Genomic DNA, 132622 nt, shown 5'->3' with positions numbered 1-132622 from the left:
AAACAAAACGAAACGTGAAGTCCAAGGCAGCACAACACAACATACCTTAACTGGAACAAGATCCCACAACCCACTAGTGCCAATAGGCTGCCTAAGCATGGTCCCCAATCAGAGACAACGAGCGACAGCTGCCTCTGATTGGGAACCACACCGGCCAACATAGAAATAGACATACTAGATTCTACAACATAGAACTAACACAACAAGGAACAAGGAACCCTGACTCAACATATAAACGTCCCCTGAGTCAGGGCGTGACACTGGGCCTTAAGCGTTTCGTTTTCCAGAGTCAGTCTTCTTATTTGCTGCATTTCTAACCCCCAAAAATGATATATATATATATATATATATATATATATGTATATTTTTTGGGGGTGGTTGTATATCAGCTTTAATAGAGCAGATTGATTGTAGCTTCCATCATTGTAATTGTCTGCATCATTTCTAATCCTCCATGTGGTCCTCTGTAGCTCAGCTGGTAAAGCACAGCGCTTGTAACGCCAAGGTAATGGGTTCGATCCCCGGGACCACCCATACACAAAAAATGTATGCACGCATGACTGTAAGTCGCTTTGGATAAAAGCGTCTGCTAAATGGCATATTATTATATTTAAAAAATATATATATATATACAGTGGCTTGCGAAAGAATTCACACCCTTGGCATTTTTCCTATTTTGTTAGCTTACAACCTGGAAATAAAATTGATTTTTGGGGAGTTTGTATCATTTGATTTACACAACATGCCTACCACTTTGAAGATGCTAAATATTTTTTCTTGTTAAACAAACAAGAAATAATAATGCGTAACTATTCACCCCCCCAAAGTCAATAATTTGTAGTGCCACCTTTTGCAGCAATTACAGCTGCAAGTCTCTTGGGGTATGTCTCTATAAGCTTGGCACATCTAGCCACTGAGATTTTTGTCCATTCTTCAAGGCAAAACTTCTCCACCTCCTTCAAGTTGGATAGGTTCCGCTGGTGTACAGCAATCTTTAAGTCATACCACAATTGGATTGAGGTCTGTGCTTTGACTAGGCTATTCCAAGACATTTAAATGTTTCCCCTTAAACCACTCAAGTGTTGCTTTAGCAGTATGCTTAAGGTCATTGTCCTGCTGGAAAGGGAACCTCCGTCCCAGTCTCAAATCTCCGGAAGACTGAAACAGGTTTCCCTCAAGAATTTCCCTGTACTTAGCGCAATCCATCATTCCTTCAATTTTGACCAGTTTCCCAGTCCCTGCCGATGAAAAATATCCCCACAGCATGATGCTGCCACCACCATGCTTCACTGTGGGATGGTGTTCTCAGGGTGATGAGCGGTGTTGGGTTTGCGCCAGACATAGAGTTTTCCTTGATGGCCTAAAAGCTCAATTTTAGTCTCATCTGACCAGAGTACCTTCTTCCATAGGCTTTTTGTCGAACACCAAATGTGTTTGCTTATTTTTTTCTTTAAGCAATGGCTTTTTTCTGTCCACTCTTCCATAAAGCCCAGCTCTGTGGAGTGTACGGCTTAAAGAGGTCCAATGGACAGATACTCCAATCACCGCTGTGGAGCTTTGCAGCTTCTTCAGGGTTACCTTTGGTCTCTTTGTTGCCTCTCTGATTAATGCCCTCCTTGCATGGTCTGTGAGTTTTGGTGGGCAGCCCTCTCTTGGCAGGTTTGTTGTGGTGCCATATTCTTTCAATTTTTTATAATGGATTTAATGGTGCTCCGTGGGATGTTCAAAGATTCTGATATTTTTTTATAACCCAACCCTGATTTGTACTTCTCCACAACTTTGTCCCTGACCTGTTTGGAGAGATCCTTGGTCTTCATGGTGCCGCTTGCTTGCTGGTGCCCCTTGATAGTGGTGTTGCAGACTCTGGGGCCTTTCAGAACAGGTGTATATATACTGAGATCATGTGACAGATCATGTGACACTTAAATTGCACACAGGTGGACTTTATTTAACTAATTATGTGACTTCTGAAGGTAATTGGTTGCACCAGATCTTACTTAGGGGATTCATAGCAAAGCGGGTGAATACATACAGTTGAAGTCAGAAGATTACATACACTTAGGTTGGAGTCATTAAAACTAGTTTTTCAACCACTCCACACATTTCTTGTTAACAAACTATAGTTTTGGAAAGTCGGTTAGGACATCTACTTTGTACATGACACAACTAATTTTTCAAACAATTGTGTACAGACAGATTATTTCACTTATAATTCACTGTATCACAATTCCAGTGGGTCAGAAGTTTACTGTTCTTTTTAAACAGCTTGGAAAATTCCAGAAAATTATGTTATGGTTTCTGATAGGCTAATTTACATAAATTGAGTCAATTGGAGGTGTACCTGTGGATGTATTTCAAGGCCTACCTTCAAACTCAGTGCCTCTTTGCTTGACATCATGGGAAAATCAAAAGAAATCAGCCAAGACCTTAGAAAAACAATTTTAGACCTCCGCAAGTCTGGTTTATCCTTGGGACCAAATTCCAAACATCTGAAGGTACCACGTTCATCTGTACAAACAATAGTAAGCAAGTATAAACACCATAGGACCACGCAGCCGTCATAAAAGTGCAAAACAATCCCAGAACAACAGCAAAGGACCTTGTGAAGATGCTGTATGAAACAGGTACAAAAGTGTCAATATCCACAGTAAAACGAGTCCTATATCGACATAACCTGAAAGGCTGCTCAGCAAGGAAGAAGCCACTGCTCCAAAACCGCCATAAAAAAGCCAGACTACGATTTGCAACTGCACATGGGGACAAAGATCATACTTTTTGGAGAAATGTCCTATGGTCTGATGAATCAAAAATATAACTGTTTGGCCATAATTACCATCGTTATGTTTGGAGGAAAAAGGGGAATGCTTGCAAGCCGAAGAACACCATCCCAAACAGGAATCACGGGGGTGGCAGCATCATGCTGTGGGGGTGCTTTGCTGCAGGAGGGACTGGTGCACTTCACAAAATAGATGGCATCATGAGGAAGGAAAATGATGTGGATATATTGAAGCAACATCTCAAGACATCAGTCAGGAAGTTAAAGCTTGGTCGCAAATGGGTCTTCCAAATGGACAATGACCCCAAGCATACTTCCAAAGTTGTGGCAAAATGTCTTAAGGACAACAAAGTCAAGGTATCGGAGTGGCCATCAAAAAGCTCTGACCTCAACCTATAGACAATATGTGGGCAGAACTGAAAAAGCGTGTGCGAGCAAGGAGGCCTACAAACCTGACTCAGTTACACCAGCACTTTCAGGAGGAATGGGCCAAAATTCACCCAACTTATTGTGGAAAGCTTGTGCAAGGCTACCCAAAATGTTTGACCCAAGTTAAACAATTTAAAGACAATGCAACCAAATAATAATTGAGTGTATGTAAAGTTCTGACCCACTGGGAAGGTGATGAAAGAAATAAAACTGAAATAAATTCTCTCTACTATTATTCTGACATTTCACATTCTTAAAATAAAGTGGTGATCCTAACTGACCTAAGACAGGTACATTTTAATAAGATTAAATGTCAGGAATTGTGAAAAACTGAGTTTAAATGTTTTTGTTTAAGGTGTATGTAAACTTCCGACTTCAACTGTAGATAGGTATTTTCCTTTCCATGGTAGAAAAATAATATATATTTTTGCTAACTTTCTATAGAAATGTATTGTATTAAGATAATTTCTTTATTTCTGGATATGTATACTGAGTATGTCCACATCACAGTCAGACCATTTTATTTGTAAACTACACGGTAATGTAAAAGTTTTATTTTTTTGTGATCCAATACATAATATACTACACTTACAGTGAGGGAAAACATTTTTTAATCCCCTGTTGATTTTGTACGTTTGCCCACTGACAAAGACATGATCAGTCAATAATTTTAATGCTAGGTTTATTTGAACAGTGAGAGACAGAATAACAACAACAAAATCCAGAAAAACGCATGTCAAAAATGTTATAAATTGATTTGCATTTTAATGAGGGAAAAAAGTATTTAACCCCTCTGCAAAACATGACTTAGTACTTGGTGGCAAAACCCTTGTTGGCAATCACAGAGGTCAGACGTTTCTTGTAGTTGGCCACCAGGTTTGCACACATCTCAGGAGGGATTTTGTCCCACTCCTCTTTGCAGATCTTCTCCAAGTCATTAAGGTTTCGAGCCTGACGTTTGCCAACTCGAACCTTCAGCTCCCTCCACAGATTTTCTATGGGATTAAGGTCTGGAGACTGGCTAGGCCACTCCAGGACCTTAATGTGCTTCTTCTTGAGCCACTCCTTTGTTGCCTTGGCCGTGTGTTTTGGGTCATTGTCATGCTGGAATACCCATCCACGACCCATTTTCAGGTTCTCACCCAAGATTTGACGGTACATGGCCCCATCCATCATCCCTTTGATGCGGTGAAGTTGTCCTGTCCCCTTAGCAGAAAAACACCCCCAAAGCATAATGTTTCCACCTCCATGTTTGACAGTGGGGATGGTGTTCTTGGGGTCATAGGCAGCATTCCTCCTCCTCCAAACACGGCGAGTTGAGTTGATGCCAAAGAGCTCGATTTTGGTCTCATCTGACCACAACACTTTCACCCAGTTCTCCTCTGAATTATTCAGATGTTCATTGGCAAACTTCAGACGGCCCTGTATATGTGCTTTCTTGAGCAGAGGGACCTTGCGGGCGCTGCAGGATTTCAGTCCTTCACGGCGTAGTGTGTTACCAATTGTTTTCTTGGTGACTATTGTCCCAGCTGCCTTGAAAACATTGACAAGATCCTCCCGTGTAGTTCTGGGCTGATTGCTCACCGTTCTCATGATCATTGCAACTCCACGAGGTGAGATCTTGCATGGAGCCCCAGGCCGAGGGAGATTGACAGTTATTTTATGTTTCTTCCATTTGCGATTAATCTCACCAACTGTTGTCACCTTCTCACCAATCTGCTTGGCGATGGTCTTGTAGCCCATTCCAGCCTTGTGTAGGTCTACAATCTTGTCCCTGACATCCTTGGAGAGCTCTTTGGTCTTGGCCATGTTGGAGAGTTTGGAATCTGATTGATTGATTGCTTCTGTGGACAGGTGTCTTTTATACAGGTAACAAACTGAGATTAGGAGCACTCCCTTTAAGAGTGTGCTCCTAATCTCAGCTCTTTACCTGTATAAAAGACACTTGGGAGCCAGAAATATTTCTGATTGAGAGGGGGTCAAATACTTATTGCCGTCATTAAAATGCAAATCAATTTAGAAATTTTTGACATGCATTTTTCTGGATTTTGTTGTTGTTATTCTTTCTCTCACTGTTCAAATAAACCTACCATTAAAATTATAGACTGATCATGTCTTCGTCAGTGGGCAAACGTACAAAATCAGCAGGGGATCAAATACTGTATCATAATTTGGTTGTAGTCCAGAGAGGTTAGAAAAGGTATCTAGATCCGCTATGAGGGTGAGGAGGGATCCAAACTGTGGATTTAAAAGAAAGCATGAATCATCAGCATACAATGATACCTATGTTTTTAAGCCCTTGATTTCTAACCCCTTGATATTATTGTTGGGTCTGTTTCTAATAGCTAACATTTCGATGGCCATAATAAATAGATACGCCGATAATGGGCAACCTTGTTTTACTCCTCTTGACAGTTTAATACTTTCTGAGAAGTAGCCATTATTTACTAGTTTACACCTAGGATTACTATACATAACTTTAACCCATTTTATAAGATATTCTCCAAAATTGAAATGCTCCAGGCATTTATATATAAACTCCAGTCGTACTTTATCAAAAGCCTTTTCAAAGTCAGTTATGAATACCAGGCCTGGTTTCCCAGATTGTTCATAGTGTTCTATTGTTTCCAGTACTTGTCTTATATTATCTCCAATGTATCGTCCATGTAAAAAACCTGTCTGATTAGGATTAATAATATCTGACAATACCTTCTATGCGCAATGCATTTTACTAAAATCTTTGCATCACAACACTGAAGTGTAAGGGGTCTCAACATCTTTTAATGGACCGGATATTTATATTTACCATTTGGATCCTGTTTCAGTAATAATGAAATCAGACCTTCTTGTTGAGTATCTGATCATATATATTTTTTTAGGAGTGGTTATAACATGCTAATAACGGTCCACTGAGTATATAAAAAAAGGTTTGGTATACCTCCACAGGTATGCCATCCAACCCTGGAGTTTTCCCGGACTTAAATGTTTTAATTGCATCAAGAAATTCCTCCTCTGTAATTTGGCCTTCACATGACTCTGTTAATTTTGCATTATTAATAGAAAAGAAATCCATACAATTATCTTCGGTTAGTGGAGATGGAGGAGACTGAATCGAAAACATGTGCTTAAAGTACTTTGCTTCCTGTTTCAAAATATCATTTGGTGAATCATGTGTGACTCCGTCATTTGTAACAAGTTTCAGTAAATTATTTTTGGTAGCATTTCTATGTTGAAGATTAAAAAATAAATTGGTGCATTTTCCCCCCATATTCCATCCAGTTTGCTTTATTTTTATAATATATTACACTTGATCTTTCTTGAATAAGTTCCTCCATTTATTTTTGTTTTTCCTCTAACTTATTCTGTGCCTCTATGGTACAGTTTTTATTGCTAACTATCTGTACTATTAGTCCTTGTCACACCCTGATCTGTTTCACCTGTCTTTGTGATTGTCTCCACCCCAATCCAGGTGTCGCCCATCTTCCCCATTATCCCCAGTGTATTTATACCTGTGTTCTCTGTTTGTCTGTTGCCAGTTCATTTTGTTTCGTCAAGCCTACCAGCGGTTTTCCCCTTGTGCCTGTCTTTCTCAAGTTCCTGTTCTCTAGTTTTCCTGGTTTTGACCATTCTACCTGCCCTGAGCCTGCCTGTCATTCTGTACCTTGTCACACCACCCTGGATTATTGATCTCTGCCTGCCCTGACCCTGAGACTGCCTGCCGTTCTGTACCTTTTGGACTCGGATCTGGATTACTGACCTCTGCCTGCCCTTGACCTGTCGTTTGCCTGCCCCCTGTTTTCGTAATAAACTTTTGTTACTTCGACACTGTCTGCATCTGGGTCTTCTCTTGAAACGTGATAGTCCTTCCATTTCCGGACTCTTTTGACCTAAATTGCTTTTGTTTTAGAGATGAGTTCTGAATTGCATTGCCTCTAAAGGCACATTTAAAAGTGTCCCATACAATAAGGGGATCTGCTGTACCTATGTTATGTCAGGAAAAAGCAATTAATATATTATTCTGACCTAGTTAAAAACAAGTTATTATCCAATAGGCTTTGATTAAATTCCCAATATCTTCACCCACGTGGAAATTCTATAATAGTAATATATTTGCCAATTATTTGATGGTCCGACCGCATTCTGTCCCCTATCAACACTTTTTAAACTTCTGGTGCCAGCAAGAATGACATAAGAAATTATTCAAGACGACTAGCTTGATTGAGCCTCTGCCATGTATATCTCACTAGGTCAGGATATTTAAGCCTCCATATATCCACTAATTCCAATATATCCATGACATTTGTGATTTCCTTAAGTGCATGAGGGTGATAGTTTGTAGTGTGATTTCCTTTACGGTACATTGAGGTATTTAAAACCGTGTTATAATCTCCCACCATAATAATAGAGTCCTGTATTGCTTGTAGGTTGATCAATTATTATATATATTTTGAAAGAAGCATGGGTCATCATTATTTGGACCATATATTTTAATGAGCCATATCTGTTTATGGTCCATTAACATACTTAAAATCATCCATCTACCATCTCATTTTCATCCGAATGTGCAAATTTTCCAAACAGATCATTTGGACAATTTGCACATTCGGATTAAAATTATTGCTAATTAATATCACCACCCCTTTTGACTTTCTTTGCCCATGGGAGAAGTATATTAGCCCCCCCAACAATATATATTATATTCCTTGTCTTTTAGCCAGGTAAAGCCAGGTAAATACTGATTGTCTTTTCTTATTATCTGCTAAGCGATTACAATTATAGCTGGCTATACTTATTTCACCATTGACCATAATGAGATACAAGTTTCAATTCTATTTAAGGTAATATATTTGTAAACTGACCAATAAGAAATGCCATAGTAATTGAGTGTCCATATGGCTGTATCATGATATTTGTATTGCTACTAAGTAAACCTCCATTTGTCCTCCACTATTCCACCCGCTAACCCCCCCCATCCCAAGTTGGGTTGTCCTCCCAGTGACCCACAGAACAGAAGCAGATCAACCGCCAAAATCATTTCCAACGCCCTCACCTCAATTTGTATTATATATAGTTATCAAAACATATATACAGTGCCTTCGGAAAGTATTCAGACCCCTTGACTTGTTCCACATTTGCTAGGTTAGAGCCTTAATAAAAAATTTATTAAACTGTTTTTTTCCCTCATCAATACCCCATAATGACAAAGCAAAAAACGGTTTTTAGACATTTCTGCTCATTTATAAAAATAAAAATAAATCTGAAATATATATAACATAACATAAGTATTCAGACACTTTATTCAGTACTTTGTTGAAGCACCTTTGGCAGCGATTACAGCATCGAGTCTTCTTGGGTATGACGCTACAGGCTTGGCACACCTTTACAGTATTTGGGGAGTTTCTCCCATTCTTCTCTGCAGATCCTCTCAAGCTCTGTCAGGTTGGATGGGGAGTGTTGCTGCACAGCTATTTTCAGGTCTCTCCAGAGATGTTAAATCGGGTTCAAGTCCCGACTCTGGCTGGGCCACTAAAGGACTTGTCCCGATGCCACTCCTGTGTTGTCTTGGCTGTGTGCTTAGGGTCGTTGTCTTGTTGGAAGGCGAACCTTCGTTCCAGTCTGAGGTCCTGAGTGCTCTTGAGCAGGTTTTCATCAAGGATCTCTCTGTACTTTGCTCCGTTCATCTTTGCCTTGATCTTGACTTGTCTCCCAGTCCCTGGCGCTGAAAAACATCCCCACAGCATGATGCTGCCACCATCATGCTTCACCGTAGGGATGGTGCCAGGTTTCCTCCAGATGTGATGCTTGGCATTCAGGCCAAAGAGTTCAATCTTGGTTTCATCAGACCAGAGAATCTTGTTTCTCATGGTCTGAGAGTCTTTAGGTACCTTTTGGCAAACTCCAACTGGCCTGTCATATGCCTTTTACTGAGGAGTGGTTTGCGTCTGGCCACTCTATAATAAAGGCCTGATTGGTGGAGTGCTGCAGAGATGGTTGTCCTTCTGGAAGGTTCTCTCATCTCCACAGAGGAACTCTAGAGCTCTGTCAGAGTGACCATCGGGTTCTTGGTCACCTCCCTGACCAAGGCCCTTCTCCCCCAATTGCTCAGTTTGGCCGGGCGGCCAGCTCTAGGAAGAGTGTTGGTGGTTCCAAACATCTTGACACAATCCTGTCTCGGATCTCTACGGACAATTCCTTTGACCTCATGGCTTGTTTTTGCACTGTCAACTGTGGGACCTTATATAGACAGGTGTGTGCCTTTCCAAATCATGTCCAATCAATTGAATTTACCACAGGTGGAATTTACCACAGGTGGACTCCACAGGTGGACTTTACCACAGGTGGACAATCAAATTGTAGAAACATCTCAAGGATGATCAATGGAAAAAGCATGCAACTGAGCTCAGTTTCGAGTCTCATAGCAAAGGGTCTGAATACTTCTACTTATAAGGTATTTCTGTTTTCAATGTTTTATAACAACCTGTTTTCGCCTTGTTTTTATGGGGTATTGTGCGTAGATTGATATTTAATAAATTTTAGAATAAGTCTGTAAAGTATCAAAATGTGGAAAAAGTCAAGGGGTCTGACTACTTTCCGAAGGCACGTTATTTTCGTGCCAGCAAGTCTTTTCCCCCTGGCTTTTTTTATTTTATCTTTAAAGAATGCAAATTTGGCAATGATTGGGCACTCATATCTCTGTCCTCTCTGTCCTAATCGGTGTAAATGTTCGAGTTGGATTTTGTCGACAACATCGCCTGTGATCTCTAGCGCTGTAATAAATAATTATTTCACCAAGATTTCAGGATTTTCACCTTATTTTTCTTTGATGCCAGTAAGTACCACATTTTCTCTCATATATTTAGTCTGTATGTCAAGTAAGGCTTCTCTCAGAAACATGTTCTCCTTTTGAAGTTCATTAATGTCTGTAATTTCTGTCATCTGGATGGTGGTGTGGTACAGCTGGGGTTTGGAATAGCCCTAATGGAAAGACACATGAAATGACATCGCAGTGCTAGCTGTGCCACTAGCTGTGCCACTAGAGATCCTGGTTCGAATCCAGGCTCTGCTGTAGCTGGCCGCAACCGGGAGACCAATGGGGCGGCGCACAATTGGCCCAGCGTCGTCCAGGGTAGGGTAGGGGAGGGAATGGCCGGCAGGGAGGTAGCTCAGTTGGTAGAGCATGGCATTTGCAACGCCAGGGTTGTTGGTTCGATTCCCACAGGGGGCCAGTATGAAGAGAAAAAAAAAAAGAATAATGTATGCACTAACTGTAAGTCGCTCTGGATAAGAGCGTCTGCTAAATGACGTAAATGTAAATGTAATAAAGGTTCCCCTCTGAATGCATATATAGGAACATTAAAACATGACACAAATAAATACAAGTTGGTGTGTTCCTACTTTCAGGTCTAAGGCAGTATGAATTAACTATATATATTTTATTGAAAGTAGAGACAGTACCACGATAAGCCAATTTTCTTCACCCCCTCCTCCTCTTTAATGATGACATTCAGCCCCAATGTCTGACTGTAGGCTTCCAGATTCACTGGTGCCATCTCTGGATCCTGCAGTGCACACTGGGCTCCACTGTTACAATCAGGACCCAGTAACTCTATAGGTCTGGGCTTAGTGTGGATGGAGAGCGGCATGCAGGGTTTTTCCTCACTGTCCTAAAATAAAGTTAAACAGTATTCATGTCAGAAAATTTTAAAGGCAGAGTTTTAACATGTCCTGTGGTTCAGTATTACTTTCAAATAGTTATGTTCAGCCAGTTATTCTTGACGAATATACTTGAAGAATATATACTCATCTTTGAAATTGAGGGTGGTTGCATTTCTCCATCCCCCTCCCTCAGTTGACCAAACAGTTGCAGAGTCACGCTGTCTATATTACAGATTGGGCCTTTAAAACAGACTGAATAACATCATGCATGCATGAATGGTATGATGTGCTTATTTTTGTTAAAATAAAACAGTAACATCAACAAAAACAAATTAATAAAGACAGCTGATATTAAAATACATCCATTGTCCCATAACAATTCTTCTGTAGCTCAGTTGGTAGAGCATGGCGCTTGTAACGCCAGGGTTGTGGGTTTGATTCCCATGGGGGGCCAGTATGAAAAATGTATGCACTCACTAACTGTCAGTCGCTCTGGATAAGAGCGTCTGCTAAATGACTGAAATGTAAAATAACTCACCAACTTGGCTGATTTCTGCCAGATTTTCATGAAATATCCTTGGCTTCTTGAAAACCAAGCTGATGATCCTCTGTGTTTAAAAAACAATGGAATTAAACTCAAGTCCACTGCACTTGAAGTTGTTTGATGGCTAGAGCAAGTTAAATGGCATGGTACTGTCTAGACAGAATATTATCCAAGTCAACCTCCTGGTCCTCCTCCTGTGCATGGCACACGCCCTCCCATTGTACTGTATGTATGAGCACATTTCAAACAATGACTGCCTAAAATGATGGTGCTTACAAACACAATAGCAAAGGCTGTAATAGACGTGAGCCATCACAGGTGAGTTCACATCTCTTTCACTCTGAGCATTCATATCAATGACTTACCCTGAAAACATTCACACTCCAAACAAAATCAACTGGGCCATTGATTTGAGGTTGGAGTACGCCTTCTGTTGAGATTTATCCAAGATCACGGGGAGACAAAAAAATCCAGGGTATGAGTCTTTATTATCATAGTCTATCAAATACTTTAAATTCCATAACAAAATATAGTTTATAAAGTTAATCATCATAGACCAGTATCCCTTCTTTCTTTTCTCTCCAAAACTCTTGAGCGTGCCGTCTCTCGCCAACTCTCCTGCTATCTCTCTCAGAATGACCTTCTTGATCCAAACCAGTCAGGTTTCAAGACTGGTCATTCAACTGAGACTGCTCTTCTCTGTGTCATGGAGGCTCTCCGCACTGCTAAAGCTAACTCTCTCTCCTCTGCTCTTATCCTTCTAGACCTATCTGCTGCCTTTGATATTGTGAACCATCAGATCCTCCTCTCCACCCTCTCCGAGTTGGGCATCTCCGGCGCTGCTCACTCTTGGATTGCATCCTACCTGACAGGTTGCTCCTACCAGGTGGCGTGGCGAGAATCTGTCTCCGCACCACATGCTCTCACCACTGGTGTCCCCCAGGGCTCCGTTCTAGGCCATCTCCTATTCTCTCTATACACTAAGTCACTTGGCTCTGTCATATCTTCACATGGTCTCTCCTATCATTGCTACGCAGATGATACACAATTAATTTTCTCCGTTCCTCCTGATAACCAGGTGGCGAATCGCAACTCTGCATGTCTGGCAGACATATCAGTGTGGATGTTGGATCACCACCTCAAGCTGAACCTCGGCAAGACAGAGCTGCTCTTCCTCCCGTGGAAGGACTGCCCGCTCCATGATCTCGCCATCACGGTTGACAACTCCATTGTGTCCTCCTCCCAGAGTGCAAAGAACCTTGGTGTGACCCTGGACAACACCCTGTCGTTCTCCGCTAACATCAAAGTGGTGACCTGATCCTGCAGATTCATGCTCTACAACATTCGCAGAGTACGACCCTACCTTACACAGAAAGCGGCACAGGTCCTAATCCAGGCACTTGTCATCTCCCGTCTGGATTGCTGCAACTCGCTGTAGGCTGGGCTCTCTGCCTGTGCCATTAAACCCCTACAACTTATCCAGAACGCTGCAGCCCGTCTGGTGTTCAACCTTCCCACGTTCTCTCATGTCACCCCGCTCCTCCGCACACTCCACTGGCATCCAGTTGAAGCTCTCATCTACTACAAAACCATGGTGCTTGCTTACGGAAATGTGAGGGGAATGGCACCTCCTTAACTTCAGGCTCTGATCAGACCCTACACCCAAACGAGGGCAATACGTTCATCCACCTCTGGCCTGCTAGCCCCCCTACCTCTACGGAAGCACAGTTCCCGCTCAGCCCAGTCAAAACTATTCGCTGCTCTGGCACCCCAATGGTGGAACAAGCTCCCTCACAACGCCAGGACAGCGGAGTCACGGACCACCTTCCAGAGACACTTGAAACCCTACCTCTTTAAGGAATACCTGGAATAGTGTAAAAGTAATCCTTCTACCCCCCCCCCCCATTAAAAAAAAGAAGATTATTTATATTGGGTGGTTGTCCCACTAGCTATCATAAGTTGAATGCACCAATTTGTAAGTCGCTCTGGATAACAACGTCTGCTAAATGACAAAAATCTAAAATCACAGAAGTCTTGTGATTCCTACAGTTCATGCGTTTATTTTATCTAAGAGGACAAATGTCCAAAGTAAACAACTTTTACATTTACATCAGCTTTTTATTAGCTTTAAAAACATTAATTCACACGTTTCAAGATAATCATTCCCTATCTTGTCAGCATTGAACAATGTTTATAAACACCCAACGAAAATGTAAAATAACATATCAATAATCATTTTTTTTCTTCTATTGAAGTCTTAAGTCTACATTATTTTGTCTTTCCAACATGACACAAATAAATGAAGTAAGTACACTACTTTCCCCCGCCTCATTCCTCAGTTGACAAAAACAGTGGTCAGCATCAGACAGCAGAGAGGTCAGCAGGGTTTGTATCAAAACCTGTTCTACACTTTTGTTCAATTGAAACATTTCTGTTTTCCTCCTTAGGAATTAACAGAAAAGACACAAGATGCTGATTTTCACAAGAACACATTCAACAAGTGAAGTGAATGCACTTTTATTTATTATCTCCTACATATTTATAAATTAACTCTTAAAGGGGTAATCCGGAATTTGAAAAACAACAAAGCGAACACCCCACCAGTTGTTTTGGTAAACAGCTGTGGGATGGGGCTGGAGAAATTTAACCACTCTCAAATTCATAGACTGATCTATGGATGCGAGAACTGACAATCCATGAGATCAAAATTACAGTTTTAACCATGTGTTGAAGCTATACAACATTTGTTTACAGTTGCATTGTTTACAAACAATGGAGTAAAACAGGCTTATCATTTGGGTTCTGATGGGGAAGGACAGTTGAACTAAGCTCATGTAGCATTTCACTCACTCTTGCTTTTTAAAAATTATATTCTTCAAGAATCAATGGCTCTATATCATTAATTTCAAAGTCAAAAAATGGGGACATGCAAGGGCCTAGATGCATGTGTGTGAATTGGAAAGCAAGAGTGAGTGAATCCAATTTGTGAACTGCTAATTTCTTCTCTCAAGTCTCACAAATGTCTCTCTTTTCTCTTCATCGGCCTCTATGGAGTCTTCCTCTCAGTAATAATAATAATTACATTTGTAAAGCACTTTTCATTATACAGAATAATCAGAAAGTGCATAAAAATAAAAACCTAATTGATTTATTTTTTACACAACTAGCCAGGGCAACTGACACAAAGACCACAGCTGACGATATAAGGGACAAGGACACAGCTATCAACAGAAAGCCTTCCTAAAGAGAAAGGTCTTTAGGCCCATTTGAAAGGAACCCAGACTCTGTGGTCCCTTCAGGTGGTCCGGGAGGGCATTCCAAGCTGAAAGCCCGATCCCCCAAGGAGCTTGGTCCTGGGGCGTGGAAGTGCAGGCTATCGCATGACCTGAGGGTGTGGGTGTGATTATGGAGGGAGAACAGTTATTTGAGACAAGGAGAGGCATTGCCATGAATACACTGGAAAGTCAGCAGGAGGGTTTTGAATTCAATCCGGAATGAGACGTGGAGCAGAGATGCCAGGGTGGGGGTGCCTGGCAGCACCGTTCTTGATGCATTGGAGCTTCTGGAGACTCCTGCCAGGGATCCCAATGAAGACTGTGTTGCACTAGTCCAGCCTTGAGCAGATAAAGGCATGGACAAGCTTTTCTGCATCAGACTGAGTGAGGGTGGGATGGAGTTTGGCAAGGTTCTTGAGGTGATAGAACTACGCTTTACACAGTTGTTTGATGTGGCTGTCAAAGGACAGGGAGGAATCAAGCTTTACACCCAGATTGGAAAGGTCAGGGAGGAATCAAGCTTTACACTCAGATTGGATCTGAGGGCGAGAGAAGGATGTTCTGTCTTGCAATGGTGAGGTGTGTTATTGGTGAGTGCTGGACCTAGTGGGGGGTGCAAACAAGTAGGGCCTCAGTTTTGCTGCTGTTCAGTTGAAGGAAGTTTGCTTCATCCATGCCCTTATCTCCTCAAGGCAGGTGATCAGATGGGCACATACATCAGAGGGACTGGGGCAGTTTTTACATACAGCTGTGTCATCAGCATAGCAGTGGAATGAGATTCCATGCCGACTGATGACATGACGGGGGGGGCATTTTGTGGACGGTGTTACTGAGACGCCGCTCCAGGATGCATCCAGTGGATTTAATGTTTCTCAGGTCTGGAGTAAACCAGGGAGCTGAGTGAGGGAATGCGACCTGAGGGTGTGGGTGGGGTTATGGAGGGAGAACAGTTATTTGAGACAAGGAGGGGCATTGCCATGAATACACTGGAAAGTCAGCAGGAGGGTTTTGAATCTGGAATGTACAATTTATTTATAAAGCCATTTTTACATCAGCAGATGTCAGTAAGTGCTTGTACAGAAACCCAGCCTTTTAAAACCGCATACAGCAAGTAATGCAGATGTAGAAGCACAGTGGCAAGGAAAAACTCCCTAGAAAGGCAGGAACCTAGGAAGAAACCTAGAGAGGAACCAGGCTCTTACGGGTGGCCAGTCCTTTACTGGCTGTGCCGGGTGGAGATTATAAATCTACATGGCCATTAAGGCCAGATCGTTCTTCAAGATGTTCAAACGTTCATAGATGACCAGCAGGGTCAAATAATAATCACAGTAGTTGTAGAGGGTGCAACAGTTCAGCACCTCAAACTTTCAAGACATATTCTACAATCACATTGACGGTCACAAAGGTTGAGTCCCAAATGGCACTTGTCAAAAGTATTGCACTATATAGGTAATAGGTGCCATGGGAGTGAAAAATTGTACGTTCTGTTGTCAGTTTGCTCTTTCCCAAACTTCCTTGGAAGGGTACCCTGTTTCCCTATCCATAGATGCACATTTACTCATTCCTACCCTGGTCTGAGGTGGAGGAGACAAGCTATGTCCCAAATGTCACCATATTCCCTATATATTGCCTTATGGGCCCTGGTCCAAAGTAGTGCACTAAATAGGGAATAGGATGCCATTTGGAATACACCCCGTGTTGATGCAGGCGTGTGTGTGGTGTGCAGTGGTGCGTGTAAAACCCACAGGAGGTTTAAGAACATCTATCCTTGCTCCTTAAATATTTAGAGTGATTCTGTCAAGCTTTTGGCTGGGGCCTTCTTCTTTGTGTGTGTGTGTGTTTGTATGTGCGTCAGAGATGACGAAGTGGGATCGGAATAGAAAATTACAGTGTTGAGAATTGCACCCCCGAGTCCTGAGTGCCCCATTGTCTGTCCAATTCAAAAATCATAGGTAATGGGAAAGTATATATGAGGTAAATTGGTTGGATTTTTCATATTGATTTACATTTCACTTGGATGTCACCAATGTTACCATCCTGTAGTTTTAAGTTGCAGACGTTCAATGATATACAACCCTCAGGAAAACATTAATGTCTTCACAGGTTCAAGAGAGAGAAGGAAAAACAGAATCATCCCAATTTTCAACAAATTTTCATTTTCAAAACATTCACACCAGTAGGATGCGTTGAGAAGGTCACATTTAAAAGCCATGGTTGAGTGCCCTCTTTTGAATGTCAAGGGTGTAAGTGTTTGCGTCCCAAATGGCACCCTACTCCCTATATAGTGCACTACTTTTGACCAGAGTTATGGGCCCTTGTCAAAAGTAGTGCACTATTTAGGGAATAGGGTTTCATTTGGGACTTAACCTCTTTCACATGGGATGATTCAGGCTATCAGAAGCACACTTTGCTGAAGAGCCCCGACCTACAACCCCTCTCAGATGTCCTAGACTAGGGCGAGAGTGCGCCTTCTCCAGAATAACAACAATAACAACAACAACAACAACAACAACAACAAAAACAACAACAACATATCTGCAAGGATAGGAGATCATCTACCTATATAGTTTCCCTACTAGTCTAGTAGCGGAAAGGCAACTCAGCAACTCATGGAGGACAGTGGAAGTTGATATAAGTGCTTCTTCATTGTTAAAAGTTAAATCTTCCCATCCCACTTGACTAGCTCTATGAGAAAAAACAACAATGGCTGCAGCTGAAAAATCTGAGCTTGAACCTGTGGGCTGTGTAGTAGAGGATCATGTACTAGGGCCTGGACCATCATGTACTGTAATGGCAAAGCAGCCCTGGGAGTCAGGCGACATGAACTTCACCATGTCCACATGTTCACTGTGTAGGGAACCAGGCCAGGGCTGTACAGTCCTCAATGGGGGTGGGCAGGGGCTATGTCTACGTCCCAAATGGCACCCTATTCCCTGCCTAGCGTACTACTTTTGACGAGAGCCCTATCAAACGTAGTGCACTATATAGAGAATAGGTGCCATTTGGGACACGTCCTCTGTACAGCTGCAGGCTCAGCATTTCTACTGCTGAGGTGATCGCAGAGCAGATAGATCAGTCCTTCCTTCCCTTGTTTGGCAGTTGTTCTGTATTGGGGCTTTTGCTCTTTAATGTATTTTGTTTGACACATGACCCATGTTTATATGAAGTGTCCCTCTGTCCCTCTCAGACCTGTAGAATTATAACTCAGTCAGGATTGGTCAGTAACGGAGAACGGGAGGGAGAGAGAGAGAGAAAGGGGTAGAGAGATGGAGAGAGAGCGAGAGAGAGAGAGGGAGAGAGACAGGGGAGAGGGAGAGAAATGCTCAGCGCCTCGTTTCCCAGAGCCTTCGTAGCATTAAGATAATTGTTACAACCCTCTTACAATGTATCTTTACTAGCTAAACTTTTTCCCAAAACAAGCATTACTAAAGTTGCACTTGAAAAAACGTGTTATTTACCAACGGCCTCAGACCACTCGTTGAACAGCTAAGTGTGTTGTTAGATGCTTTTTTGCCCTTCCACGTCACTTTAAATACAGAAGATCTCCACTAAACACAGAATCAAGAGGTTTATATGTCTCTCTGTGACCCGATAACGTCACAACTAAGTAGACTACACATACAAAGTTGCCAATGTATTTTAAATTGTCACAAACAAGCAAAGAAAAAAACAATGCTTCAAATGAAAACTGAGATGATTGCAAAAGAGAAATACATTATAGGCTATGTAGACATATAAATAGAATTCACATTGAAATACATTTTATGTTCATTCAATTGAATTCTATTTTGCTAATTCTATGCTACTGTAATTTTTGCCTCAATATATTTAATGATGTGTAACAACATGTGTGCAATGGTGTGACAATTCTTGATTTAGTGCATTATTATAGGGTATGCATTTAGAATAAGCCACCTCAATATTTAATTATAATTCTATGGTAAGATTTGAAGGGAAAAAACTGATCCGAGAGCAGCGCTGCTTTTCTTTCGATCCTATCAGTATCGACACATGGTCCAACGATGCACTTAGCGAACGCTATCTTTACGTGCTTGTTTGGGAAACACTCCGTTGGCCGGTAAATACCGATGCATCTGGTACGATCATCATAATGCTTAAGTTACATCACAACTGGGAAACAAGGTCCTGCTGGGTTTTTTAAGGGATTTCATATTACAATGTATTACCTACCTTCAGAAGGACACATTGTATTACAGCATACATACATAGTACTGTATACATCTGTATACTCCCTGCTGGATGTATACAGGCGCATACTAGGTTTCTCGGGAAAATCAGCCAAACAAATCATATACTGTGTAGTGATAACATATTTTCCTGTTGTTTAGAAACATACATTTCCTTTTTAGTGAAAATAAAAGCAAACTTTGGTTGAGTGGGTTGGTTGTTTTTTATGCTCTGCCTCTGCCTCTGCTCAGTGCTGCTGTGGGATCATCTTACACCCACCCATAGGTAATCACAAACGCACACACACGTGCACACACACACCTCACCCAGAGGTAGTCAGCCTAGCTGAGGTTTTCCAGCCTGAGCTCAGCCAATGGTTAGGTGTGCCTTCCAAATGGCACCCTTTTCCATATCTACTGTAGTGCAATTCTTTCGACCAGGACCCACACGGCTCTGCTATGAGCTCTGGACAAAAGTAGTGCTCTATTAGGGAGTAGGGTGCCATTTGGGAAGCAGCGCAAAGGGCTTTTTACCCAAACAAACACAGCAGGGACGAATGCCAATGATGACCAAATTCAGGAAGAATGAGATTACAAACACATGTAACCGAGGAGCTTCAAAAGGCATAAAAAATGCCTCGTACCCATGTAAACTGCTAGAAACCTGAACCAGATGTACTGTACCAGAATGCGATTTGAACAGAAACACAACATTGTTGTTGTGGATTGCCCATAATGGTAATAGATAGGCTAATGTAGGGAGCTGGTGGTGGTGTGTGTTTGTTTTTACTATCCTTGTGGGGACCAGAAGTCCTCACAAGTAGGGACATTTTGCCTGTCTCCACAAGGAAAAATACTATTTTAGGCTTCGGGGTTAGGTTTAGGGTTAGAATTAGGATTAGGTTTAGAATTACGGTTAGGGTTCGGCGGTAAGGTTAGGTTTAGGAGTTTGGGGTTAAGGTTAGGGTTAGGGTTAAGGTTAGCATTATGTTATGGGTTAGGGTTAGGATTAGGTTTAGATCCAGCCTGAGCAGAGGGAATTAATTAAGATGGTTGAGCCTGGAGAGAGAAAAAGAGAGAGAGGGAGAGAGAGGGAGAGGGGGTGGTGGAGTGGTGGGTGGTGGGAGGGAGAGGGAGGTACAGTATGAGGAGGAAGTGTGTGTCCACAGAGTGAGATACTGTTTAGTGGAATGGGAGGAGGAGACAGAAGCTGGTTGATTTACATCTTTTTAGGAGACTTCCCTCAGGGAACACTTCATATTGAACTTTATTAACCTCTCATGTTGTCTGCATGAGCCTGTGTCCAAAATGGCACCCTATTCCCGATATAGTGCACTACTTTTGACCAGAGCCCATAGGGCTATATAGGGAATAGTGTGCCATTTGGGATGCATCTTGGGGCTCTGAAAGGCAGCACACTCAACACCCAAAGACACTCCAAGGTGTGTTAGGCACTGTATTAAAGCTCATCTGACATAGCACTATAGGAGCCTCCTCTATAGCATGTAGAACTTGATAATCAATCAGTTGATAATGTAATAATGCCATTCTGAATATAGGTCAAAATGTCCATAAATTGACAACTGAACGGGTGTTCATTTGGTACACACGTCCATATAGCTACACTGTGAAGGGAAAGGTATTATCCACAGTTTTAAAAAAAACACTGAAACGTGTTACTGCAGCATAAATTAAATGATGGTGCATTGTGGGAAAACTGCTATATTTGAATGGTACTCTTTTATTTTTATTTATTTCACCTTTATTTAACCAGGTAAGCCAGTTGAGAACAAGTTCTCATTTACAACTGCAACCTGGTCAAGATAAAAACAACAACAACACAGAGATACATATGGAATAAACAAAATGTACAGTCAATAACACAATAGAAAATATATATACAGTGTGTGCAAATGTACTACGTTATGGAGGTAAGGCAATAAATAGGCCATAGTGCAAAATAATTACAATTTAGTATTAACACTGGAGTGATAGATGTGCAGAAGATGATGTGCAAATAGAGATACTGGTTGTGCAAATGAGCAAAATAAATAACAATGTAAATAACAATATGGGGATGAGGTAGCTGGGTGGGCAAATTACAGATGGGCTGTGTACAGGTGCAGTGATCGGTAAGCTGCTCTGACAACTGATGCTTAAAGTCAGTGAGGGAGATAAGATAAGCTTCAGAGACTTTTGCAGTTCGTTCCAGTCATTTGCAGCAGAGAACTGGAAGGAATGGCGGCCAAAGGAGGTGTTGGCTTTGGGGATGACCAGTGAGATATACCTGCTGGAACGCATACTACGGGTGGGTGTTGCTATGGTGACCAATGATCTAAGATAAGGCATTGATTTGCCTAGAATTGATTTATAGATGACCTGGAGCCAGTGGGTTTGGCGACAAATATGTAGTGAGGGCCAGCCAATGAGAGTGTACAGGTCACAATGGTGGGTAATAAATGGGGCTTTGGTGACAAAACGGATGGCACTGTGATAGACTACATCCAATTTGCTGAGTAGAGTGTTGGAAGCTATTTTGTAAATGACATCGCCGAAGTCAAGGATCGGTAGGATAGTCTGTTTTACGAGGGCAGCATGAGTGAAGGAGGCTTTGTTGCAAAATAGGAAGCAAATTCTAGATTTAACTTTGGATTGGAGATGCTTAATGTGAGTCTGGAAGGAGAGTTTACGGTCTAACCAGACACCTAGGTATTTGTAGTTGTCCACATATTCTAAGTCAGACCCGCTGAGAGTAGCGATTGTAGTCGGGCAGGCGGGTGCAAGCAGCGTTCGATTGAAGAGCATGCATTTAGTTTTACTAGCGTTTGAGAGCAGTTGGAGGCCACGGAAGGAGTGTTGTATGGCATTGAAGCTCGTTTGGAGGTTTGTTAACACAGTGTCCAATGAAGGGCCAGATGTATACAAAATGGTGTCGTCTGCGTAGAGGTGGATCTGAGAGTCACCAGCAGCAAGAGCGACAACATTGATATACACAGAGAATAGAGTCGGCCCGAGAATTGAACCCTGTGGCACCCCCATAGAGACTGCCAGAGGTCCAGACAACAGGCCCTCCGATATGACACATTGAACTCTATCTGAGAAGTAGTTGGTGAACCAGGCGAGTCAGTCATTTGAGAAACCAAGGCTATTTAGTCTGCCAATAAGAATGCGGAAACCAGATTGCATAGCGGAGAAGGTACGGTGGGATTCGAAATGGTTGGTGATCTGTTTGTTAACTTGGCTTTCAAATACTTTCGAAAGGCAGGGCAGGATGGATATAGGTCTGTAACAGTTTGGATCTAGAGTGTCACCCCCTTTGAAGAGGGGGATGACCATGGCAGCTTTCCAACCTCTGGGGATCTCAGACGATACGAAAGAGAGGTTGAACAGGCCAGTAACAGGGGTTGCGACAATTTCGGCGGCTAATTTTAGAAAGTAAGGGTCCAGCTCTTACAGGACATCAGCTATCTGAATTTGGGTGAAGTAGAAGCGGGGGAGGCATGGGCAATTTGCAGCGGAGGGTGCAGAGCTGGTGGCCGGGGTAGAGGTAGCCAGGTGGAAAGCATGGCCAGCCGTAGCAAAATGCTTATTGAAATTCTCGATCATCGTAGATTTATCGGTGATGACAGTGTTTCCTAGCCTCAGTGCAGTGGGTAGCTGGGAGGAGGTGCTCTTATTCTCCATGGACTTTACAGTGTCCCAAAAGTTTTTGGAGTTAGTGCTACAGAATGCACATTTCTGTTTGAAAAAGCTAGCCATTGCTTTCCTAACTGATTGTGTATATTGGTTCCTGACTTCCCTGAAAAGTTGCAAATCGTGGGGGCTGTTCGATGCTAATGCAGTACGCCACAGGGTGTTTTTGTGCTGGTCAAGGGCAGTCAAGTCTGGGGTGAACCAGGGGCTATATCTGTTCTTAGTTCTGCATTTTTTGAATGGGGCATGCTTATTTAAGATGGAGAGGAAAACACTTTTGAAGAACATCCAGGCATCCTCTACTGACGGAATGAGGTCAATATCCATCCAGGATACCTGGGCCAGGTCAATTAGAAAGGCCTGCTTGCTGAATTGTTTTAGGGAGCGTTTGACAGTGATGAGGGGTGGTCGTTTGACAGCGGACTAATTACGGATGCAGGCAATGAGGCAGTGATCTCTGAGATCCTGGTTGAAGACAGCGGAGGTGTATTTAGAGGGTAAATGAGTCAGGATGATATCTATGAGGCTGCCCATGTTTACGGAATTAGGGTTGTACCTGGTAGGTTCCTTGATCATTTGTGTGAGATTGAGGGCATCTAGTTTAGATTGTAGGATGGCCGGGGTGTTAAGCATATCCCAGTTTAGGTCACCAAGCAGTACAAACTCCGAGGATAGATGGGGGGCAAGCAATTCACATATGGTGTCCAGGGCACAACTGGGGGCTGAGGGGGGTCTGTAGCAAGCGGCAACAGTGAGAGACTTATTTATGGAAAGGTGGATTTTTATAAGTAGAAGCTCAAACTGTTTGGGCACAGACCTGGATAGTATGATAGAGCTCTGCAGGCTATCACTACAGTAGATTGCAACTCCGCCCCCTTTGTCAGATCTATCTAGACGGAAAATGTTGTAGTTCGGAATGGACATTTCTGAATTTTTGGTGGCCTTCCTAAGCCAAGATTCAGACACTGCTAGAACATCAGGGTTGGCAGAGTTTGCTAACGCAGTGAATAACTCAAACTTAGGGAGGAGACTTCTGATGTTAACATGCAAGAAACCAAGGCTTTTACGGTTACAGAAGTCAACAAATGATAGCGCCTGGGGGGTAGGAGTGATACTGGGGCTACAGGGCCTGGGTGAACCTCTACATCACGAGAGGAACAGAGGAGGAATAGAATATGGATATGGCTAAAGGCTTTAAGAACTGGTCTTCTAGTGCGTTGGGTACAGAGAAAAGGGGCAGATTTCCGGGCGTTGTAGAATAGATTCAGGGCATTATGTACAGACAAGGATGTGGAAGGATATGAGTACAGTGGAGGTACACCTAAGCATTGGATAACTATGAAAGAGATAGCATCACTGGAGGTACCGATTGAGCCGGTCTCCGCGTGTATGGGGGGTGGGACAAAGGAGCTCTCTGAGGCTGGTTAAGCTGAACTTGTAAAATAAGAACTAACCCAAACAGCAATAGGCTAGGCATTTTGACATGGGAGAGAGGCATAATGCAATCACAGGTGTTATTCGAGAGGGCTAAGACAACAATCTGGTAATGGTGACGAAAGCTTGGGCTGAGGCTAAACAAATAAACAGGATGGGGTACCGTGTAAAGGAACAGTCCAGCAGTCATTAGCTGTGTAGCTGAGTGATCATAAGGTCCAGTGAACAGCACTAAGTAAGTCCGGGAGCCGATCGTAGGCTGCTAAAGCACAGGCGAGCAGGAGGCACGGCTGTTGATTGCGCGTGCTAGCGGGCCGGGGCTAGCAGATGGATCTTCGTGGTCGTCACAACGGGAAGCCTGTTGAAACCACATCAGACGATTATGTCGGAAGACCAGTCGTGATGGATCGGCGGGGCTCCGTGTCGACACTAGGAGGTCCCGTCCAGTTGACAGCGAGGTAGATAGCCGGGAGATGGGCCTGGCTCGAGGCTAGCTCAAGGCTAACTGGTACGTCGGGAAGAGGTGATTAGCAAACAACAGCCATTCGCTTGCAGCTAGCTAGTTGCGATGATCCAATGTTAAGGTCCAGTGATTCAGTGATTCCGGCAGAAAATCCGATATGCTCTGGGTCGATAGCACGCTGTGTAGACTGGCCAATAATTGTCCAGGCTAGAGCTGGCTGTTAGGTAGTGCAGGCCATGGACTGTGGTGAAGACCGCTAACGGTGGCTAATAGCAAGTAGCTAGTTAGCTGGCTAGCTGGCTAGTTTCAGCCGTAGGTTCTTGATAAAAATAAAGAAATAATAGAATCCGTTCCACATTGGGTGAGGCGGGTTGCAGGAAAGTATATTTAGTTAAAGGATGGAAAGTGAGATAGAGAAATATATACGAATAAAAGACAAAAAACAAAAAACACGAGGACACAACACAATACACGACCGCACTACTACGCCATCTTGGATGTTTAACACTGTAATTCCACCCCACAGAATACAGTACTGTACCATATCTTTGGATTGGCAAAAACCTTTTGACCACTATTGGGTGCATAGTATTGTTGTTTCTGGCTCATTAACATATTTTGATGTAAGAGTACATATTTGTTACACCCTTGAGTTTGAATGCTGTACCAATTTAAATCGTATGTGGTTATAGTGCCCCATCAATTAAAACATGTATAAGGGACAGATTGGAGTGGCAGCTAATCTTCAACCTTGGCTGAGCATTTTGCCATGTCCTTTTGGTCTGTTTTGTCCTGTAGTTGCTGCCAGTTTGGAAGCCTTTCTTAAGGCCTCTAGAAGTGCAAGTGATATCAAACACCACATTTTCATTAATATGCTGTAATGTGTAAAAACTTTACCTAGCAGCCAACCTGCTTGCACCAATCCCTTGAAATTACAGTAAAATCTTAAATAAAAGCCCCTCCTCTCAATGAATTTAATTCATCCATTCATTCATTCATTCAGATCACGGTAGCATTTACTTTTTTACACTATAATACTGTCAATTTTATAGTATTGTACTGTGTCATTACCCAGTATTTGCTTTGATACCGTATTTATATTACAGTTGGTGTACTGTAATATTACCTACAGAATATTACTTTCCACAAGCTGCCTTTAAATTACTGTCAAATTCATGGTAACCCCTTTACAGTGTAGCTAAGTACATCAGCTCCGTCCACAGAGGCTATAGTCTAACCTGTAACCTGATTGAGGCTCTCCGTATAGCTCTGTAATCGAGGGAAGGCTCCCTCCTTAACACGATTACTTCTCATTGACAAACATCTATTTGAGACCAGAGCTCCGCCGACCACCACTCAGGGGTGAGCTGGGGCTTTTTACCTGGGATAAACCCAATCTCCATAGCTGAGTCCTAATGGCACCCTATTCCCTATACAGTGCACTTCTTTTGACCAGGGCCTATAGGGCTCTGGTCAAAAGTAGTGCACAATGTGGGGAAAAGAGTGCCATTTGGGACGCAACCCATGTCACAATGTGTCTCGAATGATACAGCCGTGCCAGCAGGATGATTCAGAGCAGGGTCACCTTGGCTCTTATCTCCGCCTCATCTAGGGGAGATTGGACTGGGAATCAATTGAGAGGGGGAATGGGGAGGGACAAACAGGAGAGGGAGGGAGGGGGCGGTGATTGAGGTGAGAAGAAGGATGCCTGCCAAATGGCACTATACTCCCTACAAAGTGCACTACTTTTAACCAGGGCACAGGGCCCACAGGGGTCTGGTCAAAAGTAATGCACTATGAAGGGAATAGGGTGCCATTTGGGACGCAGATACAAAGAAGACTGTGGTCTGTTGTGGTAAAGATGTAGTGAGGAGTCAACAGATCTGTTGTACATTTTAAGTTTTTATGTGTGTATATGTGTGTCAAATTCAATCAAATACAATCAACTTTAATTTGTCTCATGCTTCATAAACAAACAGGTGTAGACTAACAGTGAAATGCGTACTTATGGGCCCTTCCCAACGATGCAGAGAGAAAAATAGAGAAACAGTAGAAGAATAATAACACAATAAATAAATACACAATGAGTAACGATAACTTGGCTCTATACACAGCGTACCAGTTACGAGTCGATTTGTAGGGGTACGAGGTAATTGAGGTAGATAATGTATGTACATATAGGTAGGGATAAAGTGACTAGACAACAGGATAGATAATAAACAGAAGCAGCAGCATATGTGATGAGTTAACAGAGTTAGTGCAAAAAGAGTCAATGCAGATAGTCTGGGTAGCTAAAGTTATTGAATTAACGATTTAGTAGTCTTATGGCTTGGGGGTAGTGCGGTAGCAGAGAGAACAGTCTATGACTTGGGTGGCTGGAGTCTTTGACAATTCTTAGGGCCTTCCTCTGACACCGCCTGGTATAGAGGCCCCGGAAGGCAAGGAACTCAGCCCCAGTGATGTACTGGGCCATACGCACTACCCTCTGTTGCGCCTTATGGTCGGATCCCAAGCAGTTGCCATACCAAGCGGTGATGCAGCCAGTCAAGATGCTCTCACTGGTGAAGCTGTATAACTTTTTGAGGATCTGAGGGCCACGCCAAATCTTTTCACCTCCTAATGGGGAAGAGGCATTGTTGTACCATCTTCACAACTGTGTTGGTGTGTGTTGCCCATGATAATTCCTTAGTGATGTGGACACTGAGGAACTTGAAGCTCTCGACCCGCTCCTCTACAGCCCCATAGATGTGGATGGGGGTGTGCTCGGCCCTCCATTTCCTGTAGTCCACGTTCAGCTCATTAGTCTTGCTGACGTTCAGGGAGAGGTTGTTGTCCTGGCACCACACTGCCAGATCACTCCTCCCTATAGGCTGTCTCATCGTCATCGGTGATCAGGCCAACTACGTCGTGTCGTCAGCAAACTTAATGATGGTGTTGGAGTCATGTGTGGCCATGTAGTCGTGGGTGAACAGGGATTACAGGAGGGGACTAAGCATGCACCCATGAGGGGCCACCGTGTAGAGGGTCAGCGTGGCGGATGTCTTGTTGCCCACCCTCACCACATGGGGGCGGCCCATCAGGAAGTCTAGGATCCAGTTGCAGAGGGAGGTGTTCAGTCCCAGGGTCCAGAGTTTAGTGATGAGCTTGGAGGGCACTATGGTGTTGAACGCTGAGCTATAGTCAGTGAACAGCATTCTCACATAGGTGTTCCTCTTGTCCAGGTGGGAGAGGGCAGTATGGAGTGCAATAGAGATTGCGTCATCTGTGGATATGTTGTGGTGGTATTCAAATTGGAGTGGGTCCAGGGCGTCTGGGATGATGTTGTTGATGTGAGCCGTGTGTGTGTGTGAACTGACAAAGATCAGTCAATGGCAGCTCGCGTCTCCGAACGTCTCTTTGACTGAAGCAGACGTCTGTCAGTGTGCATTGTGTCACTCGGTCCAGGGCCAAGGCTGTCTACAGAAAATCCATTGCAGGGAGAGATACTAGTAGGAAGTGATGGATATAGTAGATGGCTTTTCCTCGTTCTTCTCGTCATCTAGGCATGGATGAATCAAGACCACAGACTCATGCCATTAGGCTGCCAATGGGACAAACCCAAATATGTCATTGGAGCAAATTTTATAAAAACAGTAGTGACAGCCACCATCACAACTACACTGTTACACTGACTGAGAAAGGATGAGGAAGACCAATTTGAAGGATTATTTTTAACGGAATCCTACAGTTTGAATCTTAAAACTCTGTGACTCCCTATAAATAGTCAGAGCTCTGTTTCTGTCTGTGTCTGTCTGTCTGTCTGCCTCTCTCTGAGTTTGGTTCCACAGGAGCGTTCTAATTGCCTATTGTTCTGTAGCTGTACTGTCTGGATGATGCGTACTGACAACCAGCCAACCCGCATCCTCAAGTGATGTTTAGCCTACTTCAGAGGTTCCACAGGGAATTCAGCAATTTTACAGTTGTTTTCCCCTCTCTCTCTTTCCATCTCTGTCGGTCTCTCTCTCCATCTCTCTGTCTCTCTCCATCTCTCTCTGTCTCTCTCTCTCTCTATCTCTCTCTCCATCTCTCTCTCCATCTCTCTCTGGTAAGAGTATATGTCAAGATGTAATGTCCATATGTAGCAGTGTAATTAAAAAGTTATGTAATTTGTCAATCAGTGTCCTCTCATCCTCTTATCCACATGAGTTGCCTCAAATCATATGCCTGACTGAATATCCTGATATTATGTTCATAGACAACATGAACAATGACCAACTTAAAGAAAAAAAATGATAACAGACCTAATACCAATCTGTCCCTACCCGCTCTTACAACATGTCCACCCCCAGAGATTTGAACAGGGAGTCAGGATCAAACCTACTTTGCACAGGCAGCTAGCTAGTAGCATGAGCATGCATCCCAAATGGCACCCTATTCCCTATATAGTGCACTACTTCTGACCAGAGCCCTATGCCCATTTGGGACACAGTCCCAGAGAGAGAGGAGTAGTAATACAACCAAAGTTCAGTTTCCCATGGTTCTGAGAATTAAAAGCAGACAGAGAAGACTACAGTAAAGCTCAGCTCATCCATTAAATTAGATTTATCAGTGAACCTCTCAGAGCGCTGTTTCTGAAAGATCTGTCATGTCCTCATCTACTCCCTGCCACTCCCACAGCACAGCCCTCATCAGAGCTTTCAGTCAGCCTGACTGTCCATCACCAGGGTCATGTTCAATAGGGCACACCGTAAAAAAAAGTTTTTACTCACAAATGTATATCTGTGTTCTTTTTGGACAAGTTCAGGTAGTAGTATCGCTGAACATGACCCAGGTTCAATGTTTCAGTAATGTATTAAATGAGTTGAGAGGGTTCCTGCTGGAGGACTGATTAATATTCCAATGCAACATGTCAAGGAGACCCTCTGTCCCACAAACATCCCACAAGTGTTGCGTTAAAAGTGGCAAGCACTCTGATGCCGGACACTAACCGATATCTGTTTGATTTACTTGATCTCATCCACACGCGCGCATGTGCACACACACACTCTTTAAACAAAGCTCCCTGTGAGGGATGTAGGATTGTATTGGGATGGTGGGTGGTGTGGTGATGGTGGTGGTGAGGGTGTGTTGTGTTTTATTGTTTTTGCATTGTATTTTTGTACAATAAGGCTCTGGTCAAAAGGAGTGCACTATACACTACAAAACATTAGGAATACAAAACAGTGTACAAAACATTAGGAACACCTTTCCATGCCATAGACTGACCAGGTGAATTCAGGTGAAAGCTATGATCCCTTATTGATTGTGTGAAGAACTGCAACGCTGCTGAGCTTTTCATGCTCAATAGTTTCCTGTGTGTATCAAGAATGGTCCACTACCCAAAGGACATCCAACCAACTTGACACAACTGTGGGAAGCATTGGAGTCAACAACGGCCAGCATCCCTGCGGAACACTTCAACAGTCCAAGCCCCCAATGAATTGAGGCTGTTCTGAGGGCAAAAGGGGGTGCAACTCAATATTAGGAAGGGGTTCCTAATGTTTTGTACACTCAGTGTATAGGACAGTGAGTGTATTACATTTTTCAGCATGGACCCCAATTTTCTGCCAGAATCATGGTTTTTCAATTTTTACATCAACAGATAACCTTCAATTCACTTCAAGAAACCAATAAATACATATACTCAATACATTTTTATGTGTCATATTATCTTTCTTAGAACGTTTGTATATTGTCCCATACAATAATCTCTACTAATCTGTTTTGTTCCTAAAATAAGTTATTTTAATTGTATTTGTTACATATTGGCGACTTTGAATACCACCTGATATAGGGGATAGGTTGCCATTTGCGAAATGACAAAATGACAATGATATTACAGTTTGACAAATGTGCTTTTCAAGTATGACTTACATGTAACTCAATATTACACAGCGCAATAAGACAAGATAACCATTGATGAAAACCTAAACTCAATCATTGTAAAAATAGTATTTTAGGGGGAAATGTCTATCTATAATAGTCATAGGCCACGTGTCACGATCGTCAAAAGGAGTGGACCAAGGCGCAGCGTGATAGGCGTACATCTTTAATGGAGTACTTAATACAATGCAACAAAACAACAAAACGATGCGTGAAGTCTACGGTCAATAACACAAACCTACACAGAACAAGATCCCACGAAACACAAGTGCACAATAGGCTGCCTAAATATGGTTCCCAATCAGAGACAACAAGCAACAGCTGATTCACGTTGCCTCTGATTGAGAACCACCCCGGCCAACATAGAAAACACATGAACTAGAAACAGAACATAGAACACAAAACATAGACACTACACACCCTGGCTCAACATAAAATAGTCCCTAGAGCCAGGGCGTGACACCACGTCCCAAATGGGACCCTATTCTTTATATAGTGAACTCCTTTTGACCAGAGCCCAATTGGCCCTGGCCAAAAGTAGTGCACTGAATAGGGAATTGGCCGGTGTGAGGGCCATGAGGAAAAAAATAGGCCGGTGTGGGGGACTAAAAGGAAAAAATCTAGAAAAAGAGGAAGAGTGGGAGACTTACAGACAGACAGACAGACAGACAGACAGACAGACAGAGAGAGAGAGAGAGAGAGAGAGAGAGAGAGAGAGAGAGAGAGAGAGAGAGAGAGAGAGAGAGAGAGAGAGAGAGAGAGAGAGAGAGAGAGAGAGAGAGAGAATCCTCAGAATGCCATTTAAGCCTGCGGTGGCTAGATAATTGTCACAGTGTTGGACTGGGCTGGAATGTCACAGTGCATGTAGTTGTTTTAATTCATCACCATCGGCACAGCTAGAGCTACATGTGGGTGGATGAGGAGGGCCTCGTCCTAAATGGCACCTTATTCCCTATGTGGTGCACTAATTTTGACCAGGGCCCAAAGTGCAATATACAGGGAACAGGGTGCCATTTAGGATGCAACCGAGGATAGTGTTCTCGGGACGAACCTGAACACATGTGTGGTTGCTTGCATCTCATCGTTGTTGTGTTATTTTATGGTATAGATGTGTGAGACAAAAGAAGAGTGCTTGGAATAAAGAATTGCTTCAGCGCTTTCGGTTATTTGCAGAGAAAATTATGTTGATGTATATAGCTGGCTGGCACGAGCCTCAGTAGCGCAATGTGAGTGTAAAAGATGGAACAGAATCGTGAAAATAACAGCTAGCACATTTAGATTTTAGTAATTTAGCAGACACTCTTATCCAGAGTGACATACATTTAGTGCATTCATCTTAAGATAGCTAGGTGGAACAACCACATATCTCAGTTATAAACCACGTTTCCATACACAGTTTTTATGCGAGTAAAGTCATACCATATAAAAACAAATCACAACGACTGTGATGGAAACAGGAAGTTTCGGTACAATTTTATAAATGGCAACAGTTAATTTGTTTGTTCGACATGGTGGGATCGTTTTGTGTTTCTTAAATTAATTAGATGAGAAATGACAGTAGAAACACCTTTTGTCAGGATAAACGTGTATGCGGTGAAAGAAGTCAAGCGCAGGACACCGAGAGACTGGCAGATGTACTTTACTAATAAACATAATGAAAAGTACAAAACAACCAAAACCTCCAAAACAGGGAGGACCAATAATCGCAATACACAGTCCTGCCGAAAACAAACGGAGAACAATCACACACAACAAACGAATGACAGACAGGGGTTATAAAGGGAAACCATCAACACTAATGGGAAACAGGTGTACACAAAGCGGACCAATCTAGATGATTGCTGAAACCTAGATCGGTGGCAGCTAGTACTCCGGGGACGACGAACGCCGAAGCCTGCCCGAGCAAGGAGGAGGAGCAGCCTCGGCTAAATCCGTGACAGTACCCCCCCCTTGACGCTCGGCCCCAGCCGTGCGCCGACCCCGGCATCGGGGACGGCCAGGAGGACGCGGAGCAGGGCGAGTCGGATGACTCCGGTGGAAATCCCTCAGCATGGAGGGGTCTAGGATGTCCCTCCTAGGGACCCAGCACCGTTCCTCCGGACCGTACCCCTCCCACTCCACGAGATACAGCAGGCCCCCCATCCGACGCCTCGAATCCAAGATGGAACGGACTGAGTACGCCGGAGCCCCCTCGATGTCCAATGGGGGCGGAGGAACCTCTCGTACCTCACTCTCCTGGAGTGGACCAGCTACCACCGGCCTGAGGAGAGACACATGGAACGAGGGGTTAATGCGGTAATTAATTGGCAGTTGTAATCTATAGCATACCTCGTTCAATCTCCTCAGGACTTTAAATGGCCCCACAAACCGCCGACCCAGCTTCCGGCAGGGCAGGCGAAGGGGCAGGTTTCGGGTCGAGAGCCAGACCCGATCTCCCAGTGCATACACCGGAGCCTCACTACGGTGGCGATCGGCGCTCGCCTTCTGCCGCCTGATGGCCCATTGCAGATGGACATGCGCAGTGTTCAATGTCTCCTCCGAGCGCCGAAACCACTCGTCCACTGCAGGGGCTTCGATCTGGCTCTGATGCCAAGGTGCCAGAACCGGCTGATAACCCAGCACACACTGAAAAGGCGTAAGGTTAGTAGAGGAGTGACGGAGTGAGTTTTGAGCTATCTCCACCCAGGGGATATATACCGACCACTCCCCCTGCCGGTCCTGGCAATAGGACCTCAGAAACCTACCCACATCCTGGTTAACTCTTTCCACCTGCCCATTACTCTCGGGGTGAAAACCTGAGGTAAGGCTAATCGAGACCCCCAGACGTTCCATAAACGCCTTCCAGACTCTAGAGGTGAACTGGGGACCCCGATCAGACACTATATCTTCAGGCACCCCGTAGTGCCGGAAGACGTGTGTAAACAGGGCGTCAGCAGTTTGTAGGGCTGTAGGGAGACCTGGCAAAGGAATGAGACGGCAGGCCTTTGAAAACTGATCCACAACGACCAAGATCGTAGTGTTCCCCTGGGAGGGGGGAAGGTCCGTGACAAAATCCACCGATAGGTGAGACCACGGCCGTTGTGGAACGGGTAGGGGTTGTAATTTCCCTCTGGGCAGGTGTCTAGGCGCCTTACACTGTGCGCACACCGAGCAGGAGGAAACATAAACCCGCACGTCCTTAGCTAAAGTGGGCCACCAGTACTTCCCACTAAGGCAGTGCACCGTCCGACCAATACCAGGATGACCAGAGGAGGGTGACGTGTGAGCCCAATAGATCAATCGATCACGAACCTCGAGCGGCACGTACTTCCGATCCTCTGGACATTGTTGGGGAGTAGGATCGGTACGTAACGCCCGTTCGATGTCCGCATCAACCTCCCACACCACTGGTGCCACCAGACAAGACTCCGGAAGTATGGGAGTGGGCTCAATGGACCTCTCCTCTGTGTCATACAGTCGGGACAGGGCGTCCGCCTTAGTGTTCTGTGACCCTGGTCTATAGGTGAGTTTAAATACAAATCTGGTAAAGAACATGGCCCACCTTGCCTGGCGAGGGTTTAGCCTCCTCGCTGCCCGGATGTACTCCAGGTTACGATGGTCAGTCAAAATGAAAAAAGGGTGGTTAGCCCCCTCAAGCCAATGTCTCCACACCTTCAGGGCTTGGACTACAGCCAACAGCTCCCTGTCTCCCACATCATAATTACGCTCCGCCGGACTGAGCATCTTAGAGAAGAAGGCACAGGGGCAGAGTTTTGGTGGCGTACCCGAGCGCTGAGATAGTACAGCACCAATCCCAGCTTCGGACGCATCCACCTCAACTTGGAACGCCAAAGAGGGATCCGGATGTGCCAGCACCGGAGCTGAGGTAAACAGGTCCTTCAGATGTCTAAACGCCCTGTCCGCCTCAGCCGACCACTGCAGACGCGCCGGACCCCCCTTTAGCAGGGAGGTGATGGGAGCTGCTACCTGTCCAAAGCCCCGGATAAACCTCCGGTAGTAATTGGCAAAACCCAAAAACCGCTGCACTTCCTTCACCGTGGTGGGAGTCTGCCAATTACGCACGGCTGAAACGCGGTCAATCTCCATCTCAACCCCTGACGCAGACAACCGATGCCCCAGGAAGGAGATGGACTCCTGGAAGAACAGACACTTCTCTGCCTTCACATACAGGTCATGCTCCAACAGTCTACCAAGCACCCGACGCACCAGGGACACATGCTCGGCGCGTGTAGCGGATTATATTAGAATGTCATCAATATACACCACTACACCCTGTCCATGCAAGTCCCGGAAAATCTCATCCACAAACGATTGGAATACTGAAGGAGCATTCATTAAACCGTATGGCATGACAAGGTACTCATAGTGACCCGAGGTTGTACTAAATGCTGTCTTCCACTCATCTCCCTCCCTAATGCGCACCAGGTTGTACGCGCTCCTGAGGTCCAATTTTGTGAAGAATCGCGCCCCGTGTAATGACTCCGTCATACTAGCAATCAGAGGGAGAGGATAGCTGTACTTGATTGTGATCTGATTGAGACCACGGTAATCAATACACGGGCGTATACCCCCATCCTTCTTCTTCACAAAAAAGAAACTTGATGACACAGGGGAAGTGGATAGCCGTATGTATCCCTGTCCCAGAGATTCGGCGACATATGTCTCCATAGCCGCCGTCTCCTCCTGAGACAGAGGATACACATGACTACGAGGAAGTGCAGCGCCTACTTGGAGGTCTATCGCACAATCCCCCTGTCGATGAGGTGGTAATTGAGTCGCCTTCTTTTTACTGAAGGCGAGCACCAAATCGGCATATTCAGGTGGAATGTGCATGGGGGGAACTTGGTTCGGACTTTCCACCGTCGTTGCCCCTACGGAAACACCTACACACCGCCCGAAACACTGATCAGACCATCCCTTGAGAGCCCTCTGCTGCCATGAAATGTTGGGGTCATGTGACATTAACCAGGGGAGTCCCAACACGCAGGAGAATCCATCAAATACAGACTAATTAACTCCTCATGGCCCTCCTGCGTTTTCATCTTGAGAGGTGCTGTGACTTCCCTAATCAATCCTGACCCCAAAGGACGGCTATCTAGGGCATGGATGGGGAAGGGCACATCAACGGGTACAATAGGAATCCCTAACTTATAGGTGAACTGGCGATCTATAAATTTCCCAGCTGCGCCTGAATCTACTAGCGCCTTATGCTGGGAATGAGGAGAGACCTCGGGATACATAACAGTAATACACATATGCGCACCAGAGAGCTCTGGGTGAGTTGGGTGCCTACTCACCTGGAATGACTCATCAGTGCGCTGCCTACCGCCTCGAATCCCAGGAGACCCTCCCCAGCACCGACCAGCAGTGTGTCCTCTGCGGCCACAGTTGGTGCAGGGGACGGCCTCCCTCCTGGCCACTCTCCTGGTCTCCCTAGCACCAGCACCTCCGAGCTCCATAGGGGTCAGCTCGGAAGTGCTGGGGGATGGAATGGACGGCCCTGAATCCGGACGTCCGCGGGTAGCCAACAGGGTATCCAGGCGAATAGACATGTCCACCAGTTGGTCGAAGCTGAGGTTGGTGTCCCTGCAGGCCAATTCCCAACGCACGTCCTCCCTCAGGCTACATCGGTAGTGGTTGATGAGGGCCCTCTCATTCCATCCCGCGTTGGCAGCCAACGTCCGGAAGTCCAGCGCAAACTCCTGTGCGCTCCTTCTCCCCTGCCTGAGGTGGAATAGACGCTCACCCGCCGCCTTACCCTCTGGTGGATGATCGAAAACTGCCCTGAAGCGGCGGGTGAACTCCGCATAGTTGACATTAGCGGCGTCTATTCCCCCCCACTCGGCGTTGGCCCACTCCAGCGCCTTGCCGGACAGACAGGAGATGAGGGCGGACACGCTCTCGTATCCCGAGGGCACCGGGTGGATGGTTGCCAGGTAGAGTTCAACCTGGAGCAGGAAACCCTGACACCCGGCAGCTGTGCCATCATAAGCCCTCGGGAGCGAGAGCCGAATCCCACTGGACCCCGGAGGAGAAGCGATGGGTAATGCCGATGGTGGTGGTATCGTAGGAGGAGGTGTAGGCAGACCCCCTCTTTCCCATCGCTCCATAGTGCTCACCACCCATTCCATGGCGGTGCCGAGAGCCTGGATCATAGTCGCTTGTTGTTCAACGCGTTCCTCCACTGATCCAGCTAGCACCGCCGCTCCTGCTGACTCCATGTGAGGTGTGTGATTCTGTCAGGATAAACGTGTATGCAGTGAACGAAGTCAAGCGCAGGACACTAAGAGACTGGCAGATGTACTTTACTAATAAACGTAATGAAAAGTACAAAACAACCAAATCCTCCAAAACAGGGAGGACCAATAATCACAATACACAGTCCTGCCGAAAACAAACGGAGAACAATCACACACAACAAACGAATGACAGACAGGGGTTATAAAGGGAAACCATCAACACTAATGGGAAACAGGTGTACACAAAGCAGACCAATCTAGATGATTGCTGAAACCTAGATCGGTGGCAGCTAGTACTCCGGGGACGACGAACGCCGAAGCCTGCCCGAGCAAGGAGGAGGAGCAGCCTCGGCTAAATACGTGACACCTTTATGCGCAAATATTGATATAATAACCATCATATCGGAGTAAACTGGGAGTCAAGCGATAATATGGTGTGTTGTCTTCCCACTATGACCCGGGAAACCATGCAGTTTATTAGGCTACAAATGAAATAACTTATGATGAACTTCACAGGGTGGTGAAAGTGCACTGTGATCTTGATGCTCCTTTCCTAATAAATATCAAGGGTCTGATTCTAGTGACATGATGATTGGTGCTTGACTGGCGTTTGACAAATACAAATATTCTCAGTCTTATCCACAATAATTTCATCATGTAGACTAGCCTACCCGCACATCATACCCGCACTGTATCTGCGAGCTGTTGGTCAGTGTCACGTTCATTCAATGACGGGTCAGACCAAGGCGCAGCGTGATATACGTACATGTTTATTAACTTATAAACACCACGACAAAACAACAAACGAAACGTGAAGTCCAAGGTAGAACACACATCATAGCTTACACGGATAAGTATGATCCCCAATCAGAGACAACGAGCGACAACTGCCTCTGATTGGGAACCACAACGGCCAACATAGATCCACACATACTAGATCGACAACATAGAATAAACACAACAAAGAATATACACACCCTGACTCAACATATACGCGTCCCCTGAGTCAGGGCGTGATAGTACCCCCAACCAGCACAACCTTCACATACCAGGGTAGGGGCCGGGTGGGCATTCCGCCTCGGAGGCGGATCCGGCTCGGGGCGTGACGACCACACCCTCTCCGCCTCCCTGTTGCGCCCTTGGTCTGGTCTGGACCTCGGCGCGCTGCTTCCCCTCTCCTTCCTCCCACGATACTCCAGGCCCTGTCTGGACCCTGGTGTGGGAGACCCCGAACCTGGAGAGGGGCTGACGTCATGGTCTGGACTTGAGCCGCTGACCGGAGCTGGACTGGGCACCGGTGGAGTGGAATGCTCTGGCTCCGGAGTGGAGCCGCTGACCGGAGCTGGATCAGGCACCGGTGGAGGGGACTGCTCTGGCTCTGGAGTGGAGCCGCTGACCGGTGCCGGACCAGGCACCGGTGGAACGGGCACGGGCCGTGCCAGACTGGACACACGCACCACTGGTCTGGTGCGAGGAGCAGGCACGGGCCGGACCGGACAGGCGACACGCACCACTGGCTTGGTGCGAGGAGCAGGAACAGGCCGTACCGGACTGGCGTAGCGCACCCCTGGCTTGGTGCGAGGAGCAGGAACAGGCCGGGCCGGACTGGGAACACGCACCACTGGCTTGGTGCGAGGAGCAGGAACAGGCCGGACCGGACTGGGAACACGCACCACTGGTCTGGTGCGAGGAGCAGGAACGGGCCGGACTGGTGACGCGCACCACTGGCTTGGTGCGAGGAGCAGGAACGGGCCGGGCCAGACTGGCGACACGCACCACTGGCTTGGTGCGAGGAGCAGGAACAGGCCGGGCCGGACTGGCGACGCGCACCACTGGCTTGGTGTGAGGAGCAGGAACAGGCCGGGCCGGGCTGGCGACGCGGACCACTGGCTTAGTGCGAGGAGCAAGAATAGGCCGGGCCGGACTGGGAACACGCACCACTGGCTTGGTGCGAGGAGCAGGAACAGGCCGGGCCGGACTGGTGACGCTCACCACTGGCTTGGTGCGAGGAGCAGGAACAGGCCGGGCCGGACTGGCGACGCGCACCACTGGCTTGGTGCGAGGAGCAGGAACAGGCCGGGCCTGACTGGCGACGCGCACCACTGGCTTGGTGCGAGGTGCAGGAACAGGCTGGGCCGGACTGTGGAGCCGGACTGGAGGTCTGGAGCAGAGAACTGGCATAACCCGTCCTGACTGAATGCCTACTTCCGCACAGTATGTGTGAGGCATCAGCACAGGACGCACTGGGCTGTGCACGCACACTGGTGATACAGTTCGTAGAACTGGCGCAGGATATGCGGGACCGAGGAGGCGTACTGGAGACCAGGAGCGTTGAGCCGGCACACCCCGTCCTGGCTGGATGCCCATCTTCGCACGGCACGTGCGTGGTGCAAGCACAGGACGTACAGGACTGTGCCGGCACACTGGCGACACAGTACGTAGCTCCGCATAACACGGAGCCTGCCCAGTCATACGCTTCCTCGCGTGAGTACGGGGAGTTGGCTCTGCTCTGACACTAGGCTCCGCCAACCACCCCATGTGCCCCCCCCCAAACATTTTCTTGGGGCTGCTTCTCGGGCTTCCTCCTCGACCGGCCTCCTCCGTGTTGCCGTTGCACCTCTCCTGCTTGGGCATCTACCTTAGCCCATGGTCCTCTCCCCGCAAATATCTATTCCCATGACCACAAATTGCCCACCTTTGACATGGCTATTCGCTCCGCCTGGGCACGCTGCTTGGTCCTCGTTTGGTGGGATCTTCTGTCACGTTCGTTCAATGACGGGTCAGACCAAGGCGCAGCGTGATATACGTACATGTTTATTAACTTATAAACACCACGACAAAACAACAAACAAAACGTGAAGTCCAAGGTAGAACACACAACATACCTTACACGGAACAAGATCCCACCACCCACTAGTGCCAATAGGCTGCCTAAGTATGATCCCCAATCAGAGACAACGAGCGACAGCTTTCTCTGATTGGGAACCACACCGGCCAATATAGATCCACACATACTAGATCGACAGCATAGAATAAACACAACAAAGAATATACACACCCTGACTCAACATATACGGGTCCCCTGAGTCAGGGCGTGACTTTCAGAGCACAAGTGCCAAGACCAGAGTAGGCACATTCGCTATTTAACGCAACAGTTTTTGTGACAAACTACCGGTAGAGTTGGAAATGCATTGGAAACACATTGAACTTTAGATTTTTATTCAGTACATGAAAATGTAAGTGAAAAACTACATTTTGTGTCCACTACGCCATGGTTTTGATCCACAACAAGTTAGTTTGGTGGAAACACACCACTTGTGGGACAATGCGCATATTTTCTTTATGCAGATTTTAGAATATTCACATGAAAATCTGTCGCCAATTGGATGTAAACCTAGCTATAGTAAGTACATTTTTCTTCAATAAAGGTGCTATCAGCAAAATCAGAGCTAGTAAATGGGAAAAAAGTCAAGTGCGAGTGTTAGTTCACAAAAAGCATTCACGAAACACACACACACCAGTGGCGGTCGGTTCTGTTTAAGATGAGGGAGGATGATAAAAAAACTTATGAGCATGGCCTTATTTCTATTACAGCATATTGGATGACTCTTTCATATTCCATTCACCCAGCTCAATGTATTATCGATAGGTTTTGGCAACAACATGATACTCGATTTTTCCCTGTACCAATCATGAGGTTGCTACAACCTAGCCTATGAATGAAAGTTTACAAGTAGGTGCACAGGTCGAGATAATTTTTTGTAATCAAGGTGAAAGAAAGTGACACATTCAATAACGCCTTGCACACTCTTGCCTGCATCTAGCTGATCTAGGGTGTAATCATTAGTCCAACAGTTGCAAATGTGAGTTTCTATTGGACAAATTCAGGTATGTTTATCCCCATTTTGTTCTGTTTGCTTGTGTTTAAGAAATGTTTTTCTACAGAATTGGCGGAATGAATACACCCCTGATCACATGCAAACACAGTTCACTTTCATAGCAGCCACATAAAAACAGCATGATCCCTTTGCTCGTTGTATATACAGTTGAAGTCGGATGTTTACATACACCTTAGCCAAAAACATTTAAACTTTGTTTTTCACAATTCCTGACATTTAATCCTAGTAAAAATAATCTGTTTTAGGTCAGTTAGGATCACCACTTTATTTTAAGAATGTGAAATGTCAGAATAATTGTAGAGAGAATGATTTGCAGTTGCAAACCGCAGTCTGGCTTTGTTATGGCGGTTTTGGAGCAGCGGCTTCTTCCTTGCAGAGCGGCCTTTCAGGTTATGTCGATATAGGACTTGTTTTACTGTGGATGTAGATACTTTTGTACCTGTTTCCTCCAGCATCTTCACAAGGTCCTTTGCTGTTGTTCTGGGATAGATTTGCACTTTTCGCACAACAGTATGTTCATCTCTAGGAGACAGAATGCGTCTCCTTCCTGAGCGGTATGACGGCTGCGTGGTCCCATGGTGTTTATAGTTGTGTATTATTGTTTGTACAGATGAACGTGGTACCTTCAGGCGTTTGGAATTTGCTTCCAAGGATGAACTAGACTTGTGGAGGTCTACAATTTTCTTGGCTGATTTCTTTTGATTTTCCCATGATGTCAAGCAAAGAGGCACTGAGTTTGAAGGTAGGCCTTGAAATATATCCACAGGTACACCTCCAATTGACTCAAATGATGTAAATTAGCCTATCAGAAGCTTCTAAAGTCATGACATCATTTTCTGGAATTTTCCAAGCTCTTAAAGGCACATTCAATTTAGTGTATGTAAACATCTGACCCACTGGAATTGTAATACAGTGAATTATAAGTGAAATAATCTGTCTGTAAACAATTGTTGGAATGATTATTTGTGTCATGCACAAAGTAGATGTCCTAACCGACTTGCCAAAACTATAGTTTGTTAAAAATAAATTTGTGGAGAGGTTGAAAAACAAGTTTTATTGACTCCAACCTAAGTGTATGTAAACTTCCGACTTCAACTGTATAATTCCTTCTCGCAACTATCTATTCGCTCTCCTCCTCTCACCTTTTCCCTTCACTTGTGGACTTCAGTGCACAACACATCAGCTGTCTGTGACCAGGCGGAAAAACCTTTCCAAGCCAAACCTTCATATCATGACGCTAACCGCTACACACAGCCTACATCGTTGTCACGTCATAGTCAACATAGCTACTAGTACTAACACATTAGTAAACCCGCTACAATCATGCAGAACAGTGTACAGTCAGAAAGCAGTTTAGCAGTTACACCGGAGGGCCCCGGTGGCAATATATATATATATATTTTTTAAGGTTACCTTGACTTGGAAGAGTTCCGGTGTTGGATAGCCATAGCCAGTTAGCTAACATAGTATCCCTCTCTGTTTGAGCTGGGTGTTTGAGTAGGCTAAACTAGCTAGCTACATTCGCTAGCTAAGTGAAAGTAAAAACAAAATATATATATATATATATATATATATATAATAGCTATGTCTCTCTCTCTCTTGCTTCTGCTTAATTTTGGAAGAAATTAATTTGTTCAAAACTGTTCAACTATTGTCATTCTCTCGCTTTCAGTCAACTACTCACCACATTTTATGCACTGCAGTGCTAGCTAGCTGTAGCTTATGCTTTCAGTACTAGATTAATTCTCTGATCTTTTGATTGGGTGGAGAACATGTCAGTTCATGCTGCAAGACCTCTGATAGGTTGGAGGATGTCCTCCGGAAGTTGTCATAATTACTGTGTAAGTCTATGGAAGGGGGTGAGAACCATGAGCCTCCTTGGTTTTGTATTGAAGTCAATGTACCCAAAGGAGGAGGACAGAGGTAGCTGTCCTCCGGCTACACCATGGTGCTACCTTACAGAGTGCTGCTGAGGCTACTGTAGACCATTGCAAAACAGTGTGTTTTAATCAATTATTTGGTAACATGTGAATATATTTAGTATAGTTGTATCTAAAAAGGATAACTTTTTAATTCACTGAGGAGGATGGTCATCCCCTTCCTCCTCTGAGGAACCACCACTGACACACACTCACACACACACCTTCTCTTGCCCTATCCAAGCCAACTATGTAATCTAGTGAACCACTGCTGCTAGGTATCCCTATGGAGCCACTAAATTTGAGTAACAAAGTCAACATGACCATTTCAGAGCCCTATGCATTTTCATTAACTCAATCTTCCATAAGTGTCGCCTCCCAAATTGTACCCTATTTCCTTTATAGTGCACTAATTCTGACGAGGGCCCATTGGACTCTGGTCAAAATAATGCACTAAATAAGGCATAAGATACCATTTGGGACAGACCTAATCTTCCATTATGTGCCCCAAACTCCCTTAGCCCCTGCAGCAACATCACTCATTTACAGGCTCCAGGGTAGATGGCCATTACATAGCCTTGATTGATGCACGATGCATTTAAATTACATTATCCTTCATAATTTAAAGCAAATATATCAAACAACAGCTTTCCACTGCAGTGATAGGAACAGGAAAGTCCAGAGGGAGTGATGTCGTGGGTTCAGCAGTGGACCCCACAGGGATGTTTGTTGGTTCATTTCCCAGACATATCAGGTATTCATTCCCACAGCTATAATGCTTTTATTAACAATGAATCCCAATTAAAAACATTTCCCCCACTCAACCCAGTGTTACAGTGTTTCACTACTAGGAATGTAAAGTATGCCTATGCAGGAAATATCACTGACACCAGAGTCATAAGCTCTGACTGAACCATTTTTATGTCTCACTTAGATGAAGTGAAGTGAAGTCAAGAATAAAGAAATTCAGTGTAAACAAGAAACGGACAAATGGGAAGGCCATTGATAAAAAGCCAGGCAAAGGACACAAGGTGGATCTCTCTACACATCGGAAGTGCTGAACTAAAATTGAATTTTCTCACATTACCTAAGAATTAAACATAACGGTATTGATCATACAGTAGATCGAGTAGCAGTAATTGGCTATCAGAGGGCGTATCAATCTGTCGGAAGGCTGATCGATCTATCAAGGGTGCGAATAGCGCGGTGGGAGGGTCTTCATTTTGTTTAGTAGGAAGAAAACAGCCACACTGTACCCAGCTAGCACATAACGTTCTGAGAACCATATGTTTCTTAGAGCTTGGTGAGAGTGTGGTTGTCCTATGGTTATTTTGCATCAGTGGAAGCTGGTGGGAGGAGCTATAGGAGGACATGCTCATCGTAATGGCTGGAATGGAATTAATGGAATGGTATCAAACACATCAAGCATATGGAAACTACGTGTTTGACTCTGTTCCATTTATTGCATTCCAGCCATTACAATGAGCCCATCCTCCTATAGCTCCTCCCACCAGCCTCCACTGTTTTGCATTACAACCTTCCCACAACTTTCTGGGAATGGTGCAGGATAGTTGCTTGGCTTTGGAACATTTTCAGCACATTTAAGGAACTATAAATATTTTCTTGGTATTTCATTACTTTAACAGAATGTTTCCCAAAAGTTCAAACATGGTTAAATTTTTTATTTGGTAATGATCTGGGAACGTTTTACAACTGGTTTGACATTGGGAATGGTCTCAAATAGTTCAGAGAATGTCAAGAAACAACGTTCTTCTGTGGGAATTTCAGTAGGCTACTTCAGCATAACGTTTCCTACAGGTTTTCTTCATGGTTCTGTTTAAAGTCATGTGCTCAAATTGCTCCAAGAACGTTAAGAAACAATGTTCTTCTGTGGGAATTTCAGTACTTCGGCATTACGTTTCCTACAGGTTTCCTCATGGTTCTATTTAAAGTCATGTTCCCAAACTGTTCTGAGAAAGTTAAGAAAACGTTCAATAAAAACCATAAGAAAACTTTAGTAACGTTCAGAGAATATTCTAAGAATGTTATTTAAAAATGTTTACATTCTGTTCTAGGCATCAACAAAACTCTCTCTATTATCTAGCTTGTTAAGTGTGTTTAGGTGTGTTGGCCGCGTCCACTAATTGGCCACACCTGATCTTAATGAGTGCAAGTTTCCTTTGAAATGGGGTCTGTATGAATAGACTAAAATTACATGGCATGCTAGCTCCAGCCTGGTGGAGCAGTGAACTAATTCCATGGCTAGAGAACAGAAGATTATAGGTTTGAATCTCACAGATACCGTGTCAAAATAAATGTGTTCATCATTATTAATGCTTACGGAAATTAAATTACATGTGCCCTATCTGTGCTTGAAGTTCAAAAAAGTTAACTCAAAATAACTGTTATTCAAAGTTTTATTGAAACATTTAGTGAAAGTTTTATGGAAGTTATAAAAAAAAACTCAAAATAGCCTAGAATTTCTGTTTTCAAAGTGTTAATAAAACCTCCCAGGAAAACGTTCAAGGAACCACCCTGTAACCTAAAAATAAATGTTCCCAGAACAGGTTAATTTTTCACTTCTGTTCTCAGAACATGTAAAAAACATTCAGTTTAAAAGAACATTCAGTTTTGCCAGTCAGGAAACATATGGCTTTGTTCGCACAACCAATGTAAGACCAAAAACATATGTTCCCACAACTTCTAAGGAACCAAATGTGCTAGCTGGGTAACCACTTACTAAACGGTATTTGCTGTCACCACTCTGTGAAGTAGCCTAGTCTACCTACATCAAGCGGGAACGCGGAGCCAGAATTTCGCAATCGCTGCCAGTCCAGTCCAGTCTAGTCTATGCTCGTTCTGAGGAGACAGAGCCCAGGTACAGATAGAAAAAACAATCAAACAGACACTGAAGCTGAAAGTGGATTGCTGCTGTAGGCTACTTTATGCATACATGACACAGCGGATATTAAAGGTGAGATTGAGATTCTATTGTTGTCGTGCATATTGTAATGTATGGTAGGCTATATTGATTCTGTAAATAATATAAACTTCTTTATCCGATATGTCTACAAATGTTGCAATGCGTAGGCTATCAACATTAGGCTAGGTGAGACAATGTTAGGAAGAAATATCATACACTCTGTCTCGAGCCTGCAGCGCTCTGTTGGCTTGGTGCTTTGTCCTTTCTCCGAAAATAATGTTAAAGGAAATGTAAACCATGCGTTATCAGACCGATTGCGGAATTAAAACATTGATTGCCCTCTGATGGACATACATCTTTATTTTTCCCACAAATCATTTAGCCTAGATTTGAAACTGTACCTTTTTTTTGCATATATTCCAATTTCGTTTACAAATACGTTTATAATGCAATGCATTGATGGGTGAGGTCAAAATGAAACTACATCGATATTTTTCTTTTTTGAACGCTGATAACTATTTCGAATGTTCTACCCTGTTCATAATTTGATGTAATAATTGTGTTATGCAGTTGTTTTACAGTCTTTTTGTAGTTGCTTGTAGGCTATTTGACTTCAGAGACTACTCCGCTCTATATCCCCGTTTCACAGACAGAGAGAAAAGAGAAAGCTGGACAGACAATGACATAATAGGTAGGCAACTGGATAAAGATTTTTGCATTGTCTTTAGTCCATCGCATTATTTCCGTATCGCTGGTATAGAGCCTCTTTTGTAGACAGCAAGGCAGGCAGTGATTGTGGATGTAGGATATTGACCCTTTCAATGTGTAGGCCTAAGTGTATATAACTTTTATCTAGTTTTTGGAGGGCAAAGAGCTTGTACTCCTTTCTCTTCTTCATACACACACACACACACACACACACACACACACACACACACACACACACACACACACACAAGTGGTGCGCGCGTCAGCTGTTTGGTCACCCGCACCCCACCCGCAATTGCTAATAACCCACCTGCAACCGCCTGACTAGGCCTATACTGTGCATTCGGAAAGTATTCAGACCCCTTGACTTTTTTCACATTTTGTTACTTTACAGCCTTATTCTGAATTTGATTACATTTGTCCCCCCCCTCCACACACAATACCCCATAATACCAAAGCAAAAACAGATTTTTAGGAATTTTTGCAAATGTAAAAAATAAAACTTTAAATACACATTATACAATGCCAGTCAAATGTTTGGACACACCTACTCATTCAAGGGTTTTTCTTTATTTTTACTATTTTCTACATTGTAGAATAATAGTGAAGACATCAAAACTATGAAATAACACATATGGAATCATGTAGTAACCAAAAAAGTGTTAAACAAATCGAAATATATTTTATATTTGAGATTCTTCAAAGTAGCCACCATTTTCCTTGATGACAGCTTTGCACACTTGGCATTCTCTCAACCAGCTTCATGAGGAATGCTTTTCCAAAAGTCTTGAAGGAGTTCCCACATATGCTGAGCACTTGTTGGCTGCTTTTCCTTCACTCTGCGTTCCAACTCATCCCAAACCATCTCAATTGGTTTGAGGTCGGGTGATTGTGGAGGCCAGGTCATCTGATGCAGCACTCCATCACTCTCCTTCTTGGTCAAATAGCAACTTACACAGCCTGGAGGTGTATTTTGGGTCATTGTCCTGTTGAAAACAAATGCGCAAACCAGATGGGATGGCGTATTGCTGCAGAGTGCTGTGGTAGCCATGCTGGTTAAGTGTGTCTAGAATTCTAACTAAATCACTGACAGTGTCACCAGCAAAGCACCCCCACACCATCACACCTCCTCCTCCATGCTTCACGGTGGGAACCACACATGCAGAGATCATCCGTTCACCTAATTTGCCTCTCACAAAGACACGGCGGTTGGAATCAAAAATCTCAAATTTGGACTCATCCGACCAAAGGACAGATTTCCACCGGTCTAATGTCCATTGCTTGTGTTTCTTGGCCCAAGCAAGTCTCTTCTTCTTATTGGTGTCCTTTAGTAGTGGGTTCTTTGCAGCAATTTAACCATGAAGTCCCCTGTAGCTCAGTTGGTAGATCATGGCGCTTGCAACGCCAGGGTTGTGGGTTCGTTTCCCACGGGGGGCCAGTATGAAAATGTATGCACTCACTAACTGTAAGTCGCTCTGGATAAGAGTGTCTGCTAAATTACTAAAATGTAAAAATGTAATGAAGGTCTGATTCACACAGTCTCCTCTGAACAGTTGATGTTGAGATGTGTCTGTTACTTGAACTCTGTGAAGTATTTACTTGGGCTGCAGTCTGAGGTGCAGTTAACTCTAATGAACTTATCCTCTGCAGCAGAAGTAACTCTGGGTCTTCCTTTCCTGTGGCGGTCCTCATGAGAGACAGTTTCATCATAGCGCTTTATGGTTTTTGCGACTCCACTTGAAGAAACGTTCAAAGTTCTTGAAATGTTCCGTATTGACTGACCTTCATGTCTTAAAGTAATGATGGACTGTCGTTTCTCTTTGCTTATTTGAGCTGTTCTTGCCATAATATGGACTTGGTATTTTACCAAATAGGGCTATCTTCTGTATACCAACCCCTACCTTGTCACAACACAACTGATTGGCTCAAATGCATTAAGAAGGAATGGAATTCCACTAATTAACTTTTAACAAGGCACACCTGTTAATTGAAATGCATTCCAGGTGACTATCTCATGAAAATGGTTGAGATAATGCCAAGAGTGTGCAAAGCTGTCATCAAGGCAAATGGTGACTACTTTGAAGAATCTGAAATATAAAATATATTTTGATTTGTTTAACACTTCTTTGGTTACTGCATGATTCCATATGTGTTATTTCATAGTTTTGATGTCTTCACTATTATTATACAATGTAGAAAATAGTAAAAATAAAGAAAAAACCTTGAATGAGTAGGTGTGTCCAAACTTTTGACTGGTACTGTAAGTATTCAGACCATTTACTCAGTACTTGTTGAAGCACCATTGGGAGCAATTACAACCTTGAGTCTTCTTGTGTATGACGCTACAAGCTTGGCACACCTGTATTTGGGGAGTTTCTCCCATTTTTCACTGCAGATCCTCTCAAGCTCTGTCAGGTTGGATGGGGAGCGTCGCTGCACAGCTATTTTCAGGTCTCTCCAGAGATGTTCGATCGGGTTCAAGTCGGCTCTGGCTGGGCCACTCAAGGACATTCAGAGACTTTTCCCGAAGCCACTCCTGCGGTGTCTTGGCTGTGTGCTTAGGTTCGTTGTCCTGTTGGAAGGTGAACCTTCGCCCCAGTTTGAGGTTCTGAGCGCTCTGGAGCAGGTTTTCATCAATAATCTCTCTGTACTTTGCTCCGTTCATCTTTCCCTTGATCCTGACTAGTCTCCCAGTCCCTGTCACTGAAAAACATCCCACAGCCTGATGCGGCCACCACCATGCTTCACCGTAGGGAAGGTGCCAGGTTTCCTCCAAATGTGATGCTTGGCATTCTGGCCAAATAGTTCAATCTTGGTTTCATCAGACCAGATAACTTGTTTCTCATGGTCTGAGAGTCCTTTAGGTGCCTTTTGGCAAACTCCAAGCAGGCTGTCATGTGCCTTGTACTGAGGAGTGGCTTCCGTCTGGCCACTCTACTATAAATGCCTGATTGGTGGAGTGCTGTAGAGATGGTTGTCCTTGTGGAAGGTTCTCCCATCTCCACAGAGGAACTCTGGAGCTCCGTCAGAGTGACCGTCGGTCCCCTCCCTGACCAAGGCCCTTCTCCCCCGATTGCTCAGTTTGGCCAGGCGGCCAGCTCTAGGAAGACTCTTGGTGGTTCTAAACTTCTTCCATTTAAGAATGATGGAGGCCACTGTGTTCTTGGGGACCTTCAATGCTGCAGAACATTTTTGGCACTTGTTACGAACCCCGTGGCTCTAAACATCTAGGGTGGATGGACATGAGACCCGTAACATAAATTCATGTAAATTATAAGTGTGGCATGGAATAGTGAGAACAAATAAGACACAACTACCATGAACTACCGTCAAACACAAAGTGTTTATTTATGAACACACGGTAAGGGTTTGGGAAAAAGGGCTGAGCAGGACCCAAGAAATGAAACAATAGTGTAAAACCCCCTAAACTGATCTAGCCTGCCTGAAGAACCGCTAGGCTACTGCTACCATACAAAAATACAGTGGGTGGTCCGCTCAGGTCTAACTGGTGTTTATAGACAGATTTCTTCCCTACGGGTAATGTACGCCCAAGGGCAACTAGCTTAAACCCCCTTTTCCCAAAAACACACAAAACTACTAAACAGGGTACTCAGCAATTAAATAAGTACACAGGATATAACAGTATCCACACTCAGGTAAAGAAATATATTCAAATAATGTTACCAATAGGGTAACCAACAACTTAGTGCGTACACAACACACAGGACACCACCGTGTCCATACTCACATATGGCAAAAAGTCTCTCTCTCTCAACAAACACAAGTCTGGTTTTTATAAAATGGGATGTGTGATTGAACAAACGAATAACAGGTGGTGCAATTAACAGGAATGTTCACTGATTGGTCCAATCAGCAGACACCTCAACGACCACCAATCAGGAACATACAGGACACCTGTGATTAGGGCAGAAAGAGTAGGAACACACAAAAACACAGGATACCTGTATCCGTAACACTCCCACCCTTAAAAGAGCAAACCAAAATGGTTTGCGACACACGTACTATCACAACACCCAAATTCACAAATCATCCTATCGGGATAACAAAAAAAAACCTAGATCATTACACACGAGACAAAGCATCTGCCAACACATTATCCAACCCCTTTTCGCAGAGGAATGGCCTCTGGGTACCTGGTGGCCACACACATAATTGTCAACATAAACTGGTTACCAGATTTTGTTTTTGGTAATGGTCCAACACAATCAACCATCACATGTTCGAATGGTTCACCTATGGCCGGTATGGGACAAAGAGGCGCGGGGGAAATAACCTGGTTCGGTTTCCCAACTACTTGACAGGTGTGGCAAGTCCGACAGAACTGAGCCACATCTTGTTTTAAACCAGGCCAAAAGAAATGTCGCAAAACACGATCATAAGTCTTGGTGACTCCCAGATGTCCGGACCACTGGTGATCATGAGCGAGGGATAAAACATTTTGTCGAAAGGCTGTAGGAATCACTATTTGGTAAACAGCATTCCAATCTCCGCCAGCGTCAACATGGGATGTCCATTTACGCATGAGGAGATTACCATCAATGAAGTATGCCATGTTTTTCTTCTTTAGCTCGTCTTTTGAGACAACACTAGAAAAACATTTAGCCAGGCTAATGTCAACCTGTTGGTTAGCGATCAGCTGCTCACGAGTAACTGGTAACTGTATTGCTTCAGCAACAAGTTCCACATCCTTCTTCCTTTCTCTGGGCTGTTGGTCAGACTGCACCAGCTTACCAGAGGTAGCACTCGAACTATCCTCTGGGTCACACTCTCTGAATAGAATCGTGTCTGACAAATCTACCACTTCACCCACTTGTCGTGCTTGAGCACGTGTGACAGCACAAGCGGGAACACATCTGGATAACCCTGTGCCAGCTCCTCGGAGAGAGACTGGTCACTTTTATCCAATACCTCCAATATGGGTATTACCTTTCCTCCGGCAATATCGTTGCCCATTATAAAGGTCACCCTTTTACTGGCAACATAGGGACGTACGCCCACTCTGAACAATCCACTGACTAACTCAGAGTGTACGTTCACAAAGTGCAATGGCACTGGGACGAAACCCATTTCAATTCCTTGTACTAACACACTGGAACCACAATATGTATTACTGGACAAGGGCAACACATCAGCTAGTATGAACGACTGCGCCGCACCAGTATCTCTGAGGATTCTAACTGGACGCTGAGACGCTTCATCATCTGATATAGAAACAAACCCCTCAAAAATGAACGGTTCATAACTGTGATCTGGGACAGGGACTTTCAAACCACATTCACTATGAGGCTTCTGTCTTGATTCCGGCCCTACAACCGTGCGAATCAGCCCAACACCCGTTGGCGGCCTGGCGTGCTGAGGCATCCCCGGTTTGCGTTTTTAGCAGAAAGCAATCATTAACTATATGTCCCACCTTATGACAATAGAAACAGTGACGCACATCTTTTGGGCGTGCTGGATGTACTGCTGGTCGACTAGGATTAAAAGTTAGCAACTCCGCAGCCCGGCTCTCCGTACGAGCCGAAAACACGCTCTTATGCGTCAACACAAACTTCGTCTGCCAATACAGACGCTTCCGACAGTGAGGATACTTTCTGTTCGTTCAGATAAACTACAATGCGTTCCGGTAAGCAATTTTTAAACTCTTCTAACAAGATTAACTCCCGTAGAGAGTTAAAATCAGTTACCTTACTTGCACTGTGCCATTTGTCAAACAGATTTCCTTTGTCTCTAGCAAACTCCACATAAGTCTGAGTAGGAGACTTTTTATGAGACCTAAATCTCTGTCGATATGCCTCAGGAACAAGCTCATAGGCACGAAGAACAGTAGCTTTGACCACTTCATAATTCAAACTGTCTTCAAGAGGTAGCGCTGCCAGAACCTCTTGGGCTTTACCTGTTAGCTTACACTGAAGTAATAGGCACCATACCTCGTCGGGCCATTTCAATGCTACCGCTATACGCTCAAACACACTGAAATAGGAATCAACCTCTGACTCCCTAAACACAGGTACCAAGGTGATCTGTCTACTAATATCAAATGTAGCAGACGACACCGCTGGTGAGGCTGGCTCACTAGCAGGCATAGTATGAGCAGAGACTAACCTCGCTGTTTCTGCCTCTAGTTCCATTTTACGCATCTCCAGTTCCATCTTACGCGTCTCCAGTTCTTGATCAAGCCTACGCGTCTCCAGTTCCATCTTACGCGTCTCCTGTTCTGCCTCTAGCTTACGCGTCTCCTGTTCTGCCTCTAGCTTACGCGTCTCCTGTTCTATCTTACGCGTCTCCTGTTCTGCCTCTAGTTCCATTTCACGCATCTCCAGCTTGTCTTGCCTGATTTGTGCCCGCTCTTCCGCCTCTATTTGGAGCCGTGTCGAGCGGACATCCATCCTGGCATCACTGTCAGTCAGTGGGGAGAGTGGGTCATAACGGGGCAATGTGGCTGGAGCCTTAGCCTCGTCCTCAGACACTGATGGGCTTACAGGAACAGCAACCACATCCCCTACAGGAGCAGCAGACTCAGGCGGCGGTAACTCAAGCACTCGCTCGTTTAACAATATCGCTAACACTACTTCCCTAACTTCTGCTTTCACTAAACCCCTCGGTATGGGTACAGAAAAGTGGTCAGCCAAAGCCTGTAGATCCACTCTACGGCAATTATCAAAAACCTCCCACGTAGGGTTTTCCAAAAATGCCTCCAACTCAAAAGTAGCCATCCTACTAGCAACACGAGCCGTCGACTACTGAACACACAAAAAAAAACAGGTAGTTACAGCTGCTAAGCTCAACACTGAACCAGACACTAACTAATTTACATGAGTAGCATGGGATAGATAGGATCCCAGACGAGCCCCCACTTTATGTTACGAACCCCGTGGCTCTACACATCTAGGGTGGATGGACATGAGACCCGTAACATAAATTCATGTAAATTATAAGTGTGGCATGGAATAGTGAGAACAAATAAGACACAACTACCATGAACTACCGTCAAACACAAAGTGTTTATTTATGAACACACGGTAAGGGTTTGGGAAAAAGGGCTGAGCAGGACCCAAGAAATGAAACAATAGTGTAAAACCCCTAAACTGATCTAGCCTGCCTGAAGAACCGCTAGGCTACTGCTACCATACAAAAATACAGTGGGTGGTCCGCTCAGGTCTAACTGGTGTTTATAGACAGATTTCTTCCTACGGGTAATGTACGCCCAAGGGCAACTAGCTTAAACCCCCCTTTTCCCAAAAAACACACAAAACTACTAAACAGGGTACTCAGCAATTAAATAAGTACACAGGATATAACAGTATCCACACTCAGGTAAAGAAATATATTCAAATAATGTTACCAATAGGGTAACCAACAACTTAGTGCGTACACAACACACAGGACACCACCGTGTCCATACTCACATATGGCAAAAAGTCTCTCTCTCTCAACAAACACAAGTCTGGTTTTTATAAAATGGGATGTGTGATTGAACAAACGAATAACAGGTGGTGCAATTAACAGGAATGTTCACTGATTGGTCCAATCAGCAGACACCTCAACGACCACCAATCAGGAACATACAGGACACCTGTGATTAGGGCAGAAAGAGTAGAAACACACAAAAACACAGGATACCTGTATCCGTAACAGCACTCTTCCCCAGATCTGTGCCTCGACACAATCCTGTCTCAGTGCTATACGGACAATTCCTTTGACCTCATGCCTCGGGTTTTGCTTTGACATACACTGTGAACTGTGGGACCTTATATAGACAGGTGTGTGCCTTTCCAAATCATGTCCAATCAATTGAGTTTACCACAAACTCCAATCAAGTTGCAGAAACATCTCAAGGATGATCAACGGAAACAGGATGCACCTGAGCTCAATTTTGAGTCTCATAGCAAAGGGTCTGAATACCTATGTAAATAAGGTATTTTTGTGTTTTATTTTTTATAAATGTGCAAAAATGTCTAAAAACCTGTTTTTGCTTTGTCTTTTTTAAAATACATTTTAGAATTAGGCTGTAACGTAACAAAATGTGGAAAAAGTCTAGGTGTGTGAATACTTTCTGAATTTCTGTATGTGATAAAGTGAAAATCTAAGGATTTTGCCTAATTTAGATGTTTATGCTTATACTTTCTGACATTTTGGTAGGCTATTTGTTAGTCAACTTGTTTATAATTTGATACATGCAGCTTCTCTTCTGTCATTACAGTGAGGGAAAAAAGTATTTGATCCCCTGCTGATTCTGTACGTTTGCCCACTGACAAAAAAATTATCAGTCTATAATTTTAATGGTAGGTTTATTTGAACAGTGAGAGATAGAATAACAACAAAAAAATCCAGAAAAACGCATGTCAAAAATGTTATAAATTGATTTGCATTTTAATGAGGGAAATAAGTATTTGACCCCCTCTCAATCAGAAATATTTCTGGCTCCCAGGTGGCTTTTATACAGGTAACGAGCTGAGATTAGAAGCACACTCTTAAAGGGAGTGCTCCTAATCTCAGCTTGTTACCTCTATAAAAGACACCTGTCCACAGAAGCAATCAATCAATCAGATTCCAAACTCTCCACCATGGCCAAGACCAAAGAGCTCTCCAAAGATGTCAGGGACAAGATTGTAGACCTACACATGGCTGGAATGGGCTACAAGACCATCGCCAAGCAGCTTGGTGAGAAGGTGACAACAGTTGGTGCGATTATTCGCAAATGGAAGAAACACAAAAGAACTGTCAATATCCCTCGGCCTGGGGCTCCATTCAAGATCTCACCTCGTGGAGTTGCAATGATCATGAGAACGGTGAGGAATCAGCCCAGAACTACACAGGAGGATCTTGTCAATGATCTCAAGGCAGCTGGGACCATTGTCACCAAGAAAATAATTGGTAACACACTATGCCGTGAAGGACTGAAATCCTGCAGCACCCGCAAGGTCCCCCTGCTCAAGAAAGCACATATATATATGCCTGTCTGAAGTTTGCCAATGAACATCTGAATGATTCAGAGGAGAACTGGGTGAAAGTGTTGTGGTCAGATGAGACCAAAATGGAGCTCTTTGGCATCAACTCAACTCGCGGTGTTTGGAGGAGGAGGAATGCTGCCTATGACCCCAATAACACCATCCCCACCATCAAACATGGAGGTGGAAACATTATGCTTTGGGGGTGTTTTTCTGCTAAGGGGACAGGACAACTTCACCGCATCAAAGGGACGATGGACGGGGCCATGTACCGTCAAATCGTGGGTGAGAACCTCCTTCCCTCAGCCAGGGCATTGAAAATGGGTCGTGGATGGATATTCCAGCATGACAATGACCCAAAACACCCGGCCAAGGCAACAAAGGAGTTGCTCAAGAAGAAGCACATTAAGGTCCTGGAGTGGCCTAGCCAGTCTCCAGACCTTAATCCCATAGAAAATCTGTGGAGGGAGCTGAAGGTTTGAGTTGCCAAACGTCAGCCTCGAAACCTTAATGACTTGGAGAAGATCTGCAAAGAGGAGTGGGACAAAATCCCTCCTGAGATGTGAGCAAACCTGGTGGCCAACTACAAGAAACGTCTGACCTCTGTGATTGCCAACAAGGGTTTTGCCACCAAGTACTAAGTCATGTTTTGCAGAGGGGTCAAATACTTATTTCCCTCATTAAAATGCAAATCAATTTTTAACATTTTTGACATGCGTTTTTCACGATTTTTTTGTTGTTATTCTGTCTCTCACTGTTCAAATAAACCTACCATTAAAATAAATGTTGTCTTTATCTGAAGAAGGTGTACATTTGAGGGTAATGGGGAGCGGACACGGCAACATTTTAGCCTTGATTTATAAAAAAGCAGGTTGATTTTTAAAAATTGTTTTTAATATCTGTGTTTTTGCATGTACATTGTTTGAGTCATTAATCTTATGCTAAACTAAGATAAATAACATACATTTTTCTAAACTAATCCAATCAGTTAGTTTTCACACCCGTTACTGAAATCGTTGTTCCAGTCTAAATGGAATGCGTAGTCTCCTCCCAATGTTCCTAACCCTGGCAGTCATTCTGAATGCAGGTTGCGGGGGAATAAACATTCCAACTGTTGGCTGTTCTAACGCTGGCTGGATTCCGTTAAGAATTATACATCACTTCGCATAATGTGACTTGCAGGTAGGTTTGCAAAATGCAGGTAATGTTCCCAAAGGTCTCAGGATTTTCAGATATCCCAGTTTGTAGCTTCCTGGAAATGGGAGGGAATATGCAGGGAATCTGGACTTTTCAACCACAATGTCTGAGAAAGATACTGGAGTTTTGCAACCCTAATTGCAGGCCAGATGTGGCATGTAAACCAAGAGTTTCATGGCACTGTATACAGCTAATATAGGCCTCAAGATATATGTATTGTTATAGTTTAATTTGAATGAAAACATTTGCCTAGAAACTCACTTGGTGACAGCCACGGGACTGATAAAGAACACATTCAACAACCATGTCTCTATCACTAACAAATACAGTCATGGGTGGTAACTACAATTCACTCGAAAAGGCAAGGCACACTGGGAAATTATATTGGAGGCGTGGCTTAGTGGGGGATTGGCTTTCAGTTATCGCTTTTTGGCCACCCGTGAGTGGAAATGTTATACCAGTTTAACTGGTCTATGGTAGAGGTTCATTTTTGCTTCTGATAAGTAATAAATGTCTACCATATCCAGTCTGTTCTCCTGTATGTCATGTACAAAGGAGTTTGTTTCTCTGGACTGCATATCTAACTGGCCCTACATTTACATTTAAGTCATTTAGCAGACGCTCTTATCCAGAGTGACTTTAAAATGTTTTTAGTCTTTCAAGGATATTTAGCATGTACAGAATTTGTTTCATGTAAGATTTTGTATATGGAGCACTCACTGTAATATGTTTACAGAATGCTAAAGTAGATTACAACACAATATGTGTAAAATCAACCATTTATTTTAACACATCCGTGTGTCTAGTTAGGGATGACATGTTGTATTACTTTAACATAATCACTGTGTTGAAAAATTTACAAAAATCATGTGTTAAATGTGCCAAAACGATGATTGTGTTAAAATAATACAGCACGTGTTGTTTTTAATACATCTGTTCTGTGATTGGTCAATAATCTAACACATCTAGGGTCTGTTGTATGGTTGTCATCTTTTAACAGATTAATTGCAGGAATTGACACAAAATGTACAAAAATCATGTTCTGCCAACGTGTCGTCCCTAACTAGACATGCGGATGTGTTAAAAATATATATATTTTCTGAGAGTGTAGGCACTGCTATCATCCTTTTTTACCTTTTCAACAAATCTTTCCTAAACATTACTTTTCTGGCCCTCCCTTCTCTTTATTTTCAACTCTCCCTTTCGCAGCGTTTCTCTTATTGAATTAAACTCCGACATTGTCCTTTTTGCCTCAGTGGATCAACATAAACTTTTTCTGCCGGTTTCCAAAAGCGTTTGGTGATTGGCGTGTAGGCTATTTGGCGTTTGTAAAGTTAGGCCCTAAAGCTTACGCACTAATGCCAGATATATTATGAGAGAATAAAATCAATACCTATAGATATGCATTGCACAACAATTCTACATTTATGGATTTTTTTAATGTATTGTTTTCTCTTTATTCAACCTGCCCGCCACCCACCCGCCCTTCATCCACACAATATTTCATAACCCTAAACCCGCCCACCCCCCGAATGTAACCGTGAGGTTCTGAGTCATCTCGCACATCACTAACACACACATTTGTTTTAGTATCCTTTTGGAGACCAACATATTTATTCCCATTTAAAATCCTGTTTTCCTTAACCCTTAACCCTTAAGCTAACCCTAACTCTAACCCTAATTGTAACCCCTAATTTAGGACCCCTGGAACCCACAAGGTTAGTAAAACCAAACCACACCTAGACACAGTCTTTATTCTCAGATTATTTATTGATATGCATACTGAGTGATATGTGCAGTTTGAGGTAAAAGATGCTTCAACATATTATATTGTAAATAGCAGGAATACTGTGGTTTGGGATTGGTAGTATTCTAGCCTTCTGTATGGACCAGAGTGAATGTCCCATTCCCTATTTAGGCAGCCTTGAAAGCCTGTTTAAGCTTGAGATATCTGTATTTTTGTATGGGTTCAATCCACTGCATCTGCCTATGTCAGCCTTCCACATCTGCAGTGGAAAGTGGCAGAGCTACAGCGCTGTTTGTCAGACCAGGAGACATCCCAAAATGGGTATTTTCACGAAAACATCTGTAGCGTCCGAACTAATATGATCCCTCTATGGAAAGATGAGACTCTCACAAACACGATGGTATTCTCTGTTTTGTTCTACTGTCACGTTCGTCGGGAACAGAGGAGGACCTAGGCGCAGCGTGGAATGCGAACATATTTATTTTTATAAAGTATCACACGAACAAAACGAAAACGTGACGTCCCTGGTTACATACACAAACCAACACGGAACAAGAAACCACACCAAATGAATGCCTAACGGCTACTTAAGTATGGCTCCCAATCAGAGACAACGAGCTACAGCCGTCTCTGATTGGGAGCCACCCTGGCCAACATAGAAATACAACAACTAGAGTAAATATAATCACACACACAGCCACAGTAGGCCGTAGTCCAATTTTCTCCTATTACAATGCATTAGCTCCACACTGTACTGTTAAAGATGCAATATGTAACTTTTTGGGCAACCCAACCAAATTCACATAGAAATTGTTCTTATAGATCTGTCATTCTCATTGAAAGCAAGACTAAGAAGCTGTAGATCTGTTCTATGTGCACTATTTCTATGCTTCAAGTGCTTAATCTTCGTTTTTGCATATTTTACTTTTGGTGTTGTACACCAGCTTCAAAATACTATATTTTTGGTTATGGAAAATATATTTCACAGCCGTTTAGATGATGCAATGATTCTTTACACGATACTTGCTTGTTTTGTTACAAACTTAAATTAGGCGAACCATTATTAATATTGCAACCAGGAAATGGCATGATGGCATGGAGTGATTTCTGCATAGTGCATCTTTTTAATCTGCCATCTGTTCCGCATGTCTCCCGAGTGGCGCAGTGGTCTAAGGCACTGCATCGCAGTGCTAGCTGTGCCACTAGAGATCCTGGTTCGTATCCAGGCTCTGTCGTAGCCGGCCGCGACCGGGAGACCCATGGGGCGGCGCACAATTGGCTCAGCGTCGTCCAGGGTAGGCGAGGGAATGACCGGCAGGGATGTAGCTCAGTTGGTGGAGCATGGCGTTTGCAACGCCAGGGTTGTGGGTTCGATTCCCATGGGGGGCCAGTATAAAAAATTATGTATGCACTCACTAACTGTAAGTCGCTCTGGATAAGAGCGTCTGCTAAATGACTAAAATGTAAAAAATGTAAATGTAAATGTAAACAAACACAAATGAAAACTCACACCCTGGCTCAACATACTAGAGTCCCCAGAGCCAGGGCGTGACAGTACCCCCCCCTAAAGGCGCAGACTCCGACCGCGCCAACCAAATACCACAGGGGAGGGACCGGGTGGGCACTCCGCCTTGGCGGCGGATCCGGCTCCGGGCATAATCCCCACTCCCTCTCTAACCCCCCAAAGTACCCCTGGTCCGGTCTGGCCCTGCTGACCGGAGCTGGACTGCACACTGGTGGAGCGGATTGCTCTAGCTCCGGCGTGAAGCAGCTGACCCGTGCTGAACCAGGCACCGGTGGAACAGGCACGGGCTGTGCCGGACTGACGACGCACACCACTGGCTTGGTGTGGGGAGCAGGAACGGGCCGGACCGGGCTGACGAAGCGCACCACTGACTTGGTGCGGGGAGCAGGTACGGGCCGAGCCGGGCTGACGAAGCGCACCACTGACTTGGTGCGGGGAGCAGGAGCGGGCAGAGCTGGGCTGACGAAACGCACCACTGACTTGGTGCGGGGAGCAGGAGCGGGCCGAGCCGGGCTGACGAAGCACACCACTGACTTGGTGCGGGGAGCAGGAGCAGGCCGAGCTGGGCTGACGAAACGCACCATTGGCTTGGTGTGGGGAGCAGGAACAGGCAGGACCGGGCTGACGACGCGCACCATTGGCTTGGTGCGGGGAGCAGGAACAGGCCGGACCGGGCTGACGACGCGCACCATTGGCTTGGTGCGGGGAGCAGGAACGGGCCGAGCCGGGCTGACGAAGCGCACCACTGACTTGGTGCGGGGAGCAGAGGCGGGCAGAGCTGGGCTGACAAAACGCACCACTGACTTGGTGCGGGGAGCAGGAGCGGGCCGAGCCGGGCTGACGAAGCGCACCACTGACTTGGTGCGGGGAGCAGGAGCGGGCCGAGCTGGGCTGACGAAACGCACCATTGGCTTGGTGCGGGGAGCAGGAACAGGCAGGACCGGGCTGACGACGCGCACCATTGGCTTGGTGCGGGGAGCAGGAACAGGCCGGACCGGGCTGACGACGCGCACCATTGGCTTGGTGCGGGGAGCAGGGATGGGCCGAACCGGTCTGGCGACGCACACCACAGGCTCGGTGCGAGGGACAGGAACAGGCCGGACTGTACTGGGGACACACACCACTGGCCCTACGCGGGGATCAGGAACAGGCTGGACCGGACTGGTAACATACCCCAGTACCTCTCGCCGTGCCTCTACACTCTCCTCCCCTTTAGTGACCAGTGGCCCCCGTAACCTGGCGGCCTCCTCTACTAACCGCTCCATCGCGGCCCCCTGCTGCCCCGTCGTCCACGGCGTGAGCCCCCCCCCTAAAAAATTTCTGGGCGTCTCTCCTACCCGTGGACCAGGTCTCCATGTCCCTCGCCAGACTTTCGCCCTTCTGCTTCCAAGTCCGGCCCTTCTCTTCCTCACCCGGCTTGACCCAGTCGAGGAGGCGAAGGAGATCTGCTAGAGATCTCCCTGGCGATGGCTCCTGGACACGCTGCTTGGTCCAGTCTTGGTGGTTTCTTCTGTCACGTTCGTCGGGAACAGAGGAGGACCAAGGCGCAGCGTGGAATGCGAACATATTTATTTACACGAACAAAACAAAAACGTGACGTCCCTGGTTACATACACAAACCAACACGGAACAAGAAACCACACCAAATGAATGCCTAACGGCTACTTAAGTATGGCTCCCAATCAGAGACAACGAGCTACAGCCGTCTCTGATTGGGAGCCACCCTGGCCAACATAGAAATACAACAACTAGAACAAACACAAATGAAAACTCACACCCTGGCTCAACATACTAGAGTCCCCAGAGCCAGGGCGTGACATCTACGACTTGACTGAAGGTAACCCAGTACCGGTTTAAAAAATGAATAGAGGTATGGAAGTCGTTTTGTGCCGCCAAGTAAGGGGGTTAAATATGTGTACAAAAAAATTGAAATAATTCCTGAGCTTTCTTATATCTCCTAGATATAGAACAGAGACTTCAAAACCTTATTCCTTATTATTTATTTATGACTATTTTTTGCCATTTATGAACGTGCTATTCAATGTGTTTCTATAGGCTATAGCAGTGAAGGCAAAACTCAATATTTAATCAAATAATGTTTTATGTCCTAGAGACCCATACATGGCAGAGAGAGGCCACATTTTAGGGGAACATTTCATTTTCAACATTCCTTTAGCCCCATCCCTCAACTGTTTACCAAAACAAGGGGCGGGGATGACCATTTTGTTGTATTTCCAATCGCAGATCGCCCCTCTAAAGATCCACTCCAGTTAGGTGTTAGGTGAAGATACATGATATGTTTCTTTAAGTCTCTCCCTTTCATTTAACCATCGTTTTCTGTGAATGATCACCCAGTAGCTTGGTTAAAGCTTCAACAGATTTAGCTACAAGCTAAGGTTATGTGCTGCTTTCTGAGAATGATTCTGGGGATAGCAACAAAGTAAATACAGCCTTGAAGTTGAGAAGTTGAGAGAGAGAGGAAGAGAGGGGAAGAGAAAATAAGAAGAGAGAGGAGGAGAAGCTTTTGACAGATCTGAGGCTTTGAAAATAGTCATTTAGAGTTTAATGCTCTATGGCAGGTTATTTTTTTTTGGGGGGGGGTTCTACCTGCTTTTGAGATGAGTAGGGAGAGACATTTGAAATCAGTCTGAAAGCTGTGATTGTGGCGTCAGAAAAGGTTAAAGCTTTCCGCTTGATGTGACTGTCTGAAGCTGCATCCACCTGACAGGTGTTTGATGATCCAGTTTTGGAGGTGTTGCTGAAAATGCAAGGATATGGAATTGTAGTTCAACCTACTTTCTTTAGGTAAACATATGAATAGGTATGCATCTTTCTTAACTGAGTTTGCAAGTACTTTCCAATAAAAAATGTCAAGGCTGGGAGGCAAGAATGCTGCTGGTCTGTATTTGTGTATGTTCACAAAAGTGGACATGGCAATTTGGTCAATGTTTTTGCCTAGTGGCCTTTCTGAAGACAAGATGCAGACATAAGGTTCCCGAGTGGTGCAGTGGTCTAAGGCACTGCATCTCAATGCTTGAGGTGTCACTACAGAGCCCCTGGTTTGATTCCAGGCTGTATCACAACCGGCCGTGATTGGGAGTCCCATAGGGCGGCGCACAATTGGCCCAGCATCTTCCGGGTTTGGCCGGTGTAGGCCGTCATTGTAAATAAGAATTTGTTCTTAACTGACTTGCCTAGTTAAATAAAGGATAAATAAAAAATTACATAGTAGCAGTGGGAGTACCTTTTTGAATTTTTCTCCACTAAATGGATCAGGTGATTGACACCTACATTAATTTAATCAATGGGTTGGAAGGAGGAAATATGACAATTAGAGAATACTAATTACATATGGGTTTCAGAATGAATATGCCTCTGTTGATTTTACAGTTGGATAATGTTATGAATAAATAGAGAAAGATTCAATGCCGGGAGTTATTATAATCTTTTTCATACATCCTTCTACATTCACACCCTTCAGGTGTGTGTTTGTCTAACATCTCCTGGGATCCATCCATCCTCCCTTTCTCTCTTCCTCCTCATCTTGCTTCTCCTCTCCTGTCTTCAATACAACACTTTCACCTCTCTCTTTCTCTCTTTTCTCTCTCTTTCTCATCACCCACCTCTCTCTCTATTTCTCTCTCTGTCTTCCCTCTCTCTCTCTTTCTCTCTCTGTCTCTCTCTCTCTCTCTCTCTCTCTCTCTCTCTCTCTCTCTCTCTCTTTCTCTTCGTTCCGTTTTCCGAAACCGCTCCTCCACCTCTGCTGTCCCCCTAATTAATTTCTACTTTCCCAAGATGGCTTTCTCAGGTCCTCTCTTTCCTCATCTCTTCATCCCCTCCCCCCTCTATTCATTTGCATTGTAACGATCCCGGCTGTCTGAGTCGGGTCCTGTTCGTAATCTCCAGTTTCCCGAGGGTTCGGGAACGCTCCGGGAGCGCTCTGGTTTCCGCACCTGCTTCCCATTTAGCAATCTGCACACCTGGGCCAAATCAGCACCTTTCTTAGGCTCTGGCCCAACATCCAGTTCCTGCCGGATGCGTTAGCCATGAACAGTAGGTGTATCTGCGCATCAGTTTTGAGTGCTAGCGTGAGTTTTGGTTGTTTTTGTACTTGTGTCAAGTTTTTTGTGTCCTTACCTCCGTTTTTTGTTCCACCTGCAGTCACACGTCCGGAACCTTCACCCCACCTCTGCCTGATGGTCGGCGGCTGCCGAGCCATCACTGGACCAAGTACTGCACCCCCAACTACTCACCCACGCCCGTCCGCTCTGTCCCTGGATTATTCTGCACCTTTTTGTTATCTGAATAAACCCTCACTTTCGTTCAACTCTCCTTGTCCTGGTCTGCTTCTGGGTTCTGGCTGAGGGAACTGTGACAGAACGATCCGGCCAATTATGAACCCAGCGGACCTGGACTCCGTTCGCCATGCCATTACCCAGCAGGAGAAGATGTTGGGCCATCATAGCACGGTACTACAGGAGATCGCGTTGTCAGTTGGAACCTTTCTACCGGCCTGATGGAGGTCCAGAACCAACGCCAGTGTCCGGTGGAGGACCCACTGCAGTTCCACCCATCTCGCCTGCCGCTTCTGAAGTGGTGTCCCTCCGTGAGCCCAAGGTTCCGACGCCGAGAAATATGAGGGGATCTGGGAAGATGCCGTTCCTTCCTTATGCAGTGTGGATTAGTTTTGATCTACAGCCCTACTCTTATGCCACTGACAAGGCTAGGATAGCCTTTTTGATTGAGTTGCTGCGTGGTCGAGCGCTGGAGTGGGCTTCAGCCGTTTGGGAACGACAGGATCCCTGCATGGCTTCATACCAGGGGTTCACGGCCGAGATGAGGAAGCTCTTCGACCATTCCGTCCGAGGGAGGGACGCAGCTAGGCGTCTGTTTTCTCTTCACCAAGGAACTGCGGCGTGGCCGACTTCGTGATCGAGTTCAAGACGTTGGCTGTGGAGAGTGGGTGGAACGAGGAGTCTTTGCAAGCGTGCCTTTTACCAGGGGCCTGTCGGAGCAGCTCAAGGATGAGTTGATCTCCTATCCGGAGCCTAGTGACCTGGACAGCTTGGTAGCCTTGTCTATTCGGGTGGATAATCGAGTCCGAGAGCGAAGGAGGGGAGAAGCAATGGGGTCCGTCCAATCGATCAGCTTCTCAGTTCCCAGTCGGGTCGGATGGTGGACCAGAACCCGTCGATCATTCTCCACCACTAAGGATTAGTGGAGAGGACCTCTCTCCCGATTCTGAACCCATGCAAGTGGGGCGGCACGGGTTAACCAAGGAGGAGCGTCAACATAGACGTAAGACCAACTGCTGCCTCTACTGTGGTCGCTCGGGACATTACATCTCCACTTGTTCCCGGCGGTCGTCAAACTGCCCGGCTCGCTAAAGTTGGGAGGACTTTTAGCGAGCCAGTTTCAACCTCTCAGTACCTCTGTACAGACCCCCGCTTCCCCGGCTACCCTGTGAACAGGAATCAGAGCTTAGCGCTTAACGCTTTTATCGATTCAGGTGCCCGATGGAAGCTTTCTTGATGCCGAGTTGGTGGAACAGCTGGGGCTTTCCAAGGAGCAATTGCGGAAGCCATTGAAGCGACCACTCTGAACGGCAGTAGTCTGGCACGTATCACGATGAGGACTGAACCGGTTAAGATGCGGTTGTCGGGGAATCATTCTGAGATGATTTCATTTTTTCATTCTGCCCGTCTTCCCATGTTCCTCTGGTTCTTGGATACCCCTGGCTGAAGGAACACAATCCCACGTTCGATTGGGTGACGGGCAAGGTAACGAGTTGGAGCCTTGATTGTCATGCTAACTGTCTCAAGACTGCCTGCCCCCATTCGGTTCCCAGTCAGGTGATTGAGGCTAAACCCCCAGATTTGTCCCTGGTTCCCGAGACATATCACGATTTGGGGAAGTGTTCAGTAAGCAGAAGGCTCTGTCACTTCCTCCCCACCGACCATATGATTGTGCCATCAACCCTGGTTCCTGGAGCTGTCTACCCCAAGGGAAGGTTATACAGTATCTCCCGACCTGAACGTGAGGCGTTGGAGACCTACATCAAGGAGTCCCTAGCTGCTGGTCTCGTTCGTCCCTCGTCATCACCCCCTGGGGGGCAGGTTTCTTCTTTGTGGGAAAGAAGGATGGCTCTCTTCGACCGTGTATTGACTACTCGGGGGTTGAATGACATCACGGTCAAGAACAAGTATCCTGCCCTTGATGAGTTCTGCCTTCGACTCCTTACAGGGTGCTACGGTGTTCACCAAGCTAGACCTCATGAACGCGATCACCTGGTCCGGATCAGAGAGGGGGACGAGTGGTTGACGGGTTTCAATACACCCGATGGGTCACTCCGGTATCAGGTGATGCCGTTTGGACTGACCAATGCTCCAGCGGTATTCCAGAGTATGGTGAACGACGTCCTGAGAGATATGATCGGTCTCTTTCGTGTTTGTTTACCTGGATGACATTCTGATCTTCTCGAAGGAACCTTCCGACCACGTCCAGCATGTCCGGCAGGTTCTGCAGCGATTGTTGGAGAATCGCCTGTTCGTGAAGGCCGAGAAGTGCGAGTTTCACGCCCCACACTACATCCTTTCTCGGGTACATCATCTCCAGGGGTGAGATTAGGATGGATCAGGAGAAGGTTAGAGCGGTTCTGGAATGGGCCCAGCCCGATGCGAGATTGCAACTCCAGAGATTTTTGGGGTTTGCGAATTTCTACCGCAGATTCATCCGGGATTACAGCCGTGTGGCCGCTCCATTAACTGCCTTGACTTCCAGCATCAGGACCTTCAAGTGGAATCCGGAGGCGGATCGAGCGTTTCTGGATTTGAAGAGGCGATTCACCAACGCACGATTCTCTCTCTCAACCGGACACGGCCCGTCAGTTCGTCGTTGAAGTGGACGCTTCTGATGTGGGAGTTGGCGCCATCCTGTCGCAGCGATGCTCCACGGACAGTAAACTCCATCCCTGCGCTCTACTACTCGTCGCCTTTTCGCCTGCGGAGAGGAATTACGATGTGGGTAACCCGGGAGCTTCTCGCGGTGAAACTTGCCTTGGAGGAGTGGCGCCACTGGTTGGAGGGGCGGAGCAACCGTTTATTGTCTGGACTGACCACAAGAATCTTGCTTACGTGCAATCGGCTAAACGTCTCAACTCCCGTCAGGCCAGGTGGGCGTTGTTTTTCGGACGATTCAAGTTTGTCCTGACGTTCCGACCTGGATCTAAGAACGGCAAGGCGGACGCTTGTCCCGGATGTTCTCCAAGACGGAGGAGAGTGGGTCCAAGACCGAGACAATTCTCCCCCGGAACTGCGTCGTGGGAGCAGTTATGTGGAGGATTGAGGAGGAGGTGCTGGCGGCCCTCGGACTCAGCCCGGTCCGGTAACGGTCCACCCGGTCGGTTGTTTGTGCCTGAGTCGGTTCGTCCTGCTGTTCTCAAATGGTCCCACGCCAGTAAGATGGCTTGTCACCCTGGCGTGGCTCGGACAATGGCGTTTCTTCGCAGACGTTTTGGTGGCCTGCCATGGCCGAGGATACTCGGGGTTTTGTGGCTGCCTGTCCAGTGTGTGCGCAGAATAAGAGTACCAATCGGCCCAGCTCTGGACTACTTCACCCCCTTCCTATTCCCCGGCGTCCATGGTCGCATCTGGCCCTGGACTCCGTCACGGGGTTGCCCGCTCTGAGGGGAACACGGTCGTTCTGACTATCGTGGACAGGTTCAGCAAGTTCGCCCACTTTGTGCCTATTGCCAAGCTTCCCTCTGCCTCGGAGACGTCCGAGATCCTGGTCAGGAGGTTTTCAGGGTCCACGGTTTGCCCAGTGATATCGTTTCCGACCGTGGTCCTCAGTTTACCTCTGCTGTCTGGAAGTCCTTCTGTTTGGCCATTGGAGCTACAGTCAGTCTCACATCTGGTTTTCACCCCCAATCCAATGGTCAGGCGGAGAGAGCCAACCAGAAGATGGAATCCACGCTACGCTGTCTCGGTCTCTTCCAACCCCACCTCCTGGGCCTCTCAGTTGCCTTGGGTTGAGTATGCCCACAATACTCTCCCCTACATCTGCCACTGGGATGTCTCCCTTCCAGTGCCTGTATGGCTACCAACCACCCCTGTTCCCTTCTCAGGAGAAGGAGCTCTCTGTGCCTTCTGTTCAGGCCCATATTCGTCGTTGCCACCGGACCTGGCATCGGGCCAGAAAGGCACTCCCTTAGAGGTTCGGACCGTATCAGCTCCAGGCGAATCGTCGCCGGACCCCGCCTCCCACCTATACCATCGGAGATAGGGTTTGGTTGGCCACACGGGATCTTCCGTTACGGACTGAGTCTAGGAAGTTGTTACCGAAGTTTATTGGTCCGTTTGTGGTGGAGAAGGTGATCAATCCAGTGGCAGTGCGACTCAAACTACCGAGGACGCTCAGAGTCCATCCCACCTTTCATGTCTCCTGCCTCAAGCCTGTCTTCCTCAGTCCTCTGTTGCCTCCTCCGCCTCCTCCCTCCTCCTCCTCGGATGATCGGAGGTGGTCCTGCCCTACACGGTGCGTCGCATTATGGATTCCAGACGGCGGAGGCCGGGGTTTCCAGTATCTCGTGGACTGGGAGGGGTATGGTCCTGAAGAGAGGAGTTGGATTCCACGGCGACAGGTCCTAGATGCGGATCTCATCAGGGACTTTTACCGCCTCCATCCTGGCGCTCCGGGAGTCCGCCCGGTGGCGTTCGGTCGGAGGGGGTACTGTAACGATCCCGGCTGTCTGAGTCGGGTCCTGTTCGTAATCTCCAGTTTCCCGAGGGTTCGGGGAACGCTCCGGGAGGCGCTCTGGTTTCCGCACCTGCTTCCCATTTAGCAATCTGCACACCTGGGCCTAATCAGCACCTTTCTTAGGCTCTGGCCCAACATCCAGTTCCCTGCCGGATCGCTAGCCATGAACAGTAGGTGTATCTGCGCATCAGTTTTGAGTGCTAGCGTGAGTTTTGGTTGTTTTGTACTTTGTCAAGTTTTTGTGTCCTTACCTCCGTTTTTGTTCCACCTGCAGTCACACGTCCGGAACCTTCACCCCCACCTCTGCCTGATGGTCGGCGGCTGCCGAGCCATCACTGGACCAAGTACTGCACCCCCAACTACTCACCCACGCCGTCCGCTCTCTGTCCCTGGATTATTCTGCCCTTTTTGTTATCTGAATAAACCCTCACTTTCGTTCAACTCTCCTTGTCCTGGTCTGCTTCTGGGTTCTGGCTGAGGGAACTGTGACATGCATCCTGGCTCTACGCTCCATGTGGCTGGCTCCTGGAGTCAGCTGGCTAATTGGGTCCCATCTGTTGGGAGAGAGAGAGGTCTGTGCCAAATCCAGGCTAATTTGTGTCAGAATTTTTACAATATTGACTTGAGTTCTGCTGGGGCAACGGCACCATGTTCACTGTTTCAGTGGTCTCAGACTCACAGAAACAACTCTTTGTTTTTTTCTAGTTGCTCATGGACTCTGTGCCATAGACTGACTGGGCAGAAATGATCAAAATAATGCTCCCTCCCTCCGTCTCCCATTCTGTACTCGAATATTTTTTAAGTGTAACGATGAGTTGTGTTGGTAACCTAACCCTTCAGCTTGAAATGCCTCCACTCACACCATGGAATTGTAGTTTTTCGGTATCATAGTTGGGTAAGACGTTGTCAAGAGGGCGGTCATGTGTGTTTGCGAGGCAGAGGATGCAAGATCAATACCAATACTGTACTTCTGAGTGAGGAAGCTATACTGTTAAACAAGCAACGTGAGCCACATTACATAAGGACTAGGCTGAAGTGCAGACAGATAAAGGCTTCATCACAGCTGCGTTGTTGCTATGTTATTGTTCCTGTTCTGTTCTGACCAAGTAAAAACCAAACATACAGTACTTCCTCCCACATGATCTCTGCACTGTCTATAATCTCACACTGATTGCATCAAGCCTCAGCAGCTCAGAAGCAGGATGAAAACTACCCACCGTATTGAGGATGTGGTGAGTTCTTAAGCTTGGTGATGATCTGCAGTTGGCATGCTAGCACCCTTAAAAACAGGAACTTAAAGAGGAACACCAAAAGACACACAACACAAAAGTGCCTGTTCACACGACATGAGAGAAAGGCAGTCTATCGGATCTTGGCCACTATGCATGACTTATCACACTGCAACTCTTGAATGTTCAATAAGACCATCCGGTGTGTTTGGCTTTCATTTATGTCTGCCTGTTCTTATTAATGCATAATATGTAAAATCTGACAAATGCAACCTGTTTGAAAATGTGTTTGTACCAGTCATATGTGAACCTGCAAGAGAGAGAGAGTTTGTGTGTTCTGGCTTTTTCATGGTATAATTATATTTGGCCTTGTTTACTATAGACTGTTACAAGTCTAGATGCTTGAGTTGACACATCAACCCTGTCACTTTATCTTCCACATCATGCTGACCCATCTCTCTCTCTCATCTCTCTCTCTCTCTATCCCTTTCTATCTCTCTTTCCCTCTATCTCGCTCTCCCTCTCATTTCTCTCTCCCCCCCTCTCTTTCTCTCTGTACCTGATTACTTTGTGATTCATCATGGTTCTCATCTCCTTCCCCTCTGTGAGAGCTGTTTGTAATAAATGTGTTTTATGCACTTAAAAAAAGAATTTCAGACAATTGATGGGGTGCCAGCAGTGATCTTCTATAATGACGGAACGTCTTTGTATCTTCCACCTGAAAAATGAGTGAAATGTATTTTGCAGAGGTAGGGTGAACGGCCGGAATGAAACAGGGTGTAAGATATCTGGCCCTGTTATGTTACATTTCCTTTCTCAGCACAAAAATAATAAAGAGAGGAGTGAAGATTTCAATTGTGATATTGAGATGGAGAGATGCTATTGAGATGGAGAGAGTGAGGGAGAACTTTCAAAGTAAGAGACCACAAGGTTACCCACCCGGTTTTGATAATTGAGACACAAATTCAGGATGAATGGCCCAGGGGACTGTACTGGTGTTGTTTGATGTGTTCCTTCATGTACTTTTTGGCACTTATTTGAATTTAGCTGATATTGAGTTATTTAGGCACATTTTTAGCAGTGATAGTCTAAGTCCACAACCTGTTAGTGAGCAGATATTGGTGTGTATGTGTTTGATTCTTTAAGTCTCTCCCCGACATTCAAAATGAGCTTTCTATGCATACAAACACACAGGCATATTGATACACCGACAGCGTCCCAAATGGCACCCTATTCCCTATATAGTGCACTACTTTTAACCAGATCCCGGGCTCTTGTCACATACACCAAATAGGTGCAGTGAAATGTGTTGTTTATCAGGGTCAGCCATAGTAGTACAGCACCCTTGGAACAAATTAGGGTTAAGTGCCTGGCACAAGGGCAAATTGACAGATTTTCTTTTCGAACCAGCGACCTTTCAGTTACTAGCCCAACACTCTAACCTCTAGGCTACCTGCCGCCCACAAGTAGGGCTCTGTATAGGGAATAGGGTGCCATTTAAGATTCATTTACCCACTGACTTGGCCATCTATCCTTAATGACAGTATTTAATGCATTTCCGAGGCCTTCCTTGATCCCCGGTATTTAAATGCTGTTTTTCATTCACTCACTTACTAGTTTTGCTGCAATGAGTTCAAATTAGATCAATCACCATCTTGTTTTAGATGACATTTCTTCCTGTTGATGAATTATGTTATTTCTAGCTTCCTGGATGTATTCTAAACTGGGGCTGTATTTAAATGGTGCACTACTTTTGTCTAGAGCCCTATGGGAACCCAATGGGACCTGATCAAAAGTAGTGCACTACAATGGGAATATGGTGCCATTTGGGACACAGACAGTGTCTAATGGCGATGGTTAATGCATCCATTGTTGGCAGATGAAAGTGATTTTACTCTGCTTCCAGCGAGCCATTAAAGTTGACCTATGCAGAAATCACTCCGCCATTTCCTGGTTGCTAAAACGCTAATAGTTTGCCTAATTTCAGTTTATGTGACAAAATAAGCTAGTATAGTGTAGAGAATCATTGTACCATCTAATCCACTGTGAAATATATTTTCCTTAACCAAAAATATTGTTGTTTCAGCTGTTTGAAGCTGGTGTACAAAACCAAAAGTAAAAAAAAAAACACTTGAGAACGGGAAGCATAGAAATAGCGCACATAGAACAGATCTACCGCTTCTTAGATTTGCTTTCAAGTAGAATTTCTATGTGAATTTGGTCAGGTCGCCCAAAAAGTTACATATTGCCACTTTAAGACAACGAGAGAAGGTAGAGCTAACATCGGCAGTGGTGGCAGTGATTATTTTTGCATTTAGCTGTAGCTAACCCATCACAACATTGAAAGATGAAATAAAGCATAACCACACTCACAGTTGTTTTCATAGAAAAGTTTCCGCACAGCATGGCTTCACAGCACACGTGGTCTTCTGTTACATTTCGGTTTCTACTGAACAGACCTTGTTGTTTTCGGAGTTTGTATGACCCCCAACAATCAAGCCACCTAAAAGACCTGTGAAGAAGAGATCATCTTCGACCTCGAGGGATTGCTGATGAGTGGGTAATTAGCCAGTGTGTGTGAGACAATGTAGTGGCAGTGGTGGCTGGTGAATGAATGGAATGGTTTGATAGTGTTCCATGAATTTCACTTCACCCACTACTACGAGCCATCCTCCCCTCACCAGCCTCTAATGTGTGTTGGGGAGATTCATGGTGACCTCCAACACAGGGTGTACAGTCGTGGTCAAACGTTTTGAGAATGACACAAATATTAATTTTCACAAAGTCTGCTGCCTCAGTTTTTATAATGGCAATTTGCATATACTCCAGAAAGTTATGAAGAGTGATCAGATGAATTGCAATTAATTGCAAAGTCCCTCTTTGCCATGAAAATGAACTTAATCCCCCCAAAAAACATTTCCACTGCATTTCAGCCCTGCCACAAAAGGACCAGCTGACATCATGTCAGTGATTCTCTCGTTACCACAGGTGAGAGTGTTGACGAGGACAAGGCTGGAGATCTCTCTGTCAGGCTGATTGAGTTAGAATAACAGACTGGAAGCTTTAAAAGGAGGGTGGTGCTTGAAATCATTGTTCTGTTAACCATGGTTACCTGCAAGGAAACACGTGCCGTCATCATTGCTTTGCACAAAAAAGGCTTCACAGGCAAGGATATTGCTGCTAGTAAGATTGCACCTAAATCAACCATTTATCGGATCATCAAGAACTTCAAGGAGAGAGGTTCAATTGTTGTGAAGAAGGCTTCAGGGCACCCAAAAAAAGTCCAGCAAGTGCCAGGACCGTCTCCTAAAGTTGATTAAGCTGCGGGATCGGGGCACTACCAATGCAGAGCTTGCTCAGGAATGGCAGCAGGCAGAGTGCATCTGCACACACAGTGAGGCAAAGACTTTTGGAGGATGGCCTGGTGTCAAGAAGGGCAGCAAAGAAGCCACTTTTCTCCGGGAAAAACATCAGGGACAGACTGATATTCTGCAAAAGCTACAGGGCTTGGACTGCTGAGGACTGGGGTAAAGTCATTTTCTCTGATGAATCACCTTTCCGATTGTTTGGGGCATCCGGAAAACACCTTGTCCGGAGAAGACAAGGTGAGCGCTACCATCAGTTCTGTGTCATGCCAACAGTAAAGCATCCTGAGACCGTTCATGTGTGGGGTTGCTTCTCAGCCAAGGGAGTGGGCTCACTCACAATTATGCCTAAGAACACAGCCATGAATAAAGAATGGTACCAACACATCCTCTGAGAGCAATTTTTCCCAACCATCCAAGAACAGTTTGGTGATGACCAATGCCTTTTCCAGCATGATGGAGCACCTTGCCGTAAGACAAAAGTGATAACTAAGTGGCTCTGGGAACAAAACATAGAAATGTTTGGTCCATGGCCAGGAAACTCCCCAGACCTTAATCCCATTGATAACTTGTGGTCGATCCTCAAGAGGCGGGTGGACAAACAAAAACCCACAAATTCCGACAAACTCCAAGCATTGATTATGCAAGAATGGGCTCCCATCAGTCAGGATGTGGCCCAGAAGTTAGTTGACAGCATGCCAGGGCGGATTGCAGAGGTCTTGAAAAAGAAGGGTCAACACTGCAAATATTGACACTTTGCATAAACTTAATGTAATTGTCAATAAAAGCCTTTGACACTTATGGAATGCTTGTAATTAGACTTCAGTATACCATAGTAACATCTGACATAAATATCTCATAACACTGAAGCAGCGAACTTTGTGAAGACCAATACTTGTGTCATTCTCAAAACTTTTGACCACGACTGTAGAGTGTATAGACGTGAACAGAGTGTGTTCCCTGGAGCTCTCCAGGCTCTTTCAGGGGTGACTTATTTTCCTCCTCTGTGAGACCAGTCAGGCAGTCAGGCAGTCAGTCAGGCAGTCAGGTAGGCAGGCAGTCAGTCAGTCAGTCAGTCAGTCAGACACGGCTAATCATTCTTATCAATACTAATCACCTCAATATGGTGTTTCATGCTTGTTTTAACACATACTTAGAAAAGTCTGGACAACTCTCAGGACAGACAGTGGCAGAAATCAACGCTGTCCTGTCACCCCATCTGTATTTGGGCCATATTGGAAAATCTGTGTGTACCATCATTCCAACTCATTGTCACTCAGTTTTATGCCAGACAATGGAGTTGGCAAGAGAACAAACATATCTGGGACCAGGCTAGGAAACCAGTATAAAGGACTCAAAATGGAAGTACTTTAGCGTTGATTCGGTTGCTCTAATGATCATCATCATTACCTTGAAGGAAGAGGCTGTAATTTTTTGTGGGGGAAACGTTATTTGTCATTTGATCCAGAGATGATTTATGGATGGAGTGTGTGATGTAAGATGGACGATTAACGTACAACGGTTGGAGAGACAGACCTAGTACGTAGCTGTCAGTGAGGAATTTGTCATATGATAATTTAATGTTCATGACGCTGTTGACTGGAAAGTATTTCACGTCTGAAGAGTCATTGTTGATTACATGCCAAAGAGAAACTGGAGTGTAAGAAGAGATATTTGAAGCCCAGAGAGAGAGAGAGATTAGTGAGAGAAATGAGAAAGAGAGAGAGAGAGGGTGATAAATGCCTGTCAGAGTAAGATTGATGCTTACAGTGTAATATCTCTGAGCTGTGAAGGTCTTACCCTATAAAAACTATAGAATGATGTAGTGACAGAGAACAGAGATTTGACCCCTCAGAGAGTATCATTTACTGCTTCCCAAATGGCACCCTAATTCCTTTATAGGTTACTACTTTTGACCAGGACTCACAGGGCTCTGGTCAAAACTAGTGCACTATAAAGGGAATAGGATGACATTTGGCAGGCATACAGTGTAGTTTACTAGGTACAGTTGTTAATGTGACACTGCACATGTCGACCCATGACCTTTTTATTGACCAGATGATGAACTGCAGCCAATAGACTCATCAACCGTAGTTCACAATGGCCTATTTTTTTCTTCCTATTTTTTTCTTCCCTCGCTCTCTCTACTTCTCTCTTTCTAGTGCACTATGTAGGGAGTAAGGTGCCATTTTGGATGCAGGCTCAGTCTGCCTGACTGGCACTCACTCTCACATAAAATCAAATCAAATGTTATTTGTCACTTGCTTTGTCGCAATGGTGTGTTCGAAACCACCTAAACCGAGACCGATTCAAGACCAAGACTGGAGCAAATCGAGTCCGAGTCAAGACCGATGGGGGACAAGGGGTCAGAGACAGAATCAAGACCGAGACCAGAAAAATGTCAAATTCAGGACATTATTGTAATTTCGTCAATTCACCACCATAATAAGAGTTACAAATGTTCACATTTCAGAACAACTTATGGATTCTTTAGACATTCATAATAGTGAAAAAATGCATGCTAAGGGAAAATAGAGCCACTCTACAAATTATTACTAACCCAAACACAGTGGGGAACAATGGGCCTTCTACGCCATCAGAGAAAGGCTAAGGATTTATAAAAATAATGATAATTGTATTATTATTTTAAATGATGTTCTGATTTAATCTCTTCAGTTTTTGTTGGAAAGGAAAGGGTTAACCAATCAGGATTTTTCTTTGCTGTCTCAGGGGAGATAAATCTAGCTAGCAAAGTCAGCCATTGGCTAGGCCAACAGAAGCTAGATACAGTGGGGAAAAAAAGTATTTAGTCAGCCACCAATTGTGCAAGTTCTCCCACTTAAAAAGATGAGAGAGGCCTGTAATTTTCATCATAGGTACACGTCAACTATGACAGACAAATTGAGGAAAAAAAATCCAGAAAATCACATGGTAGGATTTTTTATGAATTTATTTGCAAATTATGGTGGAAAATAAGTATTTGGTCACCTACAAACAAGCAAGATTTCTGGCTCTCACAGACCTGTAACTTCTTCTTTAAGAGGCTCCTCTGTCCTCCACTCGTTACCTGTATTAATGGCACCTGTTTGAACTTGTTATCAGTATAAAAGACACCTGTCCACAACCTCAAACAGTCACACTCCAAACTCCACTATGGCCAAGACCAAAGAGCTGTCAAAGGACACCAGAAACCAAATTGTAGACCTGCACCAGGCTGGGAAGACTGAATCTGCAATAGGTAAGCAGCTTGGTTTGAAGAAATCAACTGTGGGAGCAATTATTAGGAAATGGAAGACATACAAGAGCACTGATAATCTCCCTCGATCTGGGGCTCCACGCAAGATCTCACCCCGTGGGGTCAAAATGATCACAAGAACGGTGAGCAAAAATCCCAGAACCACACGCGGGGACCTAGTGGATGACCTGCAGAGAGCTGGGACCAAAGTAACAAAGCCTACCATCAGTAACACACTACGCCGCCAGGGACTCAAATCCTGCAGTGCCAGACGTGTCCCCCTGCTTAAGCCAGTACATGTCCAGGCCCGTCTGAAGTTTGCTAGAGTGCATTTGGATGATCCAGAAGAGGATTGGGAGAATGTCATATGGTCAGATGAAACCAAAATATAACTTTTTGGTAAAAACTCAACTCGTCGTGTTTTGGAGGACAAAGAATGCTGAGTTGCATCCAAAGAACACCATACCTACTGTGAAGCATGGAGGTGGAAACATCATGCTTTGGGGCTATTTTTCTGCAAAGGGACCAGGACGACTGATCCGTGTAAAGGAAAGAATGAATGGGGCCATGTATCGTGAGATTTTGAGTGAAAACCTCCTTCCATCAGCAAGGGCATTGAAGATGAAACGTGGCTGGGTCTTTCAGCATGACAATGATCCCAAACACACCGCCCGGGCAACAAAGGAGTGGCTTTGTAAGAAGCATTTCAAGGTCCTGGAGTAGCCTAGCCAGTCTCCAGATATCAACCCCATAGAAAATCTTTGGAGGGAGTTGAAAGTCCGTGTTGCCCAGCGACAGCCCCAAAACATCACTGCTCTAGAGGAGATCTGCATGGAGGAATGGGCCAAAATACCAGCAACAGTGTGTGAAAACCTTGTGAAGACTTACAGAAAACGTTTGACCTGTGTCATTGCCAAAAAAGGGTAATATAATATATTGAGAAACTTTTGTTATTGACCAAATACTTATTTTCCACCATAATTTGCTAATAAATTCATTAAAAATCCTACAATGTGATTTTCTGGATTTTTTCTCCTCATTTTGTCTGTCATAGTTGATGTGTACCTATGATGAAAATTACAGGCCTCTCTCATCTTTTTAAGTGGGAGAACTTGCACAATTGTTGGCTGACTAAATACTTTTTTTCCCCACTGTAAAGGCATCTGCCATTCAACTGTATTAGGGCAACATTTTGGGAGTGAAAGTGGAATCAACCAATCACATTTTGACTTAATGAGTGGGACCATTTTCACAAAAACGTATGTGGAAAATTCTGCCTTCTTGAAGGCCAACAGGTCACTGCGCAATAGTGAGCAGTAGTTTTCCCACAGTCTAGCTACAGTTGAAGTCAGAAGTTTACATACACTTAGGTTGGAGTCATTAAAACTCGTTTTTCAACCACTCCACAAATTTCTTGTTAACAAACTATAGTTATGGCAAGTCGGTTAGGAAATCTACTTTTGCATGACACAAGTAATTTTTCCAACAATTGTTTACAGACAGATTATTTCACTTATAACTCACTGTATCACAATTCCAGTGGGTCAGAAGTTTACATACACTAAGTTGACTGTGCCTTTAAACAGCTTGGAAAATTCCAGAAAATGATGTCATGGCTTTAGAAGCTTCTGATAGGCTAATTTACATCATTTGAGTCAATTGGAGGTGTACCTGTGAATGTATTTCAAGGTCTACCTTCAAACTCAGTGGCTCTTTGCTTGACATCATGGGGAAATCAAAAGAAATCAGCCAAGACCTCAGAAAAAAAATGGTAGACCTCCACAAGTCTGGTTCATCCTTGGGAGCAAATTCCAAACATCTGAAAGTACCACGTTCATCTGTACAAACAATAGTAAGCAAGTATAAACACCATGGGACCACGCAGCCATCATACCGCTCAGGAAGGAGACGTGTTCTGTCTCATAGAGATGAACGTACTTTGGTGCGCAAATCAATCCCAGAACAACAGCAAAGGACCTTGTGAAGATGCTGGATGAAACAGGTACAAAGTGTCAATATCCACAGTAAAACGAGTCCTATATCGACGTAACCTGAAAGGCCGCTCAGCAAGGAAGAAGCCACTGTTCCAACACCGCCATTAAAAAAGCCAGACTACAGTTTGCAACTGCACATGGGGACTTTTTGGAGAAATGTCCTCTGGTCTGATGAAACAAAAATATAACTGTTTGGCCATAGTTACCATCTTTATGTTTGGAGGAAAAAGGGGGTGCTTGCAAGCCGAAGAACACCATCCCAATCGGGAAGCACGGGGGTGGCAGCATCATGCTGTGAGGGTGCTTTGCTTGCAGGAGGGACTGGTGCACTTCACAAAATAGATGGCATCATGAGGAAGCAAAAAATTATGTGGATATATTGAAGCAACATCTCAAGACATCAGTCAGGAAGTTAAAGCTTGGTCGCAAATGGGTCTTCCAAATTGACAATGACCCCAAGCATACTTCCAAAGTTGTGGCAAAATGGCTTAAGGACAACAAAGTCAAGGTATTGGAGTGGCCATCACAAAGCTCTGACCTCAATCCTATAGAAAATGTGTGGGCAGAACTGAAAAAGCGTGTGCGAGCAAGGAGGCCTACAAACCTGACTCAGTTACACCAGCTCTGTCAGGAGGAATGGGCCAAAATTCACCCAACTTATTGTGGAAAGCTTGTGCAAGGCTACCCAAAACGTTTGACCCAAGTTAAACAATTTAAAGGCAATGCTACCAAATACTAATTGAGTGTGAATGTAAACTTCTGACCCACTGGGAATGTGATGAAAGAAATAAAAGCTGAAATAAATCATTCTCTCTACTATTATTCCTTCATTTCACATTCTTAAAATAAAGTGGTGATCCTAACTGACCTACGACAGGGAATTATAACAAGGATTAAATGTCAGGAATTGTGAAAAACTGAGTTTAAATGTATTTGGCTAAGGTGTATGTAAACTCCCGACTTCAACTGTAGCTAGCTTTTGTTGTTGGCTAGTTTGCAGTTTGAACCTGTACACCGGGGTTCCTCGAAAGCCTTTTCTGAGGGGTTACTCAAGGATCCTTTTCAATTGGAAAGGTTCTGCCGGTGTGGCAACCCAAAAGGTTCTTCCAGGCACCTTTACTTCTAAGAGTGTATGGTAAGTTTAGCATATTGTCTCCTGGACGTTAGGGGCCCGTCCCAAACCGCACTCTACTCCCTATAATGTGCACTGCTTTTGACCAGAGCCCACAGAGCCCTGGTCAAAAGTAAACACAATGTAGGAAATAGGGTGCCATTTGGGATGTAAACTAGCATATGCATGAAGGAGGGTTTTTTAAATTGGTATGTAAGTGGGGTCTTGTTTTGTTTCTCCCTCCTGTCCTCTATTCGCTGGGCAGGTAGCTAGATATTTTATTATCCCTCTCTTTCCTCCCTTTCTGCCTGCCCAGCCATAGGCATCTCATTTTACTTTCAGATTTGACTCAGGGATTGAATCTGAAAGTTATTTCCCCTACCGAAGAATGATCTTGCTGTGGTGGTGGCTTGGTTGAGCTGTAGTCAAACAGGGTAGGGTTTCTTGCTGGGTAGGACTGACTGAGTCTGTGAGGCTGGAAACGAGGGGAGGGTTTAGGGGAGTTGTTAACAGGTTGTTATCCCGATAGGGGAAGTGTGTGCGAGTGTGTGTGCATGCGTGTGTACATGTGTGTGTACATATATACAGTACTAGTCAAAAGTTTGGACACACCTACTCATTCAAGGGTTTTTCTTTATTTTTACTATTTTCTACATTGTAGAATAATAGTGAAGACATCAAAACTATGAAATAACACATATGGAATCATGTAGTAACCCAAAACGTGTTAAACAAATCAAAATATATTTAATTTTTTGAGATTCTTCAAATAGCCATCCTTTGGCTTGATGACAGCTTTGCACACTCTTCTTCTTTCAACCAGCTTCACCTGGAATGCTTTTCCAACAGTCTTGAAGGAGTTCCCACATATGCTGAGCACTTGTTGGCTGCTTTTCCTTCACTCTGCAGTCCGACTCATCACAAACCATCCCAATTGGGTTGAGGTCAGGGGATTCTGGAGGCTAGGTCATCTGATGCAGCACTCCATCACTCTCCTTCTTGGTAAAATAGGCCTTACACAGCCTGGAGGTGGGTTTTGGGTCATTGTCCTGTTGAAAATCAAATGATTTTCCCACTAAGCGCAAACCAGATGGGATGGCGTATAGCTGCAGAATGCTGTGGTGGACAAGCTGGTTAAGTGTGCCTTGAATTCTAAATAAATCACAGAGAGTGTCACCAGCAAAGCACCCCCACACCATAACACCTCCTCCTCCATGCTTTACGGTGGCAACTACACATGTGGAGATAATCCGTTCATCCACACCGGGTCTCACAAAGACATGGCGGTTGGAACCAAAAATCTTAAATTTGGACTCCAGACTCCAGAAGAAACGTTCAAAGTTCTTGAAATGTTCCGTATTGTTCTTGCCATAATATGGACTTGGTCAATTACCAAATAGAGCTATCTTCTGTATCCCCCCCTTACCTTGTCACAACACAGCTGTGGTCCTCTGTAGCTCAGCTGGTAGAGCACAGCGCTTGTAACGCCAGGGTAGTGGGTTCGATCCCCGGGACCACCCATACACAAAAAAAAAAATTATGCACGCATGACTGTAAGTCACTTTGGATAAAAGCGTCTGCTAAAAGGCATATTATTATATTATATTACAACTGATTGGCTAAAATGCATTAAGAAGGAAAGATATTCCACAAATTAACTAATTTAAATGCATTCCACGTGGCTACATCATGAAGCTAGTTCACAGAATGGCAGGATTGTGCAAAGCTGTCATCAAGGCAAAGGGTGGATATTTGAAGAATCTCAAAAACCATTTTTTTTTAAACCCTTGAACGAGTATGAGTGTCCAAACCTTTGACTGGTAGTATATGTATATATTTATATACACTGCTCAAAAAAATAAAGGGAACACTAAAATAACACATCCTAGATCTGAATGAATGAAATAATCTTATTAAATACTTTTTTATTTACATAGTTGAATGTGCTGACAACAAAATCACACAAAAATTATCAATGGAAATCAAATGTATCAACCCATGGAGGTCTGGATTTGGAGTCACCCTCAAAATTAAAGTGGAAAACCACACTACAGGCTGATCCAACTTTGATGTAATGTCCTTAAAACAAGTCAAAATGAGGCTCAGTAGTGTGTGTGGCCTCCACGTGCCTGTATGACCTCCCTACAACGCCTGGGCATGCTCCTGATGAGGTGGCGGATGGTCTCCTGAGGGGATCTCCTCCCAGACCTGGACTAAAGCATCCGCCAACTCCTGGACAGTCTGTGGTGCAACGTGGCATTGGTGAATGGAGCGAGACATGATGTCCCAGATGTGCTCAATTGGATTCAGGTCTGGGGAACGGGCGGGCCAGTCCATAGCATCAATGCCTTCCTCTTGCAGGAACTGCTGACACACTCCAGCCACATGAGGTCTAGCATTGTCTTGCATTAGGAGGAACCCAGGGCCAACCGCACCAGCATATGGTCTCACAAGGGGTCTGAGGATCTCATCTCGGTACCTAATGGCAGTCAGACTACCTCTGGCGAGCACATGGAGGGCTGTGTGGCCCCCCAAAGAAATGCCACCCCACACCATGACTGACCCACCGCCAAACTGGTCGTGCTGGAGGATGTTGCAGGCAGCAGAACATTCTCCACGGCGTCTCCAGACTCTGTCACGTCTGTCACATGTGCTCAGTGTGAACCTGCTTTCATCTGTGAAGAGCACAGGGCGCCAGTGGCAAATTTGCCAATCTTGGTGTTCTCTGGCAAATGCCAAACGTCCTGCACGGTGTTGGGCTGTAAGCACAACCCCCACCTGTGGACGTCGGGCCCTCATACCACCCTCATGGAGTCTGTTTCTGACCGTTTGAGCAGACACATGCACATTTGTGGCCTGCTGGAGGTCATTTTGCAGGGCTCTGGCAGTGCTCCTCCTGCTCCTCCTTGCACAAAGGCGGAGGTAGCAGTCCTGCTGCTGGGTTGTTGCCCTCCTACGGCCTCCTCCAAGTCTCCTGATGTACTGGCCTGTCTCCTGGTAGCGCCTCCATGCTCTGGACACTATGCTGACAGACACAGCAAACCTTCTTGCCACAGCTCGCATTGATGTGCCATCCTGGATGAGCTGCACTACCTGAGCCACTTGTGTGGATTGTAGACACCGTCTCATGCTACCACTAGAGTGAAAGCACCGCCAGCATTCAAAAGTGACCAAAACATCAGCCAGGAAGCATAGGAACTGAGAAGTGGTCTGTGGTCACCACCTGCAAAACCAGTCCTTTATTGGGGGTGTCTTGCTAATTGCCTATAATTTCCACCTGTTGTCTATTCCATTTGCACAACAGCATGTGAAATGTATTGTCAATCAGTGTTGCTTCCTAAGTGGACAGTTTGATTTCACAGAAGTGTGATTGACTTGGAGTTACATTGTGTTGTTTAAGTGTTCCCTTTATTTTTTTGAGCAGTGTATATATATATATATATATATATATATATATATATATATTTAGATTTCAAGATGATCCCCCCTTTCTTTGACCTTGTGGAGCTTGTTTGGGACAGTTTGTTGAAATGCCTGCCCTATTGTGTTGAGTCTGCGGGGTGGAGGAGTCAAAACAAACGCCTGTGGAGATCTTGATTGGGGTTTATTTCCTGGTTACACAAGGAAACAGAGGTTGTGTCCCAAATGGCACCATGTTCCATACATTGTGCACCAATTTTGATCAGGGCACATAGAGCTCTATTCAAAAGTAGTGCACTATGAAGGGAATAGGGTTAACACAGCACAGCAAGCCAGAAACCAAAACACTTTTTTTGTCCAAGCCCTCAAGAACTACAGTATGATAATCTGTATCATCAGAGCTTCCTATACAGTTCATCTCTTTCCGTAACGTGTTCAGGCTGGCAATTAAGGAGAATGAGAGGCTCAATTAAAGATGTTCCAGAATTGCTGTATTCGAAACACTCTTCACTTCTGCACAGTTTTCCTGACGTTCTTACGGTAATCAAGCTGTTTTTAACATCCCTTTAACTGTCGCTTCTGCAGAGATATCATTTTCTAAACTAAAACTCATAAAGAACTACATAAGAAGCATTAGGTGCTTGGTCTGAAATGAGCTTTTGAACACCTTAGTAAGCTCCATTCATTGCACTGGCGCCGTCGTAGCCTCGACCACGGCATTTGTTCGCCGATATCCCCCTTATACTTTCAATCAGTTCATTTTGTTATTTTTCAAGACCTGGGGCACTTTTTCAGTCACATTCCCGAAGCTCAAGAAACAAGCACTTAGCTTCCTAGTACATACTGTATGGAAATTAAAAAAGGTTTCTGAATTAATGACTTTTTGGAGGGTTAGTGTCAAAATGATATATATATATTTTTTATATCGATGATATTTATACAGACGCATGGGCCCCCAGAGCTTGTGGGCCCCCCTGCCTTGCGTGGGCTGCGGGGCTGTCCGGTTTGCCAGTGACTATTGTCTTTCTCTTTGAGTCAACAACTCACCACACTTTATGCACTGAAGTGCTAGCTCAGTACTATATTCATTCTCTGATCCTTTTATTGGATGGACAACATGTCCGTTCATACTGTAAGAGCTCTGATAGGTCCTCCGGAAGTCATCATAATTCCTGTGTAATTCTATGGAAGGGGGTGAGAACCATGAGCCTCCTAGATTTTGTATTGAAGTCACAGAAGAAAAGGTGAGTAATTTATTCTGCAATGTTCATGGAAATGAAAGAGGAAAAAGATGCCTATTTCTAACTATTTTAGAATGCAAAGATGCAAAACATTTACGTCCGCTCTTCTCACTAACTTTTTGTGAAAAATATAGATGCTACCATGGTTACGGATAATCGTAAATAATGATGTGTGAGAAAGTAACAGATGCACAAATATTACCCCCCAAAGAAAATGCTAACCTCCCCTATTATTGTAGAGGATAGCATGGCATGGCGGTATGATATTTGTGCGTCTGTAACTTTCTCATTCATCATAATTCACGATTCATTCAGTGATTATCTGTAATCATGGTAGCAACCACATTCATGTAGAAGTGTTTAGAAACATATTATATTGTTATTGTTTTATTTAAAATCCAAACTTTTGGAGTATAGAGCCAAAAGAAGAAAGAAATGCTTCATTGAGGGCAATGTATTTTGAGCACACAAAGGCTTCATAATTCATAAAGGTCTTGTTAACTGACTGATAATATCTCAAATAACAAAACATATAAGATCTCCTAAGCCTGTGTTAACCTCAGACCTTATTTTCGGCATATATCCCAAAACCCAATTATTTCCCCCATTAATATCTCCAATAGGAATGGCCAACGAACCAGAGGTAGAAAATACTAACTCATTTCCGGTTTTTAGGACTACAAGCTGGCAAGCTCTATTGCACCGTTATGGGAGATTCTGGAGCGGCTCCTTAGACAGTGGGTGTTTCTCAATATGCATCCTACCGTGCTCCACACTCATGCTCCGAGTGCATTCTCCGACCACGTTCTCTTGAGTATGTTCTTGTGAGGACGAGAGTGTGGAGAATGCATAAAACAATACATTTGGGAAGCACTCCCCCTACTGTATTACCTCACGCTTCACCTCCCCATTCACTGAACCTTCTTCCAAGATATAAACAAAGCCAACGTTTTACTTCGTAATTATCAGCTAGAAATGTGAAACGTAATAATCTAGCTAGCCAGCTAGTTAAACAGGAATAAATGACATAAAACTAATGTTATGCAAGGTAGATGTACATTTTTCGTGGGTGTCTACCAATTCTTTGTGGCTAGAAAGCTAGCTAGTTAGCCCTGTTGACTTAATATGGACTTACCATTTCACTTAACTGTCTTCCAGCCAGGACAAAAATGGCAATAGAGACAAAACAAGATATACACAAAGCAACCGATTTACTTCATAACTGTCAGCTAGCTGTATGTGAATCGTAATAATGTAGCTAACCAGATAGTTTAACAGGCAAAACGTATATTATTCAAGATGTCAATTCTTTGTGGGTAGCTAGCTAACAATTCTTTGTGGCTATCTGGCTAGCTAACAGTACTAGTAGCTAACCAGTTAGCCCTATTGACTTACTATGGGCTTGCGATCTACGGTACATAGGCAGGTAAACATGCCAAAATTAACACAGTATGTACACAGCATGCATTGAGTTCAAGAAATGTGGCATCATTTTTTACATGGTTGCATCATATTTCTTTGCATACTTTCCATTGAAGCTTGCATCGATGCATGCTTCAAGATATGTACAAACGGAGCACGCATTCGAAGTGCCCTCTGTGCTCAGTTTCACATACTTTGATTAGGACTCATACTCCGACACTCCCGTGCTCCAATTTGCGTGCTCGGAGCATGGTAGTATGCATTTTGAGAAACACCCAGTGTTTTCCACCACCATCAACAAAACACCAAATTATGACATTTTTGGTGGAAGAATGGTGTCACATCCCTCTAATAGAGTTCCAGACACTTGTAGAATCTATGCCAAGGCAGATTGAAGCTGTTCTTGCGGCTCATGGTGGCCCAACACCCTATTAAGACACAGGTTAGCGTTTTTCTTGTTCTGGAGGCAGCTCTGCAGAGTGGTCATTAACTGGCACAGCCACGAAGTCATAAAATCTGATTTTAAACCTAACCCTAAACTAAGCCACACTTCTAACCGTAATGCCTTACCCTAACCTTAAATTAAGACCAAAAAGTACATTTCTGTTTTCATGAATTCTACAATATAGCCAATTTTGACTTTGCAGCCGGCCTATCAGCAGAAATCACTCAGTTCTGCCTCCAGGACAAGACTCGTGACAATAAACATCGACACTTTGTTTGTTTTTCGAATATTTGGGCAGTTATCTGTATGTTGCTTATTTTTATGTAAGGCTTGTGAGCCATGTACGCATGCAATTATAATGAATTAGACTGCAATCTAATACAGTGGGGAGAACAAGTATTTGATACACTGCCGATTTTGCAGGTTTTCCTACTTACAAAGCATGTAGAGGTCTGTAATGTTTATCATAGGTACACTTCAACTGTGAGAGACGGAATCTAAAACAAAAATCCAGAAAATCACATTTTATGATTTTTAAGTAATTCATTTGCATTTAATTGCATGATATAAGTATTTGATACATCAGAAAAGCAGAACTTAATATTTGGTACAGAAATCTTTGTTTGCAATTACAGAGATCATATGTTTCCTGTAGGTCTTGACCAGGTTTGCACACACTGCAGCAGGGATTTTGGCCCACTCCTCCATACAGATCTTCTCCAGATCCTTCAGGTTTCGGGGCTGACCCTGGGCAATACGGACTTTCAGCTCCCTCCAAAGATTTTGAATTGGGTTCAGGTCTGGAGACTGGCTAGGCCACTCCAGGACCTTGAGATGCTTCTTACGGAGCCACTCCTTAGTTGCCCTGGCTGTGTGTTTCGAGTCATTGTCATGCTGGAAGACCCAGCCACGACCCATCTTCAATGCTCTTACTGAGGGAAGGAGGTTGTTGGCCAATATCTCGCGATACATGGCCCCATCCATCCTCCCCTCAATACGGGGCAGTCGTCCTGTCCCCTTTGCAGAAAAGCATCCCCAAAGAATGATGTTTCCACCTCCATGCTTCATGATTGGGATGCTGTTCTTGGGGTTGTACTCATCCTTCTTCTTCCTCCAAACACGGCGAGTGGAGTTTAGACAGACCAAAAAGCTCTATTTTTGTCTCATCAGACCACATGACCTTCTCCCATTCCTCCTCTGGATCATCCAGATGGTCATTGGCAAACTTCAGACGGGCCTGGACATGCGCTGGCTTGAGCAGGGGGACCTTGCGTGCGCTGCAGGATTTTAATCCATGACGGCGTAGTGTGTTACTAATGGTTTTCTTTGAGACTGTGGTCCCAGCTCTCTTCAGGTCATTGACCAGGTCCTGCCGTGTAGTTCTGGGCTGATCCCTCACCTTCCTCATGATCATTGATGCCCCACGAGGTGAGATCTTGCATGGAGCCCCAGACTGAGGGTGATTGACCGTCATCTTGAACTTCTTCTATTTTCTAATAATTGCGCCAACAGTTGTTGCCTTCTCACCAAGCTGCTTGCCTATTGTCCTGTAGCCCATCCCAGCCTTGTGCAGGTCTACAATTTTATCCCTGATGTCCTTACACAGCTCTCTGTTCTTGACCATTGTGGAGAGGTTGGAGTCTGTTTGATTGAGTGTGTGGACAGGTGTCTTTTATACAGGTAACGAGTTCAAACAGGTGCAGTTAATACAGGTAATGAGTGGAGAACAGGAGGGCTTCTTAAAGAAAAAACTAACAGGTCTGTGAGAGCCGGAATTCTTACTGGTTGGTAGGTGATCAAAATGCAAATGAATTATTTAAAAATCATACAATGTGATTTTCTGGATTTTTATTATAGATTCCGTCTCTCACAGTTGAAGTGTACCTATGATACAAATTACAGACTTCTACATGCTTTGTAAGTAGGATAACCTGCAACGTCGGCAGTGTATCAAATACTTGTTCTCCCCACTGTACCTACCACAGTGTATTTTAGAGTTTTCCACCACCATCAACAAAATACCAAATTAGGACATTTCTGGTGGAAGAATGGTGTCACATCCCTCCAATAGAGTTCCAGACACATGTACAATGCCTTCGGAAAGTATTCAGACCCCTTTACTTTTTCCGCGTTTTGTTACGTTACAGACTTATTCTAAAATTGAGTAAATTGTTTTTTTCCCCTCATCAATCTACACACAATACCCCATAATGACAAAGCAAAAAATTATTCAGACCCTTTATTCAGTACTTTGTTGAAGCATCTTTGGCAGCGATTACAACCTTGAGTGTTATATAATATAATATTATGCCATTTAGCAGACGCTTTTATCCAAAGCGACTTACAGTCATGTGTGCATACATTTTTACGTACGGGGGGTCCCGGGGATTGAACCCACTACTCTGGCGTTACAAGCGCCATGCTCTACCAATTGAGCTACAGAGGACTTGGGTATGACACTACAAGCTTGGCACACCTGTATTTGGGGGTTGTTTCTCCCATTCTCCCAGGTTGGATGGGGAGCATCGCTGCACAGCTATTTTCAGGTCTTTACAGAGATGTCCAATCGGGTTCAAGTCTGGGCTCTGGCTAGGCCACTCAAAGACATTCAGAGACTTGTGCCGAAGCCACTCCTGCGTTGTCTTGGCTGTGTGCTTAGGGTCGTTGTCCTGTTGGAAGGTGAACCTTCGCCCCAGTCTGAGTTCCAGAGCGCTCTGGAGCATGTTTTCATCAAGGACCTCTCTGTGCTTTGCTCCATTCATCTTTCTCTCGATCCTGACTAGTCTCCCAGTCCCTGCCGCTGAAAAACATCACCACAGCATGATGCTGCCACCACCATGCTTCACCATAGGGATGGTGCCAGGTTTCCTCCAGACGTGACGCTTGGCATTCAGGCCAAATAGTTCAATCTTGGTTTCATCAGACCAGAGAATCTTGTTTCTCATGGTCTGAGAGTCTTTAGGTGCCTTTTGGCAAACTCCAAGCAGGCTGTCATGTGACTTTTACTGAGGAGTGGCTTCCGTCTGTCCACTCTACCATAAAGGCCTGATTGCTGCAGAGATGATTGTCCTTCTGGAAGCTTCTCCCATCTCCACAGAGGAACTCTGGAGCTCTGTCAGAGTGACCATCGGGTTCTTGGTCATCTCCCTGACAAAGGCCCTTTTTCCCTGATAGCTCAGTTTGGCCGGGCGGCCAGCTCTAGGAAGAGCCTTGGTGGTTCCAAACTTCTTCCATTTAAGAATGATGGAGGCCACTGTGTTCTTGGGTACCTTCAATGCTGCAGAAATGTTTTGGTACCCTTTCCCAGATCTGTGCCTCGACAATCCTGTCTTGGAGCTCTACGGACAATTCCTTCGACCCCATGGCTTGGTTTTTGCTCTGACATGCAAATGTGGGACCTTACATAGACAGGTGTGTGCCTTTCCAAATCATGTCCAATCAATTTAATTTACCACAGGTGGACTCAATCATGTTGAAGAAACGTCTCAAGGATGATCAAAGGAAACAGGATGCACCTGAGCTCATTTTTGAATCTCATAGCAAAGGGTCTGAATACGTACAGTTGAAGTCGGAAGTTTACATGCACCTAAAAATTCCCTGTCTTAAGTCAGTTAGGATCAACATTTTATTTTAAGAATGTGAAATGTCAGAATAATTATGGCGAGAATGATTTATTTCAGCTTTTATTTCTTTAATCACATTCCCAGTGGGTCAGAACTTTACATACACTCAATAAGTATTTGGTAGCATTGCCTTTAAATTGTTTAACTTGGATCAAATGTTTTGGGTAGCCTTGCCAAGCCGCTTTTTCAGTTCTGCCCACAAATGTTCTATAGGATTGAGGTCAGGGCTTTGTGATGGTCACTCCAATACCTTGACTTTGTTGTCCTTAAGCCATTTTGCCACAACTTTGGAAGGATGCTTGGGGTCAACTTAGTGTATGTAAACTTCTGACCCACTGGAATTGTGATACAGTGAATTATAAGTGAACAAATCTGTCTGTAAACAGTTGTTGGAAAAATTACTTGTGTTATGCACAAAGTAGATGTCCTAACCGACTTGCCAAAACTATAGTTTGTTAACAAGAAATGTGTGGAATGGTTGAAAAACAAGTTTTAAGTACTCCAACCTAAGTGTATGTAAACTTCCAACTGTATGTAAATAAGGTATTTCTGTTTTTTATATTAATAAATGTGCCAAAAAATATAAAAACCTGTTTTCACTTTGTCATTATGGGGTATTGTGTGTAGATTGATTAGGAAAACATTTAATTTAATCCATTTTAGAATAAGGCTGTAACATTACAAAATGTGGAAAAAGTTGAGGGGTCTGAATATTTTCCCAATGCACTGCAGAATCTATGCCAAGGCGCATTGAAGCTGTTCTGTTCTGGTGGCTCGTGGTGGCCCAACGCCCTATTAAGACACTTTATGTTGTTGTTTCCTTTATTTGTATGTACACTCTTGGGAAAAAATTGCTATCTAAAACCTAAAAGGGTTCTCTGGCTGTCCCCTTAGGAGAAGCCTTTGAATAACCCTTTTTTAGCTCCAGGTAGAACCTTTTTGGGTTCCATGAAAAAACTTTTCCACAGAGGGTTCTACATGGAATCCAATATAGTTTTATCTGGAACCAAAAAGGGAACCCCTTTGGAACCCTTTTTCTAAGAGTGTACAGTAAAGCTTGTGAGCCATGTACACACACAATTATAATTAAGTGGACTGTAAACTAATACCTAACACAGTGTTTAATAAACCATATTTCTATCCCAAATGGCACCCTGTTCCCTATATAGTGCACTATATAGTGAATAGGGTGTCATTTGAGACACAACCCCTGTCATCCTGGCTATGGCTGCATATATACAGCAGTTTAATCTGAATACTAAATGTTATTATTAAAAGCTTTTCCTTCCCTCCCTGGTGTAGGACAGTGTCTGTGTCCCAAATGGCACCTTATTCTCTACATAGTGCACAACTTTTGACCAGAGTTCTATGGGCCCCGGTGAAAAATAATACACATACATAGGGAATAGGGTGCCATTTGGGACACAGCCTGGGACAGTGTATACCTGGTAATGAGGAAAGTACCCCAGAGCCTATTGCATTCATTGTGCAGCAGGCAGCAGCTAGAGCGGTATAATTAAGTCATGAATTGCTTTAGTGCCTGGACAGCACTGTAATGGTTCTGGAGATTAACAATTAGGCTTACCTGTATGTACAAGGTGTGTGTGCTGTGTCCTTTTTCAATCTCTCTCTTTCTCTTTCTCTCTCTCTCTCTCTCTCTCTCTCTTTTTCGCTCTCTATGTCTCTATATACTCTCTCTCTATTTATCTACCCCCCCTCTCTACCTCCAGAGAGATTATCAGTAGGTGATGACGAAATTCAGAAATTGCAGCTGCACTTCACGGAAGCTTCTGTGAAATCATAGAGCTCTAGGTAGAAAGAGCACGGAAATGTTAGAGCCAGCCTAGCCAGATCTGTCTGGCCGTGTCTAGACTTGACAGTTCATGCAGCTTTAGTAATCTGATCATTGAGTTCTGTTCATGGAATTCCGAACGCGTCATGCATCTACACCTACAATTAAATGTGTCTACCGTGTCCACAGTGTGTCCAGATTCCCTTTTCCCGTGTTGAATTCAAATGCCAGTATGCATTCTACAAATGGTGGAATAGGCAAAATATGATAATAACACAACAACTGATGGCAGTAGCTAACTACTGTAGCTAACTAGCCAGCTAACCTCTGTAACTTGCCAACAAGCTAGCAAGCAACGCTAAAGGGATTGCAAATGGGTTAGCATAACTCTAGCCAAACAGAAAATAGTTTCTATAAAAATTAGCTACCTGGCTAGAGTTTATGAGGCCAGCAAACACGCTCCTTACGTGCTAGGAACATATTTCCTCCAAAGTTATAATGAAAAGGTGCCTCTTGGTCCCAAAACACAAGTTTTCTGGGGACTTGTGGGAGGAGTGCTGATGATGTCGCCCACTGTATGCTCTTTCGGTAGCTTGAATGCGTCCAGACTGAGGATAAATCCTCACACAATGCATCCCTGAACATCTCCTGAAGTGGTCAGCCAGATCTGAACACAATCAGACCACAAAGTGACTTTTGTGCATCCTGACCCATCTTTTCAATGCGATCTTCGTATTCTGATAGCAGAAGTCGCATGTAAGTGTCAAATGTAGACACAACCTCTGTGATTCAGCTAACTCTTCTGTTGTTGATTGTCATTCCAAACATGTAGCCAGAATGACAAGGACGATTGAGGAGTTGGCTAGGGCACAAATAGGCCTAGATCTAGCAGGATAGGGGAATCAAATGTACCTTGGTTGTGTGATAGAACTCCTTCCCACAGATCCCAAGTCCAACAATCATTATGCTACAGGGTCTCTCTCTCTCTCGCTCTCTCTCTTCTCTCCCTCATTTTTCCATTCCCTCTAATCACTACAGACAGCTGAGCTGTAGAACCAAAGCCTATTAGACAATGCAGATGACAAGAAAGAGATGGAGCAAGAGAGAGAGAAAATGAACGAAAGAGAAAGAGAGCAGCAAAAAGGGAGAAAATTAGCGGTGGAAAGGCCAGGGACGGAGAATAAGCCATGTCTGGCTTGTCTTAACATTTCTGCATACCAAATGACACCCCATTCCCTACATACAGTGTAAAACATGTCCTGTAATTTTTAAAGTAAATTACTGGCAGCACAGTATCCAGTAGGTTACTGTAAATGTATAGTAAAATACTTGCAGCACAGAAGACAGTACATTTCTGTAGATTTACAGGACCTTTACTGAAACACAAATTTACAGCATATTACTGTAACACATGACTAATGCAACATGCTATATTTCTAGAATTTACAGTGCATTACTGGAAGCACAGTGGTTAGTAAACTGTTGCAGATTTACATTGCATGCAGCTAATGCCGTTTGATGGGCAGAATTTCTGTTACATATATTTGATATTGGTATTTCAATAGTTTCAATACCTATTTTGTAATTTGTAATTCACTGGCCTGAAGAATGATTCATGTATTTTGTAAAATTTTAATTAGAAAACATGTATTTTGTATTTTCTAAGTAGCCCGCTTAACTACACTAACATTCTCGGTAACGGTAACATAATCTTTTTAAGCAAAATAGCTGCCTCTGATTGGGAACCACAGCCGGCCAACATAGAAATAGATACACTAGAGTGTATCCAAATCACACCCTGACCTAACCAAAGGTCAGGGCGTGACAGTACCCCCCCCAAAGGTGCGGGCTCCGGCCGCAAAAACCTGACTCATTAGGGGAGGTTCCGGGTGGGCATCTAGCCTCGGTGGCGGCTCTGGCTCCGGCTTCGGACGTGACGTAGGCAGTAAACTCTTCTCCCATCCTGCCTCCCCTTTGCACGCCCGGTCCGGTCTGGACCCCGGCGCGATTCTCCCCCTCTCAGTCCTCCCACAAAGCACCTAGTTCTGTCTGTACCCTGGTGTGGGAGCCCTCGACCCTGGAGAGGGGCTGACGTTTGGTCCCGGCCCAGCAGTCCTCCCACGATGCACCAAGTCCTGTCTGGACCCTGGTGTAGGAGCCCTCGACCCTGGAGAGGGGCTGACGTCTGGTCCCGGCCCAGCAGTCCTCCCGCGATGCACCAAGTCCTGTCTGGACCCTGGTGTGGGAGACCCCGAACCTGGAGAGGGGTTGACGTCTGGCTCCGACTCGGACCCCGGTGGAGTGGATAGCTCCAGCATGGGGGAAGAGTAGACGACCGGACCCGGACTGGGCACCGGTGAAGCGGACTGCCCCGGCTCTGGTAGGGAGCAGATAACCGGAGCTGGACTAGGCACCGGTGGAGCGGACTGCTCTGGCACAGTAGTGGAGCAGCTGACCGGAGTTTGAGCAGGTACGGGGCGCACCGGGCTGGTGACACGCACCACTGGTTTAGTGCGAGGAGCAGGCACGGGCCGTACCGGGCTGGGGACATGCACCACTGGTTTGGTGCGAGGAGCAAGCACAGGCCGTACCTGGCTGGGGACACGCACCACTGGTTTGGTGCGAGGAGCAGGTACGGGCCGTACCGGACTGGAGACACGCACCACTGGTTTGGTGTGAGGGGCAGGTACGGGGCGCACCGGGCTGGAGACACGCACCACTGGTTTTGTGCGAGGAGCAGGCACGGGCTGTACCAGGCTGGGGACACGCACCACTGGTTTGGTGCGAGGAGCAGGTACGGGGCGCACCGGGCTGGAGACACGCACCACTGGTTTGATTCGAGGAACAGGCACGGGCCGTACCAGACTGGGGACACGCACCACTGGTTTGGTGCGAGGAGCAGGTAAGGGGCGCACTGGGCTGGAGACACGCACCACTGGTTTGATGCGAGGAGCAGGCACGGGCCGTACCAGTCTGTGAAGGCGCACTGGCGGCACAGTTCGTAAAGCCGCCGCATAGCCTGGTGCCTGCACGGTCACACACTCCTCAAAGCGAGTGTGGGGAGTTGGCTCTGCTAAACCTGGCTCCGCCAGCCTCTGCTCTAAGGCCTGCTGCTGGAGGGTTAACTCCTCTCTCAGCTCCTCCTGTTGCCTGGCCAGCTCCTCTCTTCGTGCATCCACTGAGTCATTCTCCCTGTGAGCCTCCTGCAGCGCCTCCTTCTGAAGGGAGAGCTCCTGCTCCCGCTTAACTTACAGCTCCCGTAAGGCGGTGGTCTCCTCTCTCAGAGTACTGAGCTGCAGGTCTTGGAGGGCATCTATCATAGCGGCTTCTTCTATCGCTATCTCCCTCTCCACAATCAGCCCTTCCAGGGCTTCCTGCTGCTCTGCCAACCACCCTGTGTGCCCCCCACCAAAATTTTCTTGGGGCTGCCTCTCGGGTTTCCTTCGTGATTGGGACCTTTTGAGTCGCCGTTTTTTCTCCCTTCCTGCCTCCGTCTGCTCCCAAGGAAGGCGATCCATACCTGCCTGGATCTCTTCCCACGTCCATGATCCTTTTCCGTCTAATATCTCCTCCCATGTCTATGATGTCTGCTCCTCCTGTTCACGCTGCTTGGTCCGTTAGTGGTGGGATCTTCTGTCACGTTTGTTGTGTAAAGGATCGGACCAAGGTGCAGCGTGGTATGCGTACATAGTCGTTTATTTTAATAAACACCGACAAAATAATAAAATCCAACAGACTGTGAAGTTCAAGAGGCTAAACATCAAACAAGCCAAACAGAAACAAGATCCCACAACATAGGTAGGCAAAATGGCTGCCTAAGTATGATCCCCAATCAGAAACAACGATCGACAGCTGCCTCTGATTGGGAACCACACCCGGCCAACATAGAAATAGATATACTAGAATGTATCCAAATCACACCCTGAGAACAGAGAATACAGGTGATCTCTAAGGTCAGGGCGTGACAGTAAGTCGCTTTGAATATGAGCGTCTGCTAATGAGCTCTGCCCTCAAACAAGGCCAAATTTGATAAAAAATTAAAGTAATTTGAGTGCGGAGCACATTCGAATAATACCCAGCAGTATTGATGACGTCCCACAAGCTGTAACGCGTACGCAGAGTAGCCTTTTTCTTCTTCTACCGAAACCAATACCAAACCAATCATGTGGTTGTTCGATGAAACGAAGCTTCGGACATCATTGATCACGTGCTTCTGATAAAGTGATACAGGCATCAGCACACTGCTTCGAAGGAAACTGCTTAGCGACTTCGACGCATGCCTCAGAGCTCCGGTATCAAGCGTAACATCACTAGTGTTTTCACTTTGAACGAAAATAAGGGGGTTGATCCCTGAGCCTTCTGGGCAATGTGTTTGACAGGTAGCTTAGTGGTTAAGAGCCTTGTGCCAGTAACCGAAAGGTTGCTGGTTCTAATCCCTGAGCCAACTAGGTGAAATATCTGTTGATGTGCCCTTGAGCAAGGCACTTAACCCTAATTGCTCCTGTAAGTTGCTCTGGATAAGAGCGTCTGCAAAATGACTAAAATGTAATGTAATGCGTTAAATCCCACCTACTCGAATGACCCTGCTGCCCCGGAGCTGGAGAGGAAGTAAAAGTCACTTGCACGCTAACATTACAGCTGCCATTAACAAACACAGAGCAGAGACGCCAACAAGCTTGCTAAATTGTTTCCAGATAAACTGTAAAAAAATAAATAATAATTAAAAAGGCAGGGTTACAAACAACACAATTTGGGTAAATATTGGACAGAACACACGTTGGGTTATTTTGACCCATTCAGTTGGGTCACAAACAACCCATTGTTTTCTTTAAGTTGGGTTGTTGATGCTGGGTTATTGAGCTATGATCCCCCAGGTCAGATCAGAATACTTGGTAGAGGTGTGGCCTATTGGGGGTGTGGCTTTCAGATTGGTATTTTTTGTCAAATTTTTTTTGCAGTATTACTTTAGTGCCTTGTTGCAAACAGGATGCATGTTTTGGAATATGTTTTATTCTGTACAGGCTTCCTTCTTTTCACTCTGTCAATTAGGTTAGTATTGTGGAGTAACTACACTACTGTTGATCCATCCTCAGTTTTCTCCTATCACAGCCATTAAACTCTGTAACTGTTTTAAAATCACCATTGGCCTCATGGTGAAATCCCTGAGCAGTTTCCTTCCTCAACTGAGTTACCCATCTACCAATAGGTGCCCTTCTTTGCAAGGCATTGGAAAACCTCCCTGGTCTTTTTAGTTGAATCTGTGTTTGACATTCCCTGCTCGACTGAGGGACCTTACAGAATCTTTGTATCACTGAGGGACCTTACAGGGTAATTCAAAACACTAATATTGCACACAGTGTCCATGCAGATTTTTACTCCTGAACTTATTTAGGCTTGCCAAAACAAAGAGGTTGAATACTAATTGACTCAAGACCTTTCAGCTTTTGTAAACATTTGTAAAACATAATACTACTTTGACATTATGGGGTATGGTGTGTAGGCCAGTGACAAAACATATTTTTTAAATATTTATTTTACCTTTATTTAACTAGGCAAGTCAGTTAAGAACTCATTCTTATTTACAATGACGGCCTACACCGGCCAAACCCGGACGACGCTGGGCCAATTGTGCGCCGCCCTATGGGACTCCCAATCACGGCCAGTTGTGATACAGCCTGGAATCAAACCAGGGGGTCTGTAGTGATGCCTCAAGCACTGAGATGCAGTGCCTTAGACCGCTATGCCACTCGGGAGCCCAATCTCTATTTAATCTATTTTAAATTCAGGCTGTAACACAACAAAATGTGGAAAAAGTCAAGGGGTGTGAATACATTCTGAAGGCATTGTATGGGGCACCAGAGAGAGTATAGATCAGGGTTTATAGATGGAGAAAGAGAGAAAAAGACAGAGGGAGGGGGAGAGCGAGGGGGGGAAGGGGGGAGGCAGAGGGAAAGAGAGAGAGAGAGAGAGAGATAGAGGTGGGGGAGAGCGAGGGGGAGGGAAAGAGAGAGAGTGAAAGATAGAGTTGGGGGAGAGCAAGGGGGAGGGAGGGGGTGGCAGAGAGAAAGAGAGAGAGAAAGATACAGGTGGGGGGAGAGTGAGGGGGGAGGGGGAGGCAGAGGGAAAGAGAGAGAGAGAGAGAGAGAGAGAGAGAGAGAGAGAGAGAGAGAGAGAGAGAGAGGGGGGGGAGCAGAGGGGGGGCAGAGAAAGAAGAGAGAGAGAGAGAGAGAGAATTGAATTGAACATTGAATTGAGAGAGAACGAGAGGGTGAGAGAGAAAGAGAGAGAGAGGGTGTTTTTTTAAATCTCTCTATTCCTCCTTCCCGTCCACCAAAGCACTAACCACCATCGTCTCATCGCCTCATCTCACACAGCTACAGACGCACAAAGGATCGCAATATCTATCAGGGTGTTCCTTCTTATCATCTTCCTATGTGAGTATATATTTCTATTACCATTTGCATTAGAATAAACAGTGAACCAATGTAAGTGAGTCCAATAAGGTTTGTTTGAACAGCCTGTCTGCCCCGCTCCATCTGTGGTTGTAGCTGACCACCCAAAGAATCTGCAGATAACCATCAGCTTTCTGTCCAAGTTCTAAACCCTGTTCGTAACACATACATAATTGTAAGAAAACATTGGAGTGCATGGGGCTTTTACTAAAGAGGATATACCTATTTTATTTTGGTTAATAAGTCATAGAATTGATCAATCTGTCTTTTTTTTTTGGTGTCTTGTTACCATGACAACGACTGCTCCAAATGACGGGAGAAATTGAGGTTATCTGGAGTCCTCTGACCCCAGGTTCAGTTTTCAGATTCAACCTTTGATTTGAATATTTATCTCACGTGTTATATCCCCAAGAGAGACATAGCTAGGATATAATCAGGCATGTTTCTATTGTGACAGACAGCAGCTGGACTGGGATGCATGACGTGTGTGGGGGTGTGTGTACCTCTCATTGACATAGTATGACTTCCCCCTCTCTGATTATGTGTGTGCCACTGCTCCACATTGATTGGCTTTGCTGACTGTGCATTGTATAGGTCCTCAATGTGTCTTTCATTGACTGTGTGTAGGCTGTGGTGTGTGTTTTATTGACTCCTCTCTTAATGTGTTTTTGCCTTTGCCTTTAACAACCAGCTCATAGTGTGTCATTCCCATTGATTAGCTCACTAAATGTTTTTGTTACTATACTGATTTCTGTCTCACACTGCGGAAGTATGTGTGTGTGTGTGTGTGTGTATGTGTGTGTGTGTATGAAGGGTAGCGTACAGTGGAAACAGAACATTCGGCGTTAGCACTTTACATTCATTAGGGTCCATTAACCTCCCGAGTGGCGCAGTGGTCTAAGGCACTGCATCGCAGTGCTAGCTGTGCCACTAGAGATCCTGGTTCAAATCAATGCTCTGTCGTAGCCGGCCACGACCGGGAGACCCATGGGGCGGCGCACAAGTCGTCCAGGTTAGGTGAGGGAATGGCCGGCAGGGATGTAGCTCAGTTGGTAGAGTGTGGTGTTTGCAACGCCAGGGTTGTGGGTTTCGATTCCCGCGGGGGGCCAGTATTAAAAAATAATGTATGCACTCACTAACTGTAAGTCGCTCTGGATAAGAGCGTCTGCTAAATGACTAAAATGTGAAATTCAGACTGATGCAGCGGTTGCGTCCCAAATGACACTATATTCCCTATATAGTGTACTGCTTTTGAGTAGGGTCTGTATAGGGAATAGGGTGCCATTTGCGACACACAGTGAAACAATAGGGCCCTTGTGTGAAGAACGGCACTAAAGGGCTATGGTATGGACTAAGGAGTGATGAATAGAAGAGATTGCACAGAATGTGTTAGTCTGAGCCAGCACATTAGCTACTGCATTCAACCTCACTGTACTTGGGAGGTAGGATCGAGACTGTGTGTGGATAGCTGTACCACAAATATGGAATAGGATGTTCAACAGCTGAAGTATTTATTTCATCCTGTAGTCTACTTGTTATAACCTGCCTCATACCTTTTTCTCATCTGCAAACATGTGGCCTATCTCTCTACACTTTCAATAATTCAACTGTAGTCCTAAATGGAACAATGTTAGGATTATTGAGTGTCTCCTTTAGCCAAATGTCAAGCTCCTCTCCTTCCTAGAATACAGTGTTATTACAGTATGTTATGTCTGTCTGTCTGTCTGTTTGTCTGTCACTCTATGCTGAACTGCTGTTCCCAAGGTCTTTCACCAGATTACTTCAGTAGACATTGTGTAAGGGTGTGTAGGAGGAAGGGCTAAACAGCTGCACATGAAGAAGGAAAATATTATATGAAAATATGATGTAATTAATGTAAATGAATTTATATGCAACCCCAACATACCTGGCTCATGTTGGCTGTATGTGGAAGGGACAAGAGAGAGCGGAAGTGTGTTTGTGTGTGTGCGTTTGTTCGTGTGCATGCATGTGCATGCTTGCTTATGTGTGTCTGTTAGTTGTTTTGTGTCTGACCTTTGATTACCCCCCCACCCCAAGCTGAATGGAGAGATGGGCAAAAAGAGTAATAAAAGGGAAGCAGTGGGAGAGACAGACATTTAGCAGACGCCCCCCGCCCCCCTTGTCCCTGCTCCTGTTCCTGTTCCTGTCCCTGTCTGTTTATGTGTAGCTATCTGTCAGATAGACAGGCCCATATGGTACTGAGGTTGGGAGATGAAAGGTTGGCCTCGGATTACCTCTGTGTTGCTCCTACACAGTAAATCAAGGATAGTTGAAATCACAGTATTAAAAACATTTGGGTTAAATTGACTCTATTGAGAGTTATCTTAGCCCTCAAGAGAGTGATACGCTCCCTGGAGTTAGTGTTGATAACTGGAGTTGATTGGAACGGAGTACTTTTAACTTAACTTAAGAATAACCAGAGACAGGGAGTTCAATCTTTATCCACAGATGTTGGAGGGGCCTCATTGTCAATATTTCCCAGCATACTCTGTTGCAGGTTGATATTTAACATAGTTTGTTTCAATATCTGTGTTTTTGCATCTACATCCCTTAATGAAAAAAACAGGCTTCTGGCAAACTGTTGTGACCTTTTGCCAATTTGCGGCAACCTTTGAACTTCTGGCAAACAATTCTGAAAACTTGTGGAGAACATTATACTGTTTGCTGCAAATTTGCTGCAAACTCGGTATGAATAAGCAAATAAGATCAGGTTTGTGGTTACTGTGTGTTAACATTGAAACGTTGTATCTACATAAACCAAATAACATATAACTTTAAATAAACTTGCTTCTCACAGAGAAAACTAAACTAAACATACTATATAAATGTACTAAATATACTAAACAACATGTATTCAATGTCTTAACAGATCAAAATAAATCCAAAACAACTTCAAATCATGAGCATGCTAATGAAGAAAATAGCAAAGGCTGGATATTTCCCAAATGAATTGTTTATTTAATATTTTATCTAGCTACAACATTGCCACTCCTATTTGCCATATCTTCAATTTAAGCTTACTAGAAAGTGTGTGCTCTCAGGCCTGGAGGGAAGCAAAAGTTATTCCCATACCTAAGAATAATAAAGCCCCATTTACTGGCTCAAATAGCCGACCAATCAGCCTGCTACCAACCCTCAGCAAACCTTTTGGAAAAATTGTTTTTGACCAGATACATTGCTATTATACTGTTAACAAATTGACAACAGACTTTTAGCATGCTTATAGGGAAGGACATTCAACAAGCACAGCACTTGCACAAATGACTGATAATTGGCTGAGAGAAATGTATGATAAAAAGATTGTGGCGGCTGTTTTGTTAGACTTCAGCACAGCTTTTGACATTATCGATCATAGTCTATTGCTGGAAAAACGTATGTGTTATGGCTTTACACCCCCTGCTATATTGTGGATACAGAGCTATCTGTCTAACAGAACAGAGGCTGTTCTTTAATGGAAGCCTCTCCAACAAAATCCAGGTAGAATCAGGAATTCCCCAGGGCAGCTGTCTAGGCCCTTACTTTTTTCAATCTTTACTAACGACATGCCACTGGTTTCGGCTAAAGCCAGTGTGTCTATGTATGTGGATTACTCAACACTATACACGTCAGCTACAACAGCGACTGAAATGACTGCAACACTTAACAAAGAGCTGCAGTTAGTTTCAGAATGGGTGAAAAGGAATAAGTTAGTCCTACATCTTTCAAAAAACTAAAAGCATTGTATTTGGGACAAATCATTCACTAAACCCTAAACCTCAGCTAAATATTTAATTGAATAATGTGGAAATTGAGCAAGTTGAGAAGACTAAACTGCTTGGAGTAACCCTGGATTGTAAACTGTCATGGTCAAAACATATTGATACAACAGTAGCTAGGATGGGGAGAAGTCTGTCCATAATAAAGCGCTGCTCTGCATTCTTAACAACACTATCAACAAGTCAGGTCCTACAGGCCCTAGTTTTGTCGCAGCTGGACTACTGTTCAGTCGTGTTGTCAGTTGCCACAAAGAGGGACTTAGTAAAATTGCAATTGGCTCAGAACAGGGCAGCACGGCTGGCCCTTGGATGTACACAGAGAGCTAACATTAATAATATGCATGTCAGTCTCTCCTGGCTCAAAGTGGAGGAGAGATTGACTTCATCACTACTTGTATTTGTGAGCGGTATTGACATGTTGAATGCACCGAGTTGTCTGTTTGAACTACTGGCACACAGCTCGGACACCCATGCATACCCCACAAGACATGCCACCAGAGGTCTCTTCACAGTCCCCAAGTCCAGAACAGACTATGGGAGGCGCACAATACTACATAGAGCCATGACTACATGGAACTCTATTCCACATCAAGTAACTCATGCAAGCAGTAAAATTAGATTTTAAAAAACGGATCAAAATACACCTTATGGAACAGCGGGGACTGTGAAGCAACACAAACATAGGCACAGACACATGCACACAAACACATGATATCACATGCACTATACACACATAGATTTTGTGTTGTAGATATGTGGAAGTAGAGTAGGGTCCTGAGGGCACACACTTAATATGTTGTGAAATCTGTTGTGAATGTATTGTAATGTTTTAAAATTTTTATAACTGCCTTAATTTTGCTGGACCCCAGGAAGAGTAGCTGCTGCCTTGACAGCAGCTAATGTGGATCCATAATAAATACAAATACAAATACATGAGAGAAATGTGAACACTATGGGGATGTTGACCTTAGGATGTTTAAAAGGGCAACTACAGAACTTACACGAGCCAAGTAATAACTGAGCAATAGCTTTCAACCAATGGAAGTTTAAAAGATAATTAACCACATTTAAATAATTAAAACAATAAAAACTAAATCAAACCCAGTTCAGAACTATTGCCTTTTTGAGTGAACTTTGGAGATGGCAGCCCTGTGGATGTCCTTCGTCCAAAGCTTGTTGAATGCATACACTTAAACAATCAGAAAACACAACAAAATAAAATGGATACTGAAAACTTTTAGATTTTGGCATCTTAAAAGGTAGACACAGCAGCTAATGGGCGGGTTTGGCTTTGGAAAAAACGGGGTCAGCAATTACAAAGTTGCCTTGATGTTGTTATGCTTCTCACTGAAACTGGAATTCTATATATTTTCCAGCAAGGAAACAATGTTTCTGCCTTGTATAAACGCTATATAAACAAACAATGTAGCTAGCATAAAATGGGACTTAGGCCTACGCAATCTACCTTTAAATGTGTGTTCAACTGTTCCTAGAAAGCCACAGTATACAATATTTTTCTCCAGCCAAGCCTCAACACAATTGATTCAAACTTCTGAACTAATTATGATATTCAATAGTGATGTAACGTTTGATACCGGAGCTCCGAGGCATACGTCGAAATCGCTAACTTCAAAGCAGTGTGCTGATGCGTGTATCACTTTATCAGAAATAAGTCATCAATGATGTCCGAAGCTTTGTTTGATCACATGCTTTTTCAAACCATGTGTTGCAAAATGCGATATCCCACTGTTTTCGCCGTGGTTAAGGTGCTTTCTTCGATTCCAAGCTGCTTTCAAACACTGTGCTCTACTGGATACTGTACTTACAAACATAGTTAGGATTTTGAGTAGGGAACTATGGCACATTCAGGGATGAGAAGGTATGAGGTCAAATTCTGTTGAAAATTGTTTTATGTGAAACCACACTTTCTGCACTGTTGTTCAAATAATTGCGTTGCAGTTCTTGAAACAAACCAGTGCACCTGGCACCTACTACCGTACCCCGTGGAAAGCCACTGAAATCTTTTGTCTTGCCCATTCACCCTCTGAATGGCAAACATACACAATCCATGTCTCAAGGCTTAAAAATCATTTTTTAATCTGTCTCCCCCTTCATCTACACTGATTGAAGTGGATTTAACAAGTGACATCAATAAGGGATCAAAGATTTCACCTGGATTCAGCTGGTCAGTCTATGTCATGGAAGGAGCAGATGTTCAAACTTCAACCAAAAATAATAGGACAAAACTGACTGTGAAGTAGTCCTATTTGTAGAAAATCGCATAGTAATCAAAATCCTCTTTTCTCAAACTCTGGTACTTGACCAATGTTTACCATTTACATAGTTATTTGTTCAATTCCAGCATTCACTTACAGCATGTTCATCAATATCTGTCACGTTTCTTTTGTCTTAGTACAGCGATATTTCAAAAAATTAAATTTTAAAATCCTTCAGAATATCAGAATAATTATTCTACTCTTTGACCGTGTATTTTTTCAGGTTTAATTGCAGTTCTTACGTTCGGCCAATTTCGGGTCTCTAGAATCAGAATCACCTTTATTCTCCAAATACATTTGCATTTACAGAAATGTTACTTGGTGAAATGGTGCTGTCACAGTAAACAGAATATGCAAACAGACGATTAACAGGTTATACAGACAACATATGTAGAAGCATAGTTTACACAAATCCACATGCGGTATGTACACTGTAAGCTATGAACTACACGCTACACTATAAACACTAAGCTACATTATACATGATATATGTAGAGATGTATAAATAAAAAACTATTTTACAGGATGATGTGCAGTGGGGGAAATATGTATATGAAAAGAGTCAAGTGCATATGAGGATGTACGGAGAGCGCAAAGAGTAGTGCAGTTCTAGGATGATAGTGCAGGGTGCGTAGTCCATGGATGAGTAGTGCAGAGTGCATAGTGCATGAATGAGATAATCGTTGTGGACCATGTGGCCGGTTGTTGATGGCCCGGCGCAGGGGAAGAAGCTGTTCAGGTAGCCGGAGGTTTTGTTCGTGATTGACCTGGGCCCGGTTTTCCAATGGCTATGGAACTTAGGCTTACAAGTGGCTAATGATTAATGATTCATCTTTCCTACAACGGCTGAAGATGTACCATGCGTCTTCCAAAACACCACGCAGAGAGAACGGTTGCTAAGTGCGTTGTTGGAGCATGAGTCGATAATGATAGGATCAAAAGAAAGGGAATGCTGTTCCCGGATCAGCTTTCTCTGTTCAAATCTTACCTTAACATTATAATTATTTCACAATACTTACAACGGATCAGCTCCTAGAGAGATATTACCACCTGCGGCTGCAAATATTGATGCTGCTTATTCTAATGCTTACCCAAAAAAAATGCACTAAATCACAGAATTTGGCACATCATTGTGCATGTGTTAGGCTACACATCATGAAATATATTGAGACAAATTACAGTAGCCTACAAGTAGCAAAAATAACTCAATTGATATGAACATGAAATCTATTTCAATATGATTGAAATAGGCCTATAGTCTGCTGTTTATATTTGAATGCAGTCATCTCGGTTTTCATTTAAAGCATCATTTTATATGTCCCTTGTTTGTATCAATTGCAAAGACATTGGCATCTTTGAATTTGTAGTCAACTTTATTCTGATGTTATCAGTGGTCACAAAGTGTCACGCCCTGACTTATGGGACTCTTGTATGTTAAGTCAGGGTGTGGAAATCTGTTGTATATTCTATGTTCACATTCTAGTTGTTGTGGTTCTATGTTTGGCCGGGTGTGATTCCCAATCAGAGGCAGCTGTGGCTTGTTGTCTCTGATTGGGGATCATACTTAGGTAGCCTTTTTGCATCATTAGTTGTGGGATCTTGTTCCGTGTTAGAGGCTTGGATTGTGTTTAGCCTTAGGACTTCACGTTACGTTGTTTTGTTGTTTTGTTTGTGTGTTTATCGTTGAAAGAAACATGTACGCATTTCACGCTGCGCCTTGGTCTGACCCGTCTTTAAACGAACGTGACAGAAGATCCCACCAAAAATGGACCAAGCAGCGTGCCCAGGAGCAGACATCCTGGACATGGGAGGAGATCCTGGACGGAAAGGGATCCTGGACATGGGAGGAGATTCAGGCTGGGATGGATCGCCGTCCTTGGGAGGAGACAGTGGAGGCCCGGTTTAGAGAGGAGCAACGGCAACACAGAAGGCGCCGGCCGAGGAGGAAGCCCGAGAGACAGCCCCAATAATTTTTTTTGGGGGGGCTAAAGGGGTGGTCAGGGATCGATGGAGAAGAGCCCCGACGACTGCACTCGTGGGGGCTGAGGGAGGAGTCCTCACGGGAGGAGGACTGGGCGTGGAGAGTGAAAGACTGGTACAGTCGGAGATCTCTAACGTCAGTTCCCAGTCCGGTACACCTCGTGCCTGCGTCTCGCACCAATCTAGTGGTGCGTGTGCCCAGTCCGGCCCGGCTCGTTCCTGCTCCTCGCACCAGGCCAGTGGTGCGTGTTTCCAGTCTGGTACGGCCCGTGCCTGCTCCCCGCACCAAACCAGTGGTGCGTGTCGCCAGCCCGGTACGCCCCGTACCTGCTCCTCGCACCAAGCCAGTAGTGCGTGTTCCCAGTCCGGTACGGCCCGGTACGGCCCGTGCCTGCTCCCCGCACCAAGTACTGTCACGCCCTGACTTATGGGACTCTTGTATGTTAAGTCAGGGTGTGGAAATCTATGTTGTATATTCTATGTTCACATTCTAGTTGTTGTGGTTCTATGTTTGGCCGGGTATGATTCCCAATCAGAGGCAGCTGTGGCTCGTTGTCTCTGATTGGGGATCATACTTAGGTAGCCTTTTTGCATCATTAGTTGTGGGATCTTTTCCGTGTTAGAGGCTTGTATTGTGTTTAGCCTTAGGACTTTACGTTACGTTGTTTTGTTGTTTTGTTCGTGTGTTTATCGTTGAAATAAACATGTATGCATTTCAGGCTGCGCCTTGGTCTGACCCGTCCTTAAACGAACGTGACACAAAGACTGTGTATCCTGTGTATAAAGTCACGTGGGAGGGCCAAAAAACATCTAACGACGCACTTAGCTGTTCTACAAGTGGTCGGAAGCAGGCGTTAGATTACAAGTGTGGGACTCTTGTATGTTAAGTCAGGGTGTGGAAATCTATGTTGTATATTCTATGTTCACATTCTAGTTGTTGTGGTTCTATGTTTGGCCGGGTATGATTCCCAATCAGAGGCAGCTGTGGCTCGTTGTCTCTGATTGGGGATCATACTTAGGTAGCCTTTTTGCATCATTAGTTGTGGGATCTTTTCCGTGTTAGAGGCTTGTATTGTGTTTAGCCTTAGGACTTTACGTTACGTTGTTTTGTTGTTTTGTTCGTGTGTTTATCGTTGAAATAAACATGTATGCATTTCAGGCTGCGCCTTGGTCTGACCCGTCCTTAAACGAACGTGACACAAAGACTGTGTATCCTGTGTATAAAGTCACGTGGGAGGGCCAAAAAACATCTAACGACGCACTTAGCTGTTCTACAAGTGGTCGGAAGCAGGCGTTAGATTACAAGTGTTTTCAAGTGCAACCTTAATAATGATGGTTTTGAGAAACAAAGCCTCCTGCCATCCAGGACCTCCACCATGTATATCTCACTAGGTCAGGATATTTAAGCCTCCATATATCCACTAGTTCTAATATATCCATGATATTCATGATTTCCTTAAGTGCATGAGGGTGTTAGCTTGTAGTGTGATTTCCTTTACGGTCCATTGAGGTATTTAAAACCGTATTATAATCTCCCACCATAATAATAGAGTATTGTATTGCTTGTAGGTTTGATAAATTCTTATATTTTCAAAGAAGCGTGGATCATCATTATTTGGACCGTATAGATTAATGAGCCAAATCTGTTTATGGTCCAATAATATATTTAAAATAATCCATCTACCTTGCGGATTTGTTTGGACAATTTACACATTCGGATCAAAATGATTGTTTATTAATACCATAACTCCTTTTGAGTTTCTTTGCCCATGTGAGAAGTATATTTGCCGTGATATTTGCATTGTTACTAAGTAAACCTCCAATTGTTCTCCACTATTCCACCCGCTAAATCCTCCACCCATCCCAAGTTGGGATGTCATCCCAGTGACCGGCAGGCCACCCCCGTCCCCCCGGATCCCATGGACCCCGAGAGACCGGGACCCATCCTTTGAAGGACTAACTCTGCCAGGCAGGCTCAGCATCTTGAGGGGGTGGTGCTGCTTTAGTGGGTCTCTGACCGCATTTATCTTTCTGTCTTGGCTGTGTATAGGCTACTTAATCTAACGATGAACTTAGCCTTAATATGCTTTTGGAAAACTGGGCCCTGAACTGTTTCCCAGAGGGGTCTTTGGAAGAGGGGGTTGAAGGGGTCAGCGATGATCTTTCCTGTATGCTTCATTGCCCTGGAGTTGTGCAGGACCTCGATGGAGGGCAGGTGGCAGCTGATGACCCTCTGCTGCAGTTTGCCCTTAGAGCGGCCCAACACATTCCCAAGTCAGACAGTGAACGAGGAGGTGAGGATGAAGTCGATGATGTTTGTGTAGAACCGAATCAGTATTGTCCGTGAGGGTTTGAATTTCTTACCCATTTGGGGCTGGTAATTCCTTCAGAGTTTTGCTGGGATATCTGTCAGGAAGCGCATTGCTGTTGTCGTGTAGTTTGGAGACATTATGTAAATCACAAACGCCACCTTATCTGTCAGAAGAGAAGAATAGACGGCACTCATTTTTCAGCGTTTGAGTTTGCCAGAAACGAGGGGGGATAAGAGATGAGATGAGGGGTGATGAGGGGGTAGAGGAATGTTAAAGACTGTTGATTTGCCAACATCTGGGGACGTTTTCAGTGGGAATGAAAAGGAAGAAAAACACTTGATAGCTGACTGTCCTCAAAAAGGAATTCATAGCTGCAGGGTCCCAGAGGGTGGAGGATTTAAAGCGCTAGCAAAGCTAATTTGTTGTCACTATATATCAATGTTAGCCTACCCTCTGGAAAGATAGAATTTGTTTTAGTAGCTTTCATCACTGTATTTTCATGTGTGCACTAGGTTGGATAGAATGTGTACTCAAGGATCTAGGAGGGTGTTTGATAGTGTGTGTGTGTGAGTTGGCCTACATAATGGTTGTGTGTGTAAAGGTGATTGAGATGAGAAGAGGGGAGGGGGGGAGAATGGGACACGAGTGTGTCCCATATTGATGGATGAATTTCAGTCAGGGCCAGTGAGTGTCTGCGTCTCAAATGGCACCCTAATCCCAAAGGGCTCTGGTCACAAGTAGTGTACTACATAGGGAATATGATGCCATTTGGGACGCAGGTTGAGTGTCTGGGCTGGCCCAGGGCCGGGATTGTGGTGTGTGCCAATCATCTCATCGATCTGTTTGTGTTTTCACCAGAGCTGTCCACCGCTGCACGCCAACCAGTCAGATGAAATATCTCTCTCCTTTCTTTACCTCAACCTTTTCTTTTGCACTTTAAGAGACGAGAGGGAAGAGAGAGAGACACAGAGAGAGTGTGAGGAAGAAAGAAAGGGAGAGGGGGTGTGAAAACTGCCAACAGACAACAGTACAGTAATCCCTCAAACTCAGTCCCAGGGCAGCAGGTGTCATGGCGGCCTACTGGGTCTGATACTCTGGATTGAGAATCTGTTTTGTTGTATTCCTCAGATCAGGTTTATAATTTGTCACTCAATGTATTGTACACATCTTTCTTTTGTTTCAATTGGGGACAACTACCTCACAGCTATCTAGTCAGAGCATTAAAACTATGATCTACTCATAATTTACATACTGTACATGAATAGATTTATGAGCAGAGAGTTACTGTAATCCAATATATTCCATATACAGCAGCAGTGCTCTTGAAATCTATTTTTGGGGGACAAAGTACAGGCAGAAAGCATGTGCGAAAGCTAAATGTTGTTAGCTAGTGATTTGATTCATGTTTGTCAAGAGAGCCTTACTGAGAAAATTACCCTCTTGAATTTTCAATATATCTTTAAAGAGGAGGAATTAGGGTTTATAATTGGTTTATACTCAAACAATTATCAGCTATTTTAACTTAGAACAAATATACTGTAGTATAGACACATTGTGGACTGTTTTAGAATGTATTTATCTGTATGCCCACACACAAGGACAAGCTGGGAGATTTTCCTACTGAAATAGTCATTTATAATCCACTCAGTGAGCTAAGAACCTGGTTACATTGACTGATTAATGACCAATCAATGCTGCTATTCCATTGATCCCCATTGATGGTGTAGCTGGGTCCTAAATGGTACCCAATTCCCTTTATAGTGCAGTACATCTGGTCAGGGCTCATACAAATGTAGGATCTTAATTTGACCACCCTGTTGCAAGATAACTTTCCTGCAATGCAGGACATTTAAAACTCGTATTGTATTTGAGGTTTAAAAAGGCTTCAGCAGTTTTTTATTTCCACAAAAAAATTTATCAACCCCTACAAAAATTGCCATTTGGAACGCAGGCGTAATTCTTTGAAGCCCACAGTAAGGCCCTGCCTTAGTAACTAATGACAGGGGATATAGCTGTAGCCTACCATTGTGTTTGCCTCTGAGCTAAGATAAGCCTTTGTCTGCATCCCAAATTGTCTGCGACCCTATCTATGCTCTACGCAGTACACTACTTTTGACCAGAGCCCTATGGGGCTCTATGAATATAGGGTGCCATTTGGGAAACACCCTTTAACTCTATTATCTCTGGGTGGGTGGCTGTTGATTGGTTAATAAACTGGCTAATTGTTAAGTAAATAATGTCTATGGGTGGTTCCCTTTACATGATAGGAGGCTCAGTATTCGGTACACAGAGCATGGATTTAATCTCTAGTAGCTAGCTACCTCTGCACCAGTTTCACAACACAAGGATCTATGGTGCTTTTGCTACCGCTGTGCTACAGTAAAGAGAGAGAGAGAGAGAGAGAGAGAGAGAGAGAGAGTATTAGTACAGTAGCAGCATCATATACAGTATCAGCACTGCATATAGCGGTAGTCAGGGTATGCACAGTACAGTGTATACCAGTAGTAGTCAGGGTCTACATGATACAGTTATATAACTGTAGTCAGTGTATGCATGATGCTGTTTAAACCAGCTCTACAGCCTTGGGGAAGAGCTAAGCTGCTCAGGTAAGGTTCTAATATGAGATTATAATGAAACTCTCAGGTCTGCCTAGGTTTGGCTGTTTTTCTCTTTTCCATTGCCTGGCAACAGAGACGTGTGTGTGTGTGTGTGTGTGTGTGTGTGTGTGTGAGAGTGTGCTTATGTGCTTGTGTGTGCATGGTACAGAGAGACCTGAAGGGAAATAGACATAAATTATGTTATTGTTTAAGCGGAAGTTGTAGCAGACGCCCTCTACGTTCACCATACATGTCCCTCGACAACATGTATGATCTTGATTAAGCTTGATATCTCTGGCAGTGTTATTTCAAAGATGATCTAACTATGGTATGATCTTGAAATATCCCTGTGGGAAAAACTGGTTGAAATAGAGTCTTTTCAGCTGTAAAACCTGGTTGAAATTACAACTTTCAACCAGTTTTGCCCAGTATGATAGTTTTACAATGACGAGGGACTCGAATGGTTAAGAGTTGTAATATGTATTACTGTTACTATGATTATAATGACAAGCGACAAAGTAGCTGGTGTTGATCTTGATAAGGTGACAAGAAACAGTTTCAGGGCAGGCAACTCTAAAAATGTGCAAAAATATCCCTTCTCTCTCTCACTAATATATCTTCACTCCTTTCCAAGACCCCCCAGCAACATTACACTCAAGTAATGTGACAGTTCTTGTCTTTGAGCAATGAGTTATATCTCCACTCACTTCCCTCTGTTTCTAGATATCATCTGTTTGACTGACTTGCTGAGGAAAGCTCTTGTGATGTTATTGAACACTAGAATAGATATGTTTTGAAGGCGGTGTGTGTTTGAAGACTAAAGTTTGTGTGTGTGTCTGTTAAAGTCGGTGTGTGTTTGAAGACTGTCTGATAGCGGAGTGCGTCAGAAAGAAATTGAGAGATCAAGCATTAGTAGAACATCAAGTGTGTGTAGTCTTCTCATGCTGTAGTGCTGTCCTTGGGGTAAGAAGCTCAAGCTGTCTCTTGTAGTGTGTGTAAGCTTGCTTGTGCGCACACACGCACGGGCACACACACCTGATTCAGAGAGGTTGGGTTAAATGCGGAAGACACATTTCGGTTGAATGCATTCAGTTGTGCAACTGGCTAGGTATCCCTTTCCCATTCCATTCACATACACTCCTGCTGCGTTGCCTGCCGATGTGTGAATGATCTCATTCCCAGTCCTGAGTGAAGTTGTGTGTGTGTGTAGAGTACCTGCTGGTTAGAAGCAGGATATATGCACTGTGTTAAAAATGGTGGTGTACACACGAGTGAACAACAACCCTTATTCACATTTTTAACAGATATGGTTAATGCTTAACAGTCAGCTAAATTTGAGTCTGAAACTGTGACTTCATTTGTAATAGGATCAACTTTTTCCAAGCTGTCTGGTTCAGTTGTAGTTTCCTTCACATCTCTACAATCAGTAACTATGTCTGGCAGATAGTAGATAGAGCCACCCATCCTCTCCTTTCAGCTGCTCCTTTAATCACAGAGATAATAGTCCTACTATCTCTACTTCTCATCAGTGCTGTCTAAACTTGTCTTTCATCATCAGACAAAGGGATTGTAATGCTGTTGATAATTAGGATGTTTTATTCTGTTATTTCATAATTGAACGGGTTGATGCCATTGCATGTAGAAGACAGAAACATTGTATCATCCGTTGGATCTGGTTAGATATTACAAGGATATGTATTATTTCAGTTTCAAAGATATACAAAAATGACAATCTTGATTGCTTGTATGCCATGACCGACATCAAGGAAAGGATACTAAACCTGGATGTATTTCACATTGAGTTAACAACATTAAGGCTGGGGTTAAATCCGGATGTGCTTTGTCAGCTGTGCACCTGTAAAAGGCAATGTTCCCGCCTTCGTGGAGACCGCGTTCAGAGTAAACGCTGCACTCGGCTCAATTGGAAATGACCTTTAAATGTCAAACCTGCTATAACGCGGATCTACCACTGATCGGATTTAATCCTGACCTGAGAGACCTTGAGAAGAAAGATGAGTAGTTATTTTATACGGGGATTTAGACTCCAGCCTTGTTTTACCTCTCTGCACAACACACAACCCAGCTCGGTGTCATGACATCAGACTGAAAGCATTTTGAACAGGCAGCAGGCTACGATTCTGAGTAGGCGTCAATAGACATCATGCTACAAAGGGCTTTGAATTGGTCTGATTTAACAAACAAATAATTGTCTTTGTGTGGACAGCACAGTTGATAACATTGTTTATGCTCTTGGATGCATAGACAACACGGAAAGCCCCTTCTCTCAATTGATTGACGTCACTTCAACAGTATTTCATCCTTCCATGATATCTGTATCTACACTGAGTGCACAAAACATTAGGAACACCTGCTCTTTCCATGACATAGACTGACCAGGTGAATCCAGGTGAAAGTCATCAATCGTACAGCCAGAGCCCAAATCTACCATGTTCAACCTGTATACAGGTACGAGTGTAAAGGGCTACAACACTTTATGTTTGTGTTTCCTTTATTTTGGCAGTTACCTGTATCTATGGTAATGGAGCCAGCTGCTAGATAGACATTGATTAAGACAGAACAATGTGAGGTGTCTGATGTGTTTCAGAATCAGGGAAATTCAATCAGTAAGTCTGGTCCTAGTGTTGTATCTATTCTCTCCAGTTTTCCACTAGGGTTTGTTGATAAAAAAGGAAAGGTAGCCAAAGACGTGGTCAAATATTGGCTTTTGGAGAATGAGATGCAAGCTCCTCAAGAGATATATGATCACCTCCCTCTCCAGGACACACACACACACGGACACACACATACACACCTCCCCCTCCTCAGCTGTATTACTGATGTATCCGAGAGGTAGTGGATTGTGTGTTTGTTGGTCACGCTCATGTGGGTGTGTGGGCCAGAGCTTATAGTACTGCTGCCTGGCAGGCTCGTCTGTGGATGGGGACTGTGTGTGTGTGTGTGTGTGTGTGTGTGTGTGTGTGTGTGTGTTTGCTTGCTGATGGGGACTAGCTCCTTAAGATGGAAATTGCCATAATGTGTCCTGCAGCAGTCTGCTGCACAGGCCCCTGGACACACACGGCACACATCACAAGGCACACACACACACTTTTCATCATCGAGATACACCTTTCTCAAGGGCAAATGTGCTCTTCTCTGTTGGCCTGTGTGCTTCACTTGCGATGTATAAGAACATTTTAGTCTAATTAAGATGAATTGTTGCGTGGAGGATTAACATAGGAGTGAGTGTGGAGCGTAAAAGTACTTGGCAACTCAGTCAATTAACCCCTAGTTTCAATTTACAGAGAGTAACAGTTTCTGACTGTGCCAGAGTTTTTAATCTTAGTACCGGTAAGTAAGTGGCCACCCTTGTAAGTGGCATACTATCAATGCCTTTTCATGCATACAAGTACATAGTAATGACTTTTTGCGAAAGTGCATGTTATTTTGTAGGAGGCGAGCCTTTCTTTCAGAAAAGGGAACTGTTTAGTTTCGATGCGTGTCTAATGTCTACACTCTGCATCCCAAATGGCACCCTATTCCCTATTTAGTGCACTACTTTTGACTGGAAACCCAAAAGGAAATAGGGTGCCATTTGGGACTCAGCTTTGTCCTCAGTATCTGAAGGTAATGGGTGTTAACCTGTGTTTCTGTTCCCTTTCTCTCCTCTACTCCCTTGTCTTCCAACTCCCCTGCTACTTTTTACCCCCCTCTCTGACCTGCTCCAACCAGTGTATACTTTTTGGGAGTGTGTGTGTCCTTTCCTTGGTTATTTTTAGCTGCTGTCTTTAAGGAGGAGTGCGCTTTTTCCTTCGGCTGATCGTGTGTGCTGTGGAGCGAGACAGGGGGGACTGGAGGGACACAGTGTGTGTGTGTGTGCGTGTGTGTTCCAGCTCCGCTCAGCGGAGGGAGTGTGTCTGTCCTTTCGGATGGTCCCAGGGGGCCAGAGGGGCTGTGGAGATTGGACAGGGATAGGGGGCACCAGTAGGGAACTCGCCATCATTACTTAATCATATTCCCTTCCTACAGTCATATCATATGATGGACCAAACCTTGGGTTGTATTAAGACTTTTCTGAATTAATTCACAGTTGCTTTTAAGTGCTTTATAGAGGATGTTCAGAAATTAGATTTGCCATACCTCCTATAGTTCTGCTCAGTGACAGTGAGGTGTGTTTTTTCTCCCACACTAGGTGAAATGTGAAAATGGGTCCCAAAACTATAATGAGAGAGAGAGAGAGAGAGAGAGAGAGAGAGAGAGAGAATGAGTCACCTAAAGAAAGGTAGACAGAGTAACAGTCGAGAAATAATGTATTTAGAGAGAGTAAATAACAGAGGATGGAGGGGAAGAGAGTAAAGGATACAGGAGGGAATGAGATGATAGTGAAAGAGTGAGTGTATGGGAATATTGAGCCACAAAGCATTTTTGTCAGATCAAAGCTAATCCTTATCTTATGAAGGGTTTTTACTAATACCCCTGGTTCTCTTACCCCTAAGGCAGGTCTCTCTCTCTCTCTCTCTCTCTCTCTCTCTCTCTCTCTCTCTCTCTCTCTCTCTCTCTCTCTCTCTCTCTCTCTCTCTCTCTCTCTCTCTCTCTCTCTCTCTCTCTCTCTCTGTCTCCTCCCCTGTAACTAAAATTACTGGGATTTTTCTGCATTTTACTTGACTTTGAAATGGTGGTAGAGAATGCAGAACGGTTTAGAGAAACTAGGTCAAGCGAAGAGTGAAGGGGGTATCGCATCAGAACCAAAACAGAAAGATGCATTTTGCCTGGGGAGGTATAGAGGGAGAGAGGAAAAGAGGGGGAGGGAGGAAGTGGGTGAATTTCAGATGTGTGTGGCGGAGACGCTAACCGCTGCAAATGGGATGCTTTACAGTGGATTTAGAAACCTATCACAATACATACATGTTTGTGTCTCAAATGGTACCCTATTCCCTAAGTAGTGCAGTACTTTTGGCCAGGGCCCATAGATAATAGGGTGCCATTTGGGACACAGCCGGTATGTCACATGGATGTCTTCACTATGTCTGCAAGTCCATTACAACTTGTGAGCAAACAGCTGTGAGAGCTGAGGAGTTTAATTGACAAGATCTAATTTGACAAAATGAATAGTATCTATGGTCACCTTGAAAATAAAAAGGTTTCACGGTTGTTCCATGTCACTGTCCCTCTGTCAGTCAGTTACTAAGACATGTACCTACTACCATACAAGCTACAGTGTCCCTATAGGGCTGAGAGATGGAAGAGGAAAGAAAAAAGCTTGCCTTGCTTTGAGTCCAACTCTCCATTTCACACTCCCAGCTCACAGAGACCCTCTTTGGCATTTTAACAGCAATATTTTGACAGAACGTAATCATCTGTAAATGTCAGCGTCATAACAGAGATTCTACATGGATTAAGGGCAATTCCACATTAATGGAATTACGCTAACATGCTACCCAGACCGCAAGCGCACAAGTTGATTTTGTCCCCCCCACACCAGACGCGATCAGGACACGCAGGTTGAAATATCAAAATAAACTCTGAACCAATTATATTAATTTAGGGAGAGATCGAAAAGCATTAAACATTTATGGCAATTTAGCTAGCTAGCTTGCTGTTGCTAGCTAATTTGTCCTGGGATATAAACATTGGGTTGTTATTTTACCTGAAATGCACAAGGTCCTCTACTCCGACAATTCATCCACAGATAAAACGGTAAAACTTTGTTTTCTAGTAATCTCTCCTCCTTCAGGCTTCTTCTTCTTCTTTGGACTTTAAATGGCGTTTGGCAACCAACTTTATGGTGCATTACCACAACCAACTGGACAGGAGCGTAGACCTCAGTTCATCTTTCAATCACCCACCTGGGTAGATGCTCCTAAAAACCAATGAGGAGATGGGAGAGGCAGGACTTGCAGCGCGTTGAGCGTCACAAATAGAACCAAGATCTATTTTAGCGCCTGGCCACGCAGACGCTCGTTGATGAGCGCGAGTAGTGTGGGTGCAATGATTGAATAACATGTATGTGTACATTTATTTTCCAACGCTCACACATGCAACACGTACGGTGTGGTTAGCATGTAACACTTGAAATGAATGCCAAACAAAAACCATTGATTTCAAAGTTGAACAAACCATAAAACTCTATGCACAAGGACTACTTAGAAAAATGTACACAGTAAGTAAATAAAAAAATCTGGGAAAAGTGTGCAAAGTTTGGTAACAGAATTACAGTAACATCCTGTTAAAGTAGTCCTTGTGCATAGAGCTGTATGGTTTGTTAAACTTTGACATCAATGTTTTTTGTTTGGTATACATTTTAAGTGAGAAATCTGAGTCTCAGCATTATTCTGTTACCATGGAATTGACCTTAACTAACATGGCTGATATGATTACGTAAGAAGAAGAGTGGGAGAACAAACTTTCACAGAGCCTGTGGCCAACTAATACGTACGTTGATTTTTTATGTATTCTGTGTACAGCGTGATGACCAAATACATTTCCTGCTGTGGGATAATGAAGTTAACTGAACTGAAGATGCAAAATAATTAGCCTTAGTGCCCAGACTTGCCCTATTGTGTCTGATGTGGATATGTCATGCATGATGATGATGTCACTTTCCATCACGTGTGGTTGTGGCATGTGTTATGACAACCTCCTTTCTCTTTGCTCTGTATGATGTGGTGTGTATGAGCTTCGTCACACGTTTCTGTAATGTTAGTTATTTCTCTGTCGTGTGTGTGTGTGTGTGTCTGATGAGAGCTAACTGTGTGTTTGTGTGTGTGTGTGTGTGTGTGTGGTGCACATGCGCATGTATCACTGCATTGTGGGTGTGTGTCTGTGTGTGTGTGATTCCTTCTGATGTTGCAGCCAGGTGGGCAGGCAGGCAGAGAGGCAGAGCGTGGATAGGGGCAGGGCAGCTAACTGACTTATCTGTGTGAAAATGAATGCGAGAGATCCAGGCTGATGAGGGACGAAGGCTGCACCCTATTCCCCATAGGGCTCTGGTCAAAAGTAGTGCACTATATAGGGAATGGGGTGCCATTCGGGACAAACACAAAGCCTACGTGCCTGGCTGCCCGCTACAATGCCCATAACATGCCCCTGCTCCTATTTCTGCTCCATCAGTGTTGATGCCCACTTCTATACATACACACACACACCCTCTCTATCCCGTAAATCTCTTCAGCCCATTAACACTGCTGTCCTCTCTATTGTTTCACAGATGAACCACCATGTGACCTCGATCGTCCTGTGACATCACACCGACACTGAGACGGCCAGGTGGGTGGAAGGACACCGAGCAGAGGCTACGTGATCAAACAGCACAGCTTTGCTCTGAGGAGGATTCAAGTGCCTTATAGAGGTTCTGGATACCATTTGGCTTTCTGCTACTACAGTCAAATAATAAGAGACATTCTTCTTTGTCATCCTGGTTAACAGTTGAGCACGTTCTCTCCCTTCTCCTGAAACTATAAAGCACCTAGCCTTGTGAAACCAGCCTATTCTCGTGATTGCTAACATTCTGATAAGTGAAGTGAAAGGAAACGTGAAAGCTACTATAAAGGACCAATAATAACAATCCATAACAAAATGGAGACTCGGTCTCTCTCGCAGGACTCCATCTTGGAGTGTCAGATCTGTTTTAACTACTACAGCCCGCGACGGAGGCCCAAGCTGCTGGACTGCAGACACACGTGCTGCTCCGTGTGCCTGACCCAGATGAGGTCCAGCCAGAAAGAGATCCGCTGCCCCTGGTGCCGTGGCGTCACCAAACTTCCCGCCGGCCTCTCCGTCTCCCATCTCCCCGATGACCCCGACATCATCACCGTCATCGCAATCCCGCACGCCTCCGAGCACACGCCCGTCTTCATCCGCCTGCCTAGCAATGGCTGCTACATGCTGCCCCTGCCCATCGCTAAGGAAAGGGCACTGTTGCCCGGCGAACTGGGCTGCCGGTTCCTGCCAGGTGGCAGCGGGCAGCAGAAGGTAGATGTGGCAGTGGTGGCCATGCCTGAGCTGCAACCCCTGGGGATGAGTCTCGACAGCCTGGAGGAGGCAGAGAGGAGGGGAGCCGGGGGAGGTGGTGGTGGAGGGAAGGGCTCCACGTGGTCCGGGGTGTGTACAGTGATCCTGGTAGCCTGCGTCCTGCTCTTTCTCCTGGGAATCGTGCTCCACAACATGTCCTGCATCTCCAAACGCTTTACTGTCATCTCCTGTGGCTGAGGGGAGGGGCCAGACATCACATCAATCACCATGTTCCCTCCCACTCCCTCCTGCTGTAGCTCTACCCCCCTCCTCAGCCTGGATTATGACGAGAATAAAGGATTTTACACCTATCATGGATGGCCAAAAAAATGACAGACAGAGACAAAGAGAGAGAGGGGGGAACTACAAATAAACTGGGGACTGAAACTCATTTGCTCCTATTATTGATTTGGAGATATTCTGGAGACACAAAAAAACACACCTTTCAGTCAACTTGATGCACCCCTCTACACCTCAACCCCCATGACAATATCCCCCTCCCCCCAGTCCCCTGTTCTCTCAGAAGGAGGGCCTCAGCCTCATGGAAACCTTGTGGAAATTTGAGGTACCCTGTGGACCTATGGACCCGGGGACCTAATTTGGGGGCCCCTGTGCCCCCGGGACCTGGTGGTGATACACCATGGTTGTCCTGGTCCATTTCCTTCTGTGGTCAGTAGTCAGTCAGTAATCATGTTGTTTAGCTAAGTGTCAGTTCTGAGCACATACAGTATCTCCAGCTGGAGCTGCAATATACAGTGTTTGGACTTATTGGTAGATCTGGGATCAAATACTAATATACTAATCTTTTCAAATACTTTGAGTGTTTGCTTAAGTCTGCCTGGAGTGCCAGATGGGTGAGGTATGACGTTTTTGGACTTTTCTATTGGTTTATTAAACCAGGCAAGTTTAAACAGATAAGGTATTTCAATTGATTTTCCAAGTATTTGAAACCCAGGTCTGCTTTCTTTATTTCTGTCCTCAGTGCTGAGGCGTAACAGACAGTGTATACAGTAACTATGTATAATCCACTACACCACCTCTAGCCAAGGGTTGTTCCAAGAGGGACTGAACAATCAATACTGGTGGTGGTGGTTCGCTGTGTTCTGTGTCCCAAATTACACTCTATTTATTATATAGTGCACTATGCAGGGGATAGGGTGCCATTTGGGGCGATTGCTTTGTTTAAAATATTATCCTAATCTCTCTAACGCTCTAAAAACAGAGTGCTTACTTACTGTTGCTCCAATATATAATGCAGTACTATATGTATGTGTTGGTATTTTGATCAATAATGTTTTAAAAACAAAAACAGGGAAATATGTGATCTCTGTGTTGAGTTATGAACATATAAACCAGCCTATATTTGATAGAAAGCACATACTACATGTCTTCAGTAGCCAGCCAGCCTAAAGTAGTAATGATTGAGTTACTGTAGTGTTGCAATGATTTGTCTAACCCCAATGCCCTTTACTGAGAACAGATGGTCATTGCTTTTAATATTGAACTCTCTGGACAGTATTTACATGAAGGGAGATCAGTGTGAGAGATAGAGCATGTGGGTGAGCATATGACTTTGACCTGCTTATCACGGACGCCCACCCACATTCTCTATCTCTCATACTGATCTCCCTTCATGTTAATACTGTCTTTGATCTTCATATGGGGCTGTGGGGTCACAGTAAGGTGGTGTGAGGGTGCTGGGAGGGGCTAGGAGTGGGCGGGCGGAGGGTCAAAGTCTTAATGCTAATCACATTGATATATGAAGAGTTATACATATTTTCTTCTTCTTCTCCATGTATGTGTCCCAAATGACACATTTTTACCTATTTAGTGCACTGCTTTTGACCAGTGCCCATAGTGCCCTGGTCAAACGTAGTGCACTATATAGAGAATAGGGTGCATTGTGGGACACAGCCCATGTCTTTGTTGTTGTTGACAAAATTATTATGATCCGGTATCTACTGTATTAAAGCAATTTAGTGTAATCACAAACAAACAAACAGGGTGAACTATTTTGTAGCAGCCATGTACATACATGTACAGACATGATTGTATTTCTCCTTGTTGTCCTTCTTTCTATTTGTGTTTACATGTTTACTTCTGTCTGTCTGTAATAGTAGCCTGGTCTAGAATCAGTTCTTATTACAGCAAGTTAGAACCCTTGGTGGACAGTGTTTAGTGGAGATGCGTTTAGACTGATCTAGGATCAGTGCTCAAGACAGCGGGTTAGTTAGGCACTTTGTTAGGGTTACAGAATTCGGTACATTTTTTACAACATCCTGGTTGGAACCAATCACAGCCAGAGAGGAGGAGGTTGTAGAAATGAGAGACTCCAGTTGTTGTGGGGATTGGCTGTTCAGCTCTTACCTACAGATAATTGCACTTGGTCTGGCGGCTATCAAACTGGTGCCGGAACCACCAACGGCCATGATGGAACCTCTGCCTGAACACTATATATGCATCCCAATAGTGCACGATATGGGCACAGGCTCTCTCTATCTCCACCGCCCTCGAAAACATCAAACAGACCTCCTGGGCTGCCACTGTGATTGGCACTAATGTAACTCAATATTGGACTCCTTAAAAAGGCAGTCAGTGAGTGAGAAATCTCAGTTTGATTGCCGAAAATATCTGTAGGTAAGAGGTGAACAGCCAATCCCCAGAACAACTGGAGTCTGTCATTTCTACAACCTCCTCCTATAGATCATTCCCCGGTTTTAAACTGGGGAATTATCTAATGGTATGTACAGTTGAAGTCGGAAGTTTACATACACTTAGGTTGGAGTCATTAAAACTAGTTTTTCAACCACTCCACACATTTCTTGTTAACAAACTATAGTTTTGGCAAGTCGGTTCACGACATCTACTTTGTGCAATTTTTCCAACAATTGTTTACAGACAGATTATTTAACTTGGAATTCACTGTATCACAATTCCAGTGGGTCAGAAGTTTACATACACTAAGTTGACTGTGCCTTTAAACAGCTTGGAAAATTCCAGAAAATTATGTAATGGCTTTAGAAGCTTCTGATAGGCTAATTGACATCATTTTAGTAAATTGGAGGTGTACCTGTGGATGTATTTCAAGGCCTACCTTCAAACTCAGTGCCTCTTTGCTTGACATCATTGGAAAATCTAAAGAGATCAGCCAAGACCTCAGAAATTTTTTTTTAGATTTCCACAAGTCTGGTTCATCCTTGGGAGCAAATTCCAAACGTCTGAAGGTGCCACGTTCATCTGTACAAACAATAGTATGCAAGTATAAACACCATGGGACCACACAGCCGTCATACCGCTCAGGAAAGAGACACGTTCTGTCTCCTAGAGATTAACGTACTTTGGTGCGAAAAGTCCTATATCGGCATAACCTGAAAGGCCACTCAGCAAGGAAGAAGCCACTGCTCGAAAACCGCCATAAAAAAGCCAGACTACGGTTTGCAACTGCACATTGGGACAAAGATCGTACTTTTTGGAGAAATGTCCTCTGGTCTGATGAAACAAAAATAGAACTGTTTGGCCATAACGACCATTGTTATGTTTGGAGAAAAAAAGGGGGCCTTGCAAGCCGAAGAACACCATCCCAATCGTGAAGCACGGGGGTGGCAGCATCATGTTGTGGGGGTGCTTTGCTGCAGGAGGGACTGGTGCACTTCACAAAGTAGATGGCATCATGAGGAAGGACAATTATGTGGATATATTGAAGCAACATCTCAAAACATCAGTCAGGAAGTTAAAGCTTGGTCGCAAATGGGTCTTCCAAATGACCCCAAGCATACTTCCAAAGTTGTGGCAAAATGGATTAAGGACAACAAAGTCAAGGTATTGGAGTGGCCATCACAAAGCCCTGACCTCAATCCTATAGAAAATGTGTGGGCAGAACTGAAAAAGCGTGTGCGAGCAAGGAGGCCTACAAACCTGATTCAGTTACTCCAGCTCTGTCAGGAGGAATGGGCCAAAATTCACCCAACTTATTGTGGGAAGCTTGTGGAGGCTACCCGAAATGTTTGACCCAAGTTAAACAATTTAAAGGCAATGCTACCCAATACTAATTGAGTGTATGTAAACTTCTGACCCACTGGGAATGTGATGAAAGAAATAAAAGCTGAAATAAATCATTCTCTCTACTATTACTCTGACATTTCATATTCTTAAAATAAAGTGGTGATCCTAACTGACCTAAGACAGGGAATTGTGAAAAACTTAGTTTAAATGTATTTGGCTAAGGTGTATGTAAACTTCCGACTTCAACTGTATGCCACCCTGAGTATTGTTATATTAGACACATTTATAAAAAAGGCTGTAAATATATGGTGCCAATAAACCAGACTTGTCCGTTTCATTGTCTGTAGATAGATACCACAGTAAACAGCAATAACAGTAGTTAATAGGGATGCAACCCAAAGCCTTACACCCACCCAGCCAGCCAGGCCTTGGCAGCGTCCCAAATGGCACCCTATTCCCTATAATGTTATAGTGAACTACTTTTGACCAGAGTCTTATGGGCCCTGGTCAAATATAGTGCACTATATAGGAAATAGGGTGCCATTTGGGAAGCAGTGTGTCTGGCTCTAAAGGTTTTTTTTAGGTCAGTGGTAGGTGGTGAGATTTCTTCTTGTTATCCATGTCTGTGTCCCAAATGGCACCTTATTTCCTATTTAGTTCACTACTTTTGACCAGGGCCCATAGGAATCTGGCCAAAAGTAGTTCACTATATAGGGAATAGCAGGTGCTATTAGGGACGGCGCTAAGATGTTTGTTTCCATGCTACAGTAAACCAGTTAAACTGGAATCATTTTCAGATGACACTGTTTACTTTTAAACAACAGTCCATGTACAAAGCCAATGACTACATCCTGTAGCCTTAAGCTTTTACTGCAGTGGGCTAAATCAGGGTCACACAAAGTGTTTCTTGGTAGTCTTCAGAAAATCTACTTTAAAACAAAAGTATAGACCTCACACACATGGTTATGGGCTTAACAGAAGACACCTGTACCATGTCAGATATAGAGTTGAAATGTATTACATTTTGAGTTTGCATCACAATATTACACTTTATATACATCACAGAAGACTGAAAAATATATTTCTTTAAACATTTGACATAGAAACACCGGATCTTCCGAGTTAAAAAATTATTATGTTTATTAATTATGAAAGATATTCATAACATTCCACCCATGAGGCCACTAGGTCATTTGACTGCAGGAAAGGGCTATGCTGCGATTCAATCCGATCATGCTTTGTCAGCAATGCACATTTTTAAGGCAATGTTCCATGTTCGCGGACACCACATTCATGGTGAACACTGCATATGTCGGCTCAATCAGAAATGACGTGTAAATTGGCGCATTGACCTAACTCGCGATCGGATTGAATCCCAGCATAAACTTGGATAGGACACTTTTTTCATTCCAGTGTTTATTTCATGGCTCTGACATTTGAAGCTCCCCCTTTGTTACTTAACAGACACACCAAGTGACATTTGAATACGGGCAATTTGGTTAGAAGACTAACAGGGAATGCCTGCTGCTGCTATGTCAGAAACATGATGTGCGTCCCAAATGGCACCCTATTCCCTATGTAGTGCACTATATAGGAAATATGGTGCCATTTACAGCACTTTCACCTTTCTATCTCTAGAACACATGTAATGTATGAGTGTGTATGAGAGAGAGCGAAGAAGACCAAGGGTTGTCAAGTCTGTGCCTGTGTGTTTGTCAGTCAGTGATGTCAAGTTTCAGTAGTAGTTTCTGTTTGTGTCAGGTTTGACAGACAGCTGTCTCAGTGATATATTAAATAAACAGTCTGAAATTCACCTGCACTCTTTTTGAGTAATTTATTTTTTCAACAAATAATTGTTATTTTAAACCAAATAAAACGAGTGTTAAGAATAACGGACCCAGCAATCTAGTAGCGTGAAAACAAAAGATGTTGTAGGCCAAAGTGTAAAAGGGATGACGGTATCCAAAGAAAAATGGTTGTAGTTCAAAAATGTTTTAATTGACAAAAAAAATCTAAATTGACAAAAATGATCCAAGTTTCTTAGGCTACTGTAGCAACATAACGGCTACAAAGTCAAAACACCTAAACACTGCAACAACTGCAGAAAGACTCACCCAAGTCTAATACCTGAAAGCTGAAGCAACAGCGGCACACTGTCTAAATATGCCCAGCCCTCTCGACCAACCATAATAAAATTGCTCAAATGGGTTAAATAGCCTGAAACCGGAAATGGTGTCATGTGACGTATGCCTACCAACGGCAGGGCTGTGTTCAGTACGAAAAAAAAGTGTGCAACGTTCAATTAAATGGAAACGGTGCTGTTTTGAAAGACCAGTTGATAAACAGGGAGGGGTTGGGTTGTGGGTTCAAAATGCACCGCTGCCCTTTAAATATGTCACTCATTGCTTCAAGCCACACCCAACAAATAGAGCAAACATACCTCAAGGTCTGTTCAAGAACTTTGAAAAACGTTGTAGGGGAACTTGTCGTTCAGTGCAAACTGTCACACAACTTAGCAAACGTTGAACTGAACGCACCCCAAGTGGATCCACACATGAAACAAATGCACCTCAAAGCGAGATAAAATAAACAAACATAATAGTCATTGGAAATAGTATAATGCATTATAATGATCACAAAATGTAATATTATGTAACCAACATTTTAGAATGGATTATCCCAAACAATCTCCACACTGGTAAGGTAGGGCATGACCCGGCGCGCACCCTCTACAACACCCAACATGAGACCCTCAAGATGGTGAGTTGCGGTATAAATGTTACAAACTGTGGTTTTTGTGCAAACTAAGGAACATAATGACTCGATCAAAGCATGAATATAAAGAAGCACTATTGCTAACACATACAAATGTGAGTTATTATCTGAACATTAATAAATACGCAACTTTAATGACATGCGACAGTGCAACCTGGACTCAGGGATAGACGTAACATAGGAAATGCAAATCTGTCTCCCGCCATTTAGTATGATATGTTACATTTTGCATTGGTATGTATTAATTTGTGGATGTCCATCATCCACTTCATATGATAAGAATTACAATTTGTACAGTGAGGGAAAAAAGTATTTGATCCCCTGCTGATTTTGTACGTTTGCCCACTGACAAAGACATGATCAGTCTATAATTTTAAAGGTAGGTTTATTTGAACAGTGAGAGACAGAATAACAACAAAAAAACGCATGTCAAAAAATTATACATTGATTTGCATTTTAATGAGGGAAATAAGTATTTCACCCCTATGCAAAACATGACTTAGTACTTGGTGGCAAAACCCTTGTTGGCAATCACAGAGGTCAGACGTTTGTTGTAGTTGGCCACCAGGTTTGCACACATCTCAGGAGGGATTTTGTCCCACTCCTCTTTGCAGATCTTCTCCAAGTCATTAAGGTTTCGAGGCTGATGTTTGGCAACTCGAACCTTCAGCTCCCTCCATGTTTGACGGTGGGGATGGTGTTCTTGGGGTCATAGGCAGCATTCCTCCTCCTCCAAACACGGCGAGTTGAGTAGATGCCAAAGACCTCAATTTTGGTCTCATCTGACCACAACACTTTCACCCAGTTCTCCTCTGAATCATTCAGATGTTCATTGGAAAACTTCAGACAGGCCTGTATATGTGCTTTCTTGAGCGGCGGGACCTTGCGGGCGCTGCAGGATTTCAGTCCTTCACAGCGTAGTGTGTTACCAATTGTTGTCTTGGTGACTATGGTCCCAGCTGCCTTGAGATCATTGCCAAGATCCTCCCGTGTAGTTCTGGGCTGATTGCTCACCGTTCTCATGATCATTGCAACTCCACGAGGTGAGATCTTGCATGGAGCCCCAGGCCGAGGGAGATTGACAGTTATTTTGTGTTTCTTCCATTTGCGATTAATCTCACCAACTGTTGTCACCTTCTCACCAAGCTGCTTGGCGATGGTCTTGTAGCCCATTCCAGCCTTGTGTAGGTCTACAATCTTGTCCCTGACATCCTTAGAGAGCTCTTTGGTCTTGGCCATGGTGGAGAGGTTGGAATCTGATTGATTGATTGCTTCTGTGGACAGGTGTCTTTTATACAGGTAACAAACTGAGATTAGGAGCACTCCCTTTAAGTGTGTGCTCCTAATCTCAGCTCGTTACCTATATAAAAGCCACCTGGGAACCAGAAATCTTTCTGATTGAGAGGGGGTCAAATACTTATTTCCCTCATTAAAATGCAAATCAATTGATTCGATTTTTGACATGCATTTTTCTGGATTTTGTTGTTGTTATTCTGTCTCTCACTGTTCAAATAAACCTACCATTGAAATTATAGACTGATCATTTCTTTGTCAGTGGGCAAACGTACAAAATCAGCAGGGGATCAAATACTTTTTTCCCTCACTGTATGTGTACTTGTATTTATTATGGATCGCCATTAGCTGCTGCCAAGGATATAGCAGCTACTCTTCCTGGGGTCCAGCAAAATTAAGGCAGTTATAACATTTTCAAAACATTACAGTACATTTACAACAGATTTCACAACACATTTAGTGTGTGCCCTCACGCCTCTACTACCATATATCTACAACACAAAATCCATGTGTACATGTGTGTATAGTGCGTATGTTATCGTGTGTGTGTATGCATGTGTCTGTGCCTGTGTGTGTGTCTCTTCACAGATTTGCACTTCGTACAATATGGTATGAATTTTCAATCTGTATGTTGCTAACGTTAGCTAGGTGGCTAGGTGGCTAACGTTACGTTGGGTACTTTCTAAATTTAATCTGTTACAGTTACTAGTTACCTGTCCAAAATGTTCTTCAGTAACGTAACTTTTGGATTAACCAATCTCAGTACCTCAATTTGATTACTTTTAGTTACTTTTAAATTACTTTCCCCTTAAGAGGCATTAGAAGAAGACAAAAATGTATATTCCCAATTCAATGACATCTATTTCAGGATAAATCAATGTTAGGTTTTACATAGCTGGCCATAAACTATGTTACATTTTACTTTATGAGTTGGTTATGTAGGCTTCTTCTAACCTATTGCTTTCTACTATAGATAATAATTTCATTAGGCTATACAGTACCTTTATATTAAAAACCTAAGTCTGTCAGATGTCCAGTCAATCCAATTAATTGAATAACCCTTGAACTTCAAAAATAGGACTTGGAAATATGAAAATGTAGATTAGCCAAATAGTTTTACCTGAGCATAACCCAAAATCTAAGGACTTATTAGCCTACTATGTTGTTTATGATTTTGTTGGCGTGTAGGACTGATTGGGTTCATTGCTTCACGTTGAAAAATAAATGCTGCTCTCATGGAATGGCATGCTTTGAGCACGACCAAAAAGTGCTTTTTATATGTGAAAAAATAATACCATATGCTGCATTTGCTATAGGCCTTTTGTTTACATTTTTGTTGGTGAGACTTTCATATCTCGATTATTTACAGCTGTTTAAGTGTAAATCAGGCCTATGGATTTTTATTTTAATAAGCATGAATTAGATTGAGCAATAAAAGCCCCACTCATGGTCTTCTTAAATTAAACAGTTTTTTGACAGTATGGAGCACAATACCACAGAGGAGTTTAGAAGGGAGGAATTCCCTCAAACTTTTATTCCATAGGCTGGGATCTGCACTATGCAGCAGCTGCAAGAGCACATTTCACTGGCTGTCCACTGGTCACAAAAAAAATGTCATTGATAGGCAGCTAAAACTTCTTCAATTCAACCATTATTGGGTTAAAATACACATACATTTGTGAACAGCCATCCACAACAACCACAACCGTAAAGCGCAAATAGCTAAATGAGAGAGCAGCAGTGTGATTCACATCAATGCGCTATGTAGATATCAATAAAAGTGATATCCGTATAGCTCATAGGATACACCACTACTGTCGTGTTTATCTCCAAGCGTTTATTCAAGTTGGATAATCTTTGGATGCCGACAGCAGTCGCACCATTGGAAGATATTGGGCTCCCGAGTGGCGCAGTGGTCTAAGGCACTGCATCTCAGTGCTTGAGGCGTCACTACAGACCCCCTGGTTTGATTCCAAGCTGTATCACAACCGTCCGTGATTGGGAGTCCCATAGGGGCGGCACACAATTGGCCCAGCGTCGTCCAGGTTTGGCCGGTGTAGGCCGTCATTGTAAATAAGAATTTGTTCTTAACTTACTTGCCTAGTTAAATAGGTAATAAACATAACTTGGACTGTAGCCTACAAAAGCCTATTCCTGCTATTTTCCCGCGGTCCATCATACACATTTTATTTGTCAACATAGTGGTCTCTGACTTGTGGTCAGACTCGCTCAGGCCAAACAAACTTAAACTTGCGCCCTTTTTCAAAGCTGATTTGAATATCATTGAGAAAACAGAAAGGTGTCAAATACTTTTTTCGCAAACTGAATTTCAGAATAATCCTACAAGTAATCATCTAGTTTTTCAAAAGTATCTGTAATCTGATTATACGATTTTTGCTGGTAACGTATTGCATTACAGTTACAGTTTTTTTTGTAATCCCTTACTCCCCAACCCTGGCTAGGGGTTACAGTTAGGGCTTAAGGTAAGGGTTAGGGTGGGGGTTAAGGTTAAGGTTAGAGTTAGGGAAAGGGTTAGCTAAAATGCTAAGGAGTTGCAAAGTAGCTAAAAAGTTGTAAGTAGTTACAAAGTTACTAATTAGCTAAAATGCTAAAGTTGTCTGTGATATGATTGGAACACACAACCTTTGGGTTGCTTGACGTTTGCATTATACACCCGAGCAACCTCCCCCCTTTCATTTTTGGCTTAACCTCTACAGGATTGGTGTCCCGTATTCGGGATGGTTGAGCTAACGTGCGCTAATGTGATTAGCATGACTGTTGTAAGTAACAGCAAACTTTTCAGGACATAGACATGTCTTATATGGGCAGAAAGCTTACATTCTTGTTAATCTAACTGCAATGTCCAATGTACAGTAGCTATTACTGTGAAAAAAAATACCATGCTATTGTTTGAGGAGAGTGCACAACAGCAGAAAACTTATCATGGCAACTGGTTTGATACATTCACCTCTGAAGGTAAATAATGTACTTACATTCAGTAATCTTGCTCTGATTTGTCATCCTAAGGGTCCCAGAGATAAAATGTAGCATAGTTTTGTTTGATACAATCTATTTTTATATTCAAATGTAGGAACTGGGTTCTACAGTTTGAACCCCTGCTGTCTGTGGCTCCACACCCACCACACCCGGCCATCTAGATGTGTGAAAGTTAGTGTATAAGCTAATGATCCATCATATATGACATTCCTGGGAGTGTGTAAACTTACATTTTGTATTACCATATAATTTTTGTATATTCTCTATAGTTATGTACTTGAAAATGTATCAATTGACCAATTCGGCACATTAGTGCAGACTTGATACAAAATAGTCCAGTATTGCAATGCTTCACTGGATCAATCTGAAACTTTGCACACACACCTAAACTGCAATATCATATTGTGGCCTTTCTCTTGCATTTCAAAGATGATGGAACAAGAAAATAAATAGAAAATGAATGTTTTTTTGTTTGTATTATCTTTTACCAGATCTAATGTGTTATATTCTCCTACATTAATTTCACATTTCCACAAACTTCAAAGTGTTTCCTTTCAAATGGTATCAAGAATATGCATGTCCTTGCTTCAGGTCCTGAGCTACAGGAAGTTAGATTTGGGTATGCCATTTTAGGTGAAAATTGAAAAAAAGGGTCTGATCCATAAGAGGTTTTGTAACCTTCTGTCTTCTGTAACCACAGAGATGTAGGATCTTCATTTGATCACATTTCTATTGCTGAGGATTTTACTGCACAGCAGTAAATGCAAACTTGTGGTGTATTCGAGGTTTAAAAAGGCATCTAAAGTTTGTAATTTCCACTTTAAAATGTTAGACTCGATTTGCCCTAACAAAAATATTTCAACCCCTACAAGAAATGTTCATTATTTATAATCCACATAATAATTCACATTTCCTGTTGCTGGAAGATTATTACATGCTGTAGCAAACTGGCTCAAATTAAGATCCTTACTCTGTACCAAACGTAACATATCATACTAATTTGAGTGTCACAGATTTACGTTTACTATGTTATGTCTTTGAGGCCAGGCTGGACAGTGCGAGATAACAAACAATACTTTTGGGTGCAAACTCTGGACACACTACTACACTCATAGAAAAGATGCACTCCTCTCCCAGCGCACGTTTGTGTTCTGTACTCCTTCAGGGTCGTCACTAGCTTCTATACCAATCTGTTCTATACCCACAAAGTCATAAACCCCGCCCATTTCTACACATCTGTGTGTCTAGTTAGGGACGACACATGTTGTGTTACTTTTAACACAATCACCGTGTTGGCACAACATGATTTGTATACATTTTTTAACACATTTTGTGTCAATTCCTGCAATTAATGTGTTAAAAGCTGAAAACCATACCACACACCCTAGATGTGTTAGATTATTGACCAATTACATTGCGGATCCAACATGTATTTAACATCCGGCCACATTTCTGGTATGGCGGTCAAGCTTGCCTAGCTGGTCTTATATTTTAACAACATTTCCCTCTGAATATAACCAAGAAAAAAAATGTATACTAGCTATTTACTCTGGATTCAAATTGTGCAATAAACAGGTCTGTTTAGTATGTTTCTCTTGGCTCACATCCCTCCATTTTCTGTTATTTTCACCTAAAATTTTTATTGATATTCTGTCAGGAAGGTAAATAACCACCTCCATTTATTCCATTAAACAGCTCTTTCCCTCAGAGGGAGAGAGAGGCAGCAAAAGGGAGTGAGAAAGTGAGGAAAAGACAGCGAGAGAGAGAGAGTGTGTTAGTCCCTTATAATGTCCACTGCTTAGAGAGGCATGGAGAGGGCCTTTCACTTATGACACACATCAACAACCACAGTGGAGCCAGTTAAAGCTGCACTGAATAACTATGTGTGTACAGGGGTTTTTGAATGCAGTATTTTTCCTAGATTTGAACATGATTTCCCAGAAACCCCCGCTCACATGAGTAGTCGGCTGGGAATTAAGTTGTACGTCAACATCCTCTCTGAACAGTCTAGGCTGCGGGAAATTTGAGAGTATGGACAAGATTGAAAAGAAGATAATATTCATGTTGTTTGCCAGAAAGGTAGCAATGTTAGGTAAATTGCAATAACGTATAGTGATCGTGAATTTCTCTGCCTGGTAAAAGATAAGATAGCTATCTGATGATAGATAGCAAGCTGGCTAACTTGGTACATTAGCTATCACACTTGTGGAAAAAAGCAGTGTAAAACAATACATTTTGACTATCATAGCTCTGTCATAGGAACGTTACTTTGGCTTTGGCATGCATTGGTAGTCCTTTGCCCTTCTGACAATACTACTGGGTATGGCCCCTTGGATTCTCGAAAGCCCTTAGCTAGCTAACATTACCTATATAGATAGACTAGCAAGCTAATTAGCTAGCATTTTTTTTCAGACAGACCTTTGTGAGATAGACAAGCGTTGATAAATGTGCAACAATGTTATGAGTATGATGTAGCCTAATCATAGAAGACATTACATTTTATTTTATATTTACCAACAACTCGTATCTACAAGTGGTTATTTCATTAGCTACATTAGTTATCAAGATGTTATGTAGCCTATTGATTGTAGAAGTGCGATACTCGACCCTTCTGCATGAAAACCATTATCAGTTGTAGTTACTATAATAGACCATGTACAGAACATTACAATACATTCCTAAGTAACAGTGTTGTTTACATGTGTTTTCTCTGTAGTATTCCAGTTTTGAAGAGCCGCAGTCCTCATTCGGGGAAAGCTGTCACAGGATCTCCAGACATCCCAGACCGAGGACAGCCCCGTTGGTGCATCTGCCTGAATTGCCAGGAGATGGCCACTGACCTTGAGAGGAAGTGCTGGGGTGCAGGGCCCAGACAGACATGTGAGCAGGATGGCACACATGGAACCTTTTTGCCTGGAGGAAGGGATTTTGTGGCTTGTCCGTGTCACGGATACGGCTGAGGCTGCCCCTCCTCCTCGCTCGGGCAGGCTTCGGCGGTCGTCGTCACCGGAGTACTAGCTGCCACCGATCGATGTTT

The 132622-nt window shown here is 44.1% G+C and overlaps 1 protein-coding gene across 2 annotated transcripts; it reads left to right on the top strand.

The window, feature by feature from the left end:
• The first annotated feature begins 45195 nt into the window (after nucleotides 1-45195).
• Nucleotides 45196-121325, top strand: LOC121549964 (E3 ubiquitin-protein ligase RNF152). 2 transcript variants are annotated; one of them, XM_041861993.2, is made up of 3 exons: nucleotides 45196-45389; nucleotides 97455-97552; nucleotides 117716-121325. In XM_041861993.2, exon 3 carries the CDS (start codon nucleotides 118084-118086, stop codon nucleotides 118714-118716), a length of 633 nt encoding a protein of 210 aa, XP_041717927.1. In that variant the 5' UTR covers nucleotides 45196-45389; nucleotides 97455-97552; nucleotides 117716-118083; the 3' UTR covers nucleotides 118717-121325. The 2 variants fall into 2 exon arrangements, with proteins under 2 accessions (XP_041717927.1, XP_041717926.1); XM_041861992.2 differs by lacking the exon at nucleotides 97455-97552.
• The last annotated feature ends 11297 nt before the right edge of the window (nucleotides 121326-132622 follow it).

Source organism: Coregonus clupeaformis, chromosome 34 (assembly GCF_020615455.1).
Source record: "Coregonus clupeaformis isolate EN_2021a chromosome 34, ASM2061545v1, whole genome shotgun sequence".
NCBI lineage: Eukaryota > Metazoa > Chordata > Actinopteri > Salmoniformes > Salmonidae > Coregonus > Coregonus clupeaformis.
Note: the sequence above shows the minus strand (reverse complement) of the source record. Positions and strands in the feature narration are given on the sequence as shown.

What these genes read in the sequence shown, in the direction of transcription:
- LOC121549964 (XM_041861992.2), top strand. Translation starts at nt 118,084, where the DNA reads ATGGAGACTCGGTCTCTCTCGCAGGACTCCATCTTGGAGTGTCAGATC.